This window comes from Poecilia reticulata, chromosome 17 (genome assembly GCF_904066995.2).
Source record: "Poecilia reticulata chromosome 17, P_reticulata-male-v2, whole genome shotgun sequence".
NCBI lineage: Eukaryota > Metazoa > Chordata > Actinopteri > Cyprinodontiformes > Poeciliidae > Poecilia > Poecilia reticulata.
This window is the reverse complement of record NC_088846.1, coordinates 2,783,826-2,928,004: the sequence shown is the minus strand read 5'-3', so window position 1 is coordinate 2,928,004 and position 144,179 is coordinate 2,783,826. Positions and strand designations below refer to the sequence as shown.

At 39.3% G+C, this 144,179-nt stretch overlaps 3 protein-coding genes across 10 annotated transcripts; 2 read left to right on the top strand and 1 right to left on the bottom strand.

The window, feature by feature from the left end:
* The first annotated feature begins 9,806 nt into the window (after window positions 1–9,806).
* Window positions 9,807–17,221, top strand: LOC145548025 (uncharacterized). The gene is made up of 3 exons (XM_081598460.1): window positions 9,807–9,969; window positions 14,529–14,881; window positions 15,310–17,221. Exons 2-3 carry the CDS (start codon window positions 14,532–14,534, stop codon window positions 15,446–15,448), a joined length of 489 nt encoding a protein of 162 aa, XP_081454586.1. The 5' UTR covers window positions 9,807–9,969; window positions 14,529–14,531; the 3' UTR covers window positions 15,449–17,221.
* A 2,293-nt stretch (window positions 17,222–19,514) lies between these two features.
* Window positions 19,515–21,568, bottom strand: gdf15 (Growth differentiation factor-15). Its single transcript, XM_008433449.3, has 2 exons — window positions 21,081–21,568; window positions 19,515–20,658 (listed from the first exon to the last, which is right to left on the bottom strand). Exons 1-2 carry the CDS (start codon window positions 21,481–21,483, stop codon window positions 19,901–19,903), a joined length of 1,161 nt encoding a protein of 386 aa, XP_008431671.1. The 5' UTR covers window positions 21,484–21,568; the 3' UTR covers window positions 19,515–19,900.
* A 48,055-nt stretch (window positions 21,569–69,623) lies between these two features.
* Window positions 69,624–143,790, top strand: mast3a (microtubule associated serine/threonine kinase 3a). Of its 8 annotated transcripts, none has more exons than XM_081598782.1 (28): window positions 69,624–69,963; window positions 73,958–73,989; window positions 81,154–81,239; window positions 81,901–81,973; window positions 85,435–85,455; window positions 85,631–85,712; window positions 110,084–110,241; window positions 114,864–114,939; window positions 115,112–115,321; window positions 117,374–117,475; window positions 118,410–118,542; window positions 119,851–119,939; window positions 121,332–121,417; window positions 121,573–121,781; window positions 122,238–122,376; window positions 124,525–124,657; window positions 124,758–124,923; window positions 125,198–125,299; window positions 126,253–126,375; window positions 128,504–128,613; window positions 128,720–128,901; window positions 136,444–136,565; window positions 136,640–136,828; window positions 137,429–137,652; window positions 139,013–139,135; window positions 140,142–140,278; window positions 140,366–140,544; window positions 141,366–143,790. In XM_081598782.1, exons 1-28 carry the CDS (start codon window positions 69,904–69,906, stop codon window positions 142,199–142,201), a joined length of 4,182 nt encoding a protein of 1,393 aa, XP_081454908.1. In that variant the 5' UTR covers window positions 69,624–69,903; the 3' UTR covers window positions 142,202–143,790. The 8 variants fall into 8 exon arrangements, with proteins under 8 accessions (XP_081454908.1, XP_081454910.1, XP_017165534.1 ...); XM_017310045.2 differs by having other exon boundaries at window positions 69,626–69,963; window positions 85,634–85,712; window positions 140,360–140,544; XM_008433454.3 differs by having other exon boundaries at window positions 69,626–69,963; window positions 140,360–140,544.
* The last annotated feature ends 389 nt before the right edge of the window (window positions 143,791–144,179 follow it).

Genomic DNA, 144,179 nt, shown 5'->3' with positions numbered 1-144,179 from the left:
ACGGTCTGAAATAAAAAAAATATAAAGACAGTCAGTAATTGTTTATTTCTCGAAAATTTTTAAGTTTCATACTAAGTATTTTAATTCACACTCAAAAATTCAGAGAAATACAAATTTTATGTAAGCAAAATATGAATAGTCACAGGAAATATTTATTCTTCCCACAACACATTGCGAGACCTGCCTTGGCGCCTGTTAGAGAGCGGTCCTTGAGGCATCTACTCTTATATTATGTCTATGAGTGTAACGATTTGTTAGAGGCCCGAGCTGCAGCCTAAAGAATAGCAGCTCGCGTTTATTTCTAATAAACTCTGTTGGCGGTACTACATCTGCGGTGTGTTGGCGTCATTACAGTATTTGCTTACAGTACACCACTTTAAAAGGTAATTACAGGATTTAAAAGGTAAATGTCCAGTAAAATAATGGTATCTACAGACGGCAGCTTTTTTCTCTTTTTTTTTACCGTTTTTCTGAAAGAACAGTTTAAAAAAAACGTCAGTAGCTACCAGTATTTTTTTTATCGTTCTTTCAGAAAAACGGTAGATTACCGTTCTTTCGAAAAAACAGTAAACTACTGGCATCTATAGATGCCAGTATTTTACATTTCTTTCAAAAAAACGGTAAAGTACTGGCAGCTATAGACGCCAGAAGTTTACCGTTCTTTCACAGTATCTATACCGTACTTGCATTGACGGTAAATTACTGTCAGGATTAATTACGGTACAGCTACTGTGCATTTACAGTAACCTTCTGGCGTCTATAGCTGCCAGTATTTTACTGTAAATTTACAGGATTATTTCTTAGAGTGCATAGTATACCATTGTGTGGTATGGCATAGCATAGTATAGCATAGTATGCACATGCTGTCCTGTACTATAGTGTGGTATAGTATAACATGTTATGGTATAGCATGGTACAGTTTAGCATAGCATGGTGCAGCATAGCACAATATAGCATGCTATAAGCATAGCATGGCATAGTATGGCACAGGCCACAATTTAATTATTTATATTTAGTTCATAGACATAAAATAAAAAACAAATCGGGGTATTTTCAAATACAAAATTAATCATATTGTATTTTCAAAGATTGTTTTTAGCAGTAAAAGTTTAATGTTACCCTCAGGGGCGCTGCCAATAATCATGGGCCCCCTGACAAAAATTTTTATTGGGCCCACCGTGTAGCTGCTGTTACAGTTTTTTGAGTCTATTTGACCTATAAAAAGCGTCACAATTTTAAAAGCTTGCATCTACCTTGCTTTCTTTGGTTCAATACTGTTAATTAGCACAATATTTACTGCTCATGAATTTAACACACAACTGTCCACATCCAGTATGCAAGTAGGTTGCTTAATTTTTTTCTATTAGTTTTATATTACTGAAATGTCTCTCCCCATGAGCAACAGTCAAAAGCAACGTGCAACTACACATAAAGCAATCCAGACTTTTCAAAAATGTTATGTAGTTACATTTTATTCAAGCTGCAGTACATAACTTTAATAAAAAATACGTCTTCTCCATATTTGTTAAAGTTGTCACGATGTCGTAGCAGTTTGTTATGAGACAGATAATCTGTGAAAACAATCTCCTCCACCTCCTTCCTGAATTACTGTTACTGGTTAAAGTAATGCACCGTTCTGACCAAAACAACCAATCAGAACTAGTAGGACGCTCTTAGCACTGTCAATCAACTTCATTCACTCACTGCTAAATGTGCTAATGGAGGAGAAACAACTTATCATTACAAGAAAAAGTTTCTCTTCCATCATTGGTAGCTATGCTAACTAAACTGAGCATTCACAGTTTGAATCTGCACAGCTCTGTGCTATGCTAGCTGCAGCATGGCACAAATCGAGGAGAAGGAAGGATGAGCATCACCACATGAGATGGTAATTGGCAGCACTAAAACTCTCCTGCCTCTGACTGGTTGTTTCTAGCACTGGGAGAAAGCAGGGGAAATAGATTTTTCACAGATTACCTCTCATACCATACTGTCACAACATAATGACAGTTTTAAAAAATATGTGAAAAAAAATATTTATATAAAAGTTCCATACTGCAGCTTTAATTTCACTCAGGAGAGAACAGGTCAGGAGGGGTGTGGGTTTAGAGCTTCTGCTCACTCACTCATCTGTTAAGTGGTAAAAGGTACAGGGAACAAGTTAAATATATGAATATGTTGGTAATTTTTTTTCCTTAATTCATTAAATACTAGTGAAAAGGAGGCAAACGGTAGTCTATAGCTAAGCTAATTATGCTAAATGGTTGATAATCTCACACAGTCTTGCCTACCTGTCTTGGAGAAAAACTGGGTTATAAATTAACACTCTTGCCTTTTTCTCTCTCTCCCTCTCTATTTTGTTTTTGAAAACCTGATTTTATAACTTTTCTTAACAGCATATTAACAGCCATAGTCGCCGCTGTATTCAGCTGCAGCTTCTACTGATTGTAGCTGCATAGGTCACTGTTAAGTGCTCCAAGCAGCAACAAACCATTGCTGCTTGGTACGCAGATATTGGGTAGTTCTGGGCAAAAACGGATGTGTGTTTTTTGGTCTGGGAGGGGCAACATTACATTTTTACTGCTAAAAATAATCTTTGAAAATACAATATGATTAATTTTGTATTTGACAGGACCCTGAAATTTTTATGTTATGACTATGAACAAAATATAAATAATTTAATTGTGGAGGGCCCCCTGCTGGTCAGGGCCTCTAGAATCGTCATCACTTTTATACCCTTTACCGCGCCCCTGAGTATTGTACAGTATTGCATAGCATAGCGCAGTATTGGAGAAATGGCAATAAAATGCAATTTTCAAAAAAAAAATTGCAACTGGGAGCCTGCACCTTAGCATCTTTACTTTTCCAAAACATTATTTGTCATATTTGAACACATAAGCTTGAGGAATAATTACATTTTTTGGGGGGAGACAATGTAGTGTAGCGCAGCATAGCATGGTATAGCATAGCAAAGTATAGCGTAATATAGTATACCATAGCACAGTGCAGGATAGCATAGTATGGTATAGTGTAGTATTGTATAGTGTGGCATAGCGCAGTACAGCGTAGCATTGTATAGTATAGTGCGGTATAGCACAGTACGACTTAGTATAGCACCGCATAGCACAGCATAGTATAGCGTGGCACAGCATAGTATGGTATTGCACAGCACAGTATAGTATAGCATTGTGCAGCATAGTGCAGCACAGTATAGCATACCATAGTATAGCATAGCATAGTACAGCACAGCATAGTATAGCATAGTGCAGTGTGGTACAGTGTAGCATGGCATGGTGTAGTGCAGCATAGTACAGCATAGTATAATATAGCATAGTACAGTATTGCAAAGTATAACATGGTATAGTATAGTACACCATAGCATAGCACGGCATAACATGTATGGCACATCACAGCATAGTACAGTATAGTATAATATGGTATAGTATGGTGTAGCATAGTGTAGCACAGCACAGTATAGCATAGCATGGCATGGTATAGTATAGTATGGCGTAGTATAGTATAGTATGATGTAGCTTGGTGTAGTATAGTATTGTGTTGTATGGTATACTTTGGTGCGGTATAGTACGGTATATCATAGTGTGGTGTGGTGCGGTATTGTATTGCATGGTATGATATAGTGTAATATAGTATGGTATAGTGCAGTACAATAAAGTACAGTGTATACAGTGTAGCATGGTACGATATGGTATACCATAGTGTGAAATCATTGCACACAGGGAGATGATATAATGAAAAATTGTCACATTGCTATGACATTACTATTATATAGCATAGCACAGTATAGTACAAAGTAGTTGTACACACTTTGAGATTATATAATGAAAAAATATACTTTAAGTACTAATTATGGTATACTACACCATTAATGTGATGACATCATTTACTATAGATCAAATAGTAAATTGTTTTATACTTGTATTGCACCTTATCAAGTCCAGAAGACCCCAAAGCGCTTCACACTACAGTCATTCATCCATTCACACACACGCTGATGGTAGCAAGCTACTGGATAGTAGCCACAGCTTCCCTGGGGCAGGCTGACAGGGAGTTTGTGAGAGGATATAATGAAAAATGATACTATTTAATTATATTCTATAACTTCACTACTGTAGGATTGTATAGTCTATTGTAACGTGGTGAAAAATAGTTGTATACACTTTGACATGATCTGATAAAAAAATATACTACATACATGTAGTATATCTCCCCTCACCAGGCAGATTCTATTTATTATTATTTAAAAATAATTAAAATACTATAATATTTTAGCTGCATTGCTTGCAGTTCTTGCAGAGTGCTTTATCTAGTCCAAAGGACCCCAAAACGCTTCACACTACGTTCTGTCATTCTCCCATTGACAAGCTACTGGACAGTAGCTGCAGCCACAGCTTCCCTGGAGGAGACTGACAGGCAAGGCAAGACAAGGCGGGTGAAGTGCCTGCCCAGGGACACTGAGGCTCCTCCCTCCTTCACCACCATGGTCCCCACATAGACCTGCTTTACACAGACAATGTTAGATATTTTTGGTTAATTACTAACAAGTTTATTAAATAAATCAATCTGAAGGAAGGGCCTTTATTGTGATTGCTGTGGCATCCTGGTTTCCACTCTGGTTCTGGCTGACTTGACAAATCTCCCCTCGCAAAGGCTCTGCGCGTTCATGTTGCTGTGCGGGGGTGTTGTGGAGGCGCACTGCACATCTGTACTGCGGAACAACTTCAGACATGAATCCTGACATGGTCATTTTCAATGTTCTTCTGCCATTGTTATTATTATTATTATTATTATTATTATTATTATTATTATTATTATTATTATTATTATTAGTGGAGGATTTTCCCCTGTGCTCAGCAATTTCCCAATCCATCAGCTTATGGGATGTAAATGTATAGGTTGTAGTTATTATATTTACAGGACTGAGTATTTTTTTTATTATTATTGTTTTTATTTTATAAGTTGTGTTCAAAAATCCTCCCTGCTTTATTGGATTATTAGTAAACAGAAAACACCTCTGGCTTGTGTTTTGTTGCCTCACAATCTATAATTAATTGTTATATTTTTCAGCCACTAAAAGCAAAGTGGAACTGTTTCACCTGCCAATAAGAAGAGTGCACTTTGGTTGTAAGGTTACCATGGTAACAAAGCAATAGAAGCAACTTCAGAGGAGGTGGAATAAGGAAGGGGTATGTGTTCCTAATGCTACATCAATGAACGAGCCTCAAGGGGTAAATAGCTACACTGAGCCTGCTTGTGAGGTCCCGTTAAAGACTAAGAGGGAAAGATAAGAAAATGCTACGGTACAAAAAAGGGAAATAAATCAGGTGCATTTTGCATAAAAATTGTTCGGAATCTTGCAGTCTTTAAGTGGTCCCAGAACTGCTCTGCATACCAACGTATTGGGATGAAATCAGAGGCCATCTGTTAGTAGCCAAAACCCAAAATGGGTTATGAAAAGCACAATGATCTCCAACAACTTAGCAAATATGCATCAGAATGACTGAAAAACAGAAGTGTGATTGAAAGACAGCAGTGAACACTGTACACAATCCTCAGAGCTGCAGTTTCCAAGCTTGTGCCTCACAGAACATCCCTGCCCCATACCTACCCCACTCATCTCCTTCAGACTAGCCAGCAGCAATTAGCAAACACCAGCTAGAACTGCGTGTCGCCTGAGCTCAGTATAGGAGCTACTTAAAAGATTTTTAAAAGGTTAATAGAGGAACCAACACTAATTCAGTCACAGTGTAAGGTTTTTAAGCCTGATTTCCTGAAGGTGGAGTTTCATAAAGAGCAGGAGTTTTTAAAGGGACAGAAGTCCAATTGCAAATCATTCAATTGCAAAATTACATTTCGTTCAAGTTATAATTCATATATTTAGTATTTCTATAACAACTGAAGGTAATATACAGGTCCTTCTCAAAAAATTTGCATATTGTGATAAAGTTCATTATTTTCCATAATGTAATGATAAAAATGAAACTGTCATATATTTTAGATTTATTGCACACCAACTGAAATATTTCAGGTCTTTTATTGTTTTAATACTGATGATTTTAGCATACAGCTCATGAAAACTCAAAATCCCTGTCCCAAAAAATTAGCATATTTCATCTGACCAATAAAAGAAATGTGTTTTAATACCAAAAAAGTCAACCTTCAAATAATTATGTTCAGTTATGCACTCAATAGTTGGTCAGGAATCCTTTTGCAGCCTTCAGTGCGTCGTGGCATGGAGGTAATCAGCCTGTGGCTCTGCTGAGGTGTTATGGAGGCCCAAGATGCTTCGATAGCCTTAAGCTCATCCAGAGTTTTGGGTCTTGGTCTCTCAACTTTCTCTTCACAATATCCCACAGATTCTCTATGGGGTTCAGGTCAGGAGAGTTGGCAGGCCAATTGGGCACAGTAATACCATGGGTCAGTGATACCAGTGGTTTTGGCACTGTGAGCAGGTTCCAGGTTGTGCTGAAAAATGAAATCTTCATCTCCATAAAGCTTTTCAGCAGATGGAAGCATGAAGTGCTCCAAAACCTCCTGATAGCTGCTGCATTGACCGTGCCCTTGATAAAACACAGTGGACCAACACCAGCAGCTGACATGGTTCCTCAGACCATCACTGACTCTGGGTACTTGACACTTGACACTGGACTTCTGGCCTTTTGGCATTTCCTTCTCCCCAGTCTCCCTTCAGACTCTGGCACCTTGATTTCCGAATGACATGCAAAATTTGCTTTCATCCGAAAAAAGTACTTTGGACCACTGAGCAACAGTCCAGTGCTGCTTCTCTGTAGCCCAGGTCAGGTGCTTCTGCCGCCATTTCTGGTTCAAAAGTGGCTTGACCTGGGGAATGCAGCACCTGTAGCCTGTGCACGGTGGCTCTGGATGTTTCTACTCCTGACTCAGTCCACTGCTTCCCCCAAGGTCTGGAATTGGCTCTTCTCCACAATCTTCCTCAGGGTCCGGTCACCTCTTCCCGTTGTGCAGCGTTTTCTGCCACACGTTTTCCTTCCCACAGACTTCTCACTGAGGTGCCTTGGTACAGCACTCTGCGAACAGCCTATTCGTTCAGAAATTTCTTTCTGTGTCTTACCCTTTTGCTTGAGGGTGTCAATTATGGCCTTCTGGACAGCAGTCAGGTGGGCAGTCATACCCATGATTGCGGTTTTGAGTAATGAACCAGGCTGGGAGTTTTTAAAAGCCTCAGGAATCTTTGCAGGTGTTTAGAGTTACTTTGTTGATTCAGATGATTAGGTTAACTGCTCGTTCGGTAAAACCTTTTCATGATATGTAGATTTTTTGAGACAGGGATTTTGGGTTTTCCTGAGCTCTATGCCAAAATCATCAGTATTAAAACAATAAAAGACTTGAAATATTTCAGTTGGTGTGCAATGAATCTAAAATATATGACATTTGAATGTAATGATATTTTTATCATTACATTATGGAAAATAATGAACTTTATCACAATATGCTAATTTTTTTAGAAGGACCTGTAGTTACTTGGCTGTGCTATGAAATGTGGCTGGAAAACACATAATACTGCCATACTGCCCCCTTAAGTCTTCTCAATAAGACTCTGCCCTGTCTCTGTCTCTGCAGTGATGATAGGCACAAGGCCAAACTCAAACCTGCAGCCATCAAGCAGGCAAAGACAATGGAAGAGTTGATGTTACATCTGATGAAACCATGGGACGTTTGGGGCAATATCTTTAGGTCAGACAAGTTTAAAGTAGAGCACCATGTCTGGACCAGCAGCACAGACAGCTCAGACACCTGTCAGGGTGGTGGCGTAGTGCTGAGGCTCTGGGCTACCCTGCTGGTACTGGGTTTATGATGAACGGCATTAAATAACAAAGTATAATACAGTCACATTTAAGGCAGTCATACATCCAGTTCATGCCAGTTCAGCACAGAAACACACTGGGAATGCAAACATGTACAGAAGGGCTTCACAATATTTCCCAAATGTAGCATTTCTTGCAATATCTACACAAAATCAATGTTGCAATAAACTGCTTGAACTGCAGTAAATGTTGTAACAAACCATGCTTCCAAGTTGGTTACTTTCCAAAACATCCATGCAGTTCACTGTTGTTACGATGAAAATAATGATTTAAAAATTTTTTATTATCACTTATCAGGATAAATTACTCACTATATGGGATTTATGTTTGCAAATATTGCAAAGCAAAAACACTCACAGTAAAACACTTTTTCAAGCTATAGTATTATTGCAACATTTGTCATCATTACTACATTACCTGATATTGTACAGCCCAAATGCACACAAAGCCACACACACACACACACATGCATGCACATGCACACACGCACATGCACACAAGGATAATTTAGAGTGATCATTACCCTAGCGTACGTGTTTCTGCACTGTAGGGACAAGCAGAAGAACATGGAGAGAACCTCTCCAGAGCAGTAGAGAATATTTGAAATAATAATAATAATAATAATAATAATAAGAATAAGAATAAGAATAAGAATAAGAATAAGAATAAGAATAATATAAAAACAGATCTTTGCAAAAACGCTGTGTCTAACATTTTCACCCCAGGATGTGTTTGCTGCTCTGCTGCGCAGCTTGTCACTTTCTGAGCCATCATACATGAACCTTATCTGGAAATTCCCTGTAAATGTAAATCTTCTACAAAAACATGTCTTCATCAGCTGTCCTTTGCAGAAAAATAACATATATGTACATGTTGTGGCATCTATTATCAAACTAAGTCGTGTTGCAGTATTTTATGCCATGGAGTCTGTGGAGACCAAATACATTCTCAGATCTTTTTCCACAAGAAAAGTGTCAAATGTGGAGAGCAGCTGTATTTCTGCCACATTGTGATGAAATTCTCTGAGGCTGACTGCAGGGGGAAACAAAGATCCTTGTGAACTCACCAGCGGTTGTTGCGCTGCCTCGGTTTTGTTTATTCTCAAGTGTTTCTACACTTTAACTCCGGCTACTGACTGTGTTTTTTTGGAATGGCAATCTGGGGTTTGTTTTGCTCATAGTTTGATCACAGAGTTTAACATGTCAATTAAAAAAAGAAAAAGAAAGTCATAGTTTTACTTTGGAATTGTGCCGTTTTTCTTGAGTGAAAATAAGAGACAAGTTTGACCTACTTTGGTTATTAATGCAAATTCAAGCAGTCCGGTCATTAGAAATTGTTCCATGTGTTTAACATCTGCAGCAAATTGTTATAGTTAAAGCATTTTCAACAGAACGGAAACTGTTTGATAAATTTGACCACACTCCATGCTTTGACTCAGCCAGCCCTGACCAAAATACAAAATAGTATAACTGACAGGAAAGATCTCATTGATTTACTAATTGTCACATTTTTCTTTTTTTATTCTTAAAGGAACTTGTGGCCAGTAAAGTGTGGGGGCAGTTCAATATGCTGCATGAGGGAACACAGAGAGAGAAGCAAAGGTCGTGCTCAGCCATTCACTGATCACAGTTATGCTTATGTTGGTTGCTTTGGAAATCACTTTCTGTGAACTCAGGTGTCTGTGTTTATGTTTAGGTGACCCTTAAACTGGGTGAAACCAGCATCTGGATCTGGATACACAGAATTAATGTTTGATGAACTTTTAAAGATGACAATGCTGTTTTTTTTGTTTTTTTTTTAATGAGAACAAAATAAGAAAAGAAATGCCACATAAGCTTAATTAAGGCTAAAATTTTCAATATTTCACTCATTGTCTGAGTGAAATAAAAACTTTGCTAATAAAAACTTACCACCTGTCAGCAACTGTCTATTTTCAGCTGGAGCATTAACAGGACATCTGGTTTTAGCTGTTTCACCCACTTCCATGATTTCAGTAAAAGGGAAGTTAATGTTGCAACTTTGAGGTCTTTTAGAAAAAATAGCTCAAAGTCTAGTTTCACTTACTACACGGACCTCGACCTGTGAAGCTGGAACCTGTCCCTCTAAGGTCAGAGTTTTTTCATGATCTAAAGCTTGCCAGAAATGTGTTCCACTTATCTGACATATTTTTCATTGCTAGGAAAGAAAAGTTGTACTTTGTGGGGTTTTTATTTGGCAAACAAGAGACTGAAACTTACCTAACAGAAAACGGGCGGGTATATTTTAGATTTTTTGGAAGAAAGATTTAATTTATTTCGTGTCATAGGTATACTTTGCAAAAAATTGAGACATGACTACAATGCTCTTTTAACATTTATCAGAAGTTTATGTTGCTCTTTATTCAGAGTAACTTCCTCCAGATGTAGAAACACTGTAATTTACAATGTGAATCATATTTATTTTTCTATTACCAGCCTTTTGTCACATTTAAATATTTCAGTCAAACAAATATTGACATAAGTCAAAGATAGAATTAGTCTAAAAATTATCCAAACCAACCTAGTGTTGTGTGATAAAGTAACTGCAGAGACAACTGCAATAGGACAGTATTAGTGATAACTAGCAATGAGTTTTTTCCATCTCTGTTGAGGAACTTTGGTCCAACTTTCTTTGTATAATTGTTTTAATTCAGCCACAGTGTAAGGTTTTTAAGCCTGTTTAAAGTCAGGCTTAAAAACTGACTTTAAACAGTCAGTTTTTAAGCCTGACTGTTTAGGCTTTAAGCATGAAGTATTGCTCATGACTTTTTCCCCTTTTTCTTTGCTAAAGAGCAGACTTCATGTCTCCATCGACTGTGTTGTTGTTTAGGTCTGTAAAACACATTGTGGTACAACTACCATGTTTGACTATAGTCATTGTTGTACTCTTTGGAAAAACTGTGGTAGTTTTCCATCAGATGTAACCACATCTTTATAAAAATTATCTTCGTGTAGTCACCAAGATGTCTGTTGTTGGTAGATGAGAGGAAGGCCTTTGTGTTCTTGCAGTCAGCAGTGTTTTGGGGTGTTAGCCCTTTCATGCAGGAATTATGATCTAGGATTTTTTTCGATTTTTTTTCCTTAAGGCATAAAAAAAAGGTAGGAATTTGTTTTTGTAAAAATAAAATAAAATTTGTATTTTTTTCGGTGATCAATTGTAATTTTCTCCAAATACAAAGTTGTTATTTGGAGTTATCTGATGTCACAATATTTTTTTTAACTGCAATATTTTTTTTTTGCAATTAAATGATGCAATATTTTTTTAACTGCAAGAGTCATCTACAGTAGAAGGAGGGACAGGGTCGGTTGGCATGCTTTTTTGTCTGTCGGCCATATTGGATTTAACAAAAATAATTTCTTGCATTTGCAGCTGATGGCCAGTAGTTGATAGTGTATTTTATGATGCATTAGTGTCCACTTCAGTGGTCTGTGTGCATTTATAAATAAAAATCCACAATAAGCACAAGATTCACTCTTGGAGTAACTTTGGCTGGGAAGGTTCTCTACTGTTTCATGTTTCCTCCATCTGTAGATAATGATTCACACACCGCAGTTCTTTAGAGTCCCAAAGCCTAAGGAATGGCTTTGTAACCCTTTCCAGACTCAGAGACATCAGAGACTCTGTCTCCTGTCTGTTTTTGAATTTATTTAGACCAGGGTATGATGCGCTGCTTTAAGATTTTTTTTTTAACCCACTTCAATTTTATCAGACAAGTTCTGTTTACGGGATTTCTTGGTTTAATGGATCAGGCGATAGTGAGGAGTTTTGATTTGAACCAAAAATATGTTGTTTCATAGTTAATCTGTGATGTAATAATGAGAGGCAATTATATTTTCCATATGGGATCAGTTTTGTTTGAATAACTAATTAACAATAATAATAATGTTTGTCCTAATGAATAAAATCATCTTCTGGAACCAGCTTTTTGTAAGTACTGTGGTCGTCGTATCTGACGTGTAACTTTGTTTATCTGAAACATTTAAGTGTGACACAAAAGGAAATTAGAAGAAATCTTCAAGGGGCAAATAGGTTTTCTCAGTGATTAATATAAATTAGCAAATTCTGATTTGTTTTTCATGTTTCCATGGAAGTTGTTACTCTTACAAGTCTTCTGAACCCTAAAACTAAGCCTTTCTTTGGTTATGTTTACATTTATTCAGTAATGGTCTAGTATAGTGTTTCTCAACTTTTTTTGGGCCAGCGCCCCCTAGCCTTTATCCAGGTCCCTCACCGCCCCCCACCAAAGAATTTGTAGGCTACTTTGCACTGACTATTATTTTATTATTAATATTACTATCAATATTGTAGATGTTTTGATTTTTATGCTTGTTTCTCTATTTATCATCAAAAATAATTTCCCAGAGAACAAAAAAGCCATGTGAATAGAAATTATTTTCAAAGGTGTCTAAAAAAATACAATGACTGGACATTCAAGTTAAAATTGGTAGGCCTAACAGCAGCCAGAGTGAAGAAAAAAAATTCTTATTCTTTGCCATTTTCTAGTTGTTAAATATTCCACAAAATGACCAGATAAAAGATGTAAAACAATGCCAGTTTAAACTTTGAACTACTTGCAAAACAACTGAGCTCTGCAACATTAAAACATGGATAGACCCGTAACTACATTAATCATAACTCTTCTTCTCTTCAGTGTTTCTGTCGGTTTATGGTGGTGCAGCTCTGTGTTGCCTTCAGGAGAATGGGACATCAGAATTAATAAAATTTCACCCACATGGCATTTATTGTGCAAACCAGAGCTTTCAGTGGAAAAACAAAAGTTCCAGGTCCTTTTAATGCCATACAAATATGAGATAGAAATATGGATTATATCTTTATATAAATCTGTCTAATGAATTATCAGATTAATAGTTTTACTGGACATAAATTACAAAGAACAAATCTGGTTCTTAATCAAATCCTAATGAGTCAAATTGAAAGTGTCATGGAGTCATCAGCCTCTTGACAATAACATTGACATGAAAAATAATATTGCAGAAATATATATATCAAATCTAATTAAAAACATAAATAAGTGATCAGTTCTTTACTGTTATGGTCTGTAATATATATTTATTCTCAGTATTAGATGTGATCTCAACAAACCCATAACACTTCAACAATATTATTTTACCTTTTATCTGGAAATAGAGTGTTTATTCTTGCCATACAGTCCTCTGTATTAAGTACTGCTCGAAAGGTCTTGCCATACCAGTTTATTCCTCTGTATTTACTTTAGTTTCTTAGTTTATTCTTGCATTTTGTTTTTCATTCATTTCCATTTAGTTTCCTTTGATTAGTTTTATCCTCTCTTGTGTTATTGCTATATCCACTTTAATTTCTTTCATGTTGCTAGATTTATTTGACGCTCACCACCAGTAATCTTCACTCATCACCTGCTGCGCCACATCATGTGTTGATTTTTCACTATTCAGCGTCGGATTCTCTGTTTTTATGCCATCATTCATATCTAGTTTGTCGCTCCGTTTTATGTCGCGCTTCTCCTGTTTCAGAGTTTTGCGCAATGTGCGCCTCGTTTTTTTTTGTTTTTTTTTTTTAACTTCCTATGGTGCTCAGCATTCAGGAAACGTATCGACGGGGAAAAGGCAGACTGACATATACCTTTTAAAACAACGGAAACAATTGCGGTATTCCGATTATTGAAATTTAAAAGTGCTGTGGTACCGTTGTTCCATCACACCCGTTTCATACCGGACCACTTACCGGTTTTATAGCGTTAATACCGATGTTAACGCTATAAAATGAACACTCTCTATTGTGGTATAACCCATGGAGGGATTTCTTTATTTAAATGGGTTAATTTTTCAGAGGGATACACAGTAAGGGTATCGTGATTTTAGTAATTACATGTTTATAAGAGTGATTTTCTGTTAGCCTTCCATGGAAGCGGGCAGCCTTCAAACGGAAATAAAACACCTTTTAATATAAGTTGCTGCTTTGACATGATCACAGAACTGCCAAAACATATGTACAAAAATACCAGACAAAGTGAGTCACAGCAACGTCATCAGCCGGTGTAACGCTGAACTGATGCGGTGAAGCTACCAGTAGCCGGAGAACGGAGCTGTGCCAAAAGCTAACAAACACTGAAGAGAAGAAGAGCTGCCATCGATACAGTTACAGCCAAGCATGATTTAATGTTACACAATACAATTTTACCAAGTTGCTCAAAGTCTAAACTGGTATTGTTGTGCATATAAGGTGTAAAGTTTACTTTCGACCAAACGCCCCCCAAAGGAATCCCAGCGCCCCTCCTTTGTAAAAATATCCGCCAGCACCCCTTGTCGTCCTCTGAACGCCCCCCGGGGGGCGGTACCGCCCACGTTGAGAACCGCTAGTCTAGTAACTCAACCTGCATGAAAAGGTAAATTGAAGAAAATGTTGCATATGAAAGCAGTCTGATCATGCAAATTCATCTCAGAATTATGGAACTTTTTTCTTTTCTTTTTTAATAACAGGGACTTGAAAGAGCAAATATTTTTTTGTATACCAAACCTGCTTTCAAATTTCTACATCTGGACATCATCCAAAAAGTCATCAGATTTCAACATCCTTTAGCTCTTGCAAGAAATTGGTTAAAAATAGGGTTATTGTCAATGTAACACCATGTGATTACTTTTATTATTCCAGATCATGGCATCGAACAGCACCTGGCTGCAGGCAAATTGCACTGATGCCTGTTTGCATCCCAGTTCCTCCACAGGTGTAGCCGTGGGCCTTTCACTCTTCTTTATCTTCCTTACCATTGTGATCGGAGTGCTTGCATTCATTTACTGGAGTAAAATCAAGACTTTGCTGGGGTCAATACAGAGAAGAGACGAGGAGAAGGAGGTCTCTGCTGAAAGCCCACAAATTGATGATAACCAGTACACCAGTATGACAAGAGAACAGCTCCAGCTCCAGCCCCAGCCCCAGTCTCCAATCTATGAAAACCTGGGAAATAAGAAGGCTACATTCAACAGCCCTGATGCAGAACAGAGCAGGTAGACTATGTTGTGCATACTGAAAGATACCGAGAAATGTATGTGTGAACCAGTTATGTGACTTTTGAAACTGTCAAATTAGACTCGTGCAGAACAGAAGCAAATAAAGTAATGCTCTTTGAGTGTATGTGCATGTGTGTGTGTAGGTGTGTGCACGTGTGCTTGAAGGTGGGGGCATGGGGTTAATTTTCTTACTTTGAATAAAACAATCTTTATGCAATACATGCAGAAAACTACCTACCTTCCCACAAGTATCGGCTCCTAGCTTGATGCATTTCAAAGATAACTCTTCTCAGTTATTTAGCTGTGGCAGCTGATTGGTCAGTCCTGGAGTTTTTTCCTCCAATGACAGACAAGAAAATCCACCCAGTTTGTGATGCAATGGTGCTTGCACGTTTTGTGATTAGTTCAATTCTGTTTCTCCAAAGGTTGCCTGCTCAGAGTGAAGAGGACGTGTACATTCAGTGTGAAGAGATAGATGACGGAATATACAGCAATGACCCAGAGTTTAACCCCAAACCGCCTGAGCCCCACGATGAAGACGTCTACCTCATGCCTGATTCCTGAAGGCATGGATGGTTGTCTGTATCAAGCGCTGCATATTTGGAGACGTTTATGAATGAATGAATGAATTTATTTTCACTATGGTCATGTACACTGAGATTCTAGTCAGAAAGAGCTCCAAAGACAGTCTAAGAAATACAAAATATTTCTTAGACTGAAGAAATATTTCTTATATTTCTTAGGCGTTTGTTAACTGATTGTAAATAGAAAAGTTTATGAGCCGCAATTTCTCTGAGGTCTTTCATACATTTTGTTGCCGCATGTAATCAATAGTTGCAGTAGGAACAAAAGGTTTACATACGCTGCATAAAAGGAATGGTCTGTCAAGATATCAAGAAGGGAACTGTGGCTGTCCACAAGTCTAATTCATTGTGGTAACACTTTATTTGAAGGGTTGTGCATAAAACTGACATGGCACTGTCATAAACATGAATATTTATGACTGTTGCCATGAAGTGTCATTTGGTAAATAATGACACTTTTAATGCAAAGTTAATACTTTTAATGGACTTTTAATACAAATTTTAATAGAACTTTGTGTAAAAGGGTCATTATTAACCGAATAATGCAAAGCTTACACTTTTAATGGACTTTTATTTACCGAATGATACTTCATGACAACAGTTGTAAACATTCATGTTCATGACTGTTGTTATGACATGTTTATGACAGTGTCATGTCAGTTTTATGCACATCCCTTAAAATAAAGTGTTACCTTTATTTACCATATGCCCAAACTGAAAAAAAGAATGGAGCTCCCAAAAAAAAAGTTAATGTGTTACATGTAATCGAATCCAATTTATCCAAGTAAATATAAGCAAATGTAAATAAAGTAAGTTTGACCAACTTGATTTGATTTCATGAAACAAATTTACACATTTGTTTTAGTACATGCTGGAATGTGCCTCATTCAATTACTGCAATAATTAAGGCCAAATGCAAACAGCATAAAAATATCCAACCATAATTTCATATGTTCTTTGTCTCAGATATAAATATAATTTGGTGTGAAATGTACAAACTGGGGGCTGCACAGTGGTAGCGCAGTTGGTAGCACTGTTGCCTTGTAGCAAGAAGGTCCTGGGTGGAGTTTGCATGCTTTCCCCGTTCATGGTGGGTCCCCCCTGGGTACTCCAGATTCCTCCCACAGTCCAAAAACATGACTGTCAGGTAAATTGGTCTCTCTAAATTCTCCCTAAGTGTGAGTGTGTGTGTGCATGGTTGTTTGTCATTACTCTACAAGAAGCAAAAATCACCAGATTGCAGTTTGCAGACCATGATATCTTGAGGTGTGATGTAACTTAAACATATGTGTGTGGATATAATGACTGATGTTACACCTGATTTAACCTTCAGAGAGCTGAGGGCAGGATAACAAGTGATGCCTGTACTTTACTCAGATATCCGTTTATTTGTGTTGACATTTATTTTATGGTTGGTCTTCCAAATGCTCTAACTTCATGGCAGCATTTTTTTGTGTATTTTTCTTCTTTCCGTGTTGCTTGTAGGTGTGCTTAGAGTGAACTCACGCATTAAAACTCATTTTAATGCAATAATAATTATCATTTTGAGGTATTTGTATCAGGATTCAGGGTAATTTTGGTTTTTCAATGTGTTTGCTTTCCTGCTTTCTTGTCTTATTATGCTCAACCCCAAGCTGTATCTTTTACTTTGGATCAGTCTATTCTTTGTTGATTTATTTAGGATAAATCTGTTGGTTTGGTTTGACTTTACTGGCCATAGTGTAATAAAAGAATAAACAAAGTTATGATGCAACTTACATGCTCTTACATTTGTAGCATCAACCAATAAATTACTATCATTGCACTTAATTAGGCCTTAATCCCTTTAGATTTATATTCTGCCTATTTCCTACACTCTACTTCATGTTATTAACTTATTTACATTAATCTCATTATTATTATTTTTTTTTTTTTTAGTTTTTTTTTTTTTTAGTTTTTAGTTTAGTGATGGCAACTTACTCATTTGTGTTGAATTAAAATTTTAAAAAAGTCTTTTAAAAAAGTCTTTAACCTACAGGAACTTTTCACTTTGACGTTACTTGAAACAATTAAGTTCAATGCTGTGTTCATATCCTACGTCAGACGCCATGACACAAGTTTCACCATGGGACAGATCCTGTATACTCCAATCAAACAGTGCATCAAGCTCAGTTCTTTATTCAAAGTAGTTTTAATTTTTTTTGTCGAATTAAACCCAGCAGATTGCATCCAGTTATTGAACTGCAGTATTCAGTGCAACTATCCATCTGCCACAACCGACACGGACTTTCAATGTTAATGAAAAGTTAACAGTTAATAACAAGGAGTTTATTTAGCGTCATGCAAATTATACACAACATGCAGGAGAAATAGATGAAGTCAAACTCTGTTTATGTTACTCTCTATCAACATAATGGTAGCTGGAAACCTTAACATTTACTCAGATGGTTCTTGTTAAAAAGAGTTTCAGAAACTATAGGCAAGAGACATTTTACTGTTCTAATTTTTCTTTATGCTATTTCAGTTTCAGTCATTCCAGGAAGCAGGATGAGCCTGGTGACTTTTCATGCTGCATATAGAGGAAGTTCTGAATAAATAAGATGCAACAATGCTTAATTAGTGAAAAAAATAAAAAGAAGAACTGACCAGTAAAGCACAGAAAAATACAGAACAGACTCAGAGAGTTTCTGTTTTTGCTTTAGCTTTGCTTCTTGCTATACAAAAAAAATGTGTGCATCAGGTTTCACTGTGAGACCTGCTGCTTACATGCATGTTGTGACATGTAACCTTTTATCCTCACTTAAATATCATCTTATTTAAATACATGAAATGTACTGTTCCTGTTTTAGGTCAGCTGGTGTTTCTAAATTAATACAAACCTTTTTGCTGTTCTGACCGTTTTTAAGACTTTAAATCAGACTATGCTAAAAATGGTGAGACTGAATCTGTCCTGCTAACAAGCACAAAATTAGGCAATCTTAGTGGTTTTCTAAGTTTAACTGGAACACATTTATGATTTCTAAATTCAATGGAATGCAGTACTACTACAATAAATTTTAAACATTTAATCACAGTGAGAACAGGGCTAGGGTTTTATTAGTAATTAGTTGTATCTATACATTCAGCCATAGCCGACCCATTGAGGACATTTATGATCCTGATGTGACCCAACACGAAAATGAGTTTGACCCCACTGATTTAATTAGGAATTTTCTGTTGGAAATTTCACTTAAGACTACAACTGGAATGCACCCTAACAATGGCGACCATGATAAAGACTGTGACCTCACCCACTTGAGTAATTTGGGTGATATATCCAACTCAAGAAATTCAGGATCTGATAGTGCAGACCTTTTTTTTCTTCCAAAATGTGTGGATGCTAAAGAAGTTATCGTTTCAACAAAAAAAAAAAAAATTAAACTGAGGTCTGATATATTTAGTGCCTGCTTGTGATTATCTGTTTGTTTATTTAGTTGTTCAAGGTTATTAGGTATCCCTTATCCTTCAGTGCAATGACTTCATCAAAACAGTCGCAGGTTGGTGACCCTCACCTGGACTACTCATTAAAAGAGGCAGGGTTATTACACTGTAAACTTTTCACAAAAGTCTGCTACTGTGACTGGCTCATATCAATGTGCCCTCTTTATTGCATTCATCTTTGTTCTCTGGCAACACATATCTGGCCTTGAATTGTGCCTTTGAGATTCCTGGTGGGGATTTCAGTTGTTGCCAAACATTACCTAAGCAGCACAGAAAGGAAATGACCAAAGGAAGATTTGATAATATGCTATAAAAAATATTGTATAGGTTTTTCTCCTGATATGCCAGTTTGGACCAAATTGCCCGGCTGCTTCCGTTTAAGTTAATGAATCAAGGCAACGCTTAGCAACGCTTCAAGGCCATCTGAGAGAGTAAGATCTTATCTGGTCTGACACTCCCAGCCCCTCCTTGAGTTTACTAATCTGAAAAGTATTGCTTTCTTATTGTTTTCTTCCCAAAACATGTCAGGATGCTGATTTTTGTTTTAATCTATCAGATTTGCATAGTGATAAATTCAAGAAAAACTGTTCTGTTTTTTAAATTGAAGTTTAATTAATTTTCAATGATAAAAATGCATAAGACAACAATCAGAATATCAAAGTCCTATAAAACAATGCAGCTCAATGCATCAGGTGTATAAAAATGGGTTAACGGAGTACGTGATATAATACAACAAATAATAAATAAACAAACATTAAATAAATACATGTTTTGTTTTGTTTTCATTTTTAGTGAATAAATGCACTTTTAATCAAGTCGAGTATTTAATTCATGATATCCACCTTTTTAAGAACTAACCAACGTCACACAAGATATTCTTATTTAATGTCATAATCCCTAGAGGAGCATCCATGGATGGGTGGGTGGATGGATGGAGTCTAAAGGCATTGAAACAGTCTGTTGCATGTTCTGCTCAGGCACAGTGACATTTGGTGACGATGAGGTCGTTGAACAGAGTCAGCTTCAGCTTCCCCCTGCTGTCATAGTGCATCAGCACCAGGGGCTCGTACGCTGCCGGTACGCAGCAGGGCCGGGGCGTCTCTCCCTTGGTGATCTGGTGCAGGCGGAACTTCACCTGTGTGTGCATGCTGGCCGGCTTGTAGTTGTGGGGGCAGGTGCCATCACAGAAATGCATGGTGTACTCGGTTGGGGCCACCACCCAGTCCGTCCAGCCAATATCTTTGAAGGATACGGTCGCAGACTTCCGGCAGCACCACCCTCGCTCGTCACAGTTGTCTTCCTTGTTTGAACGGCGCCGCCTGCTGCCCCGAGCGAGGACGGAGTCCTTTAGACCCAGTTCCAGAGTCACAGTTGGCTTTAAGTTGGAGGCTTTCCTGCTAAGTGGAGCCATCCCTACATCTACAACCAGTACTTGATCATCTGTCCACATCCCTCTGCTTGCCTCAGGGCTGATGTCCAGGGTCATTCCTGGGGTCACTGAATTGCTGTCAGTGTAGGTCCACGCAGCAGAGTTTCTTGGCTTCATCCCATTAATTTTAACTTTGATGTATCTTCTAGTTTTGGGGTTGTTACCTAAACCAGAACCGGATACTTTCAGTTGTGCTTGTGCCAGAGTCAGTTCAGAGTGAATTTTTGGGTTCTTTTGGAAAACAGCTCGATACCAAACAATGTGTCGCTGATTGCCCTTCCGTAGAACATGCAACGGCTCGACTAAAAAGCAAAAACAGAAGAGGGGTTTAATGAGAGGACAAAATGGTGGCATTCTGACAGAGGAAACATAAACTTTTCTAAAATTAAACTCAGAGACATCAGTGACATCAGTGGAAACTTGTTAACCTTTCACGCTCATGGAGGAATGCATCTGCTTTCTTTCACAGATGTTTGTTAGCACCAAAATGCTTCTATTTATCCAGAAATCTGCAAAGACCAACTCCAACATTGACCTTAGAGACAAAACCCCATACCTTTAAATAATCAGCTTTGCTTGAATGACATTGTAGTTTTTCTAAACCCATTAATCATCTACTTCTTTTCTAATTTAGCTCAAGCTGCTCTCAAGGACCTTTGACATCAGCCCTGTCATGACAATGACTGAGTTAGGTTAAAGTTTATTTGTAATGTCTTGTGTATACCTGGAAAAAGCACAGTTGACGTGTTGGACTGCCAGGTCTCCCTCACTGACTGGTTGGAGTTTCTCCTCATCTCGCTGACTTTTTCCCTGTAGAGCTTGAACATCTTCCTCAGCTCCCTCTGTGAGGCCTTCGTGGCAGGCTTTGGCTCTCTGTCCAAACCCAGAGAGCCAAGTATCCCCTTCTTCACCGCCTCCAGAATCTGAGCCCCCCGGTCATCAACATTGCCGGTCTCAAGCAGGCCTTGGCACGCAACGTCAGGCTGGAGTCCCCCTGAGGTGGGGACCAATAGGAGCAGCAAGGTGTAAGAGGCAAGAAGAGCAGGAGTGTGTGATGTTCGCATGGTGAGTCTGCTGGCTAGGGTTGATTTATAAGTGCTCCACCACTGTGGAATGGGTTTGTCCATGTTCTGAGAAAAAGATTCTTCACATGCATTATTTATAGTGCTCCAGTGATGCCACGCCCCTAGTTGAATAAGCTGATCTGTGAATGGCTCAGTGTAAGCCACATGCAGAAATGAGGCAACATTTTGAAGGATTGAGTTATGTGGGATGAGGATAGAGCTGTACATGTGGAATTTATTTGAATTACATTTTGATCACAGTTCTTAAAGAATAAATTCTTTATTTAGGTTTTAGACATTTTATTTTCTGTAGCTCTGCAGGTTTTACCTCTCTTTTTTTTACTGAAGTGAATTTGAACAGTTCTTTGTTTTTTTTTTAATTTAAATTCTGATGCATTTGATAATTACAGTAGAATTACTGATAAATTTGGAATTCATCAGAACTCTGTGGGAATCCATGGAGATGGCACTGAGAGAGACAATATTGCTGAATCATCTGATCACAGCACCCAAAAATATTCCCATGTGATCAGCAATGGCACTGACAGGGACAGTTGGGAATTACACCATCGTTCCCAAGGTTACACAGGTGAACCTGTGGAGAGCCCTGTGAAGTTAAACTTTTCTGTTTACATGAAAACTCGGCCAGCTCGGCCAGAGGGCCAGCTGCTGATGCCCCACAGACAGACTGAGGTGATGTAATCCTCAATCCTGAAGGACCAGGTTCAGGTTGTTCAAGGCAGCTGCCGTGTGTTTGAAGAGCCTGACATCAAATATTAAAAACAAATACAAGACAAAGTTGAAAGCTTTTCAACCCAAAGACAAAATAACAGATCAGGAAAAAAAAGGCAGAGCCTCAATCACAAACATTTTATTAAGCAATATCTGAAAGGGTACGCATGGTGCTTTGGCACCATTTTTTACATCATCACAGCTGACTTATGATGCTCCTCGAAGATGAAATGGAGAAATATTTTTATACAAATTAAACCATGTCTGACCTTTTAGCCCACAACATTCTTGTGTTATCAATGACAGACAGATATGCTAAGTTGCTAAATGCAGACTTTAGTGGTGCAGTAGAGCATCTCTCAGTAGTTATCCAGGAATATGTGAAACTTAATACAATGAGGTGTGTCCTCTGTTTTGCGCGGCTCGTGTCGTCATTGACCTCATTTACAGCACTTCAGAGAATTCCCAGAATCTGCTGATAACTGCAGAAGTTCTTTTCATAGTGTTAAGAAAAACATAAATATTATCTTGGTTAACATTTTTTTTTCCAAGCACAAACCTAGTTGTTAAACTTCCTGTCTATTAGCGTCTTGATACCAAACCTCAAGAACAGCATAATTCTACCACATTTTCTGGTTTGAATGGCTCGTGGAGACACACTACAATATTACGACACTTTATTATCTATATCACATACTGTAGAAAATTGCGGGTAAAATGTGTGCATGTGTCAATGTTTTTCTCAGTTTAAATATTTCTAATTAGTTCATTGACTAAATTTAAAATGAAATCAAAACAAGTTATTCCATAAACAAAGTTACAAGTAAAAACGTAATGAGACCAGGGAACAAGTATTGAACACGTGAATAAAATGATGCGCAGATTAACTTAGAAACCCAAGAAGCCACCTGAAATCTGTCAGTATCTATGTACTATGATACATAAATCAATTTCAGCCGGTTTGATATTTACTGAAAAGTTTCTCATCATCAAACTATACACAGTGGTATAATTAGCAAAAGCAAAGAGGTCTTCACAAAAAAGTTAAATATGTTAAGGGTAACATGAGTCAAAATAAGAAAATTAAATGGACTTTATTTGACCATAAACTTCACAGATGAGTAAAACAAATAATCAATAAGTGGCTAAGAACCAGGAAGGACACACAGAGAGTTCCGGAAAGTTACAGTGTTTCAAATGAAATGAGTAATACACTCACCCACAAGGACTTCTGTGTAAAACTTATGAAAAAAAATGTTGAAGCTTTACAGAGAATGTAATGTACTCTGCTCTCACCCAGTAGCACTCTTTACACCCTCCATCCCAATATACATATATGTGCTTAACTAAACAGGGACACATCACCAGCAACACAGACTTCAGACATGTGACAAGAATCTATGCTAAACTAAATGTGCTTTATTTCCTCATGTTCTTAGTTTTAAAAGCATACAGTCAAGAAACCATTAATGCAGCACTGGTCTGAGATCAGTGACATACTGTGCAAGTTTCATGTGCGAAGTAGTTTTGAAAAGATGACATAGGAACATATGTATGCCACCTTGTTATGCTTGCTGTCTGTCTAATGTCTGATGTGTTCAAAATAATGGTGATAATAGCAGCAGCCCAATCAGGTAACACTGCTCTTTGACCTGTGATGGCCTGTGAACAACTACTTGCACACGCAAGTAGTTGAACAACTACTTGCACAATCAAGTAGTTGTTCCATAAATAATTTTTGAGAAGTCGTTTATTGTCATACAAGGACTGGGTGGCAGTAGGTAGTTGCCTAAAACCGGTGCAGAGAGGGGGAATATCTAAGCGGTGAGTCACTGAGGTGATGAAACAGTCATGTGCTAGATCAGGTGAGCTCACAGTGTGCGAAAGGTTGACACATGAAAAGAAGACACGGTTTAGGGTGTCATGTAAGGCTCTCACTTTCCTAACAGGTTCCTCTTTGTGTTTGAAATTATGTAGCGTGAGAGACTGGGGGAGGAATTAGAAACCCAGATAGGACTTCTTCTCTCATAATGACTAACAGATTGTCTCTGAGACATTTCCATCAGACTTTGCCAGGCTTGCCAGATTAGGATATCTTGAATTATTAAATAAAGATTTGATATGTTTTGTTGTTCAGACCCCTGACAGATCTAGATTTAAAGCAATTTTTGGCCAATGAGTTTGTTCTAGCCTGTGGTAAGGTCTTGGAGTGACCCTAAAAGGCTTTCCACAACTTAAGGAGAATTCATAAGAAAATTTGAACTATTCTGAAGGTAATATGTGAGGTCAGACATTGATTTTGGATTAGAATGCCAATCTTCTCTAATGTGTACCAAAGTTGTTCTGTCAGGTTGAGGTCAGGACTCCAAGCCATTCAGGTTGCTCCACACCAGTCACATCACTCCTTGTCTCTGTCACCTTGTTTTGTGTATAGTCATACTGAAACAAGGCAGTACCATCTTTTATATCACCCATAAAAGATGGTACTACCTTCTTTTAGGGATGATAAAAGAAGGCATCTGTGCAGGATGAATCCTGGAGAGGAAGAGAGAGTAGAAGCCAAACCAGCACCACACGAGTTTGCAGATACAACATCTCCCAAATGTTTTCGTATGCTGCAGCATTAGGAGCTCCTTTCACTGGAACACAGCTGCACACTATAATCCCCTCTTCACCAAATTTTACACTTGACACAATGAAGTCAGACAACTGCCAAACCAAGACTCCTGCTTTGGATTCCCAGAGAGGCATGATTCTTCGCTCCAGTAAACATGTCTCCATGTGAAGTGGAGTGGCAACTTAATTTACAGCATATGATTCAACGCCTGCATTGCACTGGATGATGCAACACTTGGTTGCAGCCGTTCAGTCAAGGAAACCCATTCTGTGAAGCTTTCTACACAGTGTTCTTGAGCTAACATGAAGGCCACATGAAGTTTGGAGGTTTGCACTTACTGAGTCAGCAGAAAGTAGGAGACTGTGTGTTCCAGCATCCCCAAGTCTTTTCTGTGATTATAAGTAGCATACTACTTCATGGCTGAGTAATTTGTGGAACAAAGTCTAATGACGCCCCCTTGTGCTTCCACAGGGGCATAAGTCTTTCAGTCAGGATCCTGAACTGAACAGAGAAGGCTTTTCAGAGTTTCTGGGTTTCTGGATGATATACACATAGCTAGGCGTGGCCTGAAGTTCTTGTTGTGTCAACATGTGTATCTTTCTGATAAGTTTCTAAATAATGACTCAAACATCTCAAAGTCTTTTATAAAATTTATATAAGATGTCAGTATTTACGCCTTTATCTTTTTTCACAATTTCTGTAATTCTGGATATTGCAACTTCTGAATATGCTGAATATTGAGCTCTGAGATAATTCCTGACCGTTAGTGACTCAATTTTGAGTTCATCTCAGTTTGTCAGCCTTTGTTTACTCAGCTGCGATTTTGGAAACTGATCACATGTTCTCAGTGGGTTAAACTCTGCAGGGAGGCAGAATTCCATTTTTTTTGACAGTTTTCTATCATGTCCAGGGGTGAAAGTAGGCGGGTACGGTCGGGTACTGCGTACCCCTAAAAGATTTAGAGGGGGTACGCAGAGCCTGCAATAGAGGGGAGCGGCTGTCTGCTGTAAAAATAAAATAAAAATCAATGAGTGCATGTGCAGCCACTAATAAGTCAAGACTGATTAGTTTTTCAAGAACAATTTAAAACACGACTTAATCAGTTAATAAATACCCCCCTCCCCCATCCCCAATTTCATATTGTTTCTGAGCTGTTCGTGCTTTACTAGAGCAGGGTGCAATACGTCAATCTCGGCGGTAGGTCACAAACTGAACGCCTCAAGGGCGCTGAGACCAGCACGTCCTCCTCTGACTCCTTACCAAAACGTTCGTAGCTTTATTAAAGAACAAAAATAAATAAATAAAAAATAAACAAGGCGTTCATATTAATGACCAAACAAAAATAATAATCTCAGTAATTATTGTTTCTACAAGGTGTTGCGCAAATCTGTGCGTTTCGGTTCCATTACCAAAATAACTAGCAGAACAGGAGTTTAAAATTAACTAATCAACCACCGCTGTGTTGGGGGAGCACTTATTACTAATCGCAAAAATAAATATCAAACCTGAAAACTTAATAGCGTAACGGACTGAATGTTATGGCTTGCGCAGGTGGTTGCCACGGCAACGGGTGTGCTTAAATGACAAAGAGAGACGGAGAATAAAAAGGTGCGAGTGGTTTTGAATTGATCACCTGTCCGGGTTGTTTTACCTTTATTTACCTTTTGCTGTGGCGCATTACAGCCGCCACAGTTTCTGAATGTTCAATGACAAACTTGGACTAATTATCTCGTTCTTTGTGAGTATATGTCTTTCACAACAAATAAATATGTTTAATTAAGTATTTAACAAACAAATGGCTTCTACCGTGATAATTATGTGAAATTAAATTAATTGCCTAATATAAAAAAATTGTTTGGACATTTCGCTGGAGATAGGCACCAGCACCCTTCCCGACCCCACAAGGGACAAGGGTGTATAGAAAATGGATGGATGGATGGATGGATAGTTTGGGCATCTCGCTTTGAGTTCAGAGTATGAAAGGCTTTTCTTGTATCAAACTAAATGTTTTGCCTCTTATTTAATGGAAATATTGATGTTGATGAGATTTTCTCCAAAATGATAACCTTTTTCAATCTTTATAGCCCCATTGTTGAAAATGAGGTTCTAACATTCACAAATGACATTGAAATAAAATCCAGTCCAACATCTGGTTTGAGGTGATTCCTCTGGAACCTGTTGGAGGAAAAATATCCCAACTTCAGAAGATATGCTTTTAACTTAATAGAGCTCTGTGGTTCCTCCTATCAGCAGGGGTGGATCTGGAAAAATATTTATTGAGTGGCAAGAGGGGGGCATGATTTTTTTTTTCAGGGGTGGCAGCATATACACTCCTGATCAAAATCTTAAGACCAGTTAAAAAACTGCAAGAATTTGCATTTTGCACTATTGGATCTTAAGAAGGTTCTAAGAAGAGCTTCACAATGTTAAAAGAAGAAATCAGCGTAAGAGATGTGATAGAAAATTTTGTTTAGTCTTACTTCAGTCTTGATGGAACTGATGATACTTTTTACCATTTATTTACTGATTATATCTGCTGTATTTTGTATTTCTGTAAGATGTGTTTTTCCATTAAATAAGTTTGCAGATAATGTTTAGATGTTTCCACAGCCATGAGACCTGAAGACATCTTGGGTAAAATGCTTAATCTGATAATTGTCTTAAAGGACTGATGTGTGGAATGTAGTTTGTACTCTGTTTGACCTGACCCCATGAACTGACAAAGAAGTGTTAGAAGTTCCTCCTGAAATCCTTATCAGCTCTCCATCCTGCCTTAGTCAATCATCTCCTCCAAGAGGTGAGAGATGGTTCATGAGGAGGGGGTCAGGGTATCTCTGTGGCCATCTGGCAGTAGAGATAACATCAGACTTTGGGAGGGTCTTTGTCTTGCTGTGACTATATAACGATGTGATGTGTGTTGTTCAGGGCTCTTCTCCTGACTGCGCTCAGTGAGACGGGTCTTCGAAAGCTTTTGCCTTCGAATAAAGAAACAAAAACAATGATTAATCTTTCTCTTACTATTGAAACAGATTCTCATTCCTTCATAAAATTTCTACAACAGAGACAAAAACTTTTGAGCGGGGAATTAATTGAAAACTGCATTTACACTCAAACATGATTTTTTTCAGCTGATCAAAAGTTTAAGACCATTGTTCAAAAAAACCAGAAAACCCCCCAAAACAGAAATCAAAGTGTCAAAAAAAGGACTCAGTAATGAGTAGCTCCACCATTCTTGTTGATGACTTCAAACAATCGTTTAGGCTTCATGCCAGTGTTTCCAGGAGGCTAATGGGAACGTTGCTCCAAGTGTTGAAGATGGCTTCACGAAGGGCTTCCACTGTCTGGAACTGAAGTCCATTTTAGTAAACTTCCCTTGCCATCCATCCCCAAATGTTCTCAATTGGGTTTAGATCCGGGGAACATGCAGGAACATGCAGGATGGTCCAAAAGAGTGATGTTATTCTCTTGGAAGAACTCCTTTGTCAGGCGGGCATTGGGAACTGCAGCATTGTCCTGTTGAAAAACACAATCATTACCACACAGACGAGGGCCCTCAGTCATGAGGGATGCCCGCTGCAACATCTCCACATAGCCAGCTGCTGTTTGACCCCCTGCACAACCTGAAGCTCCATTGTTCCATTGAAGGACAACGCACCCCAAATCATGATGGCGCCCCCACCACTGTGCCGCGTAGAAAACATCTCAGGTGGGATCTCCTTGTCATGCCAGTAATGTTGGAAGCCATCAGGATCATCAAGGTTACTTTTTTCTCATCAGAGAAGGCAACTTTATTCCACCTTTCAATGTCCCATGTTTGGTGCACCCTTGCAATGTCCAAAGGGGCAATTTTGTGGCGTTGAAGAAGACGTGGCCTTTGAACACGTTTTTTGTTTCTGAAGCCCTTCTCCCACAGATGCCGTCTGATGGTTATTGGGCTGCAGTCAGCACCAGTAATGGCCTTAATTTGGGTAAAGGATCGTCAGGTGTCATGACGGTCAGCCAATTGGATCCTGCGGCTCAGAGCTGGTGAAATTTGTTTGGGTCTACCACTTGACATTTTTGTTCCATAACCCTCAGGATCATTTAAAAAATGCAAAATGACTGTCTTACTGCCTCCAACCTCAGCATCGATGGCACGTTGTGGGAGGCCTTGCTTATGCAGCTCAACAATCCTACCACGTTCAAAGTCAGTGAGCTTTTTTGCTTTTGCCATCAGGAGGTCTTGACAGTGTAAAGACTTGACAGAAAATCACATGGAATCCAGATTTTTGCACAGCTTTTGGCTTTTAAAGACTATGGTCTTAAACTTTTGATCAGCTGAAAAAAATCACGTTTGAGTGTAAATGCAGTTTTCAGAAAATTCCCTGCTCAAAAGTTCTTGTCTCTTGCACTAATTTTTTCCTTTAACATTGTGAAGCTCTACTTAGAACCTTCTTAAGATCCAATAGTGCAAAATGCAAATTCTTGCAATTTTTGACTGGTCTTAAAATTTTGATCTGGAGTATATGTGTATAAAAAATGTCTCATTCTCATGTTTAGCTTACACAGACCTAACATTGGACTTAATTTACTTGATAACTTGTTGCAAAATGTTTTTAACTTGCATTGTTTCAAAATGAGCTTCATGTAGCACTGAGGATTAAATATAATTTCTTAATATAGTATAATTATTGTTATGTCTTTCATATTCCTGCTAATTAACATGTATTACTGGATTGGACAGCGCCTATTAGTCGCTATGTGATTCATTGAGTTATGTCCAGAAAACCATTTTATCCCAATGCAGGACGAGCAGAAATCTGTCACAAAAATATTCGTAGCGCCATAATTTGTTATCAGATATATCTATTAAATACGACTTAAGATAATGAGGAGAAAATTGATGTTTGATAAATTCGGTAACACTTTATTTAAAGAGGTGTGCATAAGACTGACATGACACTGTCATTAAACTTGACATAACACCTGTCATGAACATAAAGAAGTCTTTATGAATGTTTATAACAGTTGTCATGAAGTGTCATTCAGTAAATAATGACACTTTTAATGCAAAGTTGCTCTAAAAGTTGTATTGAAATTTCATTAAAAAGGCCAACTTTGCATCAAATTATTATAATTTACAAAATCATGCAAAGTTGGCACTTTCAATGCAACTTTTAGAACAACTTTGCATTAAATTGTCATTATTTACGGAATGACACTTCATGACAACTGTCATAAACATTCATAAAGACTTCTTCATGTTCATGACATGACAGATGTTATGTTTATGAAGTGTCATGTCAAATAAAGTGTTACCATAAATTCTCTGTGATACAAATCTATAAACAATTTTGTTTCTGGTAGTTCTGTCAAGATGCAAGAAAGAGCAAACTTATCTTATATTGGTCAATGGCTTTATTTTAAATATGCTGTAGGAGTCGTAGTTTGATGATTAGTTCAGTTTTTGTCGCTTGTTTAACTTTTAGGAATTGCAGTGGATACAGACAGCGCGCCACAATAAAGGTACAATAAAGCTGATAAACAGGTGAAGAACCAAACACCACTTCTATTCTGCCTTTTCTCGCTCTGTGTGTCGGCATTACGCGGACCCGTTGCCACGGCAACCGACAGCAGACAACAGCTCACGAGCAGATGGAGCAGAGATTACCGATCAAGGGAATCAACACCAAAACACAAACATTTCCCACACAAAAAGTAGCACAAACACCAAAACAGAATGTTCAGTTTGTTACATTAAGCTGTCAGGCTTGATGTCTATATTGTCATTATTAATATGTTTTCGCCTGAGCACAGCTGTGGTTGATTAGCTGATTTAAACAGCTGCTCTACTGATGACTTAGTGTTTTCGGGTTGACCTGTTTTAGTGCTAACGGTGTTATGCCCAGAAATGCATGCCTCCCCTGTCGCGGGAGCGCGCATTGCTCTAAGCTCTCGCATATTGACGAGAAAACGGACTGAAATATGACAGAAGAGGAAATTTTAAAGATATTTGTAACATTATCACGTTTCTTAGCCATGTAATCCCTAAAACGGTGGGTTTTATTTCGCAAATTACTTGAAATAAATACGGGTATTACACCTTTATTGACACATATTAGTCAAACTTTTTTCAGTCCGTGTCTGTTATAAACGTTCTCCGCAAATGGTTTGAAATGATCTGCTTTGTCTTTTGATACAATAATAGCTTAAAAGCATTATAAAACAGAGGCCCATTATGTAGAACATTTTATATCATGCTAAACTTTCTAGTCTGTTACTGTAGGAGGGAATGCATTTTCATTTATGAGTCTGAAAATATTTGCATCCGTCTTGTTGAAATGAAACTTATAGCATTAGTTCAGAAAACAAGTATCATTATGTAGAAAAGGTGAAATCCTTTCAGCTCTTTATTTCTCAAAATTAGCACAAGGATGCATGTTTTGGCAATATGGATTTTGAGCCTGCCAAAATATGCATGCCCTCTCTATTCTTCTCAAATATTCTCCTATTGATATAAAACTTATGCCAGCAGTTCATGGAACTATTCAGGTTACGTAGAAAAAGTAATTTCACTCTTAACTCTTTATTTCTCAAATTAGCACAGGGATGCGTTTTAGGGCAATACGGATTTCCAGCCTGCCACACAATATGCATCCCCTCTCTATTCTCCTCAAATATTATTATAGTGAGAGAGATATATAGACACCCTTCTGTCAAATTTTAATCGGAGTTTGATGGATTAATTGATATTAATTGATATCAAACCCCACCCCCTCCCCCACATCCGGTAGCCTGATACCCCCTCCCCCCAAACATATGTCATATACATCATGTGATGGGAACTTTGTGACCTCTTGACCCCCCCTCCCCCCAAACATATGTCATATATAACATATGATGGGACGTTTGTGACCTCTTATATATATCATATGATGGGACGTTTGTGACCTCTTGACCTCTCTCTGTGACCATCTGTTCATCATTATCTCCTCCCAAACTCTTTGAATTACCCAATAGAATCAGAGACAGAGGGTTTGGTCTTTTTAGGGGTTTCTGTTATAAATACTGTTGAAAAAAATCAAGCACTCTACTGCTAAGAGTTGTTCAAGAACTTTACAATATATGGAGCTAAACGAGTTCATCCTGGTGTTGAGAATAAAGAACCTGTCTCCTCTGCAACATCTCATGAGGATTTGGAGTTACCTACCCCGAGAACGTTTGCTAAGATGATGGCGTCAACCCCGTTAACAAATAAACACCTGCTTGATGAAGAAGAACCTACAATTGCATATGAGATCCCGATAGCAGTGAGACCGGATTTGGGTCCGGTGATGGACACACCGGCAAGCTCACCTTCATCGCCTGATCCATCTACCTCAGAAACTGTGGATAAAAGAGAAAGACACCAATTTCCATCTACGACAACTCAAGTCTCGGAGCGGGTGACCCCAAAAGATCAACATTTTATCTGACTCGTGTGCAGATGCCGGTGCTCCAGTCCTTCAAGCAAGACTGGTGTTTAAAACCTCACGGTATTTGGGGCTCATGGGGTTATGTTTTCCGTTATGAGTCCGGAGAACTTTACCTGTACCAGCTGAACAAGGATGAGGAGCTTGCACCAATAACAAATACATGCAGCCTCACCTATGATGACTGGGCAGTGCTAAGGCTAGCAATTCCTCGCGCCAATGAAAACATTGAATCGGCCTTGAAGCAAAATATAAGAGAAGATGAGTTCGACCCTCGATCTGCAAAGAAAACCAGAAAGCGGTGTTTTCTGACCGATACTGAAATTGGAAGGGGAGAAATTCTCTTCAGTGCAGTGTGGGAATCGAAAACTACTGAGTCTGGCAGCTGGTCCTTACGGGCAAGCAGACGGAAGGGAGACAGCACGAATTTCCCAGACCTGTTTGTGCTGGAGGCATTTAATCTAGATTGTGGTGTATTCTGAACCATGCTGGCTCTCCCATTTGATGCTTGGTCTGAGAAAATGGCGGAAGTCGGGGATCGAATTTCCGAACTGTTCCGAAAGTCTCGCTGCTGGCTTGATATTTTGTCAGTGAAAAAAACTCTGACATTTTCTGTCCAGCCTCTAAGGCGGATCCTTTTCTGAGAACCCGCCCACTACCCTATATAATGCAAAGGTTGCAGGGACTCTGACAACAAACCTTTAGAATGGAAGAAGCAAGAAGCTATGGAGTATGGGGACCCTACTGAGGGGAGCCCAGTTATTCGACAGAGAGCCTCTTCTGTCCTCCATCTCCTGGAAGCTACTACTACACGGATCCGTATCATCCGCCTTCTCCTCTCTTACACTACTCCTCATCAGAATCGTCTCCAGCACTCTCTCCTTCAAGTTTTCTGATACCAAGTACCCTAGCTGAAGAGGGTATCCCTCCAGCAGCAGCAGCAGCAGCAGCAGCAGCAGCAGAGGACTCTGGAGATCCTGCTCCTAGCTACTCCCAACCTCCAGCACCATCTGCAGAGGACTCTGGAGGTCCTGCTACCAGCTACTCCCAACCTCTGGCTGCTGAGGACTGTGGGGATCCTGCTGCCAGCTCTACCCAACCTCCAACTGCAAAGGACTCTGGAGATCCCTCTGTACAGGACCCTGGAGATTCTGCTCCTAGCAACTCCCTGCAAGAAGATGAAATTGACGGATGGATACCAAGTACCCTAATTGCTACTGTTAAAACAGCCTTACTGCATCTATTCAGTTTAATTTGTGTCAAATATGTCAAGGAAACCTGCTACGGCTGCATAACAGATCACCCCAGCCAGAGGCAGCATCAATGCCTGGAAATACCAGAGGAAGATTATTACCAGCTCAACTTTCATCGCATCACACAGCGGCTCCTGACTCCACGATTCATACCTGCTGTCCAGAATCTCCTGAGGCTGTGCTGCATACAGGCTGAGGATGCAAAAGTGAAGATGATTACAGAGACAGTTTAACACGAACTGAAATCGACATACGGAATCCAGACCGCAATTACTGACATGTATCAGGACATGAACAGTGATGAAAACCTCATTCAACTCCGTTCTGTTTCAGAGTGTTACACTATGAATGAAAAGTAATCTGCCTTCTGTGTTGACTCGAATCATCTTATTTTGCATGTTTAAGCATTTTAATAATTACCTTTTACTGTTTGACTTTTTTTACTATAAAAAAAAAGTTTTAGTTACAATATTATTTCTGTGATTAGTTAGAGTTAAATATATCTTCATATATGTATTATTGGTTAACATTTAATTGTAATTTCTAGTAAATAAATGTACTGATTGTGATTTCTTACTATTAGAGGAGGAATAAAATCTTTGTACCACAATCATGTTTTCTTATTATTTAACAACCGGTCACCAAAGCAGGTGACAGAAGGATGGCAGAGAAAAGGTTAATGAAAAAGGTTTACTACACTCAATCACACCCCGGTAGTTTAGGAGGAATAGTTAGGCTGAAAAGAGCTCTGCAGGATGAATCAAGAAAGAAGGCTAAGGTGGAAAAAGATTTTTTATCAGAACAAGACATCTATACTCTACATAAACCTGCATGTATAAATTTCCCGAGAAACAGAGTTTTTGTCACGGGGCCTTTAAAACAGTTTCAAGCAGACCTTTGTGATATGCAAGCCTTGGTAAAGGAAAATGACGGTTATAATTACTTATTGACAGTCATTGACATATTTTCTAAAAGAGCGTACGTACGAGTTTTAAAGAGGAAGACTGCTGACCACCTGGTCAGCAGTCTCAAAGGCTTTTACCACCTGGTAAAAGCCTTTGAATCAATAATCAATTTTCAAAGACAGTCAGATTCCTAAAAAATTGCAAACAGATGAGGGTAAAGAATTTTTAAACAAAAAATGTAAAGTTTTAATGAAGAATCATGGCATTGAGCATTTTTCCACCGCGAGCGAATCAAAAGCATCTGTCATTGAGAGGTTTAATCGTACGTTAAAAACGAGAATGTGGCAATATTTCACAGCTAATAACACCCGTCGTTACATTGATGTTGTGCAAGACTTGGTGAAAAGCTACAACTATGGGTATCATACAAGTATCAAAACTAGCCCTATGGAAGTGAATTCAAAAAATGCCTTTCAAATCTTTCAGAACCTGTACGGTACATCCTCAAGCACACATCGCAAAAATTCCAACAAACCTAAACTTAAGACCGGGGATCTGGTTCGAATATCTAAATTATGCGCCGTTTTTGATAAAAAAAATATGAACAGAGTTTTACGGATGAAGTGTTTACCGTGGTTGAAACCATACTTCGATCTCCTCCTGTATACAGACTCAAAGACTTGGATGATGAACCTATACAAGGCTCTTTCTATGAAGAGGAGCTTCAGAAAGGGAAATTGTGTAAAGATAAAATGTACCAAGTGGAAAAAATATTAGGTCGTCGCACCGTTAGAGGGGTAAAACAGGTCTTTGTGCACTGGAAAAATTGGCCTGAGATATTTAACAGCTGGGTTAGAAAGGATGACCTTCGAGATATATAAAGGGAGCCAGCAATACATCTTACACTAAACAGCACCATGGAGCGCAAGGTAGAGGATGAAGGGTTCTACATTACCTTACCATCAAACGCTGGTCTAAACGTTTTCAAAGATAATACAATTTCGAGTTTTCGGGTTAATTTAGCACAGCATATTAATTTAGAAGGAGCATGGCAAGTTGCTTTAACAGAGATTTCTTATGCACACACTTGGCATAATGTTCCAAAAGATTCCGCGTTCTTTGAATGGAGGAAGATGGGAAAAGAAAAAATTCATCGACGGAATATCACATCCGGATACTACGAGACAATAATACAGCTAAAAAACGAGATTGAGTCTCATCTTAGTGCGGTAAGAATCGGTATTTCTTTTCATATGCATCTTATCGAAAATAGATTATTCTTTACAGAAGCAGATTCTGAGTATCAATTGCGTTTTCATGCTCCGATTGCTTACATTTTTGGCATGGAACCAGGGGAATGGACTACTTTTTACAAGCATGACAGCCCTCCTTATCCGATGGACGGGAAAGCAGGATTCTACCACATTTATTGTTACAGCGATGTGGTCGAGCAGCAAATAGTGGGAGATGCTTATGCCCCCTGCTGCGTACGGTCGAAGTAGAAGGCAAATTTGGAGACATAATCACTCAGAATTTTAATCCCCCCGACTATCTTCCTGTGCCTCGGAAACATATCGAATCTATTCAAATCGAACTGAAATCAGACCAGAACGTTCCAGTAAAATTTACCTATGGAAAGACAATTGTGAAATTGCATTTTCGACCTGTGAGGTCACAAGGAAGCCTGAGATGATAGCTGAATGAACTCCGGACATATACATCTGTATAAAATCGGTTGATGACAAGGTTATTATTCATATGAGCTCACCGCTGTAGTGTGGAAGAGACTATTTTTACCTCAGTAGAACTGTATAAAACTACAGTAACATGACTCTGATAAATCCGAGAAATGATCCTCACCGGTTCGTTCATTATTATCATAACCAAGTAGGCGGGGCCTTACCGGGTTTTTACGGATCTGCGACAATGTATGGTCGTGGAATCGGGTCAATATTTTCAAGATTATTCCGGTTTGTGTCACCTCTACTAAAATCAGGTTTTTCCCTGGCTAAACCTCACTTAAAAAAAGCAGCCACCAATATTGCCACGGATGTCATTGGTAGAGCAATGAATAAAATATCTGGTTCCAGCCAGGAAAGATCAGGAATTATGGTTCTGTCAAGAAGGGCAAGGAAGTGCCCACCGGGGGAGCGGGTGCGGAATTCACAAATACGTAGAACTCTAAAGCTAAAGAAATCAAACGGGAGAAGCAAGACTAAGGGAAGGAAGTCTGCTCCTAGCAAGGATATATTTCACTAAACGCTAATTTACTGAAAAACATGGCTTTTTTGCACCACAAATCATCCGAATGCACCCTAGCAGAGTTGGATTTGTTTTCAGCCCCTATGACCCAGCTATCTATAGAGGATAAGGTTTACACTGAAATTTTACCGGTGTCGTCATCATTGTGTGTATTACCTGTGTAAAAGAGCTTGCGGTTTACCATTTCAAGAAGTACTTGATTCATACCCCGGTGATGTGATAAAAAACGATGTGATGGTTTCAGATTTTGTAAAAATAATATCAACGTTGTGTAAAAAAACGAAAGTATTCTTTTAACCACGGAACATGTTCTATGCAAATGTTTAAAGATTGCTACAAATTGGGATTTTCTATTGTTATTTATGTTTTCAAAAAAGAAACTGTACACCTGAAAAATTTTTAAATAAAACATTTTATTGAAAAAAAGGATTTGTTGTCAAAGTTTATGGAGTATAAGTAATCCAGCGTGATGGTTTTATTCTTTTACGCATACTTTGTCTGTTTTTGATTTCATCTTTGAAATCGAATTTAGGGGACAACACAATATGCTTTTTTACTTTTCTTGAAGGGATTTTCACACCCTCTGTCTTGATACACAGATACTGCTCACGGGCTTGCGGGTTATTCACAGAAGATACTGGAATATTTAGTTCATGTAGAGTAGTGAGGAAATCAGTCCATCCTGCAGGCTGGAGGCTTTTAGCTTTTCTTTTAAATGGAACCAGAAGGTTTTTGAGTAAATCAGTCAAATGGGATCCCTTGGTGACATTTCCTTTATTAACAAATTCTGCTCTGGGTGTCCATCCACTGTTACTCTTGGACAACTTTTTCAAAATGTATTCAGCATTTTTTCGATCTCTTTCAGAAAACGCTTTCAAAACTTCATTAGCAGTTTCTTCCAATTCAGTTGGTTTATGAACAGAATCATCTTCATGATTTCCGGGTTCAGGCACCAGCACAGGATCGTCCTTAGCATGCTGCACAGTTACAGATAACTGAGGCTCTTCTAACTGACCTTACTTGATTAAAGATAGATATCTCTCTAGCAAAGCATCATATCTCTTAATTTTCTCATATGAAGTCAACCCTGTTTCATTCAATATTGCTCTCATTCGAGAATCCAGATCCTCCTCGACAGTTTCTCTGATGTTAGTCTTTGAGGGGTTCAGACGCTTAAACTAATGAGGTGAGATGAGAAACATCTTCTGAGATGTTCTAAGAGCCATTGCTTTTTTTTTTATCTGGTCAAGATTCCACCCATCCAGTTCCCAATCAGGGAAGTAAGAGCAGCTAGAATGGGTAGAATAAACCCTCCTCCTTGACTTTTGTGAGCCAACTGTTTACGTTTTAATCCGGTTCTATTATTGGCCAACAGTCTGATGATTTTTCACTGCTTTTTCAATTTATGGTGTTGAGAAGGTATTAGTTTAATATTTCCTTTCAGAATGTTCAAAGCTATCTCACATATAGTTTTAAGAAAATCGGGTGAGCAATGTGCTAAAATATCTTTACGCTTCTGAGGAGTGACTTGGTAAAGAGCTCTGAGTAAGGGAGCATTCCTTTTTATCCGCGCAGACATTCTGACTTACTTTGTTTTAGGTACATAGACAGTCGGCCATTCGTGAGGTAGTATTCCCGTTCTCAATCTGTAAGGTTCTGGGCAGCTAGGATCTACGATTAAATACCCGTGAGCTTCTTTAGTCGCATCTTCAAAACTCTCCAGGAAACTTGCTTTTGCTGATGGGAAGATTTGACGTGCTAATATATCCACCTGTAATTTATCTCTAGGGTTCTTAAAGAGCACCAAATAATTACTGTTTAGACTAATGGTGCGACTGTATTTTCCCTGCTGAAATACATTCTGTGTGAGATATAGAACGGACATATTTCTATGATGCCGATATTGCGTGAAAATTTTAGCTACTTCAGGGTGGTTAGAAGCCTGGAAAATGACATCGTCCAAAATGACCAAGTGACTGATTCGATGGAAACAAACCTTCATCCTCGAAAGAATCAGGCAGTCCTTCCACAAATTTAATATTTTTATTCAGTTTTTGCAATTCACCATACAATGGTTGAAAAGACGTAAAAATCCAGATAATATTGTCAGGTGCAGCATTCATGACATGATCAATATTTTGCAACATTTTTTCTACAAAGTATGATTTTCCACATCCACTTGTTCCTACAATCATATATGAGAAAGGTGATTTGAATCTAGGATCAAAATAAATCTCCTGAACATCACCTGAATAAGACATTTTTTATCTTAAACTCTAATAACCAAAAGGTAGAGTTGAACCATCTGAAAAAAACCTTCTTTTGTCATACACAACCTGAAACCTTTTCAGAAATGTCGAATTTTTTAAGAAGAACCCCTTTTTATCACGTTTGAAGGTGCGCTGAGGTACCTCAATAACACCGTCGCGGGAACCATTTAAGTACCCTCCCACCAGCTCTCTGATGTTGTCAAAATTGACTCTTACTGCATTCGTGCGTTTGAGTAATCCCTTTCACTCGGATCACTACTTTCTTTAGTTGCTTTGTTTGATACCCGTAGTTTTTGGGTCCTGCTGCCACAAATTCCTGAATTGTGCCTCCCCCCAGCTCATCAGTTAAATCTCCGAGGTAATTCCCGAGTTCTAGAGGATTCTCACCATCTTTCACCACATAGATCAAACTGTCCATGTCTATGTAGAGAATTTTTTCCTGCACTCGCTCCAGACAGCTGAAAAGTTTTAAACGAGCGTAAGCTGTCGTAAACGAAGCTATGAAAACATTATTTACCTTGTTGGGAGGAGTGATGCAGCGTTCGCTGTAAATCCACTGCACCAGACAGGTTTCAGGACTGAGAAAGTGGAAGTACTTCACTTCGTATTTACCTGAGAATAAGAACTTAAAGAACTCATCAGGATCACTCACAAATGTGGTCTGAGAGAGATCATTTCTTTGTGAAAATTTGCCCCAGAAGCTGTTAAGACATATTTAGCTACTTGTCTTTTAGCAGGATTCACCTCAATTTTGTTTGCATCCAGCCGGATACCTTGATTGAGTTCATAATCTCTCACATATTTCAACTTGCTCTCCTGATCCACCGCTTCAGACGGATACCCGCTGGCTTCCTGTTTCCCCTTCAGAAAGGTGTGAATGTAACCTTTGAAGATTGTGTTACTGATTCTCTCAAAATGCCAGACCTCAGTGATTTTTCCAACACGATACCCACACTGCAATGCCTTTTGAAACTCCACACTCACCCAAACACCTGTGAGAGCCAACTCCTCGTCCTCATGGGTGCAGGAACCTGTTTGGTTGTTAGTTTCTGCACATGTGCGACAAAGAGTGAAAACTAACTTACTCCGAGATGTCTTATAGGGCAGAACAGGAAAAAACAGACCCCGCGGGGGATAAACGGTGGCTCTGATGAACCCAAAGTAGTTGTTGGGATCATCAAAATCTTTGTAAATGATGGTCGGGTGGCCTAGCGGATATGCAAATGCTGAATTTACGTATGGCTAGAGAGACGTGAAATCCACATAATGCACAGACTCACCCGGCCCTGCTGTGTACCTCAGCTTGAGAGCACAAGTCCGGCCACCATACAGAGCTTTTCGAGGGGACAAAGGTTCTGGGGCAGCAAATTTTTTCAGGAATCTGATCACCCCAGGATGAGACTTCTTCATCTCATTCCAATTATGTTCCCACAGAACCTCAACTCGAACACCATAAACGGTTTGCAGAATCTTAGATCTTTCAATCGTGGCTGCATGAATTTGTTTGAATGGTACTTTTCTCAAAGGACATGTTTCTGAGGGTTGGAAACACTGTGGACATCCATGATACAGTAGATACAGCTATTAATGGACATCACTATGGGTAAACCATCAATTACCGCAAAACCGTCTACGAAATAGGGTCCGATTTTTCGCTCACCCGAGTTCAATGCATGTTCAATGTGTATGTTCCTACTGCTCATGTTCCACTCTAGCCACTGGATGGATGCATTAGAGAAAGGTTTGGACCCTCGCCTGTAATCTACAACTGATGGGATGGCCAAACTTTTTTCTGGAAGAAAATTGGTGACAAAAACTTGCATACATGCAGAAGCAATTGTCATGCTTTTGAAGGGGTCCACATTTGTTTCTTTGAAGAACTCCTCTCTGAATTTAACACAACCCCGGAAAAGAATGTCCACATCCGTTTTACAATATCGGAGAGATTCTTTCTGAAAGTCAAAAATACCTTTTGAAGCTTCTCTGTACCAATCGGTCATTTTCTGTCGCTCACTAGGAGTCATAAGTTTGACACCGTAACAATCTAAAGGAGGAAACTCCCCGATGTACTTGAGACACTGTTCTGAGGAAAACAGATGGGGGAAGTAAACCTTGGAATCATCGGTGAAACCTAATGCTTTCGGCATGGCACTCAGTTTCATGGTCAGAAATGACAGGCTGTCAATAAATTTTAACTTGTAGTCAGGGTCTGTAAAACAGAGCACTTTTCCTCCCTGCATGATCAGATATGGTTTTATGTCCAACTGTACCATAGCATTCATTAGTAAATAACTATCGTACCTCGTGCATTGTGTGCAAGGAAGCTGTAACCCTTGTACATCGGTCTTCTGAAATGCAGAAGAAATTGTTGTGCGCAACCCAAGCCGTAAGCATGCCATTCAACACCTTTCACTGTTTTGGAACAGACTAGAAACAGAATATGCGCACCACTCTGATCAAAATAGCTTTCAAAATCGTAGAACACGAGTTTGTCGTGAAGTTTGTCATCAGCAGTACCGGTCTGAATGTAGCACAGATGATTGTTTAGAGGTACGTCTGTACCAGGTGGTAGATTTTTTTCATCGCAGATCCCACATTTTGATTCACATACATGTAAGGTTTTCTCTTTGGTCATGGGGATGCGATATAACCTTTTACATGTAGAACAAAATTTGATCATCTCGCATTCACTCACAAGCATTTCAACGTGAGGTCTGTTGCAAGGTTCTTTGTGTCTATCATAACATGTTGAGTTTCGGCAGATTCTATTACAATCTTTACAAGGTACTGGATTGTACTGCAAACGTGTACAGCTGTAGCTGCAGCAGACACCACAGTAACCCTGACAGTGATGAGTGTTAGCATTATTGTAACCGCTGAAACAAAATTTGCAAATATACCTCGAGCCGGTAAAACCTGCGAGATTCTTAATTCCAAAGTAATGTTCCTGATGCAGTAGGAGAAAGCAAGGATTTGTTCGGTTTTGAAAATCTGTCTCAAATTTAGACAAAGCACCATTCTGTGAGGTTCAATGAAACACTACAATTTTTCTTTGTATAATGTTTTCAAACTTTGCAATGTCGCTGAATGTAACCCGTGTCTGTTCAGATAAACCTGCCTGTTGCTGCCACATTCTAACCTGTACAAACGGTTGTTTATCTGTAAATTCTGGATGAGTGAGATGTGCGAGACATATTGCAAAATACACCGGTATTTTATACAATGTACAGGTGGTGCCTTTTCTTATGAATCAATTCATACTCCAATGTTTTTTTTAGCCTTGCGTTTTGTACCTCCTGTGGGATTCTTGAATATTTGAAGAACCAGCTCTAAGTTACTTTCTGAAGGCAGCATCCCCTCTCTATTCTCCTCAAATATTCTCCTATTGATATAAAACTTGTACCAGCAGTTCTTGGAAATACTCTGATCATGTAGAAAAATTATTTCACTTTTAACTCTTTATTTCTCAAAGTTAGCAACGGGATGCGATTTTTGGCAATATGGATACTGAGCATGCCACAATATGCATCCCCTCTCTATTCTCCTAAAATATTATCCTAGTGATTTAAAGCTTATACCAGCAGTTCTTGGAACTATTCTGGTTATGTAGAAAACGTTATTTCACTCTTAACTCTTTATTTCTCAAAGTTAGCACAGGGATGCATTTTTTGGCAATATGGAGGGTTAGGATTCAAGCTTTCTTGATGACCTTCCCCATCTGGTCCAACAACTCAGTGGTTAAAAGGAAGGTCAAAGGAAAATGCACTGGCCGTCACACGTCGTCAGCGATTCTCCGATCCTACTGGAAGCAACCGACCAGGAAAGAGTCAATATCATAATTAATGAACATATATATATATATATATATATATATATATACACTGCTCAAAAAAATAAAGGGAACACTTAAGTGTTCCCTTTATTTTTTTGAGCAGTATATATATACACACACACCCCTATAAATACAAACACAAACACACACACTCTCTCTCTCACACACACAGTTGCTTATAGTCCTAGAATTATTTTTACCTCCTTACATATCAGGAACATGATGTCGCCTTCTCAAAAAATGAGCTACCAAACAAATATTGATGATTAAGAATTAGCTTTATGTTGACAAAACCCAATATCAACTTTAGTAAACAAATAAGGAACTAAAAATATTCTTTGTTGTTATTCATGTTTTTATTTGACCATTTTGATTTTGTTATTTACAGATCGCATACCACCAAGGCTGTTAAATTCCCACCAACTGACACAGACTACTTCTGTGCAATGTGCATAGGCTCAAAATCCATATTGTCCAAAAATGCATCCGTGTGCTAACTTTGAGAAATAAAGAGTTAAAAGTGAAATAACTTTTTCTACATAATCAGAGTAGTTCAAAGAACTGCTGGTATAAGTTGTTTTTTTCCCCCCACTTTCTTTATTGAGTTTACAGCTTCACATACAGCGATCATTATTACCATGAAGACACAGTAGTCACAGATAACAGAGAGAAAGAAGTTCAAGCAGATTTCTCCCAAAACCCCACCCACCCCAAACACACCCCTGTCTAGGTCAAAACCCAAGACAAACATTCAGCAGAGATCAATCTCTACAACAACTTTTAGCAACACGACACACACACACACACACACACACACATCCAGACTCATTCCACAAGAGGCAGAGAAATAAATAAATGAAAAAATGTCAAATAAATAAAGAATAGAAAAATATATATATGTAATTCACAGAATATATGTTGGGTAAAAAAAAATGGATATAGATGAGAGGGCCTACAGATAATTTACTTTTCTTTTGAATCAGGTAGCAAAATCATGGTACCTACTACACATAGGAAAGGTCTCCAAGTCTCCATAAATTTACTGGTGGAACCGTTAAGTGCAAATCTGAGCTTTTCCACCTTGAGGTTGTATAGAACTTCTCTAACCCAGAGATCATAAGACGGTGGGACGTTCAGTTTCCACTTGAGTAGGATAAGTCTCCGAGCCAGCAGGGTAGTGAAGGCTAGGGCCTGCTTCAAAGAACGCAAAAGGCCCAGGTCTGGACGGATGCCAAATATTGGCAATAATGGATTGGGGAGAATTGTCTGATTATATGCTTGACTTAGTATCTTAAAAATGTTACCCCAATACCCGATTAGCTTTGGGCATGCCCAAAACATGTGGGCATGGTTAGCTGGTGATTGTCCACACCTATTGCAAGCATTGCTGACTGATGAATAAATTTTTGCTAATTTTGCGTTAGTGTAATACGCTTTATAGAATATGTTGCACTGTATTAAAACATGCCGGGCACAAATTGAAGACTTATGAATTAGATTCCTGGCAGCCTCCCACTGCTCCCCCTCGAAACCCAGCTCCCCCTCCCACGCTGTTTTAACAAGAGCTGCAAATCTTGAGGTGTTATTACTACTAGAATTATATAAAAATGACATAAATTTTTTGCATTAAGGATCTAAATGTAGGAGAGAATCCAAAAGTGTTTCAGGTGGACGATTAGGAAAGTGCAGAAACACATTTTTAACATAATCCCTGGCCTGAAAGAATCAAAAGAGATGAAATTTGGGCAGTTGGAATTTAGATGAAAGTTCAGCAAAGGATGAAAAGCTATTGTTGCTATAAAGATCCTTTATAGTTTTGATCCCTCTGTCATGCCACCAGTTAAAAACCAAATCAATGGCTGAAGTCATAAAGTTGCAATTTTTGACTAAATTGCAACCTTAGTCAAAAATTGACTAAAGTTGCAGGCCAAGGTCCTTGCAGGGTCCTTGACCTGCAAGGACCCTGTATCGAGGGTCCTTGCAGGCCAAACTGTTTCCTGAATTGGCTCCAGATTCTTAATGTAGCCCTGACTATAGGATTGTTCTCGACCAGAAAGAGGGGAAGGGGGAGCTGAGAACAAAGCAGATAACGAATAACGGCTAGATGCCCTTTCAATCTGCACCCAGGCAGGTGAAGCCTCAGCATCACACCCCCAATATAATTAGTTTCTGAATATTAGCTGCCCAGTAGTACTGCCTGAAGTTGGGGAGAGCAAGTCCACCCTCATAAGTTGGTTACTGTAGCACTGATTTGCAAAGTCTGGCAGGTTTTTTAAGCCACAAAAATTGGGATATCTTCCCGTCTAATTTCTCACAAAAGGTCTTTGTAATTAGTATAGGAACATGTTGGAAGAGGTATAAAAATTTGGGGAAAATGATCATTTTAACCAGGTTCACCCTTCCCATCAGAGATAGTGGTAATAGGGACCACCAGTCAAAATCCTTACCCATGCTCTCTAGTAATGGTGAGAAGTTCTTATTCATCATGTTAGACATAGAAGCACAGATGAATATCCCCAAATAACAAAACCCAGCTTCTGCCCATTTAAAGGGTGAGATTGAATGTGGAAGGTTCTTGCCAGAGAGTTCAAGGGAAATAATTTGCTTTTCTGGTAGTTGAGCTTGTAACCCAAAAGCTTGCTATATTGTTCTAGAATGTTAAAGAACACTGGAAGAGAAGTATAAGGATCAGAAATGTATAAGAGCAAATCATCCGCATAAAGGGACACTTTATGGGTTATACCAGATCTCAGAATTCCCTTAAAACCCTCCTCGGCATGCAACCAGATGGCCAGAGGCTCTATTGCGATGGCAAATAGCAAGGGAGACAGAGGGCATCCCTGCCTAGTGCCCCTCTCAAGAGAAAAGGGTGAAGACACCATGCCATTTGTTTTAATTGAGGCCACCGGCGATGAGTACAACAGCTTAACCCAAAGGATAAAATCGTTATCAAAACAAAATCTTTCCATTACTTCATATTAAAAAAACCATTCGACCCGATCAAATGCCTTCTCTGCATCAAGAGATACAATTATTTCAGGTGATGAGGTGCTTGGCGTATGGATAATATTTAAAAGATGTCTGGTGTTATGGGATGACCGTCGCCCAGTCATAAAGCCTTTCTGATCTAATGAAATAATGAAGGGAAGTACTCGCTGGAGACGTGTTGCAAGAATTTTAGATAAGATCTTTAAATCTACATTGAGGAGGGAGATAGGTCTACAGCTACTACAAATGGAGGGGTCTTTATCGTTCTTAAGAATCTGCGATATAGTAGCTTCTGAAAAGGTGCTAAGCAGGTGTCTGCTAGAGAAGGCCTCATTATACACATCTGTTAATACTGGTGCCAGAAGATCCACATTGGCCTTATAGTATTCTGAAGAGAAACCATCAGGCCCAGGGGATTTGCATCATGGTTTGGGCCTGCTTTTCTTCAGCAGGGTGATTTTGTTAGATGATGATTAAAATATTATTACAATTTATGGGAAGATGGATGGAGCCAAATACAGAACCATTATGGAAGAAAACCTGTTGGAGTCTGCAAAAAACCTGAGACTGGGATGGAGATTTACTTTCCAACAAGACAATGATCAAAAACATAAAGCAAAATCTACAATGGAATGGTTCACAAATAAACGAATCCAGGTGTTAGAATGTTCAAGTCAAAGTCCAGACCTGAATCCAATCAGGAATCTGTGGAAAGAGCTGAAAACTGCAGTTAACAAGCGCTCTCCATCCAACCTCACTGAGCTCCACCTGTTTTGCAAGGAAGAATGGGCAAGAATTTCAGTCTCTCAATGTGCAAAACTGATAGAGACATACCCCAAACGACCTTGGCTGTTATCGCAGCAAAAGGTGGCGCCAAAAAGTATTAATGCAAAGGGGCCGAATAATGTTGCACACCCCACTTTGCAGTTTTTTCTTGCTACAAAAGATTTGAATATCCAATAAATTTCGTTCCATCTCACAATTATGTCCCACTTGTTGTTGATTTTTCACAAAATAAAAATTTTAGATCTTTATATTTGAAGCCTGAAGAGGAAAAAGTTCAAGGGGGCAAAAGTCGCAAGGCACTGTATGAAATTAACCTGGGCTTCCAGAATACCACAGACTTCTGTGTAATGAATCTACGAGTTTCCATACTAATCTGTATTATTGCTTTGCTTTCTTTGTGTTTACCGAGTCTATTCTATTTTTTTTTTAAACCTTTATTTACAATTTATGTGCTAGTTTGAACAGGATATTAAGAATATTTACTACAAATACATGTCAGACGTATCGGTCAAAGGACTTTAATTCGGTATTTAAAAATAACTCAGTAAAATATAAAACCGGAGGGTTTTTGTTGTGGTTGTAACTTGATTTAAAAGACTTTCTAAAAAATTTACCAACTATTTTTTAGTATGATATCAATGATTTACACCAAATAAATTTAAGAAAAATTAAGATGTATTTTCTTTTGTGATTGCATGCAAATTGTTCTGTAAACGTTGAATATTTTTGATTGAAATAATAAAAATAAGGACGGATCCCACAAAAACCCAAGAAGAAGAATAAGCTGACGTCATCCTATGCGAAACTTACACTCCGGTGAGTAAAAATCTGCACCTGTCAAAATGTTTTGTTCCTCAAAAACCAAAAATGTTACGTTATAGCTCATTCATGATCCCACGGTAGGCAGAGCGCTGCTGTAAAACCTCCGGACAGTAATCTTCAAAAATGTGAAACGGGGAACCCTTGTACTTCAGTTTACCTCGTAACTCCTTGGCTTTGCATGTAACGAGCTCTCTGATATGATAGTTGTGGAAACGCACGATTACGGCTCTGGGCTTCCCACTGGGCCCCGGTTTCGCCGTTAGTATCCGGTGTGCTCGATCCAGCTCTGGAGCCCATTTCAACGTATCTTCCCCGAAGACCTCCAGAAGTAGTTGAGAGAAAAATGTTGTCGGACGTGATCCTTCTATGCCTTCAGAAAGTCCTGAAGTAGAAATAGTAGACTCAAAGAGCTCCAGTTTTGTTACAAGTTTTGTAAACGCCGCATTGAACTCCGCTGATAGGGATTTTCTGTGGTCAGCTAGCGTAGCCGTTAGCACAGCCATGATGTTCCCCTCGTCTTTTCTCTGCTCTTCTTTTATCATCTGACTACTGGTCGCCGTTCCAGTGCAGCAATATTGTTACAAATAGCTTAACAAGCACAAAGTGAAAATTAGTAAAGAAGTAATGAAAGAGGTGGGAGCTAAAGAAAAAGCATCTACTCCATCTTGCAGTCCAACCGGAAGTCAACTGCTGGTATAAGTTTTATATCAATGGACCTTACCACAGGGGCAGCCTTTCATTGGCTAATGCCCATTTTACGTCACAGCACTGCTATCACGTGTGTTACCGTCTCACAAACTCATGCTAATGTACATTGTGGACTACCAGACCGACAGAAAGTTTTTGCGTCAGGACTCGAAAAAAAATGGTTCTCCGTCAGTGGGGAATCTGTACAGGCGATGTCAGGTATCCTGATCGTGTTTGTGGAACTAAAATTCAGATTTCCAAAATCTGAAACGGAATGCCTTGCTTGGATCAAAGCGTGTGCACGACCGCATTTGCTGCTCAACCGTCGTAGGATCAATAAGAACAAAGGATTGTCTGCTGGTGCAAGTATTATTGCTTTGCTTTCTTTGTCTTTAGTGAATGAAAAAAATAAAGTCAATAATAAACACATCCATTATGAAAACCTTTTAGCCAAGTACAGCATAATGGCAGTACCGATACAACTTCTACACCCTGAAGCCTGTCTGTTACAGCCTTACATTAGCTGAACAGATCAATGTGCAATGTGTACCGTATTTGACATACATTAAAGATTTTATTTCACCTGAAAAGGCTTTTTACTAAACTCTAATCGTGTTAGCCACGTTAGCACCGAGCACCGTGTATAAGTCCTAGGCAAATTCGAACCCTCTAAACTAGCGGTTCTCAACGTGGGCAGTACCGCCCCCCAGGGGGCGTTCAGAGGACGGCAGGGGGCGCTGGCAGACATTTTTACAAAAGGGGGGCGCTGGGATGCCTTTGCGGGGCGTTTGGTCGAAGGTAAACTATGCACAACAATGCCAGTTTAGACTTTGAGCAACTTGGTAAAACTGTATTGTGTAACATTAAACCATGCTTGGCTGCAACTGTATCGATGGCAGCTCTCCTTCTATTCAGTGTTTGTTAGCTTCTGTTAGCTTCTTGGCGCAGCTCCGTTCTCCTGCTACTCGTAGCTAAAATCACGATACCCTCACTGTGTATCTCTCTGAAAAATGAACCCATTTAAATAAAGAAATCCCTTCATGGGTGATACCACGATAGAGAGCGTTCATTTTATAGCGTTAACACCGGTGCTGTAAGTGGTCCGGTATGAAACGGGGGTGATAGAACAACACAGCATTTTTAAATTTCAATAATCAGAATGCATAAATTGTTTCTGTCGTTTTAAAAGGTTTATGTCAGTCTGCCTTTTCCCCATCGATACGCTTCCCGACCGCCCTGCACCTTAGGGGCTTTAAAAAAAAAAGACGTTCACATTGCGCAAAACTCTGAAACAGGAGAAGCGGTACATAAAACGGAGCGACGAACTAGATGTGAATTATGGCATAAAAACAGAGAATCCGACGCTGAACAGTGAAAAATCAACACATGATGTGAAACACATGACGATTAGGCAGGTGATGAGTGAATATGACTGGTGGTCAATAAACGATAAAATAAATTTAGCAACAGGAAAGAAACTAAAGTGGACATGGCAATAAACCAAGAGAGGATAATAGTAATCAAATGAAAGTAAATGGAAATGAATGAAGAACAAAATGCAAGAATAAACTAAGAAACTAAAGTAAATACAGAGGAATAAACTGGTATGGCAAGACTTTTCAAGCAATAATTAATACAGAGGAGTGTATGGCAAGAATAAACAGACACTATTTCCAGGTAAAAGATAAAATTATATTGTTGAAATGTCACAGGTTTGTTGAGACCATATCTAGTACTGATAATAAATATATCTTACAGACCATAACAGTAAAGAACTGATAACTTATTTACATTTTTAATTAGATTTGATTTATTTCTTCAATATTATTTTTCATGTCAGTGAAAGGCTGATGACTCCATGACACTTTCAATTTGACTCATTAGGATTTGATTAAGAACCAGATTTGTTCTTTGTAATTTCTGTCCAGTAAAACTATTAATCTATAAATCAGGTCTATATAAAAGATATTATCCACGTTTCTGTCTCCATCATGTCTAGTTCCAGTCGTTGAACCCACATGAAAGAACACAATCAGGAGAAGCACGTTTCAAAACAATAATATGGTTTATTGTACAGGGGAAAGGGAAAGGGAGTGAATGTGGAGCAGGACTCGGGTAGGGCACCACCAGATCAGCCACTGTAGGTGAGAGGTAGAGGTAAGACGCTGACAAACGAGAGGCTGTGGATTATGGCGGGGGCTTACTTTTGAGCAGAGAGTGACTTGTAGGAGCAGACAACAATCCGGAGGCGGCTAAGAGAACCTGGGGACCGCGGGAGGACGGACAGGTAGGTGGCTGTGTGGAGGGCAAGCTGACGGCCGACAGCAGTCCAGAGATGAGCACGCAGTGAGGTCACGGACACCATCCGGTACGTACCGCTGCGTCACAGGGGAATCCACGGAGGACAAAGGACCAGGAGGCGAGTGCTCGGGGCTGGCACTGCTTGGTAATACCAAGAGCGTCGTGGAGATGTAGACGGGAAAACTTGCAGGAGTTTGGCTTAAACTCCGCTCCAGGGGACCGCTGGAAAACCTCAGGCAAAACCTGACAAGGAGAACAAACATAAGCAAAGTTACTACGGGAGCTTAACTCGAGGGCCTCTCACGTTTGATTACCAGGAAACACAAACACTCAGGCGCCGAAGTGTCAGCTCGCCGCTTCTTAAGTAGCCCCAGAATCAGTCTCCTTAATGCACCGCAAGTGTGTCTCCAGGTTCTCCCACAGTCTGCTCTAGGGGCTCTGCTCACAGGCGGCATCTGGTGGGGGAATGAGAAAGCAGCAAAACTTCCCAAAACAAAGAAAACCAAAACGAAAACAAAACAGAATCCAGCCTGACAGTCTCATATTTGTATGGCATTAAAAAGACCTGGAACTGTTGTTTTTTCCACTGAAAGCTCTGGTTTGCACATTAAATGCCATGTGGGTGAAATTTTATGGATGTCCCATTCTCCTGAAGGCAGCACAGAGCTGCACCACCAGAAACTGACAAACAGTGAAGAGGAGTTATGACTAATGTAGCTAACCCATGTTTTAATGTTGCAGAGCTCAGTTGTTTTGCAAATACTTCAAAGTTTAAACTGGCATGTTGAACATCTTTTATCTGGTCATTTTGTGGAATATTTAACAACTAGAAAATGACACAGAATAAGAATATGTTTTCCACTCTGATTGGCTGCTGTTAGACCTACAAATTTTAACTTGAATGTTCATTGCATTTTTCGTAGACGCCTGTGAAAATTATTTCTATTCCCATGGCTTTTTTGTTCACTGGGAAATTATATTTGATGATAAATACAGAAACAAGCATAAAAATCAAAACATTTACAATAGGAATAGTAATATTAATAATAAAATAATAGTCAGTGCAAAGTAGCCTGCAAATTCTTTGGTGGGGGGCGGTGAGGGACCTGGATAAAGTTAGGGGGGCGGTGGCCCAAAAAAGGTTGAGAAACACTGCTCTAAACCATGAATGTCTGACTTACCCAGCCTTGCAAGAACAATAGCCATCAGCGATCTTGTCCACAGCTATATTTATGCTGAGGGTGTGAGAATCTGCTGTTTTTCTCATGGACCGGTAGCATTTAGCTGTGACGCGCACAATCTTGGAGGCATCGCGTGGTTAAAACACCTTGATGTCGTCCAAAAAAGATGACATGAACTTGTTGGTTCCCCTGTCCATTGTCGTGGCTGATATTTTGTGAAAATCCGGCAGAAATACTACACTAATCGACTCAGAAATACTCTGCAGAGAACGAAAAATGCCATGTTTAGACATTGGAGCTAAGCTGTTAATGTGAGACATGTAGACATGTGGGACTTTCGAGGGGCGTTTCTGGGCGGAGCTTGGTAAAGTCCATAGAGCTTTGGAGCTGACGTCACTGCGTATGACGTTTATGTCGCTCGACGCCATCTTTGGGGTCCACAGACCAAAACAAACTAGTCAGAACACCTGTGTTTTCATTGTGTTACCCGCAGTGAAGTTGTTTTCAAGTTGGATACTGGATATTCTGAGCTCCGCGGAGTAAGGAGCGTTCAGCTCAAGGTTGATCCGATTTATGAACGCTAATTTCGGCCAGCTGTTCTTTACTGCTCCCTCCTCGAGTGCTTGGAAGTTCACATAGGAACCATCAATTTTCCGAACCAAACACTCCTGTAAATAAATGCCTTGTCTTGTGACCAACTGATACAAAAAAGTGGTAATTAATGCCATTACATGAGGCACACTATCCTCTATTAAAATTTTAAGCCATATTCAATAATTGTAATAATTTTAACATTAAATGTTTTCTTCAATAGCTTCCAAATCGTGTGCCCCATTACCTCAAAATCTATGTGAAATAGTTCTACTAGACTGTATAGATGAGGCACACTCATCTTTATTACATTTTAACACTTTATATAAATATATATATAATTTAGCAATTTCTGTAGTCAAAATGTAATATGTTTCTTCAATAGTTTCTAGGTCATGTCAGCTATTAATTCAAAATCCATGTGAAATTATTCTACTAAACTATATAGATTAGGCATATTTTTATTCCATTTTGACCCTTTTTTAAAAAATTTTTTTACTAAAATTATATTTAAAAAAATATTTTTTTTAAATGTTCATAAAATGTACAACCTCAGATGATCAACACATTTGTTACCCGTAATGTTCAATTACATAAAATTCTAGGACAGGATCTATTACATGTTCACTTACCTGAAATATGTTAAATACAAGAAATATTTAAAGTGTGATCTATGTCATAAAATGTGTCACCTTTATTGTTTAATTACACGTTAAATGTTTAAAGATGGGCTCTTTCATCTGGTTTGTATCATGATGTGTGGCGGTGGACGCAAACGCAGCAGACGTACTTTATGAAGATGTTATTTTTAATTAACTAAATAAACTAACTAAATCCAAAATCCAGGGAAAACAAGGAAATCCAAAACACAATGAAACAGGAGACACGAGGGATAACAAAGGTGGCAGCTGGCAACATGGTGAGCAGGGTAACAAGCTGGACTGGTGAGTTGTGACTGAAAAAGAGGAGCTTAAGTACTGGGAGGTAGTAATTAGAACAATGGCCTGGCTAGATGAGAAGAGTGATAGCAGGTGTGAGTAATTTGGCACAGGAGCTGCTGAGGGCTGGGGAGAAGGTGGCACAGGGAAACTAAGGAGATCTGCTGGGACACAAACGGGAGGAAACAGGGAACTGAAAAATACTTCTAATACAAAAGACACTAAGAGTAAAGAAAACCTGATGAACTAGGAGAGAAAGATATGAGGAAAACCATAACTGAACCTAAATAGAAACTAGGCTGATCTAACAACAATAAGAACTAAGAAACACAGAGCTGGAGACGCTAGGAGATTTAAACTAAGAAATAACCCAGCTAGAATTATTAAAGTAAGATACAGACTCAGACATGGAAGAATAACTGAACCTATGGTGATCAAATTAAGAAATAAACATTACTAGAAACCCTGCAGGGAGGCAGAAATAACTAGAAAGATAAAATAGAATTAAACTATAGTCATTAAAGAAGGCTTGACATGGACTCAGACAAACAAGGAAAAGCAATAATATAATTCTAACTACACTAAATACCTCTAATAATATCAAAAGGTCCATGAAGGGCTAAACTAAAGTGAATTAAAACATGAAGCTAAATAAAATGAAAAGCAAAACAAACTCAAAAACCCAGTGTCCAGACAGATGTCTGATTATATAATTGTTTACTTTAATCACATAAAATATTTATTTAAAAATATAATATTTCATGTTTATTACCTGAAATATTTTAAATATAATTTTTTACTTAAAACGTGATTCATTTCTTCACCTATTTACATGCACCTTGAAGTGCTTGAATCAAACAATTCATGAATGTTTAATACATGAAATTATTAAATGAGAGAAAACAGCCAACTGTATTTCAACACAAATGGTTCATGTTCAGAGTCTGCAGTCTTGCTGATCTTCTCTCGTGGGATTTCTTCCTCAGCCTCTCCAGCCTCTCCAACTTGCTCCTCTTCTATTGCCTCCACTACTGTGTTTTCATTATTTACCTCTTCTGAATTAAATAATGAAAACAGTCTCTATAACTTGTTGATCCATCATGGTCTTGCTGTATTGCCTCTTTAATTGACGCCCATGTCGGCCCAATGTTGTGGAGTTTACCTCGAAGTGACTCATATTCAGCACTGGACCCCAGTCTGGATTGAGCTCATCCATTTCATACGTCGGTTTGCCTTCAAGAGGACATATCACAACAGATCAGTATTAATGCTGTAAATTTGATAACACTAGTAAAATAGTTTGCTTCACAATAATGTAATAACCCCGATGTCCACTGACAAAACTCGGACCAATAAACAAAATCATAGCAAAAAGAATATATGACGCAACACCAACAAAGCAAATTTAGACACTCACCAGAATTGAAATGTTTGGAGCAAACTTGTAGGTATCTGGGGATGTTGGAGAACGTAATATCAGGACCTCTCAACCGCTGACACCCAGGATATTCGTCTTATTTTCGTTAGCTCCGATAGCTTAGCTTCCTCGCGTTGTTTCCAAGCAGGAAAATAGTGAAATGAAAGTCCGTTTTCCATCTTTTTACCTTTTCAGTCGTGTGATTGGACATTACAGACAATAACGCAGCAAGTTTGTATCATAGCTGAATTATTTTAAGTAACTTGGTTTAAAAAAATTTGAGAGACTGTTGTTTTTGTCGGTTATGTTTAACAGAGAAGACCCCAAAAATGGTGCTGATGTCCCTCTCTCTACAGCAGCGTCGTCATGCTCCGAAGCTCTATAGGATAATATTTGAGGAGAATAGAGAGGGGATGCATATTGTGGCAGGCTCAAAATCCATTTTGCCAAACAAACGCATCCCTGTGCTAACTTTGAGAAATAAAAAGTTAAAAGTGAAATAACTTTTTCTAAATAATCAGAGTAGTTCCAAGAACTGCTGGTATAAGTTTTAAATCACTATAATAATATTTGAGGAGAATAGAGAGGGGATGCATATTTTGGCAGGCTCAAAACCCATTTTGCCCAAAAATGCATCCCTGTACTAATTTTGAGAAATAAAGAGTTAAGAGTGAAATAACTTTTTCTACATAACCAGAATAGTTCCAAGAACTGCTGGTATAAGTTTTATATGAATAGGATAATATTTGAGGAAAATAGAGAGGGGGTGCATATTTTTTTAGACTCAAAATCGATATTGCCGAAAAATGCATCCCTGTGCTATCTTGGCGAAATAGAGCAAAGAGAGAAATAACTTTTTCTACATAATTAGAGTAGTTCCAAGAACTGCTGGTATAAGTTTTAAATCAGTAGGATAATATTTTAGAAAAATAGAGAGGGCATGCAGGCTCAAAATTCATATTGTCCAAAAATGTATCCCTGTGCTAACTTTGAGAAATAAAGAGTTAAAAGTGAAATAGCTTTTTCTACATAATCAGAGTAGTTCCAAGAACTGCTGGTATAAGTTTTAAATCGGTAGGATAATATTTGAGGAAAATAGAGAGGGGGTGCATATTTTTTTAGACTCAAAATCGATATTGCCGAAAAATGCATCCCTGTGCTATCTTGGCGAAATAGAGCAAAGAGAGAAATAACTTTTTCTACATAATTAGAGTAGTTTCAAGAACTGCTGGTATAAGTTTTAAATCAGTAGGATAATATTTTAGAAAAATAGAGAGGGCATGCAGGCTCAAAATCCATATTGTCCAAAAATGTATCCCTGTGCTAACTTTGAGAAATAAAGAGTTAAAAGTGAAATAGCTTTTTCTACATAATCAGAGTAGTTCGAAGAACTGCTGGTATAAGTTTTAAATTACTATAATAATATTTGAGGAAAATAGAGAGGGTATTCATATTGTGGCAGGCTGGAAATCCATATTGCCCAGAAACGCATCCCTGTGCTAATTTGAGAAATAAAGAATTAAGAGTGAATTAACGTTTTCTACATAACCCGAATAGTTCCATGAACTGCCGGTATAAGTTTTATATCAATAGGATAATATTTGAGGAGAATATAGGGGGCATGCATATTTTGGCAGGCTCAAAATCCATATTGCCAAAACATGCATCCCTGTGCCAATTTTGGGAAATAAAGAGCAGAAAGGATTTCACCTTTTCTACGTAATGACACTTGTTTTCTGAGCTAATGCTATAAGTTTCATATCAACAAGACGGATGCAAATATTTTCAGGCTCATATATTAAAATGAATTCCCTCCTACATTAACAGACTAGAAAGTTGAGCATGATATAAAATGTTCTACATAATGGGCCTTTGTTTTGTAATGCTTTCAAGCTATTATGGTATCAAAAGACAAAGCAGAGAATTTCAAACCATTTGCGGAGAACGTTTACAACAAACACGGACCAAAAACAGTTTGACTCATATGTGTCAATAAAGGTGTAATACCCGTATTTATTTCAAGTAATTTGCGAAATAAAACCCACCGTTTTAGGGATTACATGGCTAAGAAACGTGATAATGTTACAAATATCTTTAAAATTTCCTCTTCGGTCATATTTCAGTCCGTTTTCTCGTCAATATGCGAGAGCTTAGAGCGACAGGGGATGCAATTTTGGGCAGGCATGCGTTTCTGGGCATAACAACTGAACCAAAACACTGAGCTGCGCAGCACATGTTAAGGTTATCAAAGTTAATAGAAGGCAAGCAACAGATAGGCTGGCATAACTGACCCACTGCTTACTTGTTCAATGTTTTCTTTAAATTAAAACTTTATCCTCACCTGTTAAATCTGACGCCCTTGTTATCTAATTCATAGGGTTGAATTTACCGCTAAATATTGCGTCCATTTTTCAGATTCTTTGCGTGACTGGTATTTTCTGACCACCGATAATGTTGACTCAATGGACAGCAATGGCGCATGTGTGGCGCACGATAAGTCACGTAATGTCCAGTCCAATAATTTATATCCATCCATATCAATGCTGCTGCCTCTCGCTCTGTTCTTCTCTCGCACTTCCCGCTACTCAGCAGTAGGTGTCAGGTTACATTGTGTTGCATTCAATGTTGTCAGAAAAAAGAAATTCATGCGCTTAATACCCGATTTCCCATAAATATTTATTGAATTCATAGTCACCAGCTGGGGTGGCAACACGGGAGGCAGGGCTCTCATTTGGGGTGGCAGCTGCCTATCAGTATGAGAGTCAGGGTGAGGAGGCGCCATGTTAGGAAGACGAAGTGGAAGCTGCAGGATCTTCAGAACAAACAGATCATGATGAAATAGGTCATAATGCCATGCCTACTGATTATCCCCCTGTCTCTACACAGGATCGATATAACCAGTATAAAAGCAAAAATGAATGGTTATATGCCAGACATGGAAATCTTGGTTGCACTCCATGCCATGATGTTCAGAATTTAGGTCTCATGGCATCTCAAGGTGTCAACATTGCAGCCAGTGGGCTGAGGGAAATACAGCTCCATTCTGTAGCAATGCAAGAGATACCCAGCTTTTATCGCTTCGCAAAAAATTTCATCAACACAGAAACTCCAAAGCACACAAAGAAGCAATATATATATATATATATATATATATACACACACACACACACTTTGTCATAGTACCCCATCCATCCATCCATTTTCTTACACCCTTGTCCCTCAGTGGGGTCGGGAAGGGTGCTGGTGCCTATCTCCAGTTGGCATACCGGGCGAGAGGTGGGGTACACCCTGGACAGGTCGCCAGTCTGTCGCAGGGCAACACAGAGACACCCAGGACACACAACCATGCGCACACACACACTCACACCTAGGGGCAATTTGGAGAGGCCAATTAACCTGACAGTCATGTTTTTGGACTGTGGGAGGAAACCGGAGTACCCGGAGAAAACCCGCGCATGCACAGGGAGAACATGCAAACTCCATGCAGAAAGACTGGGGCCGGGAATCGAACCCAGAACCTTCTTGCTGCAAGGCAACAGCTCTACCAACTGCGCCACTGTGCAGCCGTCATAGTACCCCCAAGAATTTAAAACTACTTTCACCCCTGATCATGTCGGAAAATACTCACATCAGATACTATATTTCACCTGGATTGTTGGAAGACGTTGCACAATCTGATCCAAATTTTATGGAATGAGTAGCTCTCTGAGAAGCTTTCTTATCCCAATGTTTACTTGTGGAAGTGTTCTGGGCCAGGAGGACATACTCTCTTGGATGACAAATGATGAACAAAATGCTACTTTTTTGGTATTCTAGTGTCTAATTACACATGAGATCACAGGCCTTGGGCAAGACTGGGAGCATGTTCCTAAGTCAAAGCTAAGTGTTGATAGAATAAAAATGCAAGGTAAAGATTCCTTCAGCGGAGCATAAAGGTATTTGAAGTCACAGAGTGAGCAGGGCGAAAACATTACGTAATTGTTGAAAAAGGTTGTGTCTAAGTGTTGAAAGTTAAAAAATGGACATGTATAGGTGTGGTCTGGAAGGTTTTAAAAGACACTATGTTTTGAAGATCGTTAGGTATCCTACATTCAGCATGGAATTCTTCTAGTTCAGAATACTGATCTATATTTTCTGATGTGGGCCTGGTTGAAATATCCTTTGTTTGGCAGCATCTGTGTTGTAAGGAACCAAGCATAAAAAAATGGACAAAAGGTGTTCAAAAATTTTGAAAAAAAAAAAGAAGCTACAATTGAATAATATAAAAAGTAGTTAATAAAGGGTCAAAACTCCAATGCAAATAAAGTCAGATGATTAATAACATGGACTTGGACTCAACTCAATTGAGGTCAACTAAACAGCAAGTGAACTCAAACAAAGCTGACCTGCAGACAAAGAACAAAGGCTGCTTATATAAGGATGCAGTAACCTAAATTTGCCACGAGTACAGCATAACAAATGAACGAAAAAAATACAAAGTTAGCTAAGCAACACAAAAAAACATCCATCCATCCATCGAGAGGCGGGGTACACCCATTACGTGTTGCCAGTCTGTCGCAGCACAAAAAAACTATTAAGCAAAACTATCTTTAACTTAGCATCAATAATGCATTAATATTAAAGTAACACAATTAAATAAGTCCAACTTTAACAAATAAATTTCTCTCCTGCAGTCCTTTGGTTAAATATGTTTCCGTTTTCCAGCATGAAGTGGTGACTTTCACTGGATTATGCAACAAAATGAACTCAGCACATTAAATGTGCCCACATTGTAACACCAAAATATAATATTACTAATTTACTGAACTGTATATATTTTGAGAGTAAAGGGTGTTTGCCATTGTACTGCATAAAAACATTTTGCATATAAAAAAAAGACTTCAGTTCCTCTGGGGAACAGGAAAGATGATGCCCCACTTCAGCTGGAGTAACTAGAGATGGGTTTTGTGAAAAAGGGCGTACAGGAACACCATAACAAGAAAAATAAAATGGGGCATAAATATCTTCTTGGTTGTCTTCTACACCAAGTCTGATGAGATGAAGCAGGTGAACACAGTTTCTCAGCAGCAGATCCATCCATAGAGTGGGTCAACAGAACAACAACTCATGCCAGGATTGTACTAGATTCTCATGGAATTGCTCATTGTTTCCTTTTCAGACAGATATTTTCTAGCTTTGAAATGTTCATCATATTATTCCCTGCAGAGTCTCATCTTAAGAAGGAGGCAGTGTGGTTCTTAGTTAACATTCTTGGAGGTACTAAAGATTGTACCTGTTCTTTCTGTCTGGTTCCTGATTCAATTAATGGAGAGATTTGCATTGCTGATGATCTAACATTGCTGGCATGAGGTTAAGAAGTCATTCTGTACCAGGAGAAAAAATACAGTGAAAATGGGTTTTGTCTTAAAAGTAACTGTTAAAGATAAAAGCCAAAGCCTTTAGGTATTTGTTAGAGAAACTAAAAAAGGGACACTGTTACTAAACTTTGCATCCAATTCCACAATAAAGTGACTTTGTACATCAAAGTTTTGGAATGGTTGAGCCAGAGTCCAGAAGATCTGTGAGATCTCTTGGACAGATCTGTGGATAACAGATGTCCTTGCAATTTGGAGATAGATTTGGAGACGTTTCACAGGAACGAGTCAAGTTGTAGGATGCTACAGGCCCCCTACCAAAGATGACGGAGTGCAGAAATTTAAATAAAAAGTGGTTCAACCAACTTTTAGAGTGAGCATATGCAGTTGAGTTATGTGCTATCATTTTATCTACCCCCTGAGGTGTGTGTTATTCAGTTAAAACACACAAAACAAAATTATTTTTTTCTTACATTTTCTTCCAGTTTCAGAAAAAACCCTCGCTGTCTAAGCACTAAATTGTGATTTTGTTTTCCTTGTTTTGGTGTTGCGGTGACTCACTTCAACAAGAACATTAACAGTTTGACTTCAGTGGAATCCACCCACAATCGTCCATTTCCTTTAACACCTGAGCTAAAATTGCTTCCCTGTAAAAACGCCTTAACTGTCCAGACTGGGAAACAACAACTTAGACATTAATAATGCTAAATAACTTTAGCATTCTTTAGCCAATTCATAGAATTCTTTAAACATGCCATCATTATTATTGTTACACTCCACAGACAGCACACTATTTATCTAACAGTTACAGTATTTTGCAGCTTCATGGAGCCTCGTGGAGTTATACACTAAACTAATTTGATGCTGTCATTGTCACTTTTTATGTTTAGCTTCAGAGATGAACAAGGAAAAGCTCACATCCCTGATGCTAACATAAAAGGACACGTGACATCACTGGAGAAGAAACCAGCTATTGTTTATGGAAAAGCACATTGTGGCACCGCTGGGTGACATGAACGGATCAGGCAACACCATTCAGTGTGCCTTCAAAGCACAGTTGTTCCATCCTCTGATTGCTATTCTAACAATCTTACGCTTACTGATTTTCCTTTTCTGATTTAATCTGCAGTATAGAAAAGCTATGATAAACCATGTTAATGTGCATACACTAATTGGTTTCAATATCTATCAAAATAGTTTTGATAAAGAAATTATTTCCCTTCCATGGTATTTCAAGATAAATCTGGATATATTTTCGCATATTTCAAGAATCAATTGAGGAAAACTGCTCTTCTCTGATGAAGATTATTTTAAAAATCACTGGGAAATAATTAATGAAACAAAACGCTAAATTTAGTCCACTAAGAGACTAGCAAGTACCGCATGTCATTGGGATGTCTTGGTGGTTCAGTTCACTTAAGTTTAAATTTTAGAACATCTGGTAACTAGAAATGTCATCTCACATGTGTTTGGATTCAGATGTTTACAGATGCACTCTGATACAGTGTGGTAGCCACATAGCACACGTCCCTGAAGCGAGAAGCCACTGTGGTTTCTTGATTCTGTTTCTTTTTCTTGTCTTAAAAGGTAGAAAAAGACCTTTACAGGGAGAAACAAAACAACAGACAAGAAATTACTCTGCAGTGACGAAATAAAAGGATAAAAAATGTTTTGGCATGTTCAATTAATTCCCAGACCAGGGTCTTTCTGCATTGAGTTTGCATGTTCTCCCTCTGCATGCGTGGGTTCTCTCTGGGTACTCTGGCTTCCTCCCACAGTCCAAAGCCATGACTATCAGGTTAAATGGTTTCTCTAAATTCTCCCGAGGTGCAGGGGTGAAAGTAGTTTTAAATTCTTGAGGGTACTATGACCAAAACAAAAAACCAAAGAAAAATATATATATATATATATATATATATATATATATATATATATATATATATATGTATGTACTGTATATGTAAATATATGCTCGCGTTGTGACTAAAACCAGGAAGATAGAGAACATAACACCAGTTTTAAAGTCCCTACAGTGCTTCCCTGTAGCTCAAAGAATAGACTTCAAAATACTGTTGTTAGTTTATAAATCACTGAACGGTTTAGCACCACAATACATTAAAGATTTGTTATTGCTGTACCAACCGTCTAGACCCCTCAGATCTTCTGGTTCTGGTCTGCTCTGCATCCCCAGAACCAGAACCAAACGAGGAGAAGCAGCATTCAGTTTCTATGAACCACAAATTTGGAACAAACTTCCAGAAAACTGTAGAACAGCTGAAACACTGGGTGCCTTTAAATCTTAACTTAAAACCCACCTGTTTAGAGTTGCTTATGGCTACATTTGCGGGTTTTCACGTAGGTTTGAGAATCCTTGTGAGGTTTGAGCAATCTTTTTCTTTAGAGGTTTGAGAATCCTTGTTAAACAGCGTTTAACTCAAACTCTGGGGTTTGAGAATCCTTGTTAAATAGCATTTTAATTAAAACTCTTTTTAATATTTTTCTCTTTATTTTTTAAATTTCTTTTTAATTCTCTTTTTCACTGTTTCTTTTTAAAAATCTTTATCTTCCTCACTGTTTATTCAATGTCACATGATGTTTTTATTTTAATTATGTAAAGCACTTACATTTAATATATATATATATATATATATATATATATATATATATATATATATATATATATATATATATATATATATATATATAATTGCTTTGGAGTTTCTGTGCCGATTAATTTTTTTTTGTGAAGCGATAAAAGCTAGTAGCTCTTGAATTGCTACAGAATAAAGCTGTAAGGATTCGGGTTAGTGTGGGTACTCTTTTCTATAGAGGATCTTCGGGGGAGAGTTCTGTCAGGCTGACGCACCGGTGTTACGTCAATCCGTGTTTCCCCATGAGATAGGGTTCCCCCTGCGTCTTCTTGCCGCTCCGCCACGCCTACGCGGCAAAATACGCGCGTGCTCGTGCTGAGCACTGAGAAAGCACGCGCGTAGGGAATATGTTTTCGGCAAAGTTGTCACTTTCTTCACGTTTTAGCGGGAAACTAATAATAATAACAATAACAACAACAACAATAATAACAACAACTACAATAATAGTAATATAAATAATAGTGATATAAATACATATATGTCACATATATATTATAATTATTAATGTGTATTGTATTTTAATGCTCGATATTACCCATCAGATACCGTTCCCCTTGTTTTACAGTGGGGGAACTGTATCTGATGGGCAAAATATGGCCATCAGTGGGTTCCCCCACTGTAAAACAAGGGGAACGGCATCTGATGGGTGAAATATGGCCACCAGATAGGGTTCCCCCACTGTAAAACAAGGGGAACGGTATCTGATGGGTGAAATGTGGTCATCAGATAGGGTTCCCCCACTGTAAAACAAGGGGAACGGTATCTGATGGGCGAAATATGGCCATCAGATAGGGTTCCCCCACTGTAAAACAAGGGGAACTGTGTCTGATAGGTGAAATATGGCCATCAGATAGGGTTCCCCCGGTGTAAAACAAGGGGAACGGTATCTGATGGGCAAAATATGACCATCAGATAAGGTTCCCCCGGTGTAAAACAAGGGGAACGGTATCTGATGGGCAAAATATGACCATCAGATAGGGTTCCCCCACAGGTAAACAAGGGGAACGGTATCTGATGGGCGAAATATGGCCATCAGTGGGTTCCCCCACTGTAAAACAAGGGGAACGGTATCTGATGGGCGAAATATGGCCATCAGATAGGGTTCCCCCACTGTAAAACAAGGGGAACGGTATCTGATGGGCGAAATATGGCCATCAGATAGGGTTCCCCCACTGTAAAACAAGGGGAACGGTACCTGACGGGCCAAATATGGCCATTAGATAGGGTTCCCCCACTGTAAAACAAGGGGAACGGTATCTGACGGGCAAAATATGGCGGGCAAGATACCGTTCCCTAACTGTAAACCAAGGGAAACAGTATCTGATGGGTAATATTGAGCATTAAAATGCATTGCCCTTATATATATATATATATATATATATATATATATATATATATATATATAAATTAAACATATATATTTATAATAATTATAATATATGTGACATAAATGTATTTATCATTACTACTATTTTTTATTATTATTGTTATTAGTATTATTACTATTTGTCTCCCGCAAAAACGTGAAAAAAGTGACAACTTTGCTGAAACATGTTGTTTGAGCTTTCACGGTGTCCATAATTCCCTACGGACACCTTCTCAGTGCTCATCACGAGCACACGCAGATTTTGCCGCGTGGGCGGGGCGGAGCAGCAAGAAGACGCAGGGAGAACTGTATCTGATGGGGAAACACGGATTGACGTAACACCGGCAGCGGATTTCGAGTGATTGACTGGTGGACCTTTAAGAAGCAGTGGAGCAGTCACTCATCGCTCGATGGTCCCACTTGTTGGTCAGAGTCGAACCAGAAATCATGTTGTGGATGTTTTTAAGTGACTTCAAGTAATGTTTTAGTCTTCCCTCAGAAACCGATGAGCTGAAGGAATCAAGCCAAGAACCAAGTCTGGACTACGAGTGTGTTTGCTGCCAAGACCGAACATCTTCACCTGCCGCTCTCCTCCTCTCTCTATCTCTGATCATCGAGAACGCTCCCGGATCCTAGCCTTTTCCCTCCGTGCAACCACCATCCAAAAGACAGTAAGCGTATCCCTCTAAACCAATCAAGATCTCTCAACTCCGGTCCCTACTAATGTCCCCCTTCTCCGAACAGAACCTGAGCTGACCCGCCTACTCATCCTCTGGAGCACAATCAGACTGTACCTTGAAATGTATTAAACTTTCACTGAACAGTGTTCTCTGGTGTTGTGTGAACTTGCATGTGGGTCAAGAAACTGAAATCCAACATGACAAAAACTGTATTTACTTCAGCCCACTGGGTGCAATGTTGACACCTTGAGATGCCTTGAGACCTAAATCCTGAACATCCATTCATTTTAAGCTTTTTAACTCGTTATATTGATCTTGTGTCCAGACAGAGGGATAATCAATAGCCCAGCATCATGACCTGTTTGTTCTGAAGTTCCTGCAGCTCTTCCACTTCTCTTCCTAACATGGCGCCTCCTCACCCTGACTCTCATACTGACAGGAGGAACCACAGAGCTCTGTTAGGTTAAAGCACATCTTCTGAAGTTGGGATGTTTTTTCTACAACACGTTCCAGAGGAATCACCTCAAACCAGATGTTGAACTAGATTTTATTTGACTGTTATTTGTGAATGTTTGAGCCTCATTTTCAACAGTGGAGCTATAAAGGTTGAAAAAGGTTATTATTTTATATATATATATATATATTGTCGAGAAAAGTCGAGCTCATCCCACTTCCCATTGCTGGAGATTTTAGTTTAATAGTAATAATAAATAAAATTACCTTAAAATTAATTACACAGGTGACATCAAGACCCAACAGTAGTGTCAGACGGTAATAAAATTAATCTGGTTGTGTGTGTTGTTATTGTGTCCTGCAAACTTAGCTTTAATTCTACTTTTTTCTATTTAATCATAAAAAATCATAGTCAGGCAGAAAGAGAGTCATGGAACAGGAAGAGCTGGTTTCCGTAATAAAGAGGAAGTTTCCAGTTTGCATCAGTCTAAAAATAGTTCAGACCATTCCTTATTTTAAAGCATTAAAGGTTTAAAGAATAAAATCTAAACATTTTGAGTAATTGGATAAAACCCAGAGTAAAATACTTAAATTAATGACTTATAATTGGGCCAATAATTAATATTGGTTTAACCAGTGGTTGATGTTGGTTTGATTATAAGAATATTTACACTTACTCTTACACTTGTGGAAGTACTTAAAGGTGAAACAAGTAACTGTAACATGATATCAGATAATTAGAATAATGGATATTCTTGGTTTCTTTTCAGAAATGTCTGTAATAACTCACATTATAATTATAATAAGAATAACTAAGTTATGGTTATAACGTTATAAATTAATGTTAAATCAGAGGAATTAAAAGGTTATAAATGTGATTTTGACATTGAACTTGAAATGGTGTAAAATGTTGCAACTGTAATTAAAGATCACTGATGTTGTGTTGGAGGTGGATGGGAGGTGAAAAGTCAGGGGAAAAGAGGAACTAATAGGAGAGCAGAGGTGACCAAGGTCTTATTGCTAAACTTCAACTTTCCTAAGAAAAGGTTGGGCAAGCAACAGGCGTAGGAGGACTGTTGAGCAACTCCGGGACATTAGAACAGACATTAGGTCATGATGTCTCCAAGGTGATGGATATGAGATCATCTGTCCAAGCAGTCAGCCAATGAAACAGGCACAGCAACAAAGCTAGCCAATGCAAACACACCGAAAGGTGGATAAACCCTTTATAAGGTGGGTGCAAAAGAGGAATCTTTGGTTGGATCCTTCAGGCTGCTTCGAGCCAAGATCGAGATGGACAAAGAACTTTGCAGCTGAAGAAGAGCCGGGGCCACAGAGCCGAAGACTGTTCTGCACATGGGGACCAACCCGTTAGCCCCGCAACATGTGGCTTCAAATTGCACTTCTCACATCAGCTGGGTTTAGTCCCCCAAAGACAAAGACCAAGGCAAAGATGAAGATAAAGACAAAGATAAAGACAAAGGCAAAGAAGAAAGGCAAAGAGGAAGAACTGGTGTGTTCCTTCCGTGGGACCAGGAAGATCGTGAGACGAGGAGAAGGGAGCTACAGGGCTGCAAGACAAGAAGCTGAGGACCGCTACGCGCATGGGGAAGTCACCCGGAGGCCCGAGATCTGCCGCTCTAAGTCAGTACTCTTTCTGTACTGGGAACCTCCTGCTGCTGCAACAACACCTTCTTCATCATCAGGCCAGTTCTGGGGTTCAAAATGCCAAACTCTGTCCGTCTCTCTCAAAGTTTCCCTCTTTTAGTTCACAGTGTCAGCATTAGGGAAAGATAGGCTAGATTATTGATTTTACTTATTTGATTATTTCTGCTACTGAATTAAGCTGCACTGACCCTTGCAAAATTGCCTTACTAATAAAATAATTAGCATTAAGAAAATTTAAAAGATGTTGTGGACATTCAATTAATGAGTCAACTTAAAGTTCTTTGATGGTTGTAAAATAGCTATGAAGTTTGATTCTGGGAGGAAAAAGTGGAAAATGTTCTATACGTTGCTTTTAGCCAAAACAACATCCTTGGGACTCGCCCGAGTCACTAAAACCAACCTGGTTCAGTAACAAGTGCAAGTTGTAATAAAGAGAAAGAGCGACTGTTAACAGGTGTGCTCTGTGAAACTAGCTTATTGCAGGCTGCTCAATCTGGCTAATTCACAGGGTGAAGAAGGGTGGGACATCTGGAGGGGGAGATCGTTAGAAACCAGGCTAGTCTTTCTCGACGCCAGCTTAAGCAGAGTTTACTTAGTTCTGGACAGGGTAAATCCTTTCAGATTTAGAAAACTCAATTTACCCGTTAGATGGAGAGCTGGCTGCACATCTCCCTCCTCTAAGAAGGGGAGGTAGAGAGAGAGAAGGAGAGGGAGGTGTTGCACAACAACAATGCATATACTGCTCAAAAAAATAAAGGGAACACTTAAACAACACAATATAACTCCAAGTAAATCAAACTTCTGTGAAATCAAACTGTCCACCTAGGAAGCAACACTGATTGACCCGACGAGGGTCCCCGTTGTCAATCAGTGTTGCTTCCTAAGTGCTTCCTAAGTGAACAGTTTGATTTCACAGAAGTTTGATTTACTTGGAGTTATATTGTGTTGTTTAAGTGTTCCCTTTATTTTTTTGAGCAGTGTATATATATATATATATAATTTTTTTTTGTTTTGGTCATAGTACCCTCAAGAATTTAAAACTACTTTCACCCCTGAACATAATGTTAAATTAATATATTTATAAATGATATTGGATTAAACTGAATTGCTTATAGTTAAATCCTGAGTTCTTCACTAGAAATTCAAAACAGAAAGATCATTTTCATGTTTTCCACAAGAAAATCTAGCCTCAGAGTAGCAAAAATGCTAATGGCAATTAGGTTCAGTTGCTTCTTTTGTTCTTAGATTAATTAACAATACATATTCATATTCATCACACATAACACCCTCTCAGAGATTGGAGCTTGGATCTGGGAGTTGCATTACACCCAATTCAACTTTAACAAAGATGCACGTTTGAAAACCAATTGGGTTTGCTAACTGTTGTGCTCAGTGAGCAGGCTAATTCAAAGCAAGATGACATCTGATAAGCGACTGATTTCAGAGTCATGTACAACACTGTCATGCAGTCAGTTTAGCTAGTTAATCAGTAGCTAATCATAAACCAAGTTGTGTTAAATATGCGGCACACAAATAATGATCAAGCACAAATACTTTAAAAGAGATATAAATGGTGCTAAGCTGGCAGGAAGGAGAGAGTCTTAGTTTAAGTGGGCTCCAAAATGTAAACCTTCTCAGGGCCCCATCCAACCTAGGGATGTGTTATGTTTTAAAGTCAATAAAAATGTACTTTAAAGGTTTAGCTTTTATTTAGCCTGGAATAAACCTTTTTAAAGGTCACATTTTGTGCATCATCTCTCCAAATTCACAGAATAGCTTTGTTTACAAAATAAAATCTTAAAAGTGTGGCAACACTAAGGTAGGAATCTGATACTCTGCTCCTTACAGCAGGATAACCAGAAGTTGTCAACAACTCCACCTTGGGGTTGTTGACAACAACCCCAAGGTGGAAATAGACTGCCAGTAGGACTGAGGAAATAGACTGCCAGTAGGTTTGAGGTTTGTGACCAAGGAGAACAAGACTTTCCCCCAAAAATTAATTGGGGCCTGCCCATAGCAATGCATAGGGAGAGCAATCTCCATGCATTGCATGGCAGGCACCTATTGTTCTACACCTCATAGAATGTCTTTATTGGGGCATGCCATAGTAATGCACAGGGAGAGCAGTGACTGACTTTCTGCCTCCATGCATTGCATTGCAGGCACCGATTGTTCTACACCTAATAGAATGTTTCTTTCTTTCTTTATTTATTTTTATTCCGTCACTGTTAATGCGGCTCGTACCGCTGCGTGCACCCCCACAAAAGTGGTATCAAAACATGCGGCTCGATCTCGAGAAGGGAGCTATTAGAGGGCTCTCCTGTGCCCAGACGTCAAAAATTTGATCAATTGCATTGATAGATCGGTTGACCAGATCCATAATTTGTAGATTTGGAGGATGTGCAAAGAAAGGCTCCAAAATATAGAAAAAGACAGAACAAAAAGAGAGCAAGCAGGGCAGGCATGGGCAGGGAGGGAGCAGAGAAAAAAAGCATCTGCCTTCATCGAGAACAAGAGAGAAAGTCAGTAGTAGTCAAGAGAGAGTAGTCTTCCAGTACTCAGCATCCAGCATCAGTTCAGGGAAACTCACTTCACTACATGCATACAAACAGTAACAAACATGTTGAGGAGACAAATAAAGTATATTTTATCTTCTAGTTCTTGGGTGCCCCATCCCTTTCTGATGCCACCCTGGGCGTGCATATACTCTAATTGAGTTTTGCATTTGTATTAAAGAAGATGACTCTCTGTGCCTTTGTATGAACATATCAGGGTTTTTAAGGGGCCATGGCCCTCCTTAGTGGAGCCACTGTTACAATCTACTATGAGGAACTGGGTTGGTCCACCGTTATTAGAGTCTGAAATGATAGTACTTCCATGTGTAATATGACACGTTTACTGAGAGAGCCGCATTAGATACGCCCCCTAGTCTCCTCCCTACCTGTTGTCTCTCTGTGTTCTCTTGTTAATTGAGGTCAGCCCTGCCCCGCCCCTTCTTCCGTTTCCCCTGCTTTTGTTTCATCCATCTGATCAAATAATTGAAGCGAACACCTTGTTGGGTCCTGGCTGTGTAGTGCTGTGTACTGCTCTCCGCGGGGGGATGAAGAGAGGGAGGTGGTGGAGGAGGAGGAAGAGGGGAATAGAGTAACAGCTACTGGTGGTGCTGGAGACTGTAGCGGCCGAGCAGCAGCAGCAGCAGCATTAACGCGGCTACGGCAGAATCCGAGCTTCCGCGCAGAGGACAGAGCGCAGCATGGGCTGACTGACTGATTGACTGAATGTCTTTTTGTTCTTCACTAATGGATGAGCCGAACATCCTGAGACGCCGCGGGCTGCAGGTAAACACAGCCTCGGCTCGGTTCGGTTCGGTTGTTTCCAGGCAGACTGAATGGTTTTGGTTACTATGCTGGGTGTAGAGACTCATTTGTGTTTTTTACTCTCTAGTTCAGTAGCTCACTAACAGTTTATCATTAGATCTTTCAGAAATATTAATTATAGCAGCAGATCATATTCTCTTCCGATCATCAGAACAAATGAACTAAACGAACGGGTTAACAGTCTGATTTGAGTAAACAATGAAATGGATCAGTCAGGTCTGACAACACCGTTTTCCTTCTTCATTCTAAAATTGTCCTTGTTGCTTTCGATGATGTGGTTGCCTTGGTTATCGGGACAACCCCCCAACCCCCAAAAGATCCCTGTGAAAGGGATTGATTGAATAATCCCTTTTATCTTTTTACTGTGTGCCATGTTTGCTAGGGAGCATTCTAAATGGGAATCCTTCTTGTCTCTTATATTAATGTACATGTGAGCTGCATTGGTAAGATGGTCTGTTCTCCAGAGAGAATATGGCTTTGTGATGAAATGCTCTCCAAAACTGGATTTTCCCAGCCATTAACTGCATACATCCATGGTATTTAGATTAGGTGCAACCCTCCCTGGTCCTGGTGAATGTGGATGGTGGTTTGAGTCGAAACATTGTCTCTATGCAGAAATAGATTCATTTAAATACGTTTAATCACAAAGAAAATGTGTTCCGATGGCCTCAAGCAGCCATTGCTAAAGTGTCATAACCAGGAAAGTCTTATTTAATGTGTCTGGACTTGCATGCAGTAGTTGTGGAGTATGATTTGTATTCGTGCCACTAATGGCTACAAGGCCCACTTGTTCTGAAAAGAACTGGGTTGTGCTGTAGCAAATGATATTTACACTGCAGCAGAAAGAAAACAAGTGGGAATGACAGAAAGCAGCCATCTGATGAATAAGTCCAACTTTAGCTTTTTACTGTCTTTGACTCATGTTAATTTTTAAATGGGCTAATGGATTAAAATATTAGGAACAGCAAACAAAATAAAGATATAAACAAATAAGAATAAATTCTCATGAAAATGGATTTAAAATGGCGATAATATAAATGCATTAGAAACTGAGTAATGAAGTGTTTTTGCAGCCAAATAAAATATAGAGAGGAATGACTTCCTTTAACCAGGAAAAAAACCTCCAGCAGAACCAAGCTCAGTGTGCAGCTTTTACTTTTTTATTATACGATGAACTTGATTTCTTTGTTTTGATTAAGGCTGCAAAATGTTAGGAAAACATGCAATGTCATATTATTGTTGTGTCATGATTTGGCATCTCAGCCACTAAATTCTATACCATGTATACACGACTGGACATATAATTGCCATGGAAAGAATGCATCAACACATCACATGTTGATTATAACAGCCTATCAGAAATTACATCAAGGCAGTTCATTGTGCAATATTGCTCAACTGATCCCTTTTTAAATTATACTTTCAATCTAGGGTATGCAGCTTCTGGTTGGGGCTACTCACAGATCTGTAATGGCTGCAAGGTTGAAATGAGGCAGCAGAATGAGTGGTATTGTGCCCATGTGCAAAGCAAAGAACAGCAGCAGCTGTAACAAAGTCTGCAGGTACAAATAGATCAAAGCCACTGGTGTATTTTCATGGTCTGTCTAATCTGAGCAAATGTTTTCCAGAAAACTTAGATGTAGGCAATATCTTGTTGAGGATGCAGCACAACTTTTCTTGTATCTAAAGAACTGAATACATCTGAACAGCATGAATGCTTAGCCAAACTTGGGGCACATCCCAAACATGTATTGTATGCTCATTGCTCAGGTGCATGTTGCTGATTTCTGGAGATGTTACATATCATTGTTTTCATCTGGAAATTTCATGCATGTGAACAATACTGGAGGGGAAAAAGACTATTCTTTTACTTTTACTACTAGAACAGTGTTTCTCAACCCTGGTCGTCAGCGTGTTTTAGGTGTTTCCCTTCTGCCACACACCTGAATTGTATCTCTGGGTGATTAACAGGCTTCTGCAGTACTTGATGGTCATGCAATCATTTGAATAAGCTGTTCTGGAATACATGCAGAGCAGGGGGCACTGAGGACCAGGGTTGAGAAACACTGTGCTAGAACAATCCTGTTAACCAAATGAAACCTGGAGATGTAGTTATTATTAATTTAGTGTAGTGCACCACAGCTAAGTTAAGTTAATGCGGACAAACCATTGAACTCAGAACCACTCGTATTCTCTTTTCTATGTCGGCCATGCTACACAGAGACCCGTTGCCATAACAGACTGGCAACAGCTTTATTAGCTGACAGAAAAAAGATTACGTTCAAGTTTATCAGGATTCAACAATAAAAAACTCTGGAAACATTTCCCACACACAGTCTGTTGTATGCTTTCAGGCCTGATGTTTATTTTGCCATTATTAAGTGATCATCTAAACATAGTACACAGTAGCAATTCATTACATAATTGATGGTGATCATCAGCAGAACACTTTCTCAATAGATTCGGGGTGTCCAAAGTGGGTCCTCGAGAGCCGGCATCCTGCATGTTTTAGTTCTCTCCCTGGTTTTACACACCTGGATCAAATTATGGCTCATTAGAGGCCTAAGAGGAACATGACTTGCTGAGGAGGTTGTTACAACCACCAGGGAGAGAATTAAAACATGCAGGATGCTGGCCCTCGAGGACAAACTTTGGGCACCCCTGCTATTATACATATATATTTTTTATTTTTTAACTAAACCGAAACACACCGAATTCTGCAACACATCTACACGTTAAAGTTGTCAAAGTCAAGTTAGCATAGCTGACCTATTTCCCTCTCTGCATTTTTTTAAATAAAACTTTTTACTAAGCTGTGAAATGTGATTTCATTGGACCTTGCTATCTCATTGTCATAGTGTTGAAAATTAGTAGCAAAACACTGCATCCCTTTTTCTCTCATATGTATTGCATGTACATCTAAGATTTGGCGCTTTATGTTGACAGCTCGACAGTAAAACCAATGGCAGTCACTGTCAGCCAGCAGTTTTTCTTCCCTCCTGCAGGGAGCTGGGTGGGATCCTGTGTGTAGCAGCACATTGGAACATGTCTGTACACCATGCCCCTTTGGTTCCATGATCAGAGCTTCATGTTCTGAAAGTTCACATTTCTTGGTGAGATGTGAACAAAGAACTGCTGTGTAAATAGGCATTCATGTGTGGGTATTTATCAAAGAATGATGTTGTGGGAGGAGTTATTGGTGTGACAATGATGGTTTTAAATGCAATGCAGCCTAAATGTTGAGTAACCAGTTGCTCTAAACGGGTTTCATTTCTCCAGATTTCACATCGTCAGTATTTTTCAACGGGGCAAAGAGGGTTATAAAAAAAAGCGTATTCACAGAAAGAGAAATAATCCAAAGAAGAAGTAACTCATTAGACATGTTTTACAGTGTCAAGAGACTATTTCCCCCACATCTGTCTGTGGTTGAAACAAAATATCAACATATGTTTAAAAAAAGACATAACCTCTGTATTTTTCCTCTCTGTCTGACATTAAACAGACATTTTCAGTCAGATATGTTGACATAGTTGTCCTTAAGCCACTTGGCAACTAATTTGGCAAGCCTTAACCTCCCTGCTGATGTCTTGAAATGTTGCATAAATATGTCAGCATGGTGTTCGTTCATCATGGTCATCTATTTTGCGAAGCACACCAGATCCTCTCGCAGCAAAATCCCTCACAAGATGACAATCCTCTTGCATGATATTTAAAGACATGGCAATCTGTGAATGTTGTATTCTGAACATGAAAAAGTGATTAAAAAGTCTGTCTCTAAAAACTCTAAAAATGTTAAATATCTTATTCATGGGGTGTCAACATCAAGGTTTGAAATATTAAATTAATAGAATATTAAAAATATCTGGATTACAGGTATTCATGAAATGCTTTTTTTTTTCTTTAGTAGATACTAATTTAACTTTTTCTTCCTTTTTCTTTTCAATCATTATTCCAGAAGGAGCTGAGCCTTCCACGCAGAGGAAATGTGTAAGTATTGTTGTCTTGCTTCTCCTGTACACCCTGTCAGTCTCAGTTGCCCTTTCTGCCCCCCTCAAACCAGATCAGCCAGATCACTATCACCGTCAGCTTTCTTGTGCTCACTTACACCAATTATTTGTTTACTTGACCCTCTGGTGAGGCAAGAAGGTTTGAATGTACCTGAAAGACCGAGCTGTCTTACTGCCCAGACAGGTTTTTGCAAACGGAGAGAAAAAAATCTAGAGCAGAACATCTCTGCTTCCTGCAGTTCAGAGATCATTTTATGATAATAAGCTCAGTGTTCTCTTTGCTGAAAATTAGTTGCTGGATGTCTAACTCAGATAGATACAGGAATATTTGCACTTGATATGCAATTCCATTTATTAGAGCAGTGGGTTTTCCCAAGGTTGGTTCTTGTCGGAATTCAACTTTGCACGTCAGGATTAGAACAATGACGTATGTAAACAGCATGAAGGAAGTCGCATGTGAATTTGTTGCCAAGCCAGACAAACCTCGATGTATGAGCTACCTCTAATCTGAGTAGAGCATATAACATCAGATTTGTTGCACAGTTCTTCTGACAGAATAGAAATATTACAATTAAATTGATTTTAAGGAATTGTGAAAACTGGCCATGCTGGGTCACAAAGGTGGTTCAGGCAAGCAACATATTGATTTGATGACTTCAAAAAAACGATGACCGACAAACACCATGTTGATTTTTATTTGTTGTATCTAGGCCTGAAATGATAACTTTTGCTGGATGATAGATTGTCCCAGTTATTATTGCAATAAACAATATTTTAAAGTAGTATTATGATAATTGCATAATAATGAAAGTTTGCCCTTAAAAGTTTAATTTCAATAAACATTTAATTTGGTAAAAAAAAAAAAGACTTAACACTAGAACTGGAAGATACTTTAAATACCTTGAAACAATAAATAAAACAACCGAAAACAATAAATAAAATGGAAATAAAAACCTCCTCCTTCGAACCGCAAACTTTCGTGGAAGACAATATATTGTTTTTACATATGATGCAACTGAAAAATATTTAGCTTGTACTTTTATCTGGCCCTTTTATACCCTTAGATAAAACTGAGTACAACTGCCTAAGATCAGAAACTGCCTAGTAAAAAAAACCTGTATGTAATTCAGTTTCAATATAAATTCAGATGTTCTCTTTATGCAAGAGAAGTTTTTTTAGAGAACAAATGGCATCATGAAGACCAAAAAACACAGTAGACAGGTCAGGGAGAAAAGCGTGGAGAAGTTTAAATCAGGGGGCTTTTGAAAATATCACCAAGCTCTGTTCCATCTAAACATCCAGTCACCCATTATTTGAAAATGGAAAGAGCATGGATATATGCACAATTAGGTGCAGCAGAAAATTAACACTGCACACCTTCCTCATGGTGAATCATGTCAGTGGCAGCATCTTGGTATAGGAATGTTTTTCTTCAGCTGGAAAAGTGAAACTGCTCAAAATAAGACAGGTGGAGCTAAATACAGGGCATACAGAAAAAACATGTTAGAGGATACAGATACCTGTACTGTGGGTCGGTTCATCCTTCAGCAACACAAAGTCCCACATGCAGCCAGAACGGTATTGGAATGGTTTGGATTCAATATTCATCTGCTGAAATGACTGAGTTTAAGCTCAGACATAAATCCAGTTTTTCTTCTTTGGCAAGACTTAATTTTGATGTCACAGACACACTCCATCCAATGTGACTAAATTTACAAGTATTTTGGAACCATTGTGTAAAAGAACATCTGTTTCTAGATACATCAAGCCTTAAAGACTTGCAGTTATAATTGCTGCAAAATATTGTTCTACACAGTAGATAATTACGAATCTGAATTCGTAATTAATAATGCTAATTAATAATAGCAAAGCTACTTTGCTTTAGTCAGTTTTAGTCAGAGTTGTTTATGAGAGAAAATCTAAAAATGCTTTTGGGGATAAATAGTTTAGTAAGAGACTGTTTATAAGGTAATTATGATAAATATGAGCCTTGTATGAAGCAAAGACCTCTGCCATTTTTATCCAGATAAAAAGTAACTTTCAGTGTTCTTGGACATTTGACGATTTCAAAGCTATAAACCTTTTACGTCTAGCTTTCCATGTAATCTCGACATAATTTTAGCCATGATTTTAGCTGTTAGGATCTGTGGGTTTGTAAAACTTGTGTACCACAAAAATACAAAATTACAAAGAACACTGTTTTGCTGAATAGTGGTGAATCCAGTTTTTCAAGTAGCTCCTGAAAGCACCACTAGTCCCGCCTCCCCGTTGTTCCTGTTCTCGCGGCTGCGCGAGGAAAGTTTGTATCCCTCTCGGAGCTGACGGACCTACCGCTGTATGATGCTGCATTTCTCGGACGACAGAAACGGCTTTACTAAAATTCTGCTCCCGAGATAAAAAACTGAGCTTAACGGACATGGCCGCTCCAGTCACTCAGGAGAAGCGAGCTGCCCTGCCGCGTGTCTGGGGTCAGTTTGTCCAGGAGCTGAATGGAGTTTCCGCTGTTGGACTCTGCGTAGTGGCCTAACCACGGCCAGCAACACAGTCACAGGGAGAGACTGTTAAACATGATGCTCCCACTCCAATGAGAGGACACTGATTCTCATATTTTCACTGGCTTTATCTGTGACCACCAATATGTCCGACCAAAGCTACTACTGGACCGTTCTTCCCAGCTACAAAACCAGTTTTGTGACTGGAGCAATGATGAGAAGGTCGAAAAGGTAAAGAACGAATGCTGTTTGGGAATAGAAATACGCGGTGGTCTTTATGAAGCGCTGCTGCGCAAGCCAATTGTTGAACGCTTACCTAATTCACAGCATACAAAAGCAGTATTTTTACCATTTCTTTAGTATTTTTCTACATTTATCAAATGGACGTTTATTGGGAGTCATTCAGTGTCGGTTACATCCGCCCTAGATCTTGTTTCCTACGGAGAAACGTGGCCTGTTAGGACTTGGTGTGTGTGTGTATGCATGTGTGTGTTTAGCACAGACGGACTGCATTGTCTGCTGCCAGCTGTCGCATAAAGCGACACAAAGACTGAGAGCTGGTCGATATCCGTCGTTGATGCGGTTAGAGAATGTAGTTTGGCTTTTAATTGTCAGGTAAATGCGATCAACCTTAACAGTCTGGCCCGTAATGCCTGAAGGACCTGCCTGCCTTTGTCAACAAGCGAGGATCTATAGAGGATCCTCTTTGTCATTATCCCTGCTACGTTTCTTAATCTTTGTATTTACTGTTGTAGTTACCTCTAGAGCTGTTAGATTTAATCATCCAATGCAAATTATTGATTCTATAAACTGCAGATAATAAATGGAGCTCCCTACTTCAAGCAGACACAAACGTCAAATTTAAAGATACTACCCCTATTTTTCTTTACAATCTCTCTTAGACGTAGTATCTGGCCAACATGCCATGGCCATGGTTTTCTGTTAATATTGCTATTGTGTTATAAATCATTATCCATTAAAGAAAAAGTCTGCCCTCCTCAGACTCCACCTCTTGTGACATCACATTAGGCAAACGTTGGGATTTCCTTGAACATGACCAACTCTATTCAATGCAGGAATACTTTATTTATCCCAATGGAAAATTAAATGTCCTAAATCACATCATGCAAGTATCTTGAAAGAGTTTATGTGGATGAAGATGCGGTCGGTAGAAAGGAACTGTGGTAGCAGTCAGTCTTGCAACGTATCAGAAGAGACCTCTAACTGAAGACCGTTTCTGTATGACGGCCTTATGTTAACAGCTCAGCATCCAGGCAGCGGAGACGATATTCCACAGTAATGTTCTGGAGGAGACCATCAGATGGCCAGTGCTGCTAATCCACCTCATTTGGTTTTGCTATTCCTCCTTAAATCTCAGTCTGGGCTTACGGCCAGAAAGCCGAGCTTAGAGATGGAGTCTTGGATATGATCCTTACGCAGGGCTTAAAGAGCTCCGGCCGGGGGCCGGATTTCCGGCTTTTGACCAAACGGTCCACCTCAACCAAACTGTAGTCTCCGGGCTTAAAACCCTTCTAGACCGGAACGTGTCGGCGGCGACGCATCTAAATTTGCAGTACCGTAATTCCGCCACACATAGCGCTATCTGAAAAATTCCAACGGTTTCTGAAAGGGGAGACGTTGCACTTTCCAGCAAATATTGGGTTAATACGGCAACTTCACAGCTGCAGCTGCAGAGAGCGTAATTAATCCGGGGACTCGTTTAATAGACGGTAAATTGCAAAAATAACTTGCTGGATATTGCAAGTTCCGGTCGTTATGGATACATGGGTAAGTATATCATCTCACAAGACATTTAAAGAACTACTTACAATTAAAATAAGGAAGATTTATTTAGTCAGACGTTTGAAACTTAGGCGTAAAGAGCTCCGTCTGGGGGCCAGACTTTCAAGCAAAGCGAGCATTGGGCCAAACGGCCCGCCTCAACTAAACTGTAGATAATAGACAAAGATGTCTGCCAATCAGAATTCTAGCTCCCGTGTTCTTGACCAATGGCTGTAAAACGTTTTGTAGAAAAGAAGCGCATGCGTTCGGTTCGGCGGTTAAATCAAATGCGATATGAAAGAAGATGGAGTTTGTCTTACCCAGTGATGTTTTATCGAGGACTTTTGTACATATGTTTTGGCAGTTCTGTGATCATGTCAAAGCAGCAACTTATATTAAAAAGTGTTTTATTGTACCGTCTGGATGCTGCCCGCTTCCATGGAAGGACAACAGAAAATCGCTCTTATAAACATGTAATTACTAAAATCACGATACCCTCACTTTGTATCCCTCTGAAAAATTAACTCATTTAAATAAAGAAATCCCTCCATCGGTGATATCACGATGGAGAGGGTTCATGCACTTACAGCATACCGGTGCTGTAAGTGGTCCGGTATGAAACGGGTGTGATAGAACAGTGGTACCACAGCACATTTAAATTTCAACAATCAAAATACCGAAATTGTTTCCGTTGTTTTAAAAGGTTTATGTCAGTCTGTCTTTTCCCCATCGATACGCCCTGCACCTTAGGGGGTAAAAAAAACAAAACGATGTGCACATTGCGCAAAACTCTGAAACAGGGGAAGCGGGACATAAAACGGAGCACAAACTAGATGTGAATTATGGCATAAAAACAGAATCCGACGCTGAACAGTGAAAAATTAACACGTGATGTGAAACATGATGATTAGGAGGCACAGCAGGTGATGAGTAAAGATTACTGATGGTCAATAAACGAATAAAATAAATCCAGAAACAGGAAAGCAACCAAAGTGGACATAGCAATAAACCAAGAGAAGATAATACTAATCAAAGGAAACTAAATGGAAATGAATGAAGAACAAAATGCAAGAATAAACTAAGAAACTAAAGTAAATACAGAGGAATAAACTGGTATGGCAAAACATTTTGAGCAATAATTAATACAGAGGACTGTATGGCAAGAATACAGTCCTGTGTATTCTTGCCATACAGAATATCTGGAAAAGGTAAAATATTATTTGACCTTTTCCAGAAGGTAAAATAATACCTTCTTGATTATTTTACCTTTTCTAGGTACCTTGTTGGGCGACGTTGTACTTTAAGCCCTGCTTACGTGTTATGATTGATAGAAGGGATGGTTTGAACTTCCTCCTTCTCTCTGCTCTGCATCTACAAAGCTTTCTTTTCAACTCCTCTGGGGTCAAAGTTCAGGTATTATTTGATCTTTAGCTGCTCCTGGCTGTAAAACAATACAATGAGAGCAGACTCCTTCAATCTGCACAGCATCCAAAACTAGAGGGAATGGTTGTCCAAACATGCAACACCACAACCAATAAAAAGTCAAACAAAAAGAACAAATCAGAACTAACACAGCAGAGCCACTACGAGCGCCACAATTCCAGAACCTTTTCATTGTTCTGTCCTCTTTATCTGCTTGTTTTCACTGAGTAAAATGTGATTTTTCTATTGATACACACAGAAGCAGTTTGATTAGCAGGGCACATGGGAATAGTCATTGTTTCATCAAAGATTTTCAGCAGTAATTTTGAGCAAAGTTTGTATCAAAAAATCATGCGATCCAGTGATTCCTACAGAATTGCTGCTTCACCTTTGTGGACAGTGAATTGTTGAGGTGTGCTAAAGTGTGGGTTCAGATCCACTACTAATCGAATCTGACATTTTACTCATATCTCTAACGTTACTGGCCTTTTGTGAGGATCCCACAGTCCAGTGTTGTGTCCAAATGCAAACAGACCTGGAAGTGCTAGTTGCTAGCTGCTCACGTGGTCTGGGTGTGATACAGCACTGCTACTTCTGCACATTCTTGTCTGTTTCTTTGTTAGGACAGACTGTTTATTTTGTCTGATAAGAATAAAATTGGAACAAATCTTAGGCAAACTCAGGCTCCTGATTGCTTTATTTTTCTCCAACCTTTTTGGGGTTGAGACCACATAAGTGGCTGAATCTGCCTCGGCACCGACCCAGAAACGTCGCACTCTGTTAACGTCTCGTTGGCTCAGTAGTTTTAGATTGCCGCCAGAAAGAAAGCCAGCATTGCCAGGATAAGGAGCAGAAAGCAACATATAATTACACCCAGCCTCTTTCCACAAATTATACCCAAGCTGAAATGGAGACGAATTGGAAATGAGATGAAGACTAATGTACAGAGAGCTAATTCACAGTTTCTATGAAGCATTACAAAGCCTGCAGGCAGAGCATGCAGCGGAATCATGCAGGAAGTGGACAGAGTCACTTTTGATCTTAAGGTTACTGGGTCAGGATTTTAATGGGTCTGGGTGGGTTACTTCAGCTAAAATAAACACTTTTGCTACTATATATATATATATATATTTTTTTTTAAAATTATTTATTATTTGTATATTGAATTATGTTTCTCAGAAAAACGCCGTTATAGGCTTCATTGTAGCCCATTAAGAGATAATATGATTATATTGGTTCTCCAGTTTTGCATGTCTATAAATGTAATTGCAGGTATCATAAAGCACCTGGTGTTTCCCTTATCACCATAACCCACTTTAGTTCATAGGTTGACGCCGTTTTATTTTGCTGCGCTGATGAGACGGGTGAGCACCACGTGCTACTTGTTGATCATAAGCGGACCATGAGCTAATCTCATCTCTCATCCCTGATTCCCTGCTCTCTCTCAGTTCCCGTAACAAGAGGAGAAGTTTGGCGGTCGGGACTCCGTCGCCCACGCTGTCGCGACCTCTTTCACCTCTTCATCTCGCAACAGGTACTCGTTTATCTACTCTACTTTGTGCGCGTAAATGTTTGGCAGTCTGGAATGAATGGATTGAGGCGTTGATGTGTGCTGTCGCATGCATGCTCCCTCAGCTTTGTTTTGATTCCATGTGTCATTAGGAAAAAATGACGGGTTCCCCTTTCTCATTATCTTGTTTTTCATAACTTCCTTTAACACACTTTTACTCATAAATTTAGCTGGTTAAATATGGTTGGAATGCAGCTTTTCTTAGTATCAACAAATGTTAAAGCTGCAGTTTCCAAGCTGAGATGCTGCCTCACAGAGCCATTCCCCCGCAACTCAGCTCCTTCAGACTAGCTCAGGGGTGCCCAAAGTTGGTCCTCGAGGGCCAGCATCCTGCATGTTTTAGTTCTCTCCCTGGTGGTAGTATAAACCTTTTCAGCATGTCAATGTTCTTAGGCCTTTTAACAAGCCATAATTTGATGCAGGTGCATTAAACCAGGGAGAACTAAAACATGCAGGATCAAGGACTGACTTTGGGGACCCCTAGACTTGCTGGACTGCTACCAGATAGCATTTTTATGACAACTGAAGTTAACATAGTTACTTGATTGTGCTATAATATGGCACTGTGTGCCTGGAAAATACATAATACTGCCCCTTTAAGTAAGATTTGATGTGTCTGTTCCAGCTGGAAGTAGTCCCTCAGAAAGCCCCAGGAATATCTCCACTAGCACCTCTTCCAACTTCCAGTTCGCCCGCAGGTAAATCAGATGCTTTTATTGTTCAATTCCACTTATGCAAATCCACATCACAGCAGCAGATTTTCTCACAGTTCAAACTGGGAATTGGGAATCAAGCAATTGATTCAAGAATAAGCCACTGGTAAAATTACCCCTGTGTTTCTTACCAGACAAAAGTGTTAGCTGATCGATCAGAAGATATAAAGTCGTCACCATTACCACTACACAGGGTTTCCTTTCTTGGTTATTGATGGTTTCATGCAAATCTTCCGAAGAAAGTTAGCTGGCTTTCATATCACATGGCCATGCTATGCTTCTTTTACACAGGTCTTTTCTTTTTCCTCGTCTTCTCAACTTGCGGATAATAGCTTTGCACCAATGAGCAGCTGGCAGTGTTTCAGTGGAACTTCACGGTCCGGGCAGGACTTGTTTGGAATCAGTCCTGTTTCATATTAGCAATGAAGTCTGTTAGGCTTGATCCAGCATGAGATGGTCATGGTATGAGGAATATGAATCAGGGTTCCCTCATATAAAAACTTGATAACCTGCTTGTTATTATTGTAAGACATTGTTGACAATACTTAACAAATAGTGTATTAAAAAAAGCAAACACAAAAAGTATATCTGCTCAGGTAGCCAACATGCAGCTATCTGCTGGACGGTATTTACTACTAAACTACAGATTTAAACAGGGTTGCCAACGTTGATGGGTGGGGCTCTTTAACTTTTTCCAAAGTAATATATTTCCAGAATTCCACATTTGTGCTTCTTGTAGTGAGGGGGAAGTTTCAGCCAGCTGAGTGGGAGATTAAATTTCAGTATTAAATTTATCCTGGACATAGCCTGCCTCAACGCCAGCTGTTCTGGTTTTGTAAACACACAAGTTCTGCTGTGATTTTGTTATGCTAGCACTGATTAGCTGTACGTGTGCTGGCTTGCCTAAGCAGAGAGGAAAGTCATGTTTTAGTGCAAGAAAAATAACTGACAGGAGCTTTATGTAGTTGGATGTTTCTAATAAACAGTGAGCATATGTTTCAACAGAGAATGCTGGGAAACTTTCTAGCATCTAGTTTTATTTTAGCGTCTAGTTTTGGGTCACCAGTTCAAACATGCAAAAAGCTGTTGAGCAATTAGACCAGTGTTTCTCAACCTTTTTCGAGGCAGCGCCCTAGCTTTTATCCAGGTACCTCACCGCCCCCCACCAAAGAATTTGTAGGCTACTTTGCACTGACAATTATTTTATTATTAATGTTACTATCATTATTGTAGATGTTTTGATTTTTATGCTTGTTTCTGTATTTATCATCAAAAACAATTTCCCAGAGAACAAAAAAGTCATGTTAATAGAAATTTTCACAGGTGTCTACAAAAAATGCAATGGACATTCAACTTAAAATCGGTAGGCCTAACAGCTGCCAATCAGTGAAAAATATATTCTTATTCTGTGCCATTTTGTGTTAAATATTACACAAAATGACCAGATAAAAGATGTACAACAATGGCAGTTTAAACTTTGATATATTTGCAAAACAACTGAGCTCTGTAACATTAAAACATGGATAGAACTGTAACTACATTAATCATAGCTCTTCTTCTCTTCAGTGTTTCTGTCGGTTTCTGGTGGTGCAGCTCTGTGCTCACTTCAGGAGAATGGGACATCAGCTTATCATCCATAAAATTTCATCCACATGGCATTTACTGTGGAAACTAGAGCTTTCAGTGGAAAAACAGAAGTTCCAGATCCTTTTAATGCCATACAGATGTGGGACAGGAACATGGATTATATCTTTATATCAACCTGTCTATTGATTTATAGATTAATAGTTTTACTGGACATAAATTACAAAGAGCAAATCTGGTTCTTAATCAAATCCTACTAAGTCAAATTGAAAGTGTCATGAAGTCATCGGCCTCATGGCATTAACACTAACATGAAAAATAATATGGAAGAAATAAATATACAGTGGGGAGAACAAGTATTTGATACACTGTTGATTTTTCAGGTTTTCCCACTTGCAAAGCTTGTAGATGACTGAAATTTTTATCATAGGTACTTTTCAACTGTGAGTGATGAAATCTAAAACAAAAATACAATGTATGATTTTTAAATAATTAATTTCCATTTTATTGTGTGAAATAAGTATTTGATACACCAGAAAAAAGAAACTTGATATTTGGTACAGAAACCTTTGTTTGCAATTACAGAGATCAGACGTTTCCTGTAGTTCTTGACCAGGATTGCACACACTGCAGCAGGGATTTTGGCCCACTCCTCCATACAGATCTCCTCCAGAGCCTTCAGGTTTCGGGGCTGTCGCTGGGCCACACGGACTTCAAGTTCCCTCCAAAGATTTTCTATTGGATTCAGGTCTGGAGACTGGCTAGGCCACTCCAGGACCTTAAGATGTTTCCTACGAAGCCACTCTTTAGTTGCCCTGGCTGTGTGTTTTGGGTCGTTATCATGCTGGAAGACCCAGCCACGACCCATCTTCAGTGCTCTTACTGAGGGAAGGAGGTTGTTGGCCAAAATCTCACGATACATGGCCCCGTCCATCCTTCCCACAATATGGTGCAGTCGTCCTGTCCCCTTTGCAGAAAAGCATGCCCAAAGAATGATGTTTCCACCGCCATACTTCACGGTTGAGATGGTGTTCTTGGGGTTGTACTCATCATTCTTCTTCCTCCAAACATGACGAGTGGAGTTTAAACCAAAAAGTTCTATTTTTGTCTCATCAGACCACATGACCTTCTCCCATTCCTCCTCTGGATCATTCAGATGGTCATTTACAAACATCAGACTGGCTTTGACATGCGTTAGCTTGAGGAAGGGCACCTTGCATGCACTGCAGGATTTTAATCCTTGACGGCGTAGAGTGTTACTGATTGTTTTCTTTGAGACTGTGGTCCCAGCTCTATTCAGGTCATTGACCAGGTCCTGCCGTGTACCGCCCCCGTTGAGAACCGCTAAATTAGACGAAGCTTTCAGTGATGTACGTAAACATCAGGTAGATGAAAAGGACTTATATTTTATATTTGTTAAATGTCTTCAGAAGATGGATTATGTAAATACCCTTGAAGTATGATGGCAAATGGAATGCGCATGAACCTTTTCTTGTGATTTGAGCCAAATGTCTCCACTGCAAAACCTTCAAGCTTGTGTCACCTTGGGTTGGATCAGTGAGTGAAACTGGGTCACATCCTCAGAATTCAGAGTAAGGAAAAGTGAGAGGAGACGTGCGGAAGATTTATTGAGGGCAGGAAAGGATAGGAATCCATTTTCTTTGTGTGTTTGATGCAGTGCTAAAGCATGAGCTAGCTGGTTGCTGCAGTGTGACAACAGCTTGGGTGGGTGTTGAGAAGCTCCCATATCAGCCAGCCACTGGCTGTGAGCTGGGACACACTGAACAACACAATGACTGCCTCTACCATGAACACTGTTTAATTTTATTTCTCTGCATTTCCTCCCTTGTTTGTGTCTGTAGCCAGCTGGCCCGCACCGAAAGGTAAGAAAGCACAGACGGGTCGGCGCACCAACTGCTGTCTGCACGCAGCCTAAACCTGCATGGAAAGATGTTTTTTCAGAAATGCTTCTAGAACCTTTTGAAGTGCAGAGCATGAACAGGATGTGAAGGTTTCAGGTGCGACCACTGAGCTGCTTGTCGTGTTGCTTTTTTTCAGCAGGGCGGATGGGCGACGATGGTCTGTGGCATCTGTTCCCTCCTCTGGATACTGCACCAACGCCCCCAGTTCATCAGTTTCTGTAAGCTCAGCTCCACACATCACTCTGTGTCTGATGCTCTTCATCAGATATTCAACCTATTTAGCCAAACTGCTACCAGGGGAGCATTTAGCTCCTGTGTTAGTCACACTCATTGCAACAGTCAGATGGCTGGGCCGTGCCATCTTGTAAACCTCTGGTGCTTATTGGCTGAGTAGTAAATCTGCTCTGATTACTCACAGTAGAAAGAAAATCTACTAAAAAATATCGACTTAACTGTACAGTACATTTACAGAATAGAGTCTCTCTTTGAGGAATAAAATGATCAATGTTTTGCCATATATAGGTCATGGATAGAATTTGACATATCAAAACTTTGCTACAACACGTTAAATGTCTCTTTATGTACTGATGCCTAAATTCTTGTAACGGTCTTAAATTAAGCTGAACGTCCTAGAAACTGTCGTTTTCTTTCTGGAAGCTTCTTACAGCTGTTGTACTTGGGCCTGTCGCGATAAACGATAAATCAATTAATCGCACGATAAATTAAACCCATCGACCTCATTTTAATTATCTTCTCTTCCTGCCTTTTTTTCTTTCTGTTGATGACGCTGAATAAAAAACGGCTCAACTCCGGTGCTCTCCACTGACCGTCCCTTCCTCATTTCCTTAGTGTAATGTCCAGCACACACTACATGAGTTGTCGGCCCATTTGCAAAACCTGAGAGTCCACACATTAGCCGACAGAAATCCTAGGCATAACGGTTCGATTGTGCCATGTGGTGTCCAGCCACCTGGGCACAAAATAATGGATACAAGTCTAGTTAACTAATTTTAAAACCAGGCATTAATCAATGCTTTACTAGAATCTACCTGTCACGCATTTGGCTAGAGTCCTGACTGAATGAAAATCATTATAACCTATTTATGTCACGTTAACGAAGAACAGCTGAAAACTTACCGGATTTATCAACTGCGGTAGCAATTTGGCTCCAACTCCTCCCCTTGTCATTTCTATATTCTTTGCACGAAATGTTGAATAAACATTAATGTTGTTTCCACATATCTCCGATGTCCGCTGGACTTCGGGTTGTACCCTGTCAGCTGTTTGGGATTCCCCTCCGTAATTTCCCCTCAAAAAAGGAGGAGAATCCGCGCTTCTGATTGGCTACCTGTCACATTCAACAGGCTGCGTTAACGCTTCCAGTTGGGGAAACCTCCTGATTTAAATTACCGTAACACACCACACACTGTAGGATGATCGGTTATGAAATCACCAGTGAGAGTCTTAGAACGGCCAACGTTCTAAGATTGTTGTATGCGATTTAGAAGCAAAAAATTGTGTAGTGTGAACTATTGCATTAGATAGTCGGATGTGCCCGTCTTCTCTATTTAAATCTAGTAATTACTGAAGGGCAATATAGTATACAGACTTCATAATCTGCACTCTTTTGGTTGAATGCAGTATTTATTTCCTCTTTCACTTTGTCGTTTAGTTTTCATTCAAGTACGTTTTTTGTTAATGGAGACTGAGAATCCGTTTTGTTTTTGGTTTTGTTTATTAGTTCCAGTGTTATGTGTTTTTTTGAAAATAAAGTGTATCTACCCATCGCAGGAAATCGCATTCATTATTAGTCATTTCCATTAAATGAGTGTCAAAAGGTCATGAAACAATATTATCGTTTATCGCAATAATTTTTTAGACAATCGCTCAGCAAAATTTGTTATCGTGACAGGCCTAGTTGTACTTCCTTAATTTTCATTCCTTCAAGACATCTCTGGTTGCTGGATAGTTAAGTATAAAGTATTATTTGCTTATTCACTAAATTCTTTCTTTATTCTTATTAGTTTTTCCCCATGGAACTTGACTCTAAATTATTTGCGGAAAACCCAACTGTTACAGATTTTTCTGCAGAGCAAATATTAAATATTCCAAAGACAATGCTGAAGCTGAACTATGTAGGCTGAATTCTACTTGAGATGCTATTGGTAGGCATCTGCAAAGCAGCTGGTGCAGCAGCACCTTTCATTTCTTTTGGTGCTGATTGGATGAACCCTAAATAATAAAGATAAGCAAGACTGTAGATGTTAGCTTCTGTGATGATGCTGAGACGGTTTCCACTCTGCATATTAGGGCATATTGAGTTATATTTGGTGTTTCAACTATGAAAATAGGTGGTTATAAGCATTTTGAGGGAGTCTCAAGTATGTGCAGCTTTTTCAGCATTTTGTAGGTGGATTCAGTCTCTAACCGCTGTGAATACTGGGAGTACTAGGACACTATGGTTTAAAAATTTCAAAAATTTCACCATCCAGTCAATGTCTAGTATTGATCTTCAACCTTGTTAAAATGGAATCACTGATTCCATGTGGTCAAAAAGTTTGTACTGTACCTCAAGCACAATGGTTTAAACAGGCTCTTATTTTGAAGAGAAACTATTTTTTGACGCCAAGCAGAGTTTAGCCAAATCCTCAATCCACACTGCTGCTTGAAAGCCTTGGTAAAACCTAGCTTTTATAACTGGGAATTGGTTAATAACCCACTGGTTGATGGGCTACAGCTAGGCCTGTCTTGATAACAAATTTTGTTGGGTGATTAATTGTCTCAAAAATTATTGCGATAAACAATAATATTGTTTGAAGACCATTTTAAACTGATGTATTGACATGTGATATCCTGATATCCTGCAAAAAAATAGATGCACTTTATTTAAAAAAAAAAAAAAACACTAAACACTGGAACTGGTAAACAAAAATAAAATGGACTCTGTCTCCATAAACAAAAAATGCACTTGAATAAAAACTAAACGCAACATAAAACCAAACTACATTCAACCAAAAGAGTACAGATTACGAAGTCTGTACACCATCTTGCCCTTCAATAATCATTAGATTTAGGTAGAGAAGATGGGCCTTTCCGACAACCTGATCCAATCGTTCACTCCTTTCTTAAGCCCAGTTCACACTACACAATTTTTTTGTCCCGATTTTCCCCTCAGGACAATCTTAGAATGTCCAACGATCATCCTGTAGTGTGGTGTGTCACGACTGATCGGGTCCAGTCGGTTGAACCTCGTGGCCACTCCGATCTAAATCAGGCATATTCAACATTTTGGATTGTCTTGGCCAGTTTATCACTGCAGCCTGTGGGGTTTTCCCCGACTGGGAGTGAGAACGCAGCCTGTTGAATGTGACAGATAGCCAATCAGAAAACACGAATCCTCCTTGTGCTTTCTGAAGGGGAAACACGGAGGGGAATCCCAAACGGCTGACACGGCGCAACGAGAGTCCAGTGGACATCGGAGATGATACGTGGAAACATTAATGTTTATTCAACATTTCGTGAGAGGAATCTCCACAGAAATGACAAGGAGAGGAGTTGGAGCGAAATTGTTACCGCAGTTGATATACCCGGTGACTTTTCAGCACGACTGAACCCGATCGAACCCATTATATTTACGATTTTTTGTCAGCTAGTGCGTTTCTCAGGTTTTGAAAACGGGCAGACAATCAGCCGACAATTCTAAAATTGTATAATGTGAGCTGGGCATTATACTAAGGAAATGATAAAGGGAGGGGTCAGTGAAGAGCACCGGAGTTGAGCCTTTTTTTCATTCAATATCATCAATAGAAAGAGAAAAAGGAAGGAAGAAACGATAAAGCCGATCAATTAAAATGAGGTCAATAATTTTCATTTATTGTGTAATTTATTGTTTATCACGACAGGCCTGGCTACAGCTTTAAGAAGCTGATGAGTTGGTAATTTCTTGTCCTACACTTACAGTTTGGACATAAGCATTGTCATGGAAACAGTTAACCAGATAGACTCAGACACTGACCTAGGACAATGTGAATGTAAAATGCAGGGTTTTCCCCAGAAAACTTGCTAAGCCTGGTGGTCGGGGCCCCGAGGCGGTCTACCGGCGGTCCACCGTGTTTTTGTATTAAAGATGTTAAGTAGACAGGAAAAGTAAAAATATTACTGGGTAATTGTATGTTAAGGGAAAACATGGCCAGTGAAACGCTATTTTAATCCACAACTAGTCTTAAAAAAACTAATAAAAAAAATACAATTAAATTTAATATCAATTATTAAATTTAATTGTCCATTTGTCCATTTAATTATCCAAAAATGTCCATTAAAAATGGCAACTTTGCATTAAATTATCATAATTTACAAAACCATGCAAAGTTGGCACTTTTAATGGACTTTTAATGCAACTTTGCATTAAAAGTGTCATTATTTACCAAACGACACTTCATGACAACTGTCATAAACATTCATAAAGACTTCATGTTCATGACAGATGTTACGTCATGTTTATGACAGTGTCATGTCAGTCTTATGCACACCACTTCAAATAAAGTGTTACCGCGATTTTTTTTTTATCCCCCCCAAATTAATTTTCCTAAAAATAAAAACAAGCGGGGGGCCTAAGCAAAGCATGGCGGGCCACCAGGCTTATAATACACTGGGGGAAACCCTGAAAGGGGATTTACATCAGAATTGGTCAAACTGTGTGTTCCAGTGGTTCTTGTGGTTCGGTTCTTGTTGAATCGGAACATTCTTTTTTTTTTCTCCTCATTGTGAGGAATTAACGTTACCAAATATGCTCTGCTTTACATCATTCTAAGTATTGCAATGGCTGCTGCAATAGTAAGAGTCACACATTTCTATTTTGTCGAACAATTGATAAATTTTTTTTTTCTGTTTGGTAAAAGTGTTTATTTATAAAAAATATTTAATTTGAGCGTGTTTGCAAGCACCACCACACTTCTTTCCAACATTGAGAGACTTTGTGTGAACAGGACTTAACTTCTTGCCCTATTTATAAATTTTTTTCCCCATCATTTGCCTCCCATTACTGTTTAGTTGGATATTCACTCACCAGCCACTTTATTAGGTATGCTTACTTTATTAAGGTGAGCTTAAACCTGACATGGTTAAGGTTGATTACTTTGGGAACAACATGGAGTAGATACCTACCAGCATTAACATTGGCGTTCACCAATGTTATTTACTAAATAACACATCAGTATTGATCCAGTTAGTAAAACTGGGCCCACATTAATAACCAAAGTTTATTAATTGTGTTGCCTCGGCCAGACTTTTTCTTAAGAAATATGTGTTTGCAAACATTGTTCTCGCCAAATTTCTTGAGTTGTATTAATACTTTTGATTTTCTATGAATATAAATAATACATGTTTGAAAATTACAAACTTGTTTTTTTTATCTGCAGTATGTGTCAATATTTTTATCTGAATGTCAGAATAATTGCAGTCTTGCTGATAAATAGTGGTTATTGGTAATAGCAGCCATATGTATACAATATGGCAAGATATCTGATATGGATATTGGTCCAAATCATCAGATTGGTGCATCCCGTCTCGAAAATACTGTCTTGAGACACGATGTATTTTGCAGTTCTGAAATCTACTTTCTTTAGTTTAGTCTGACCCTGGTTCTAGCTTTACACAACTTGATGTCATTCTGGTAATAGAATTTGTTTAAATGAAGGTGAAAAATAAGTCACCAGTGGCTTTATAACCAACTGAAGCTAGCCAGAGATGAATGTTCCTGGTGTCCTTAAGTGACTCAGTTATTCATCACAGGACATTCTTGAGATGACTGGTTCTGCTATTAGCAGCCATCTTAAATGGAAGGAAACAGGAATTACCCCCGCATGTTGAACTGACTGGAATAATCTGAACATGAATGGAACAAAGTTTCACTCAAAGCTAAAACATACATCATTTGTTTTTTTCTTTGTTTTTTTTTACTCAAAGTCAACACAGCAAATCTCCACAAATTTTTATTCAACAATTTAAGACAGCAATTTAGGAAGTGAACCTTGCCTTTTCCATGATGACCAGAGAGGAAATTCCCATGCTAATCAGTGAAATAACTGAGCTTGTTGAAATTCCCTGCTTGTTTTTCCTGGATGACCTCACATCGAAGCAGAGACTGCTGAACATTTCACATTTCTTCTCTCAACTTTTCCCCTGAAGGAAGTAGAACAGTGTGCTCCCCAGACACACCCATTAGTCATGGTGCGAATGGTTCCTATGGTGTTTATCTTGATTGGTAGCTTTCACAGAAGCTTAAGTAAGTTGTAAGAAAGCAATGGCCGTGTCCTGTGTCACTGCTTTAACTCTGCCTGGCCAAGAGCACAGCTTAATGACGGTGAGGTCAGTCCTTCCCCACACAGAGCCCCTTTCAGACTCTCAGTCACTCAGCTCTGGTTCACTGTTGACACGTCTTTAGTTCCCTCCCAGATCTGACGGCTTCTCCCTCTCATCTTGCGTTTGCACATTTCCTGTCTCATCCTGTGTCTTTTCGTGTTGCTTGCTCCAGTTTGTTTTCTTCGTTAAGTGGCGAAACTTCCAGCTTTCCTCTAGCACCTCTAATGCTGCTGGAACATGAGATGAGGTTTCTCATGTATTCCACACTGCATGTCACATATTATAGTCTGGAGGGAGAAACATGGTGATGCAAGACTCCCTGTGTGGAGGCCTGCTGCAGCAGGAGAGGATCTGTGTTGCGGGGGTGGCAGACAGGAGTTTTTTTAGTCTTGTATTTTATTTATTCTTTACCTTGACGTCAGGGTTTTAGTGATGGTGATCAGCAAGAAAACTGCAATTGGTGATTTTATATAATATTGCTATTGTTTTTAATCACAATAGTACTAATAGTACTATTGTGATTAAAAAAAGTGTTTTTGTAATTACAAAATACTTATGATTAAAAAAACAACCTGTTTATTATGTGTTTATCATATATAAATATATATTATTTATATATTTATATTATAAATAGTAATCTTATAAGTAATAATATTACTATTTATAATGAATAATATTACTATTTATACAATAGTAATATTTATAATAAATAGTATATTATTATTATAAGGTTTACAATAATAATATTTACTATTATTAAATAATACTTTTATTATATAATTTAAGTATATAATAATCTAATTGTTATATAATTTAATATAATAATTAGATTCTAATTAAATAATAATTAAATTATTAAATTAAAAACCCCTCCAAGGGTGGGTAATCTTCTCAAGAAGACTGGTTCCAGAACCTGAGCCATGCGTCGAGATGAGACCAACTATTTCCAGCCAAAACCTCTCAACCTCACACACCACCTTCAGCTCCTTCCCCACCAGAGAGGTGACATTCCACGTCCCAAGAGCCGAAATGGGTTTTCTCCGTAGGGTGTCTGGGCTCTCCCTTAGAAATAGGCTGAGAAGCTCGGTCATCTGGGAGGGAGTAGAGCCACTGCTCCTTCACGTCAAGAGGAGCCAGTTGAGGAGGCTCGGGCATCTGGTCAGAATACCTCCTGGACACCTCCCTGGTGAGGTGTTCCGGGATACGCTGGAGGGACTATGTCTCTCGGCTGGCCTGGGAACGCCTTAGGATTCCCCCAGAGGACATGGAACCAGTGGCTGGGGAGAGGGAACTCTGGACCGCCCTTCTTAAGCTGCTACCTCCGCGACTCACCCCAAGAGGAAGAAAATGGATGGATGAAATGGATGGACACTTGTAATTACAACTCCCTTACAATTTATGCAAGTTTTTCACTGTTTATTAACATATCCATCCATATCCATATCTCTGCATCCATGTTTGTTCCTAGGGAAGATTGGAAAAATCATTACCTGGTCAGTGGTCTCTTCAGGGGTCCAGTCTTCTAATACCGTTTTCATCAAAGGAGTAGTTGAGTATTCAGTCTCAGCTGTCGCTTTTTCACAGAAAACTTCCCCGGCCGGGGAAGTTTGTTCTTTGAAATTAGAGAAAGCGTTCCCTAGGACAGATTTCTCTTGATGGGTCCAATCTTCTAATGCCACTATCAGTGGAGAGGCTAAGCTTTTAAACTCAACGGTCTCCTTTTCAATACAAACTTCCCCAGCCGGGGAGGTTTGTTCTTTAAGACTAGAGAAATCATCCCCTAGGACAGATCTCTCTTGTTAGGTCCTGTCTTCTCATGTCGCTTTCGTCAGAGCAGAGATTGAGCTTTTAGACTCAATGGTCTCCTTTTAAATCCAAACTTCCCCAGCCGGGGAAGTTTGTTCTTTGAGATTAGAGAAATCGTTCCCTAGGACAGATTTCTCTTGATGGGTCTGGTCTTCTAATGCCGCATTTGTCATAGTAGAGGTTGAGCTCTTAGACTCAATGGTCTCCTTTTCACCGCAAACTTCCCCAGCCGGGGAAGTTTGTTCTTTAGAAATTGTTCCCTAGGACGATTTCTCTTCATGTGTCCAGTCTTCTAATGCCACTATCAGCGGAGAGGTTGAGCTTTTAAACTCAACAATCTCCTTTTCAATCCAAACTTCCCCAGCCGGGGAAGTTTGGATTGAATGCCACCATCAGCGGAGAGGTTGAGCTTTTACACTCAACGGTCTCCTTTTCAATCCAAACTTCCCCAGCCGGGGAAGTTTGTTGTTTGGCATAAGAGAAATTGTCCCCTAGGTCAGATTTCTCTTGAGGTGTCCGGTCTTTTAATGCCTCCATCTTTAGAGCAGAGGTTGATGTTGAGCTTTTGGATGCCTCTTTTTCCTCCTTATCGCTCCAACCCTTCTTAATCTATGAACTTTAGGAGATTGCTGGATTTCATTCTCTTCATCAGCATCGTCTCCATCATATGTATTTTGCTTGCTGTGGCCTGATGAGCAAACTGCCCCAGCCGGGGCAGCTTGCTCTGGGTTTTTCTTCACAGCTGGGGAAGGTTTAAAGAGATATTCATCAAACTCATCATAGTCGTTTCGTCCTGGAAACTACTGATGTCAAATGTAATTCCTGGAAGTAGTTTATTAAACATCTTTCTCACTCCCGTTGTCACCAAATAACCGGCTCCAAATGAGAGGGGGAAAAACAAACTAGCGAAGCCGATTTGTTGCATTTTAATCTCAAGGTGTCAACATAGCAGCCAGTGGGCTGAAGGAAATGCAGCTTTATTTGTAGCAATTCAAGAGCTACACAAAGTTTATCGCTTCGCAAAAATTTCATCAGCACAGAAACTCCAAAGGACACAAAGAAGCAATTATATACAGTGGGGCAAAAAAGTATTTAGTCAGCCACCAATTGTGAAAGTTCTCCCACTTAAAAAGATGAGAGAGGCCTGTAATTTTCATCATAGATGTACCTCAACTATGAGAGACAAAAGGAGAAAAAAAATCCAGAAAATCACATTTTCTGATTTTTAAAGAATTTATTTGCAAAATATGGTGGATATATAAGTATTTGGTCAATAACAAAAGTTCATCTCAATACTTTGCTATATACCCTTTGTTGGCAATGACAGAGATCAAACGTTTTCTGTAAGTCTTCACAAGGTTCTCACACACTGTTGCTGGTATTTTGGCCCATTCCTCCATGCAGATCTTCTCTAGAGCTGTGATGTTCTGGGGCTGTCGCTGGACAACACGGACTTTCAACTCCCTCCACAGATTTTCTATGGGGTTGACATCGGGAGACTGGCTAGGCCACTCCAGGACCTTGAAATGCTTCTTACGAAGCCACTCCTTCGTTACCCGGGTGGTGTGTTTGGGATCATCGTCCTGCTGAAAGACCCAGCCACGTTTCACCTTCAATGCCCTTGTTGATGGAAGGAGGTTTTCACTCAAAATGTGACGATACCTGGCCCCATTCATTCTTTCCTTTACACGGATCAGTCGTCCTGGTCCCTTGGCAGAAAAACAGCCCTAAAGCATGATGTTTCCACCCCCATGCTTCACAGTAGGCATGGTGTTCTTTGGATGCAACTCAGCATTCATTCTCCTCCAAACACGACGAGTAGAGTTTTGACCAAAAAGTTCTACTTTGGTTTCATCTGACCATATGATATTCTCCCAGTCATCTTCTGGATCATCCAAATGCTCTCTAGCAAACTTGAGACGGGCCTTGACATGTACTGGCTTAAGCAGGTGGACACGTCTGGCACTGCAGGTTTGAGTCCCTGGAGGCGTAGTGTGTTACTGATGGTAGCCTTTGTTACTTTGGTCCCAGCTCTCTGCAGGTCATTCACTAGGTTCCCCCATGTAGTTCTGGATTTTTGCTCACCGTTCTTGTGATCATTTTGACCCCACGGGGTGTGATCTTGCGTGGAGCCCCAGATCGAGGGAGATTATCAGTGGTCTTGTAAGTGTTCCATTTTCTAATAATTGATCCCACAGTTGATTTCTTTACACCAAGCTGTTTACCTATTGCAGATTCAGTATTCCCAGCTAGGTGCAGGTTTATAATTTTGTTTTGGGTGTCCTTTGACAGCTCTCTAGTTTTGGCCATGGTGGAGTTTAGAGTGTGACTGTTTGAGGTTGTGGACAGGTGTGTTTTATACTGATGACGAGTTCAAATAGGTGCCATTAATACAGGTAACAAGTGGAGGACAGAGGAGCCTCTTACAGAAGAAGTTACACGGCTGTGAGAGCCTGAAATCTTGCTTGTTTGTAGCTGACCAAATACTTATTTTCCACCATATATTGCCAATAAATTCTTTAAAAATCAGAAAATGTGATTTTCTGGATTTTTTTTTCTCCCTTTGTCTCATAGTTGAGGTATATATCTATGATGAAAATTACAGGCCTCTCTCATCTTTTTAAGTGGGAGAACTTGCACAATTGGTGGCTGACTAAATACTTTTTTGCCCCACTGTATATATACAGGGGTGAAAGTAAGGGAGTACGGCAGGGTACTGCGTACCCCTAAAAGATTTAGTGGGGGTACGCAGTACCTGCAAGAGAGAGGAGCGGCTGTTGGCCGGGTTCACTGTGCAGTCGTGAGTTCACCCACTAATTAGCCGTGACTGATTAGTTTTTCAAGAACAATCTAACACACAACTTAATCAGTTAATAAATAACTTTTTTCCCATTTCATATTGTTTCTGAACTCATAATGTTTTGTTAGAGCAGTGGTGCAACACGTCGATCGTGGAAAGTTTTGAGTCTATCTCGGCATTAGGTTACAAACTGAACGCCGCCAGGAGGTTGAGACCAGCACGTCCTCCTCTGACTGGCTTAAAACTTTATTAAAGTATAAAAAAAATAAATCAAAACATGTTGAAATTAATGACCCAGCAACAATAATAATCTCAGTGATTATTGTTTCAACAAGGTGTTGCGCAATTCTGTGCGTTTCGGTTACATTACCAAAATAACTATCAGAGCAGGAGTTTAAAATTAACTAATCAACCACCGCTGTGTTCAGGGAGCTTATTAATGATCGCAAAATAAATATCAAGCCTGCAAACCTAATATCGTAATGGACTGAATGTTATGTTTTTAATCTCTGGTCGGCTTGTGGAGTGCAAGAGGTTGCAACGGGTGTGCTTAAATGACAAAGAGAGACGGAGAGTAAAAAGGTGCGAGTGGTTAGAGTTGATCACCTGTTCAGGTTGTTTTACCTTTGTTTACCTTTGTCTTGGCCCATCACAGCCGCTGTAGTTTCTGAACGTTCAATAAACGACAAAACGTGGACTAATTATCTCGTTCTCTGTGACTATACGTCATTTACAACAAACATCAAACACGGTAAATATGTTTCATCAAGTATTTAACAAACAAATGGCTTCTACCGCAATAATTATGTGAAATTAAATTAATTGTCTAATACAGTGTTTCTCAACCTTTTTCGGGCCAGCGCCCCCCCAGCCTTTATCCAGGTCCCTCATCGCCCCCCACCAAAGAATTTGCAGGCTACTTTGCACTGACCATTATTTTATCATTAATATTACTATCACTATTGTAGATGTTTTGATTTTTATGCTTCTTTCTGTATTTATCATCAAAAATAATTTCCCAGAGAACAAAAAAGCCATGGGAATAAAAAATGTTTCACAGGCGTCTACAAAAAATGCAATGAACATTCAAGTTAAAACAGCTGCCAATCAGAGTGGAAAAAATATTATTTTGTGCCATTTTCTAGTTGTTAAATCTTGCACAAAATGACCAGATAAAAGATGTTCAACATGCCAGTTTAAACTTTGAACTATTTGCAAAACGACTGAGCTCTGCAACATTAAAACATGGATAGAACTGTAACTACATTAATCATAACTCTTCTTCTCTTCAGTGTTTGTCAGTTTCTGGTGGTGCAGCTCTGTGCTGCCTTCATGAAAATGGGACATCAGAGCATCATAAAACTTCATCCACATGGCATTTATTGTGCAAACCAGAGCTTTCATTGGAAAAACTAAGGTTCCAGGTCATTTTAATGCCATACAAATATGAGACATAAACATGGATTATATCTTTATATAGACCCGTCTATTGATTCATAAATTAATAGTTTTACTGGACAGAAATTACAAAGAACAAATCTGGTTCTTAAATCCTAATGAGTCAAACTGAAAGCATCATGGAGTCATCAGCCTCATGACATCAACACTTACATGAAAAATAATATTGAAGAAATAAATATATAAAATCTAATTAAAAACATAAAACTGATGTTACTTACTGTTATGGTCTGTAAGATATATTTATTCTCTCAGTACTCGATGTGGTTTCAACAAACCCATGACATTTCAACATTATTTTACCTTTTATGTGGAAATAGTGTGTTTATTCTTGCCATACAGTCTCTGTATTAATTATTGCTCGAAAGGTCTTGCCATACCAGTTTATTCCTCTGTATTTACTTTAGTTTCTTAGTTTATTCTTGCATTTTGTTCTTCATTCATTTCCATTTAGTTTCCTTTGATTAGTATTATCCTCTCTTGGTTTATTGCTATGTCCACTTTAGTTGCTTTCCTGTTTCTGGATTTATTTTATTCGTTTATTGACCATCAGTAATCTTCACTCATCACCTGCTGCGCCTCCTAATCATCATGTTTCACATCACGTGTTGATTTTTCACTGTTCAGCGTCGGATTCTCTGTTTTTATGCCATAATTCACATCTAGTTTGTGCTCCGTTTTATGTCCCGCTTCTCCTGTTTCAGAGTTTTGCACAATGTGCACGTTGTTTTGTTTTTTTACCCCTATGGTGCAGGGCGTATCGATGGGGAAAAGACAGACTGACATAAACCTTTTAAAACAACGGAAACAATTTTGGTATTTTGATTATTGACATTTAAATGTGCTGTGGTACCACTGTTCTATCACACCAGTTTCATACCGGACCACTTACAGCACCGGTGTTAACACTATAAAATGAACGCTCTCTATTATGGTATCACCCATGGAGGGATTTCTTTATTTAAATGGGTTAATTTTTCAGAGGGATACAAAGTGAGGGTATCGTGATTTTAGTAATTACATGTTTATAAGAGCGATTTTCCGTTGTCCTTCCATGGAAGCGGGCAGCATCCAGACGGTATAAGTTGCTGCTTTGACATGATCACAGAACTGCCAAAACATATGTACAAAAATCCTCAATAAAACATCACTGGGTAAGACAAACTCCATCTTCTTTCATATCGCATTTGATTTAACCGCCGAACCGAACGCATGCGCTTCTTTTCTACAAAACGTTTTACAGTCATTGGTCAAGAACACGGGAGCTAGAATTCTGATTGGCAGACATCTTTGTCTATTATCTACAGTTTAGTTTAGGCAGGCTCGCTTTGCTTGAAAGTCTGGCCCCCAGACGGAGCTCTTTACACCTAAGTTTCAAACGTCTGACTAAATAAATCTTCCTTATTTTAATTGTAAGTAGTTCTTTAAATGTCCTGTGAGATGATATACTTACCCATGTATCCATAACAACCGGAACTTTCAATATCCAGCATGTTATTTTTGCAATTTACCGTCTATTAAACGAGTCCCCGGATTAATTACGCTCTCTGCAGCTGCAGCTGTGAAGTTGCCGTATTAACCCGATATTTGCTGGAAAGTGCAACGTCTCCCCTTTCAGAAACCGTTGGAATTTTTCAGATAGCGCTACGTGTGGCGGAATTATGGTACTGCAAATTTAGATGTGTCGCCGCCGACACGTTCCCGTCTAGAAGGGTTTTAAACCCGGAGACTATAGTTGAGGCGGACCGTTTGGTCAAAAGCCGGAAATCCGGCCCCCGGCCGGAGCTCTTTAAGCCCTGATAATCTGGAGAAAATCAAAAACTGCTTTCAAAAATACTACTAAACACCATATTCCCAATCACAGACAAGCAGCGTGTGTAAAATGATTTGTGCGTGTGTAAAATGTTTTGTGCGTAAGAGGATTTGTGCGTGCGTAACAGGATTTGTGTGTTTAAAAAATATGTGTGTGTATACTCGATTTGTAAAACTTAAAAATAAAATAAAACTTCTCCTACACATGTTGGAAAAAGTACACCCAAATCACCTGTTACACACACACACAAAACTGCATTTACATACAAATCCGGTTACGAGTGCACAACTATTTTTGAGACTCATTTCACGCTTCGGGGAAGCTCCCAGATTTGTGTTTAGATGGTGCGTTTACATGCTAGTAAAAGCTGGGACATCTGAGTTTTGCTCGGAGTCTAGTGTTTTTATCCTCTGAACGTTTCTCACTGTGCTTGTGCCGAAGTGGCAAATGCGTTTTCCAGCACTTCCTTATAATATGCTAAAATTATTTATAGACATATTGTGCATATTTGAAAGGTACAGGAGACCAAGTGGTCTAAAAAAGGACCACTGGGTGGCGGAATGGTTCGCTGGCCGGAAAATTAGCCAGGCAAACCCAGAAGCAAGACGGAGCGCCCCGGTGGTCTGTCCTCTGAAGTAAGTACAAGCTAAACTTACAGGCTTTGCCCTCCGATTATAATGAGACATGGAGTAATTATAAATGATTTCAGATTACGTTTTATATGTCTGGTATTTTGATACTCTGCCCTTCTCATATGTCTCTGTTAGCGGGAGCTAGGCCTGTCACGATAACAAATTTTGCTAGACGATTAATTGTCTAAAATTATTGCATGAACGATAATATTGTTTCAAGACCTTTTGACACTGATTTAATGGAAATGACTAATAATGCATGCGATTTCCTGATAGATACACTTTATTTTCAAAAGAACACGTAACACTGGAACCAGAGGTGTTCTGATCGATCGGTAACCGATCATAATCGGCCGAAAAAGTGCATGAGCGGTGATGGGCGATCATTGGCTTTTGTTGCCGATACCGATCACCTGCATCTCATTTCGCAGCCTGCCTGTGCAGCTGGTCTCCTCTTTCCTTCACACTGCGCAAACGCGCAGCAACAAATCCTAAGCGATGTGGAACTATAATGCACTGAGTGAATGGGGAAGTTTGCGTGTTGCGGCGGAAAATTGAAGCACGTCAAAATGCATCAACACAACAAAGCTAATACGACATAAAAACAATGCCATACTTGACGGAGTTTGGCTACATCGAGGTTCACTGCAGTAAAAAAGACATATGGAGGGTCAGATGGCAGGTAAAGCAGCGCACAGCTACAAACACTCACCCGGATTAGCATGACGGTCAGAAAGCTAAACAAATAACCCGCAAAATTATTTAAGTCTTCGAGCTGCGATGTAAGACGCTGGTTATACTCTCGCTGTTGAACCGCTGCTACGCGCTACAGGTAGTAATATTTCACAGATAGAGCGCCTCTTCTGCTCCACCTGGTAGTGACTCTCACACCGAACCTCTGTTTAAAGCTGCAGCATCTAACCTAAAAAAATAAATTTTACATACGTATTAAAACTTTCGCTGTCCTAACATGAGACAGATAATCTCTAAAAAAAAAAATATCAATCTCCTCCCTGTTCTGCATAATTACTCCGCTCAGTCAGAAACAGCCACTCAGAACTAGCAGTTATCAGCTAGCCACCATGCTATCAGGAAGTTTTCATTCAGTAACTCTGGATTGTTTATTGTAATGGAACCTGTATTTGCCTTTGAATGTTAAATTTTATACTTGAATTTTTTTGGCAATGTTGAGAGGTTTTATTTTGGTTCTTTGCATTATTTAGCCTCTTCAGAGCCTTCATATGTTATCAGTCTGTTAAAGATAGTATTACCGATAGCAGTACAATTAGCAGAATGCCTGTTTTGTTTAGTTTTCTTCTTGGAAAAAGTTATTAAAAACAAGTTTTTGTCTAAATTAAGGTGAATTCATGGTTCCTTTTTCCACGTAATGTAACCGGTAGTGTTTATGACAAAAAAAATAAATAAAAAATGATTGTGATCGGTATCGGTGATCGGCCCTCATGGGTGATTGGTATCGGTATCGGCAGGAAAAAACCTGATCGGCACATCTCTAACTGGAATTGATAAACTAAATAAAACAAAAATAAAATGGATTCTCAGTCTCCATTAACAAAAAACATAATTGAATAAAAACTAAACAACATAAAGCCAAAGTGGAAATAAATACTGCATTCAACCAAAAGAGTGCAGATTATGAAGTCTGTATACTATATTGCCCTTCAGTAATCACTAGATTTAAATAGAGAAGATGGGCACATCCGACTACATAATGCAGTAGTTCACACTACACCATTTTTTTGCCTCTATTTTCCCCTTATGACAATCTTAGCACGTTGGTCGCTGGTAGTTTCGTAACCGATCATCCTGTACTGTGTGGTGTGTTACGGTGGATCGTCGGGGCCGCTCCGATCTAAATCAGGGATTTCGCCCGACAGGAAGCGTCAATGCAGCATGTGGAATGTGACAGGTAGCCAATCAGCGCGGATTCTCCTCGTGCTTTCTGAGGGGAAATTACGGAGGAGAATCCCAAACAGCTGACACAGCGCAACCCAAAGTACAGCCGACATCGGAGATAATATGTGGAAACATTGTTTATTCAACATTTCATGCAAAGAATATAGAAATGACAAGGGGAGGAGTTGGAGCCAAATTGCTACCGCAGTTGATAAACCCGGTAAGTTTTCAGCTGCTCTTCGTTAACGTGACATAAATAGGTTATAATGATTTTCATTCAGTCAGGACTTTACGCTGACTCGAGCCACATGCATCACAGGTAGATTCTAGTAAAGCGTTGATTAATGCCTGGTTTTAAAATTAGTTAACTGGACTTGTAGCCATTATTTCGTGCCCATGTGGCTGGATACCACACGTCACGACGAACCCGATCAAACCTAGGATTTCTGTCAGGTTTTGAAAATGGGTCGACAGTCCGCCGACAACTCGTGTAGTGTGCGCTGGACATTACACTAAGAAAGAGCACCGGAGTTGAGCCTTTTTTCATTCAGTGTCATCAACAGAAAGAAAAAAAGGCAGGAAGAGACGATAAAGCCAATAATTAAAATGAGGTCGATAGGTTTAATTTGTCATGCCATTAATTGATTTATCGTTTATCGCAACAGGCCTAATTCTGGATATTAAAAATGTCTTCCAGTTCCAGTGTTAAATGTTCATTAGAATTTAAAGTCTAATGGACCTTACCAAGCTCCGCCCAGAAACGCCCCTCGAAAGTCCCATGTGACTACATGTCTCACAAGCAGAGCCTCGCGGTGCTTAGCTTCTATGTGTAAACATGGCATTTTTCATTTCGACTGTCTCTCTGCAGAGTATTTCTGAGTCGATTTAGTTGAGCATTTCTGTCGGATTTTCACAAAATATCAGCCACGACAATGGACAGGGGAACCAACAAGTTCATGTCATCTTTTTTAGACGACATCAAGGTGTTTTAGCCACGCGATGCCTCCAACATTGTGCGCGTTGCAGCTAAATGCTACCGGTCGATGAGATCCTCACACCCTAAGCATAAATATAGCTGTGGACAAGATCGTTGGTGCCTATTGTTCTTGCAAGGCTGGGTAAGTCGGGCATTCATGGTTTTGAGGTTTCGAGTGTGCCTAGGCCTGATACACGGTACTCGGTGCTAGCGTAACTAACACAATTACAGTTTAGTAAAAAACCTTTTCAGGTAAAGTAAAATCTTTGATGCATGTCAGATACGTTACACATTGCATATTGATCTGTTCAGCTAACGTGAGGTTGTAACAGACAGGCTTCAGGGTGTAGAAGTTGTATCGGTACTGCCATTATGCTGTACTTGGCTAAAAGGTTTTCATAATGGATGTGTTTATTGTTGACTTTATTTTTTCATTCACTAAACACAAAGAAAGCAAAGCAATAATACTTACACCAGCAGACACTCCTTTGTTCTTATTGATCCCACGACGGTTGAGCTGCAAATGCGGTCGTGCACAAGCTTTAATCCAAGCAAGACATTCCGTTTCTGATTTTGGAAATCTGTGAATTTTAGTTCCACAAACACAATCAGGCATCTGTCAGGATCTGACATCGCCTGTACAGATACCCCACTGACAGTCGAGAACCATTCTTTTATGAGTCCTGATGCAAAAACTTTGTCGGTCTGCTAGTCCACAATGTACATTAGCTTGCGTTTGTGAGACAGTAACGCACGTGATAGCTGCGCTGTGACGTAAAATGGGCATTAGCCAATGAAATGCGGCCCCTGTGGTAAGGTCCATGACCTTTGAGAATGTGTTCTTGCATTATTATTTCGTCATTACCATTATATAACTTTAAAATGACCTCAAAAGAACTATATTATCATTTGTTGAGAACTTTGGAACAATTTATCACAGAGTAAAATGTTTCATGGTGACAGACCTATTCACACATCTTCCAGAATTTTCAGATTAAACTGTGCTTGTGTCTGGACCCCATTTAATTGACCCTTAAACAAATATATACCTCGTCTGCAAACCAGGACAAACCTGCTGTTCCTGTTCGTCTTCATTTCATGTTGATTAATGTAGATGGTAAATATAGTCAGATGGTTTAGATTTTCACAAGCAGTAAATTTCTTTCTCAATTGATATTTTGACACAATTGACAGCTAATAAACACATACTTGAGAAAAGAAATATTTTATGCATTTATTTAAAGCACCACTGCAAAAATAGCCTTTACAGCAAAACATTTAATGTAAAACATTTGATCAACATAAAAAGAAAAATTTCTACATACATTGTGATGATTCAAGTAATGTTCTGTCACAGTCAGGTCTTTCAGTGCATCAGCTGTTCAGGAAAATCAACATACATTTTTCTAACACTAACTGTCTATTTGTACTTTTCTCTGCATCTTCAGACAATCTGCAGCAGCTGAGATTCTGGGAGGTTCAACACCAAAACCTGAAGCTTCAAACTGAGCCGTCGACTGGACCAAAACGCCTTTCAAACAACTACAGTAATTAACCTGCTCTGTTGGTAGATGTTATGGTGTCTCCTCAATCTGTACAGACTGGCCTTGGTCTTCTTTGAATACACATCTTTATGGTGTTTTCTTTTAATTGATTATAGTCAATATTTGAACATCCATGCAAGTTCATTGTTAACTTTAGGTAGCTGTGAATCCACCCGTGTTAATCTGAACTGAATTTGTTAAAGATTCAACAGATTTGTTGCAATCTTAAATATTTAAGATTCCTTTGTGTGCAGTGAAATGAACATTAAAGTTAATTCAGGAAACAGTTTTGTCATCTTCTTTCTACAGTACAAATTGAATAATGCCTCTATTAAAATCATATATTTGTGACATCAAACTTTTTTTCTGTCATAAAGCAGTGGTCAAACTATGGCTAAATGTTTGTAATTTACTTTCAACAAAATGGTTTTAAAGTAAAGACACTATGTAAACTCCTCATCTACCTCAACACAGGTCAAGTTTCCACTGTATGCAACTAAATGTGATTACCATTGAATGACAATTGTACAGCAGTGCTTCAACTCCAGTTCATAAGGGTCGGTGTCCTCCAACCTTTAGATGTCTCTTCTTTAACACACCTGAGTTAAATCATGAGATCAGAGGTCATTAGCATGACTCTGGATAACTTGACTGTCCTAAGCAGCCATTTAATTCAGGTGTGTTAGACCAGGACGTATCTAAATGTTGCAGGACACCAGAAATCAATATCTGGAAATGAGGATCCTCTTAGAGGATCAGTGTGTTCCTGTAGCAGCTCCATCGGATCAGAAGGTAATGAGATCTGAAAGATTCTGATGCTCCAGAAAGTGATATAACACCAGACCCGATCCATCAGTCAGTCGTTTTGTCCTGTGTAGAGATCAGTGGTGGAGAAAGTACTCAAAAAATTTACTTAAGTAAAAGTACAAATACACAGACAAAAATGTACTCAAGTAAAAGTAAAACTACCACATTAACATTTGTACTTAAGTAAAAGTAAAGTACTGGCTTTTAAAAATACTTAATTATTAAAAGTAAAAGTACTTGCTGAATGCATTACCTAATCCCTAATACAATATCATTAAGTGAACCAATTGTATTTAATTTTAATGCATCAGAAATGTGCCATTTTAAATGAACAATGCCACAGATAAAGCATGTTTTTATTATGTTTACTCTCTGTAACATAGTTTAGACTTAGATATGTGATTCTATGCATCATAATTTCAGGGATGGAAACGTCTCGTCTCCTGTCCTAACATAACATGAACTTAACCTTTTTTGCCACTAGTGGCATTTATTTTTAAAGAAATCCAGCAGAAAGGGCATGGAAAGAAGGTGGGTGGGAGAGGACAGGCAACCAAGGACCCACATAGCAGAGTTGTAGTCAAGACCACCTACCCAAGACCAGCGCCCCGCACTACGTGACACAAAGAAATTAACTTTTTACCTTTCAAAATTGCTTCTCAAATTGATCTGAAAGATCCACATTACCATAAAAAACTAGATATTAAATACTTGGAGCTGAAATAAATTTAACCAGTAAAGATCCCTCCAGAAGAATTGGATCGTTCCTGAATGTCATATCAATGCAGACTTTGGTACCAGCGTTGTCCCATATTTGCGACACCTCAATCAACAACTCCACACCATCATTCAGCGCATGAGTGACAACTTTTTTTCAATGCAGATGCAACATATGTCTCTATACAGTTAGCTAACACGTCCACATAGCTTACCTTTCTTTGTTGTTGATTCTGACCCAAAAACAGAGAGGCAGGGGCGCCGTATAGGTGTAGAAAGTTATGACAATTCTAATGGCCTCTGACTGACAGGGGGCCCTCCGCAATCTATTTATTTTTTGTTCATAGAAATAAAAAAATTGGGTCCCTGTCAATTACAAAATTAATCGTATTGTAATTTTCAAAGAGGGTAACATTTCATTACTACTGCTAAAAACAGAAATGTTTTTAGCATTTCTACTGTTTAAGTATTACACACACAGATATTTTTATACACGCACAAATCCTTTTACACATGCACAAATCCTGTTACGCACTCACAAATCCTTTTACACACGCACAAATCCTGTTACGCACGCACAAATCATTTTACGCACACACAAATCTTTCTACACACGGACAGATATTTTGAGACTGATTTCACTCCATACAAAACTGAAGTTGCTCGAAGAGTTTAGTTTAATCTCTGGTTACAAAATTAATATAAATAAAAATCAAGTATTAACATTTAACTATGATCCACCTTCTTCAATTAAAACTATGTACAACTGGAACTGGGAGGCTGAGTCTAAAATATTTGGGTGTTTCACTACCGAGGAACTTCTCAAAACTGTTGATATACTGCCCACTAAATTTGAATATAAAATCAGATTTACATAGATGGAATGTTATTCCCTTTTTAAGTTTAAGCTCCCGGATAGAATCTATCAGGATGACTATCCTTCCACAGTTGCTGTACTTATTTCAATGTCTACCAGTCAAAATTCCACCTAAACAGTTCTTAGAATGGGATAGATTAATAGCATGGTAAAAAGGCCAGAATTAAGTTTTGAACTCTGCAACTAAAAAAAGAAAAGGTTAGAATGGGCCTTCCCTGTTTACAGGAATACTACCATGCAACTCAGCTAAGACCTTTAGTCTGCCTGTGTTCACCATTATACATTGCATGAAAAGAAATAGAAGGCACGACAATAAAAGGAATCCCAATAACAGCACTACTTAGTGATTATAAATTACAGGAAGAACAGCAGATCCCAGAAGACTCCATAACAGATAGCTTTCTCAAGTCCTGGCAGGAATTGGCTACAATTTGCAGAATAGGAGACTCATATAAATGTATGAGGTGGTGTGCCTATGATTCGGATTTTGCACCAAATAGAATTGATAACAAATTCAAGTTATGGATCTCAAAAGGATTAACTACCTGTTATTTATTTGCCCACAAAGGGATATTTCAGAGTTTTGAAACCTTACAGAAGGATCATGGACTGGAAAAAGATGAGTTTTTTTAGGTACCTGCAGGTGAGACATTATTTTAATAGAAATTTTAAAGAGGTGTTGAGAAAAAGTGATTCAAGTTTCATGGGGGTATTTCTATCACTAATTAAGCCCAGATCAGGCAGCAGAATTATCTCTAAATTATATAATGCCATACAGCCATCTAAACATGAAAATACAGAATACATAAAGGGGAAATGGGAAAAATTTTTAAATTTTAACACCAGTTTTAAAGTCCCTACACTGGCTCCCTGTAGCTCAAAGAATAGACTTAAAATACTGTGGTTAGTTTATAAATCCCTGAACGGTTTAGCACCACAATACATTAAAGATCTGTTATTGCTGTACCAACCGTCTAGACCCCTCACATCTTCTGGTTCTGGTCTGCTCTGCATGCCCAGAACCAAACGAGGAGAAGCGGCATTCATCTTCTACGCACCACAAATTTGGAACAAACTTCCAGAAAACTGTAAAACAGCTGAAACACTGGGTGCCTTTAAATCTCAACTTAAAACTCACCTGTTTAGAGTTGCTTATGGCTAAATTAGGTTTAGAGTGCGGGTTTTGATGTCTTTGATATTTATTATGTTTTTATCTTTACTTTTCATCTAGTTATTAACTTCTTTTTATTTCTCTTTCACACTGTCTATGTAAAGCCCCCCCGGAAAACGTCCCAGTTAAACAAATCCATATCTAGGGGTGTGAGAATCCTTGTTAAATGGCATCTTAACTAAAACTCTGAGGTGTGAGACGTTTAACTGAAGTCCTACCAGGGGTGCGGGTTTTAATGTTTTTATCTTTAACCTTTTTTTTTATTATTTGTCTTTCTAACTGTTTATTCACTGTCACATGCTGTTTTTATTTTAATTATGTAAAGCACTTTGGAATGCCTTGCTGCTGAAATGTGTTATACAAATAAAATTTGATTGATTGAAAGGAAATTAAGCTAATAATCTCACAAGAAGGCTGGGAAGAAATATGTCAACTGCAGTGGGCCTCAAATACATTGCGGGAGTTTTGCTGGAAAAACATAGCACAATTTTTTGTTACACCCATTCAGACGATATCAAAGAAACGGGGACGCCTGCTGGAGACTCTGTGGGTCTAAGGGAGCCAACCACTTCCATGTTTTTTGGGACTGCCAGGTAATAAAATCATATTGGGAAGAGTTCCACAAACATATTGAAAATATATTCAATGTAAACATTCCATTGAAATGTGAAACATTGTACCTGGGCATCCTTCAATTGGACTCGTGGACCAATAAAGACAAAATACTGCTGGCTATACTACTGGCAGCCAGTAAGAAAGTCATCACAAGGAAATGGCTAAAACCAGATCCACCCACTATTGAATGAATTGAAATTGTATACCGGATTTACGCTATGGAGAAGATTTCTTTTTCCCTCCATGTTGAAAAAGGAAAGTTTTATAAGATCTGGACCAAATGAACTGAGTATGTAAAACAAATTAGATCTGACTTTATTTGATTATTCCTATGAATTATGTGTCCTGCCCTTTTATGTTCTTGTGATTTTTATTGCTCGAGGAATTGCAATCCACATTTTTGTTCAATTTTGTTCATTTTTGTTATCGTTCACAACTAAAATTAGTAATAGTCTGTAAAAGAAAATACCAGAAAGGCAGTATGGACAAAATCACTTGGACTTTCTGCTTCTATCCTCATGTACGACCTTAAATGGGTAGAGCTGTAATTAATGAATGTGATGAAAATCTGTCTTTCCATATTAAAAAAAAAATTATATAAAAGTTGCATTAAAATTGTCAACTTGGCATTATTCGGTAAATAACACTTTTAATGCAAAGTTCCATTAAAACGTCCATTAAAAGTGTCAGCTTTGCCTTACAAGTGGCCTTATTTATCAAATGACACTTCATGACAACAGTTATAAACATTTATAAAGATTCCTTTATGTTCATAACAGGTGTTATCATGTTTATGACAGTGTCATGTCAGTCTTATTCACACCCCTTTGAATAAAGTGTTACCTATTTTTTAATGTAATTACGGTAATTAATTTGTTGCTCATTGTGACAGGTTTTCCCTTAATCCTTCAGCTTGATCATATTTGGTTGTTATTGATGTGCAGAGGCATTGGGTCTTTATTCTGTCAAAGACCTTTGTGATTTTATTTAATATTTTACATATATAATCTGAACACTGACCTTTTATATTTTCTTCTGCCCTGTCTGCTGCTTTTTCTTTTTTACAAAACTGACTTCTTGTTCTTCCCCTGCCTCTTAGTCCTCATCCTCCCATGAGCTGCTGCACCAGCTGCCCTCTCAGCCCACTCAAGATGATCTTCACGTCCTCTTCAAACATTTTCGGAGCTCGGAGAGCATGGTGGACGACGAAGGAGCTCACCCTGTGCACCATCTCAGGGTCCGCTCACGCAGCCTCAGGTACTGACTTTCACTAAGAGAGTGACTGTGTTTAGCAGCTTTATGCCTGCAACTCGTTAAACAATATTTAGCAGTAAGGCTAAACAGCCTAATTTATACATAAATCAAATAAATCTCATAACACTGCCTATATCAAATAATGTCAAGTAAAAAAAAGGAACATTCATTCAATGTTAAACACCGGTTACATCAAAATAAACAATCCTGAGTTACTAAATCAAAACTTCCTGAGAACATGGCTGTTTTGTTCTGGTTCTGATTGGTTGGTTCTGACTGAGCTGAGTAATTCTGCACAACACAGGTGGAGGAGGAGGATTGATTATTTTTTTTCAGAGATTATCTGTCTTAGTACATAGCGAACATTTCAATACATATGCAAAATATTTTGTGAAGCTGACACCCCACCCACGTCAAAAAATCCAGCAAATAGTCTGAATGGTTTGTGCAGGTTTGTGCTGTTAAAATTTTTGTTTGTGCAGCTTTGGATTCTGAGATATTAAAAATATTTTTTTTAGGTCATCCAGAGTTCACCATCCCCCCATATTGCTCCAAAACAATCCAAAGTGGGCTACTTCGTTAGTGCTCCGTTTGTGCTGTTAAAACTGTCGTTTGTGCAACTTTCGTCTTTGAGATATTAAAAGTTATCATTTTGGCCGATGACGTCACCATCACCCCATCTCGCGCCAAAACAAACCAAAGTGGCTAGTTCATTAGTGCTCCGTTTGTGCAGGTTTGTGCCGTTAAAATTTTCGTTTGTGCAGCTTTGGTTTCTGAGATATTGAAAATTATTTTTTAGGTCATCCAGAGTTCACCATCCCCCCATATTGCTCCACAACAAACCGAAGTGTGGGCTACTTTGTTTAAATTCTTCAGATTTTCAGCTGTTGTACAATGTACCTTCTTTTGTTTTGAACTTCAATAAAGATTTAGAACAAGAAGAAATGTGTCTAATTTCAAGAAATGTTTTAAGATAGCAATGTTTTCTCACCAATATGGCGTTCTCTCTCCACAATAATTGAATTCTGCCAATAAAGGACATGCAGCAGTGACCCTAACGTAATGTGTATAATCTGTTCAACTGTGCTTTGGTTTCGGAGGTGGTGTGAACAATTATATTCACATTGTTGACTTACTTTCTGCTGATTATGCAGCAAATGGGTAAAAATAATAATAATGTAAAAAAATCAATAGCTAATATGCTAATTGCTGGAGCAAAGTTTTTGCAGAGTAAACCAGAAGTGTGTCATTGGTTCAACAAAGTTCATCCAAGTAATGTACTTAATATTTAGTAAATATATTTTAAATGCAACAATTTTCATGTCATTCTATTTCTGACATTAAATGTGTATGGGCTTCGATTTTTAAAAGCACATAAAATTTTTGCAAACTTTGACATAGTTCTCACACAACGTCAACTGTGATTGGCTCCACCTACACTGTAGTGAGCCCAACCCCCCCACCACCCATGATTTTGGTTTTGGCGCAGAGCAAGTGTAATTTCAACCTCTCGTTAAAATTATTCTAGCAGTCTCAAAGAAATCGTTTTGAATAAGTAATTTTTGGAATTTTTCCAACCCTCTGATTTTTATTTTTGAACAAGGTAAGTAAATTAATGCTCAGGTTCCACATAAAATATTGACTCAATTCGTTCCATCCCCATAAAAGCAGAGAGGATGTATGCATGGCTATCTTACATATGCATTTATTTAAATTCACAACTTATATTTGAAGTCCAGACTTTTTAAACCTATTGAAACATAGAGAGGCACTATCTTGCAGCCTTTACATTTATATTGAGTCATTAACACTTAAGCATATGCATAAAGGGCACATCTTCTGAATTAAATTCATTGGCCATAATTATAACTTTTAATATTTCAAAGACGAAAGTTGCACAAACGACAGTTTCAATGGCACAAACCTGCACAAACAAGAGCACTAATGAACTAGCCCACTTTGGTTAGTTTTGGAGCAAGATGGGGTGACGGTGACGTCATCGGCCAAAATTATAACTTTTAATATTTCAAAGACAAAAGTTGCACAAACGACAATTTCAACTGCACAAACCTGCACAAAAACGGAGCACTAACGAAGTAGCCCACTTTGGTTGGTTTTGGAGCAAGATGGGGTGATGGTGACGTCATCAGCCAAAATTATAACTTTTTAATATCTCAAAAAAGAAAGTTGCACAAACGACGGTTTCAACGGCACAAGCGGAGCACTAACGAACTAGCCCACTTTGGTTCGTTTTGGCGCAAGATGGGGTGATGGTGACGTCATTGGCCAAAATTATAACTTTTAATTTCTCAAAGACAAAAGCTGCACAAACGAAAATGTTAACGGCACAAACCTGCACAAACGGAGCACTAACGAAGTAGCCCACTTTGGTTTGTTTTGGAGCAATATGGGGGGATGGTGAACTCTAGATGACCTAAAAAATTATTTTTAGTATCTCAGAAGCCAAAGCTGCACAAACGAAAATTTTAACAGCACAAACCTGCACAAACGGAGCACTAACCATTAGACTATTTGCTGGATTTTTTGACGTGGGTGGGGTGTCAGCTTCACACAGCTGGAAAAAACTTGTGCTGTGTGAGGATTATATACAAGGACATTACCATATCACTGAGCAGTGCTAAGACGATCCCTCTAAATAGATCTAGTGGTTGGGAGCTATGAGTTTTTATGGAGAGCGGCTGAGGGTGTTGGCAACGTCTTTTTTCTGGTTGTTTTTTCTGTGACACATCCTTCCTTAGGCCGCACACTGCACTGCAGAGTTTTGTTGAGCTTTTAATGAGACTGGCTTTTTGCAGTAGAATCACTAGAGTTGCTGCATACAGCTACAAATCACAGGCTATGTGTTCCCTCTAAAATGACCCCAGTTCTGCACAGGCTCTCCCTTCCCCCAAGGGTCTCAGTTCCCTTTAGGTTAGCTCCTAAAAGGAGCCTCAGAGAAAATAGGGTGAGAAGCTTGGTCATCCGGGAGGGATTCAGAGTAAAGCCGCTGCTCCTTCACATCGAGAGGAGCCAGTTGAGGTGGCTCGGGAATCTGATCAGGATGCCTCCTGGACGCCTCCCTGATGAGCTGTTCCGGGCACATCCCACCAGGAGGAGGCCCCGGGGAAGACCCAGACATGCTGGAAAAGACTACTGTTGTGTTCAAGTTGTGCTAAAAAGAGTTAGCCTATCATCGAAGCTGTTCAAGAATAAAATAGCATCTCAATGCTAAACATGCAGCAGCAGCATCACAGACATCCCAAATGCTAATGTCAGCGTCCACAGTCCACATTTCTAAACAAGTTCCATGAATGGCAATGGCTTTCTGAAACACTGGAAACATGAATTGATAGAATAACACTTTGCTCCAATCTGATGTTTGAAGAACAGATTAAAAACAATCATACATATTTTTGGTTGTATTTATGTGTACATAGGAATCAACCAGTAATGTGTAATGTAACAAACTTTAAATTTAGTAAAAAAAAAAAAAAAGAAGAGAAAAAAGGAAGCAATCTGGAAGGTCAAACTTTGTTGGAAAAAAAAGAAAGCTAGTGAAATATGTTTTATATATCCAGGCTCAAAATTTTACATTTACCTAAATCCTTGAATAAATGGTCCTGAAGTCATAATGCAATAAAATATCCTTTTGTTAGACCTGCTATGGGGTTGGTTAGATAATCACTGGATGGACCATCACTCGGAGCAATGACTATGACTAAGTTCAAGAAATCCAGTGAAGATCTCAGAACTGTTGATTGGGTGCTGCTGAAGAAAGGGTCATTTGCTTCAACAACTGACACCTTCAACTTTAACCTAAATCATTTGTTTTTCACATGGACAAGCAGAGTTCTTTCTGGAGACTTTTTTTAAATTTATTTTTTAAAATAAAATTTAACAAAAAAACAATGACAAAAATGTTTGAAGAATTTGTTAAGCTTGAGAACCTCAGTACAGTGTACCAGCTAGTGAGTATGGTGGTGGTAGCATCATGCCGTGGGTTTGGTATGTTGCACAAAGTGGATAGACTTAAGAAAACTGAGAACTTCCTCCAGATGTTTCATCTTCACTTCAAACCAGCTGCTGAATGGTTGAAGCGTGGACAGACGGATGGTTGACAGATGGTTGAAGCGTGGACAGACAATGGTGGCTTAACATGAAGCTTCCGGAATGGTCTAAAACCCTGAAATCAGGGTTGAGCTATCATAAATTTAGGGGTTGGTGGTAGGAAACTGTCTTTGTCTGCAAATTCTGCCACAAACTGTGTTTAAAATATCTGATAGGAATTATGCCAGAAGCTTGTGTAGGGAATAGCATTTACACACATTAGCAAGGTGTATGTATATATTTGATGCTGTAGTGAATCATTTTGATTCTTGTGTTGTATGTTTGATTAATAAAAAGCCAAAATGAATAACCATCATGCTGATGAGTACACCTCTGACGCCTACTAGATTTATCAGTAACTTAGACCACAATGCAACAGATGAATATTAAAAAAAGATTTTTTAGCTTGAATATGAACATTTGTCTTCCACCTGATCAGCTTCTGGTTTGCTCTGTAGAATTAAAATTCAGCATCAGAGATTTTCACTAAAAGTTTGTGTTGTCTGGTTCTCATCTAGCCCTGGCCGGACCTGTGGAACATTCGACAATGAAATTGTCATGATGAATCATGTCTACAAAGAGCGCTTTCCCAAGGTGAAGTCATCATTTTACCTCCAGGCCTGCTTTTCTGCTGGCTTTCCGTTGAAGCTCATCTGTTCAAATCACTTGGAGAAGTTTAGAGTTGTCAACATATTCTTCATTCATGTTTCATGTTTTGTTAAAACATGTACATATTTAAATCATGTCTACTATTTTGGTTTCCCAGGCAACAGCTCAGATGGAGGGTCGGCTGCTGGACATCATTTCGGAGTATTCTCCGGACACCGCTCTGCCCCTGGCTGACGGTGTGCTGGGATTCATTCAGCACCAGCTGGTGGAGCTGGCCCGGGACTGTCTGGATAAGTCCCAGGACGGCCTGGTCACATCCAGGTACTTTGTGGAGCTTCAGGAGAAGCTGGAGAAGCTGCTGCATGAGGTGGGTCTTCCTCCCAGAAACTTGCACACTGAAATGTGTTTAAGACTATGAAGCATGGGTGTGCTGTGGTGGCGCAGGGGTTCAGCACAACCCACATATGGCGGCCTTAGTCCTCGACGCGGCCTTTGCAGGTTTGATTCCCAGCCTGGCGACCTTTGCTGCATGTTTTCCCTTTCTCTCATTACCCGCTTTCCTGTCAATTAACTGTCAAATAAAGGCCACTAGAGCCAATAAAACCTTTAAAAAAAAAAAAAAACTGAATGCACAGATTAAAAAAATTTGCGATGGGGCTGATATTGATATCCAGTATTAATATTGCTGTTATGGACGATAACCAATATCTATTGCCCTTATACATTTCTCACTTCCTTTTCGACACCTTGAAAAAAAAATTGACTTCAACAATGCTTCTCTGCTTTAGCTGCACTCCCCACAATCCTGTGCTGCACCACCATCAATCATATGACCAAATACTACATGACCAAAATCCTCCATTCCAATTCCAGAAACTAATATCTGCCTACTTTTAGTTATCAGACAGATATGTTAAAAAAATGATGGACGTCAGCCAACATTGATGTTGGTGCTTATCTATTTTACATTCCTATTTCAGATTATATCTGGTGCTAGACCTTTGGTAGCTTAGGTCTTCCTCTGTGACACTGATGCTCTACTGGACTACAGCTACACAGCAGATTAAACTGGAAAGGTCTCTGTAAATTGTTCTTGTTGATTCTGGTTCTTGCCCATCTGTCACCGAGTTAACACAGATTTGCCTTCAAAATGTTTGGTTATGTAAGGGACTGTTGCTTCATTTTCTCAGTAATAATTTAAAGAAGAACATGTTGTCTTTGGTGAAACAGGTTTTATCCTTTGCTGGTGACTCAAACATTTTTTTTCCCACTCCACCAAAATGTCTCAGCTAGGTAGTACAGGTTTGATCATTATGTTCTTTTTTGCAGTCAGGTTTTTGGATTAAAAAGTGAAAAGGTGCAAATGACAAGATAAAAGATGAATGACCTGAAGGGAGGATGATTTGGTTTCCATTCATTTGAGAACACTCATAAAGAGGCGAGAATTATCAATCAAGAGAAAAATATTCAGACCTTTGAATATAAGAGTAGATGTCTTAAAAAATAATCACAATGTTGGGTCATTCAGTGCTTGGAAGTTACAAAACGCTCAACAACTTTGACTCTATACATGTATCATATTTAACGTCAAAGATCATGATGTCATCATTAGAAGAAGACGAAACAAATGTGGCGTTGGAAAGATTGCCAAGAGAAATAGTTATTTTTTAAAAACAGCCTGGCTGTTCGGCTTTAGTTTGCAAAGCACAAACTACTGCTAAATTGAAGGAAATGCAAGATCTCAGTGGATATTGATAATGCATGGCTCTATAGCTGGAAAAAAAACAAATACCACACACCAACTGACAAACTTCGTGGTAAAGGGTTGATGATTTGGGCTTGTTTTACCACCACAATCCATCAAACCTTCTGAAGCTAATCCCAGTATCAGCAACAGAATTGCTGAATAAGACAACAGCATCACACTGTAGATGAGATGGTAATAGCAGCTCAGGGAGGAGGAGAAGGAGCTCCTTTTTTCAGATTATCTGTCTCATATTACTCTGTCAGGACATGGTGACTGTCAGACAGTTTTAACAAATATATAAGAAATATATTCTTTGTAAAAGTTACATAGTGCAGCTTTAATATCCGAGTTAAATGACCACAGTATATTGGCTAATTTGAGCTGCCCCTGCTGAGGATTTCTTTCCTGTTTGAGATTTGCAGAAAGCCAGATTTATTTTAATAGAAAAACAAAAATTAAAAGAGGATGTACATATTTTCAATTATAACTGTTGTGTTACTGATTAATAACTTAATGATTTTCTTTCTCTACTTCTGCTGTTTCCCGACTCTCATTTAAGATGTTAAGACATCTTAAATGTCTGTCCTTAGATCAGCCGGTCTGTCCCACAGCCTGTATCATTTGGATTAAGTCCCAGTAATAATCCATCATCCTCTGTCCTGTGCTTGTCAGGCTTATGAGCGTTCAGAGAGCGAGGAGGTGACCATCATTATCAAGTTGGTGAAGAAGATTCTCATCGTCATCTCCAGACCTGCCAGGCTGCTAGAGTGTTTGGTAAGAACCACTGGCAGACTGACTAATAGTCATATACGCCTGACTAAATGTTGTTTACGGTCTTGAAGCCCTAAAGATAATATTTCTTGCCTCATCAGCATGTCATGTCAGTGAGTCATGTTTACTGATGACATGCTGTTAGTGTAGTAATGAGCAGTTGAAGACTTTTTGTTTTACAGTGTGGTGTCAACATGTACCTGGTGCTACAGCTGCAGCCGGCCCTGGAGTTTACCTGCATGGCTCCTACACATAGAATATTATTTTAATATTTCCTAGGTTTTGATCACCATAGATAAAGACAATTGTTAGAAAAAAATAAGAAAAATATTATTTCCATCTCCTTCCCATTGTCCTTCAACCCTTCCTGGTTTTTGTACTTTCCGTACTTCAGGTTTACCCACCGTAGAAATATCTGCCATATCTAATCTAATATTCTATCTGCCCTATCTTGATAAAAGTATGACTGCTGAACCCGTTTGTTTGGCACAGTCCATTCCTTCTAGATAATTTTTAGTGTTATCTGTTACCAAAGCAAGTTTGTTTTTGTTATTGATGTATAAATATTATCTGGGGTGCTTTATCTTCCAAATCTGGTTTTCTTCTTTGCAATAAAATCAAAACATTTTCTAATACAGTATTTCCCTGCCGCACATGCCTGTACTGTGCAACACATGCTTTTTCCTTCAGGTTACCATTGCTGCAGTCTGTTTACGTTGATGTGATTCTGATGATAACAGTGCTGCTTTCTTTATGAGAGCGTTGTCTGGTAAAGTACAGCTCGGATCACTGAAGTGGAGAATGCTTTGCTTCTTGTTCCTCCTAACGCCTTTCGTGTCTTTTTTTTTTTATTGCAGAATGTAAGACTGTGAGAATTAAATAAAGCCACTGATGTTGCCTACATCATATCTGAATGTTTGGGTTTTTTTCTCTGCAGGAGTTTGATCCAGAGGAGTTCTATCAGCGCTTGGAGGCTGCAGAGGGCCAAGCCAAAGTAGGCCACGGCATTAAGACTGACATTCCCCGATACATCGTCAGCCAGCTTGGCCTCACTAGAGATCCACTAGAAGGTGCTGACAAAATCCCTAATTATTATGTGTGCGTAATATATGAAACATGATGGTTTCCACTCATATTTTAAAGTGAAATGTTAATGTTATTGATGTGTCTGCTATTCTTAGTTCTTAGAGACGAGAAAAGTACGTATTTGTTTTCTCTGGAAGAGAAAAAATGAACATTACATTTCAGAACTTATTCTTTATTCAATTTTTATAATAAAGAAAATCAGAATTTCTGAGAAAACAAATCTGTGTATTTTCTTTGATCTAGATTGAAATATTCTCTATTTTTTTAATGCAGCAGTGCAGCTTAGGTCTTTGTTCTTTCGGCAACTCGTTGATTTTATTTTCATGAGAAGCCAGAAATATGCAGTTTGCTTGACGTTCAGGCCCTTTTTAGATCATGGTTTTAAACAATTTCTGTTTTATATGGCAAACAAAACAATGTTTCATCAAAACCAAGTCTACAAACTGGACTTTAAAATGTTTAAGTGAAGAATGTCCCCATCCCGATTTGGCAAATAAAGTGGTATAGCTCTAGAAATAGAGCTGATTGAATCTAGTCCACATGCCCAAAAATTAGCCCTTTGCCACTCTGCCGGCATGGAAACCAGTGTTGGCGTTAATGTGATCTAATGACTTTTGGAACATACAGATAATACCTGACCAGGTAATTGTTTTGTCCTGAACTGTGTGGAATGTTTGAAAACCTGCTGGAAAAAATTTGAAAAGTGTGATGTTTTTAAATGAAATCTTCGCAGGAACCCTGAATACTTGGTCATGGTGTGTGAACTTTTTTAACTACCATATTTAGTACCATTTCTGGCATATTTACTAACCTTCTGAACACCAATGGGTCTTACGGGGACCAAAACTCCGTCCTAATATGGTGGACCTCCTTGTTTAGTGTTTGGTTAGGTTAGGTTTATAGGCAAGGTGAGGATGGGATTTTGGTTAGGGTTAGGAATATACCATGCATAGTTGAAGAAAATATCTGGGTTAGGCATAAGGGCAGATACTAAAATGAATGGACATTAAACATTCATTCATATGGGTAGAAATACAAACTTGTGTGTGTACTTGCATATGCCACATACAGCATATATAAACATTTTTTACAAGTAAGGGAGGTCATTTGTGGGAAGTTGGGACATTTTCCTTTTTTGTTTGTTTCTTTTAGATCTTTTGTGCTCTACTTGTTTGCTTTAGAGGTATGGAGTGAATTATGATTAGGAATAAACTGAAATTCCAAATGTCTGCATCCAAATCCTTGTTGTCCTGACTGCATTTAATTGAAGCAATTTCTCCTCTGGCCTGCAGAGATGGTCCATCTGGAGCAGCAGACCAGTCCGTGTCAAAGGTCAGCCAGTAGGGAGTCTGATGACTCTGGAGAGGCAACACCAGTACAGGTTTGTTGTCGCATTGCAAGCTACCCAAGAACTCTTAGAGTGAATGAGTGGTGATGACGAGATGTATTACATTTTAATCAGTGATTATACATAACATCCTTTAGATCAGTCATCCCCAACACCCGGGCCATGGACTGGTACCAGTCCATGGACCAATTGGTACCGGGCCGCACAAGAAATAATTAAATATTCCCATTTACGTATTATCTGAGTCTGGATATTCTTTTATTTTGAAAGTCCTTTAACCGGATTCTCTCGGTTACGTCTTGCGTGCCAACGTTGAACCCATAAGCAGCAAAATGAATAAGATGCTCGCTAATGAGGCAATGAAGCTTCAAAACTGCTTTGATACTTCCAGACTAAGCACCCTGTGCATTTAAGCACAGGGTGTCATTGTCTCCCAGGTGGGACCGTCTTGTTGCAGAGAAACAAGCTCAGGGCTCCCATTGATTTGTCATTATTGTGAGTTAAAATTTTTATAAAAGTAAATGTTCATTTTTGTGGTGCATCTGTAGCTTATTTTGAAGGGATATGAGTCAGAGAGCGTTATAGGGCAGTAGTCAAGACGAGAGGAGAGGAGTAGAGCTTGTGAGTCTTAAGACTGGTTCACACGGCACAATTTAAGAATTGTCGGTTGATTTTCCAAACCTGTTACCACACAAGAGCTGATAAAAGTACAACAGGTTCGATCGGTTCGTGTGTCCAGCCACACGGCAGGAGCAACACACCACACACAAATCAATTTCACTCACGAACATCCCAATTCCAGAAGAAAATCCTGTAGGACCCCAACATACCATACATGAATTTAGAGTAACAAACATGTCCAACAATGTAGAAGCAGTAGTGATAGTTCGTGGACTCATTTTAAGCGATAAAAGACGTAACAAAAAGAAAAGACGATAGATAAAAGACTGCGGGAGTAGCCGCTCTATTTGCTGCACTGTGCTCTAAACCGGGCTCTCGGTTGCGCGATGTCAGCTGTTTGGGATTCCCCTCCGTGCTTCCATCACCGAACTTTCTGATTGGCTACCTGTCACGTTCAACAGACTGTGTTCATGCTCCCAGTCAAGGAAAACACCACACACTATGATAAAAGGGCCAAGAGACAATCCAATATGTTGAATATGTCCGATTTTAGATCGGAGCGGTCCGACGTTCTACGTAACACCACACAGGCAGGAGGATTGGTTACGATTATAGCAGCAACAATCTTAGAACTCGGAACGCTCTAAGATATGTGACCCCCTCTCACCCCTGCGGGCTGCAGTAAAATTGCCACGCCTTGACCAGTCCGCAGTGATAAAAAGGTTGGGGACCACTTCTTTGGATGATTGGTTGTTGCTTCAGGTTGACACAGCTGCTTGTGTTTTCTTTCCTTTTTGGATGCAGAGCCGAGCTGCCTGCACCCCTCCTCGTAGGAAACCGCTGGAGAGTGACTTTGAGACTATTAAGCTCATTAGCAACGGAGCCTACGGGTGAGCAACACTGTTTTGTTACACTCAGTGGAAATTCTCTGTTTACATCAGTTTGATCTGAATGTTGTTGGGAAGGTGATTAGTACTAATGTTTTTTCTTCCTGTCTTGTTCTGTCCTGTCGTCTTTCTCCTCCACCTATGTGCCTTCCATGTAGGGCCGTATATTTGGTGCGCCACAAAGAAACCCGCCAACGTTTTGCCATGAAGAAGATTAACCGACAAAACCTGATTCTTAGGAACCAAATCCAGCAGGTGTTTGTGGAACGTGATATCCTCACGTTCGCTGAAAATCCATTTGTGGTCTCCATGTTCTGTTCTTTTGAGACCAGGAGGCACCTATGCATGGTCATGGAGTATGTTGAAGGTAACTTTATACACAGGACATCTAAAGATGCATACTAACATAAACACTTATAGCCTTACAAAATTATGAATAACCCTCTGAACCTACTTGCATTTTGTCACATTGCCTCCACAATTTATTGGATTGTGGAACAACACAGTTGTGTTGTGATGTTTTGTAGCAGTTTTGCTTATTTTAAGACTGATGAAGACATGGCTTGTGGAAAACCTTAAATGGAAATTCCTATGGCTTTCTTCGATCAATAGATTTATTTCTACTAAACTCAACTCTTCCATAAAGTCCAGAGGTGTGCTCTTTAATAGTTCTGTTGATAGGTTCTCTTATGGATGTAACAAGTTGTCTCCAGAGGCATGAAGGTCTGTAGCTAGTCATAATTTAGCATACATTGATTATATTTCACTCAAAATGCTTAAAGGTGTGACAAGATCCGTTTAGATGACCTGGTTTCTGCTTTAGGTGGAGATTGTGCCAACCTGTTGAAGAACATCGGCCCCCTCCCTGTCGACATGGCCCGGATGTATTTTGCAGAGACCGTACTTGCCTTGGAGTACCTTCACAACTATGGCATTGTGCACAGAGATCTCAAACCTGACAAGTGAGCGAGCTCCCTGACAGCTGTTGTTGTTGCGCAACACCTCCCCCCCCCCCCCTTCTCTCTCACTCTACTTCCCCTTCTTAGAGGAGGGAGATGTGCAGCCAGCTCTCCATCTAACGGGTAAATTGAGTTTTCTAAATCTGATGGGATTTTACCCTGTTCAGAACTGAGTAAACTTTGTTTAAGCTGGCATTGAGAAAGCCTAGCCTGGTTTCTAACGACCTCCCCCTCCAGATGTCCCACCCTTCTTCACCCTGTGAATTAGCCAGATTGAGCAGCCTGCAATCAACTAGTTTCACAGAGCACACCTGTTAACGGTCGCTCTTTCTCTTTATTACAACTTGCACTTGTTACTGAACCAGGTTGGTTTTAGTGACTCGGGCGAGTCCCAAGGATGTTGTTTTGGCTAAAAGCAACGTATAGAACATTTTCCACTTTTTTCTCTCAGAATCAAACTTCATAGCTATTTTACAGCCGTCAAAGAACTTTAAGTTGACTCATTAATTGAATGTCCACAACATCTTTTAGATTTTCTTAATGCTAATTATTTTATTAGTAAGGCAATTTTGCAAGGGTCAGTACAGCTTAGTTCAGTAGCAGAAATAATCAAATAAGTAAAATCAATAATCTAGCCTATCTTTCGCTAATGCTGACACTGAGAACTAAAAGAGGGAAACTTTGGGAGAGGCGGACAGAGTTTGGCATTTTGAACCCCAGAACTGGCCTGATGATGAAGAAGGTGTTGTTGCAGCAGCAGGAGGTTCCCAGTACAGAAAGAGTACTGACTTAGAGCGGCAGGTCTCGGGCCTCAGGGTGACTTCCTCATGTGCGTAGCGGTCCTCAGCTTCTTGTCTTGCAGCCCTGTAGCTCCCTTCTCCTCGTCTCACGATCTTCCTGGTCCCACGGAAGGAACACACCAGTTCTTCCTCTTTGCCTTTCTTCTTTGCCTTTGTCTTTATCTTTGTCTTTATCTTCATCTTTGCCTTGGTCTTTGTCTTTGGGGGACTAAACCCAGCTGATGTGAGAAGTGCAATTTGAAGCCACATGTTGCGGGGCTAACGGGTTGGTCCCCATGTGCAGAACAGTCTTCGGCTCTGTGGCCCCGGCTCTTCTTCAGCTGCAAAGTTCTTTGTCCATCTCGATCTTGGCTCGAAGCAGCCTGAAGGATCCAACCAAAGATTCCTCTTTTGCACCCACCTTATAAAGGGTTTATCCACCTTTCGGTGTGTTTGCATTGGCTAGCTTTGTTGCTGTGCCTGTTTCATTGGCTGACTGCTTGGACAGATGATCTCATATCCATCACCTTGGAGACCTCATGTCCTGATGTCTGTTCTAATGTCCCCGAGTTGCTCAACAGTCTTCCTACGTCTGTTTCCTGCGCTCCTTTCAGTTCCTCTTTTCCCCTGACTTTTCACCTACTATCTACCTTCAACACAACATCAGTGACCTTTAATTACAGTTGCAACATTTTACACCATTTCAAGTTCAATGTCAAAATCACATTTTTAACCTTTTAGTTTCTCTGATTTAACATTCATTTATCATGTTATAATAACCATAACTTATTAGTTATTCTTATTATAATCATAATGTGAGTTATTACAGACACTTCTGACAAGAAACCAAGAATAATCCATTATTCTAATTATCTGATACCATGTTACAGTTACTTGTTTCACCTTTAAGTACTTCCATAAGTGTAAGAGTAAGTTTAAATATTCTTATTAATCAAACCAACATCAACCACTGGTTAAACCAATATTAATTATTGGCCTTATTATAAGTTGTTATTATTATTAATTAACAATAACAATACACACAACCAGATTAATTTTATTACCGTCTGACTCTACTGTTGGGTCTTGATGTCACCTGTGTAATTCATTTTAAGGTAATTTTATTTATTGTTACTATTAAACTAAAATCTCTAGCATGGGGAAGTGGGATGAGCTCGACTTTTCTCGACACTGTGCAAAACAAACCTTCTCCAACTTACTCTTGCTTTCACACAATTACTTTAATCTGCTTTAGAGTTTCTGGCCTCTGAGGTTTTATTTCTGTCTAAAACTAAAAACTCTGAGGTTATTGTTAGATGTAAACTTCTCTTAGCTCTCTAACTTATGCTCTGCTTCCTTTCTTTTTTTATAGCTTGCTGATCACGTCCATGGGCCACATTAAACTGACGGACTTTGGGCTGTCAAAGATCGGCCTAATGAACATGACGACCAACCTGTATGAGGGGCACATTGAAAAAGATACCAGAGAATTTATAGACAAACAGGTGTGGGTCTTGTCTCAAGATTTTTAATGGTGGTTGTGAAGCTGAGAGCTCACCACCAGCCCTCATTTTCTCCCTCCTTCCCTGTCATCATTGTGTTCAGGTGTGTGGCACTCCAGAGTATATCGCTCCTGAGGTCATCTTGAGGCAGGGTTACGGCAAACCTGTGGACTGGTGGGCTATGGGTGTGATCCTTTACGAGTTTCTGGTTGGCTGTGTGCCTTTCTTTGGAGACACCCCAGAGCAGCTCTTTGGTCAGGTTGTTAATGGTAAGCAGACAATCAAAATCAGAATGGTAAATTGCTTTTCTATTAATCACATAATTGCCCAGCTAATGTTACTGTACCAAAAACTTATTTAAAATAAGCAAACAATGCTTAGCCTGGTGGGGGGCAAGTAAAGCCTGGTTGCCCACCAGTCTTAGGATGCACTTAATGTTTACTACTAGTAAACATTAAGTGTACACACTTCATAGTGGAGAAAACTCCATGTCCACTGATTGCTGGACATGGAACAATAACTGATGTCATCTTCCTGTTAAAGATGACATCATCTGGCCGGAAGGGGAATACGCTTTGCCAGCTGATGCTCAGGATCTGATCACCCGACTGCTGAGGCAGAACCCTCTGGAGCGCCTGGGAACAGGTTGGTGGAACAATGAGACTTGTTCTGTCTATGTGCAGGAAGGACATGACACCCTCCCAGACGGCCACAAAGTAAAGACTGGAACCCAACTGATGTGCTAGAAAATACAACTTAATGTGATGTATAAAAATAGCTGCACAGCCTTTGTGGACCTAATAGATATTTTTATCTATGCAGATCCGTGTTACCAGATCTATGCAGGTCTGGTAACACGGCATAGATCTAGTTCTGTTTCCGATTTGATGGTAAATTGCTGTTTCCCCCCTCTCCTAGTATTCATGCCTAAAATAACACTCTCACACTCGCTGTAGCCCTTAACTTGGAACGTAAGCTCCATTTTGCATGGTTAGAGGTTAAAGGGGCAGTATTATGTAACATTTACTTTTTTGAGCTTTACATCAAGTTATGTTATTCCCTCATCATAAACATAACTGGAGTGTTGCTTTGATTCTTTCATGTATATTTGAGAAATCCTTTAATTTCAATTAAAGCCATTAAGAAATCCTTAAATTGCAACTGTTCATCTGTGCAAAACGGCTGGGTGGTAGCGATGCTTCTCCTCAGAGCTGGTGTTTATGAGCTTCTTCTTCACAGAGCAGCTCCCACTGAGCTCCTTCAGACTATCCAGCAGCAGTTAGCAAACTTCTCAGTGCAGTGCTGGTAAAAACGTTAAAGGGTTCATAGAGGAGCCATGTTATGATGACTTCCTGAAGGTGAAGTTTCAGAAAGAGCAGGAATTTTTAAAGAAACAGAGGCCCAATGTCAAGTTGTTAAATTACAAAGTAGAATCTGACATATATAGGATTTTGGAACTACTGTAGGTAACATAGTTACTTGATAGCCCCATAAAGTGACAGAGTGTGCCCGGAAAATATATAATACTGATCCGCTAAGTGTTTTTGGGGCACATTTAACCCTTTGAAAGAATAACGACTGGTTTCCTTTTACTCTAGCTGGGACCAAGGAGGTGAAGAGTCACATGTTCTTCCTGGGCCTGGACTGGAACGGCCTCCTGAGACAGAAAGCTGAGTTCGTACCTCAGCTGGAGTCTGAAGAGGACACGAGTTACTTTGACAGTGCGTAGATAATTTCAGAAACACATTTGAATGTGCAGATGTCAAAACATTTAGCAGGTCTGGTAACACGGCATAAATCCAGGTCTGTTTCCGATTCTGGTAAAAAATACCTTATGTCCACAGCTACAAACCTTGGTCTTAAGATGGACAGTAATTTTAAACTCAACAGTCAAATAAGTGTCACAGTCAAGTCTAGTTTTCATCACTTCCAAAAACTAGCAAAGGTAAAATCTAGCGATGTGCAGATCAGGTTTTTTTTTTGCCGATTCCGATCACATAATTATTATTTTTTTCAATCATAAGCACTACCGGTTACATTATATGGAAAAAGGAACCATAAAGTCACCTTAATTTAGACAAAAACTTGTTTTTAATTTGTTTTTGTTTTTCTTGGAAAAAAGTTAACAGGCATTGTGCAAATTGTACTGCTATTGATAATACTATCTTTAACAGACTGAAAACATATGGAGGCTCTGAAGCGGTTAATAATGCAAAGAGTCAAAATAAAACCTCTCAACATTGCCAAAAAATTCAAATATAAAACTTAACATTCATAGGCAAATACAGGACCCATTACAATAAACAATCTTGAGTTACTGCATGAAAACTTCCTGATAGCATGACGGCTAGCTGATTACTGCTAGTTCTGATTGGCTGTTTCTGACTGAGTGGAGTAATTATGCAGAACAGGGAGGAGATCGATTATTTTTTCAGAGATTATCTGTCTCATGTTAGGACAGCGAAAGTTTTAATACGCATGTAAAATTTATTTTTTTAAGTTAGATGCTGCAGCTTTAAGCAGAGGTTCGGTGTGAGAGTCACTACTAGGTGGAGCAGAAGCGGCGCTCCGTCTGTGAAATATTACTACCTGAAGCGCGTAGCAGCGGTTCAACAGCGAGAGCAGAACCAGCGTCTTACATCGCAGCTAGAAGACTTAAATAATTTTGCAGGTTATTTGTTTAGCTTTCTGACCGTCATGCTAATCCGGGTGAGTGTTTGTAGCTGTGCGCTGCTTTACCTGCTATCTGATCCTCCATATGTTTTTACTGCAGTGAGTCTCGATGTAGCCAAACTCCGTCAAGTATGGCATTGTTTTTATGCCATATTAGATTCGTCGTGTAGAAGCATTTTAACGTGCTTCACCCCGCGTGCTTCAATTTTCTGCCTCAACACGCAAACGTCCCCATTCACTCAGTGCTTTATAGTTCCTCATCGCTTAGGATTTGTTACTGCGCGTTTGCGCAGTGTGAAGGAAAGAGGAGACCAGCTGCACAGGCAGGCTGCGAAATGAGAAGCAGGTGATCGGTTTGTGTGATCGGCAATAAGAGACCGTGATCGGCGATCACCGATCATACACTTTTTCACGGAAATCGGCCGATTGATTGGCACATCTCTAGTAAAATCTATTCTTTCAAGCCAACAGAATGAAACGGTAATTCCTTCCTTCAATTCATTCCAAGGTAATTTGAAGCTGACTCCAAATTACCTTGATTTTAAAGTCAGCTGGTGCAAAATGTTGCTCCTGTCTGCTACAGTAACAGGAACATTTGAGAGAGAAGATTACCGTGTGGAGAGTTATTTTGTTTGTTTTGAAGGTTTTAAACAGACTTGCCTCACCTTATTTAACAGAACTCCTTCTGGGTGACTTGGGTCTGCTGACCAGTTGCTCCTTGTGATTATCAGTTGCTCCTTGTGATTCCCAGTTGCTCCTTGTGATTCTCAGTTGCTCCTTGTGATTCCCAGTTGCTCCTTGTGATTCCCAGTTGCTCCTGGTGATTCCCAGTTGTAAGTGGAAGCTTCTCTGTTTGTTACTCTGAGCTATGGAACGCTGCACCTTTATACATCCAACAGACTCCTCACTGTCCTTGTTTAAAACTTGTCTCAAAACTTATTTTGACTCATTGACCTTCAACCAACTGAGACTTGGATTTTATTTAATCTGTATTAGTATTGATTTTATCTGTTTAACTGTGGTGTTTTATTGTGTTAAATGTATTATTGTGTTAGCTCTGTCACTATTTTTATGCATTTTATTTTATTACTGATGCTCAGCACTTTATTTTAGCTGTGACTGGTGTTAAAGCTCTTTAGTTGATGATGATGATGATGATGATGCTGTATCCTGCAGCACGGTCGGAGCGCTACTGTCACCTGGGCTCAGATGATGATGAAACCAACGATGACGAGTCGTCTCTGGAACTCAGACAGTTCTCCTCGGTGGCTCACCGCTTCAGCAAGGTACACCTCGCCCTGCTGGATAACGGCTGTGTTTCAGTTCCTCTTTATGTAAGGAGGAATACACATATAGGCTGTAATAGATTACATGTTTGTTTCTGATGTGTAGGTGTACAGCAGCACAGAGCACCTGTCCACTTCCACCCCATCCAATCAGAGCCTCTCATCGTCCGAGCGAAGCCACAGTGAGGAGAAGGAAGACCGCTGGGACAGCAGGCGAGTCCTCTCACCGGGAGACGGACACAAGAACTTGGCTGCTGGAGACAGGAGGACAGATGGACACAGAGGGAGGTGAGTCCCTGAAACCAATCTGATGTAGAACCAGTTAAACCTCCATACTATGTCTTGGCTATAGTTTTATTCCTAAAAGATTCAAAAGTAATACTCATATTTTTTATAATGTATATATAAACTCAGTAGAACTACAGTTGTATTGGTTTTTACACATTTTCATATTTCAGAATGCTGAGCAGTACTTGGTGTCCTGCTATAAATATGATTTACTTCTGAAGATTTCAGTTTGGCCTTGAAAGTGATTTAAAACAGTTTCTTTCCAACTCTTCTGTCATATTCCATTACTCAGGACAAGCATCTGATTCTTTGCTTTTTAAGTAGAATTGTTCAGTTTGAGCTATTCATATTAATTCCATTTGAAATATGGATCTAAGATGATCTTGATCAGACTTTATCTACACTTTTCTTTACTCATATGCAAACCTAGATTTTAGTTTGAAAGGGTTTTAGAAAAACGACAAAAAAACAACTTTCCAAAGCAAACTTCTTCTTAACTATGGCTGCCAAATCAAAAAAAAAATTGCAACATAAGGACTATACTGGTGGGTAATTCATAATAAATCAATAAAATTATCTCACAAGCTGTGACATGTCTCATCAATTTAGAAAACTTTAGAGGAAACCTAAATGAAAAAATAACTTAAAAAACAAAAAGATCCCTTCAGACTTGTGTACTTCAGCCATTAAAAACTAAAGTACACTCCAGCTGAGAAGTGAATACTTCAGGATGTTTGTTCAGTTGGCTGCAGGTATCGTTTCAGTCCAGGTGTGCTGAGAAGCAGCAGACGTTGTGTTCAGTAGTTGTTTTTCTCTGGGTGCAGCTCAATTCAAGATCATCCCGTTTTGGCAAACACGCCCAGACATTTACCAGATTCAAAATCTGATCATGTTATCCAAACCATGACAGGGAACCTAGAGACTGCATGATTGAAAATTATGTTAAAACAGATTTATCTCCTCAAATTCACTCACAAACTATTGTTAATAAGACCAAAGGAAAGGGGGTCTTTAAATGAACGTGTGTTAGCTTGTTTTACAAAGCCAAGATGTTTGGATTGTTCACAGTTGTTCTTTGTTTGGGTAGCTTAGGGTTGTCATTTATTTTACTCGTTCTGAATGTCTAGCAATATGCAAACCATGACTTCATTATCACCTCTTAGAATCACAACTTATAATGTAAAAGGAGTCCATAATCCAATAAAAAGGGCAAAAATATTAGGAAAAATGAAAAAAGAAAAAGCAGAAGTAGTATTCCTCCAGGAAACTCATCACTCAGAGGTAGAGCATAGTAAACTTAAAAGAATGGGCTTTAATCAGGTATTTAGTGCATCACATAAATCAGGTCGTAGAAGGGGGGTGGCAACCTTAATATCCCAAAGGGTCACATTTGAAATGAGCCAAGAATATAAAGACAAAGATGGTAGATATAATATTGTAATGGGCAGACTAGAGGGACAAGACATTACCTTTATCAATGTGTATGCCCCGCCAGGTTCAGAGTGGACATTTTATAAACATATCTTTGATATGATGATAACTAAATCACAAGGCATAGTAATCTGTGGCGGATACTTTAATATAAGACTAAATCCTTCTGAAGATACCTCTAAACAACCCAGAGTTAATTGCAGCACAGTAGGAAGATCAGAAAAATGATCAAAGAGCTAGGGATAAATGACGTTTGGCACGAATATAACCTCAGAAAAAGGGACTATACATTCTACTCTGCAGCTCATCATTCATATTCAAGAATTGGTTCTTTTTTTATTTACAACAAGGATTATTATTGGGCTGATGGACCTCTCAGATCATTGCCCATTTCAAGTAGAAGTAAATGTTAACCAAACAAAAAAACCCGTTTCTATGGAGACTTAACTCTAGTATACTCAAGGGCAAAATTAAAGAAGAGTTAAGGCAAGAAATTCAAACATATATGCAGGACAATGACAATGGAGAGGTCTCCCCTGTAATACTATGGGACGCCTGTAAAGCCGTCTTGAGAGGAAAAATAATTGCAAAATCATCTCTCTTAAAAAAAAAAAAACTAAGCGAGAAAAATTAAACAATTTGGGACAAGAGTTGGCCGAACTAGAAAAAATAAATAAAAACAAATTAGATCTTAAAACTCTAGGGAAAATAAAACAAATCAAAGATTAAATTAATCAAGAATTACAGTCCAATATACAGAAGAAACTCTTATTCCTAAGACAGTTACTATGAAACAAGCCCAAAATCATCAAAATTTTTAGCATACAGACTTAAAAAACAACAGGAGGAAAGAACTATATACAAAATTAAAGAACCAACAACTAATAAAGTTACCTATAAAAATATAGAAATAAGAAAAAGCTTTGAAAAATACTACCAAAAACTGTATGCCCTAAAAGAACAAGAAGGAATGGAGGAAACTAATGTACTACTGAATAAATTGCTGCTGCCTACGGTATCGAATGAACAAAATGAAATTCTGACCAAAAACATAACAATTCAAGAAATTGAAAAAGCAATAAATAAATTGAAACTTAAGAAATCACCAGGACCAGATGGATTTAATGCTGATTGGTATAAAATCTATTTAAAACATCTGTCTCCCATCCTTCTGAGAACATTCAACTGGGTTCTTAATGGGGGACAAATTCCACCCTCCTAGAAGGAAACAATAACGGTTATCCCAAAAGAAGGTAAAGACAAACTAAACTGTTCAAATTACCGCCCAATCAGTCTACTTAATCAAGACTATAAAATATTTACTTCCATATTAGCCAAAAGATTGGAGCTCATCCTCCCAGATATAATAAATTTAGACCAGACAGGGTTCATAAAGAACAGACGAACAAGAGACAATATTAGAAGAACCCTAAACGTGATCAACCACATTAAGAAGACAGACAAACAAGCAATTATATTGGGTTTAGACGCACAAAAAGCATTCGATACTGTGGACTGGTCATTCTTATTCAGAGTCTTGTCAAAATTCAACTTCTCCAGCAAATTTATGAAGATAATTCAGGAATTGTACAATAAGCCTACAGGTAAGATTCGGATCAACAGGGGGCTATCAGAAGAAATAAAAATTGAACAAGGATGCAGACAAGGATGTTCCATATCCCCATTATTATTCGCCATATTTATTGAACCTTCAGCACAATGGATTAGGCAAAACACCAAAATACAGGGCTTTACAATAAATCATAATGAACAAAAATTAGCACCATTTGCAGATGATATATTAATCTATCTGGCGAGACCCCGGGAATCCCTCCCAGAATTACACAAAATCTTGTTGGAGTACGGGAAATTTTCAGGTTACAAACTGAATTCCCACAAATCTCAGGTCTTGACATTCAAATATTCACCAGACAATATTGACAAAGAAAACTTCAAAATAAATTGGGGCATGGACTTAATTATATACCTGGGAGTGACCATTCCTAAAGACTTAAAGAATAATGTCTCAGAAAACTATAATATCCCTTTAATGACTAAAATAAAAAATGACGTATCCAGATGAAACCTGATACCTTACTTGGGTCTTATGCAAAGAGTAGAAGCTATCAAAATGATGATGTTGCCAAAACTGCTATACTTTTTTCAGACCCTACCAGCAGAACCACCCAAATGTATGTTCCAAGAAATTGACAAGCTGATTTCAAGATTTATTTGGCAAGGGAAACAACCCAGGAATAGATTTAAAACTTTACAGCTGAGTAAAAGTAAAGGAGGCCTTTCACTCCCAAACATGAGTGACTACTACAAAGCAGCACAAATAAATCCACTGGTAGAGATGTGTGACTCTTCCTACACAGCGAAATGGAAGGAAATTGAATGTTGAAACATTGGTGTCCCCCTGCAAGCTGCAATTGGAAATATAGACTTAATAAAAAACCTTAAAGATCTCAACCCATGTTCAGAAACTACACGTAAGACCTGGTCAAAATTAGTAAAAGAAAACAAAGAGTCCTGTTTACCAATCAGATGGATAGCATACGATCAAGACTTTATCCCAAATAAAACGGATAACACCTTTAAAAAATGGATTGAAAAGGGCTTGGTAAAATACAATGATCTATATCACAAAGGTTGTCTGAGAGCCTTTCAAGACATTAAACAGAAATATGGTCTTGATAACAGAGATTTTTTTCGTTATCTACAAATCCGGCACTATTTAGAAAAATCAAATAAGGTTGATCCAGACAGAACATTTGTTGGTATATTAAATATCTTCCTAAAATCATATCAATCAATCTATGTTAATAAATTAACATCCAAAATGTATAATGAAATACAAAACCTGAAAGGAGGGAATACATTATATATTAAAGAGAAATGGGAAAAAGAAGGGAACCACCAAATTCACATTGATGACTGGATAGACATTTTGAATAACTGTTGGAAATGTACATCATCACTAGTATATAGGGAATTTGCTGGAAGACTGTTACACGCTTCTTCAAAACACCAGCTCAGAGGTGCAGAGATTCAGATAAAACATGCTGGAGGTTATGTGGGTCGAAACAACCTGGACATTATCATATCTTTTGGAGCTGTCCCAAGCTTTCTTCTTACTGGAAGATAATCAAACAAAGTATGGAGACTGTTACTGGGGTCAATTTTGCTCCAAACTTTGAGACTATGATCTTGGGCAAACGACCAAACTGTGTAAAGGGATTCTATAAAACATATATGTTCAACATAATGCTGGTAAGAAAGCAATCACTCGGAAATGGATGACTGACAAAACACCCACACTAGAAGACTGGGTAAACTGGGACTTGCTCAAACTTATTCCTCCCCACTCTCCTGTGTGGAATTGGGGTGGAGAGGAGTAAAGGAAAATGAAACATTTAAAACTGGAGCCAGGATAATCACCTGAAGGGGTATGCTATATAGATCAATGTAACAAACTGAATAGAAGATTGTATAAGACTGTACCACCTTTTGTGAACAAATGAGATGTATACTTTTAATGTTGTTCCTCAATAAAAACTTGAATTACAAATGAAAACAGATTTATCTGAATAACCTTGTTGATCATTCTCTGAGATTCTAGAAGTAGAATTTATTTTATTTTTGTTCATTTTTTTAACATTTCTTTTCACAAGTCAAAAACACACACAACCTAGAAAAAATTAAAGAATTATTACAGAAATAGATACTAAATGATATTTAAAACCCTGTCAACACCAAGAATACAAGATAAGGACAAAAAGGTGTAGGTGGTCGTTATCAAACAACTGATAAAGAACAACCTGGACAAATCACTACTGCAGAATTATAGGCAATCTCCAACCTTCAGCAAAATTATTGAACAAGTTGTTTCAACATTCAAATAGTTTCCTAATAATGACCAACCGCTTTGATGTTTTTCAGTCTGGTTTCCGTGGTTACCACAGTACTAAAAATGGACACATCTTAGTTTCTTTGACATCCTCATAAATACAGGCTGTGGAAGAAACACAGTGATGGTTCTGTTAGACCTCACAGTACTCAGTTGGTTTGAATCTTACATAAAGAACATGGATTTCTTTGTTTTATTAGGAAACTTTTCATCAAAATGGACAGAAGTCACATGTGGGGCATCCCAAGGTTCAGTCCTAGGACTCTTCTTATTCAGTATCTATATGCTCCCACTCAGGAAATAAGATTACCTGCCATAACTATGCAGATGATTGACAACTCTACAGGTGACTTTGAACCATCCAATCGCTGAATAGATGCTTAGAGCAGATAAATGTGTGGATGTGCCATATATTTCTCCAGCTGAACAGAAACAAAACTGAAGTTATTATTTTTGGACCAAAAGAGGAACGATCTAGGGTCAACATACAGCTTCAGTTATTACAGCTGGAAAGGAGAGAGATCTGGGTGAAACCTGTGTGTAGTGATGAACTCTGACCTGAACCTCCAGAGTCACATAAAGACATTTACAAAGTCAGCCTTCTATCCACTGAAGAACATCTCCAGGATTAGAGGACTGATGTCTCAGCAAGATCTAGAGAAATCATTTATCTTTAGTTGCATTGATTACTGCAGCAATGTCTTCTCAGGTGTGCTTAAAAAAATCAATCCTCCAGCTGCTGATGTTCTGACTAAAACCAGGAAGATAGAGCACATCACCCTAGTTCAGCCAATTCTCTAGATTATTTTTTTTATTATTTTTTTATTGAATCGTTTTCACTGTCCAGTTTTTTTCCCTTGTTAGTGTTAAGAGAAGATGAATTATAAATATTCCTTGTCCGTTTGGGCGCTAATGCCGTTGGTGGATTTCACACCGTTTCCTATCTTTTACTCGCTATATCCTCTCATATACCCGGATTTTTAAAAAATGCTGTGTGCAAAGAACTGAGATTACACAGAGATAACAGCGTCCCAATAATCAGCATTTATTCAAGACAGATGCATACTATCACCACAAAAGCACATCAGAAAACTCAAAGCACAAAAAACATGAATTTTCCTGAGAAAATTCAGGTAGGGAGGGAAAAGGACAAAAGATGGAAACGACAAACAGAAAGCAAAGACATCTTTGGAGAATTGCAAAAGCAAAATCTGGTTTGTTCCTCACGTGCACAAATTTTTATAGTAAAGGCGTATTCTTCTCTTTTGTTTATTCAAATAAGGCGTATCTTTGCTCATCCAACCAAGAGCTCTCAGACCCTCTAAAAAGTTAGAAACTCCCTACAATTTGTTTTCAAGATCAAACATCTGTTGTCTCCTTTATCTAAACAAAGTGGAAGCAGAGCTTCTCCTCCACTGGCCTGAACTCATGTTGTTTTATGACGTTTCACAGATCAATGTGAAAGCTGGAACTTCTCCTGATTCTTTGCCACACAAACAAAGGGCAGATCAAAAGAGTTAGCAGGCAATCTGCTGTAACTACAGGTAACATAAAGGTCAATAGGGCAGAATAAGTTATTAATGTGAAAACTATAATTGGACTATTTCAGTCAAGACATGTTGCTAACTAGGACAAATTACAAATTAAATTGTGTTTTACAGATATTCTATGTTGCATTCAGTTTTACACCAGCTGTTTAAATCACACACACAGCCACGACCCCCTGTGAATGCCTGCTCAGTCCACAGAGAGACTAGCTGTGTTTTAAATTATAGAGAACTACAAGCTAAATTATTTTAATTCAACTTAGTGTACAATGTTTCAATAGAAATATCCTACATAAAGATTACGCTGATTGAACCATGGACATATTTTGGAGCGAATTTTCTTATTTAAAACACTATTTTATCTAATATTGCACATTTGGTTAAGTTTTAAAACTAGCATATTTTAAGTTTATTTTCTTAACATTAGTAAATACTTAATTTGATTTAGTATTACCATTGTTTTAGTCTTTAGCTTTTACATCGTTATTATAAGCCTCCCAATGCAGTTTGAAATAAAGGATCACTCTCAAAAATTAGATTTCATCTGCTATTTCCATTTCATATTATTTATCATGAGTTTAACAACAATCTTTTACCAAATTCCTCCCAATGTCACTGAAACCGTAACATTTCTGCTTCGCGTCGTGTGTGCAGTCTTCGTCCTCGTGCTTCCTCCAGCTCGTCACATTCAGAACGCAGCGGCAGCCCGCTGGTCATGAACAGCACGCAGAGCCTGGACGCAGCAACTCGCTTCACCATCCCCACTGAGGAGGAAGGTAAGGCTCCTTTCTGTTTTCTTCTCTTGCTCATTATTAGAATGCCCGCGCTCACACTCTGCACCGGCTCCTAGACGGGATTGTCTCCAACCTGAGGCGGATCCGTCTGCGGAGCAACAGCACGGGGACGCGGCCATCGTTCCGCAGAGGCGCGTCGCGGCGCATCGCCCACCAGCTGGAGACCCCAGAGAAACCCAGGTCCCCCGCTGGAAATGTCCCCAAGTCTGCTTCTATTTCTGGTCTGTCCCTCATCATTACCCCAGGTAGGACCGTCATGTTGAGACGCTGCGCCTACTGCCTGGCAGGGAGGACATGTTACCATTGTGCGGAACAACTGCTGAATTCCATTGACCAAATAGTTGCGCAAATTGAAATTACAATAAATTGACAATAAATTTGCTTTATGGAAACACATAAGATTTGAAAACTAATTTTTTGCTAAAGAGTTTTTTCGCTGGGATGAGGTGGTCTTTCAGCCTTATTGAAATAGATGTATTTCACAAAACTGCAACAAAAACTTTTTTGTATCACACAAGTCACATGATAAACAGCCGGACTTTGGTACTAGCGGAAAGGAAGACGACGACAGGAAGTAGTGGGGAAATGATGGTGCGGAGTGTTTTTTATTGACTTATTGTATGAACTATCTTATTCATGCTTCTTAATTAATGGAAACACCACAATTGCATCTTTAATAAAACATCTGGTTAAAAATTTCCGTTTTTTCAAATATAGACAAAGAATATAGACAAGGTATAGCACACACTGTAATGAAAAGAAAGCTGGTGATAATATAATGGTGCAATCCTTCTTAGAGGGACAATCATTTAGTCATTTCAGTTTTGTTTTTTTTGTGTAACCAGATGACTCGGCTGGTCCTCCTCTAAGTCCCAAATCATCCCTGTCCCTGTCGTCCAACCCATCCTCCCGGGACTCGTCCCCCAGCCGGGACCTGCCCATCAGCATCAGCTGCCTCAGGCCCCCAGTGGTCATCCACAGCTCTGGCAGGAGGTTTGGCTTTGCCCTGCGAGCCATCAGGGTCTACATGGGGGACAGCGACGTCTACACCGTCCATCACATGGTCTGGGTAGGTGGTCCAGCCAGGACAGTCCTGCTCTGAAAGTTACTTGAACTCATCAGCATTTAAACACCAGTTATGTTTTGCACTTTCAGTGATGCATTTGAACCATTTTTGTAAGGTTTCACACAATGTCGGTATAGACACGCAATAGAAAAAAAACAACTGGGGGTTATAGTTGAATTTATGAATCAAAATGAATCCATTTTGATTTGATTAATTTGAATATCTGTGCTCTCGGTCCAGACATTTAATGATACCTCAATCTAATTTTCTGCAGGGCTGAGGTCTGCAGCGTTCCAGAAGATTAATATTTTTTCCATGTCAAATCCGGTTAGAATTTTGGGGGATAATTTTTCAGTTGGAACATCCAGCTGTCTGATTGCTGATTTGAGATCAGATGTAGAATATTATAATGGCGCCACTACCATGCTTGACAATGGTAGTGGTGCCATTTCATTGAGTGTGAATGCTGTTTCACTGGGTGTGAATGCTGTTTCATTGGGTGTGAATGCCTTTTCCAGACTCCTCCAACATGATTCCTGTGATCAAATAGCTAAATCTGCTGTGTTGCTTTTGGAAACAACTAACAGAAGTTGTTTCCATCCAACGGTTTGTTGAAATGCATCTTTAAAAGCTCATGGTTAAAGCTTCAATATGAACCTTTGATAAAAATATATATATAATTTTTTTTTTGCACATTTGTTGACACTGTCACTATGTCGTAACAGCATGAGACAAATAGTCTGTGAAACAATGGAGCTGTGATTGCTCCCACTGCCCCCAGTACTAACTAGAAACAACCAGTCAGAGTCAGGAGGAGGGTCTTAGCGCTGTCAATCTCCCTCTTGAGCACGTTCCCTCCACTACACTACAGCTTGTCCCTGTCACCAGATAATGTCATGAATGCTAACACTAGTTAGCACGGCTACTGATGATGTCAGAGAAACATCATCAGTGAGTTGTTTCTCATTTATCTGTGGTGGTTTTGACAATGGTAGAGGTGGTTTTTTCCATATTTATTGTGGTGACAGTTTGCTATGAGTAGCAAACTGTCACCACAATAAATATGGAAAAAACATTTTTAAGTTGCGTACTGCAACTTCAATGGAACATTCATACAGTATGTAAACATCTGACTGGCTCTGGAAGCAAGTCGGTCAAAATTTTATGTAGATGTTAAAATTTCACATCAATGTGACATTGTTTTTTCCCTTTTGTTTGGAAATTAAACTCCAGTGATGCAATAACAGGCAAGCAAAGTGGGCTCTATGTTCATGTTTGTTTCATATCATGAGATTTTTTTGTGTTGGATCCTAACAGAAAGTGAAAGACTAATTGTTTCTGTTGTGTTTGGGTTTGGATTCAGTCCGTTGAGGATGGCAGTCCAGCACATGAGGCAGGACTGAGGGCGGGCGACCTCATCACCCACGTCAATGGGGAATCTGTCCAGGGTCTGGTCCACACTGAGGTGGTGGAGCTTCTGCTCAAGGTATGGGAACAACATGAAGCTTTGGAGTGTTTTAGGTGTTGTTCCTGCAATAATGCAGCATCCTGTTTACCTGGAACTCTGCTCTAGGAATAACGTTGTGCCTAGCTTAACCCTGCTCTGGTTCAAGTCACATTTTAAGCTTTAAAACCCTAAACCCTATGTTCAGACAGATGTAGGACTGTGTGCAGCTGATTGGATTGGGAACAATCAGTTGTGCTAATGAATAATTTATAATTTTACATCCAGCAGCCATAACATTTCATGATGATGTTGTTGGTGAGAAACGGTTGGTTTTTAGCACTTTCATTTTTTACAGAAGCAGCATCTTACTGTGTAAAATGTTTTCTTCCCTTCTGGACATTTGGGTCCAGAGTTTCTATCCTGCCAGATTAAAATCTGATTGTGTTTATCATTTGCCATCCACCAAAATAATCTCAGCTCTTATTCTAATTAATACTTTTCTATCATGTTAAACCAACATTCAAGCCTCCTGGTGTAATTTAGGTAATGGTAGTGTTATTGTTTAACCATATCCTCTATTTGCCCTCTTAGTTAAGGCTTTGAACTTCATTCCATTGCTCACCATTAAATTACTGATCTGTTTTACATTTCTGTGTAGGGCTGTACCAATTGCAGGGTTTTGACCAATCGGCCAAAAACCTGGTTGGACTTTAAAAAGTCTAACCTGCTGATTCTGAATTTGGCCTATACCAATTCTTACCCCTTCTTTGTTCATATTTCCTTCTCCTTTCACATGAAATCCCACTGAAATGCTTTAAAGTCTGTGGTAATAATACAAGTTTACGGATTCTGAATACTTAATGCAGGGCAGTGTAAACCTGACTCTGGCTCTGCAGTCGGAGACATTGCAGGTGAGAAAAACAAGAAAAAATACAGAGATGCCTGTTCCCTTCGTTCCAAGGCTCTTAAGCCCCATAACAAATGCATCTAATAAAGCTGGCCTCTATTCATACCGCTTTCTGTTGGCTATGCTCCTTTTGGATAGAGTGGCAATAAGGTGACTCTGCAAACAACTGCGTTGGAGAACACCTCCATCAAGGTGGGCCCAGCCAGGAAGGCCAGCTACAAGGCCAAGATGGTGAGGCGCAGCAAAAAGAGCAAGAAGAAGGATGGGCAGGACAGGTGGGCGACTTCACCTGTTGTCTGGGAAACACTCTAAACAGTCAGGCTGTTAGCACACCTTAACTTGTTGTTTTTGTCCAGTACTAGGCGTCGCATCTTTAAGAAACTGTCGAAGCACACAGCTCCGCCCCCGATGCAGAGCAGCCGCAGCTTCTCCTCCGGCTTCCCCCAATCGTCCAGCGACAGCCTCTCCGGTTCCCCCACACCGAGCCTGTCCCCAGGGCCCTCCACGCCGTGCCGCTCCCCGGCCCCTGACCACTCTGGAGGTGAGAGCTTTAGGCTACCTTCACGTGGCAGCTCTGGATGCTCACTTCCCTTTTTTTCGGTTTTTTTTTTTTCTGAAATCCAACAGGTTTTTTTTTTTTGCATAATACTACAAGTTAAATGCGACTGTAGTCAGACTTCTGTGTGAATGGTTTCCGACCCCATAGCGACCTGCGTGCTTAGATGAATAACCTAACAGTAGCACTCTGTTTATGGCAGTAAATATGGTCGCCGCATAGCATCTGGATGGATGTTAAAGTTGTTTAGAGCAACAGCATGGTGAGCAGTTCGTCACTAGACAAAGGAAGCTGATAAACAGAAAACCCAGCTAACAGCCACAGCCTTTAGTGGAGCATTGACTGCAGCTTCTGACCCACTTCTGTTTGATGCGGTGGTTGGGATGTGATGCATTCACTGACTCTGACTCCTTACATCATTTCATTATTATAATTTTCAGCCATTGTTTACATCCAGATTTATCATCTGGCTTCTTCTGGTGCAGAATTCTGACGCATGTCTCACATCACCAAAGTAAAAGTCAGAAGAAACGTGATGTGACTGTTCAGACTGCAGATCGGATACATAAAATCTGATGTAGCTCCACATATGGAAGTGGTTCAGATCAGATTTGAGGTGAAAGTATCAAAATTGGTCCGTTCAGCCTGTGGTGAAGAAGTCTGACTTGGGTGATTGGTCTGCTGCGTGAACGTAGCCCGAGTCAGAGTGTGTGCGTGTGTGCGCGAGCATGCGTGTGTGTGTTGCTGTAGAGGAAACATTTCTGCTAAATCTGAACTTGTTCTTTATTTCTGTCCTGTTACATCAGATTCCAGCTCGTCTCCAAGTTCCAGTTCTCCCAACTCGCCGGTGCCACAGGCACGCCCCAGTTCCCTCCATGTTCATGGCCGCTACGCCAAAACTGGGCGCTGCAAATCCACCAGCAGCATCCCCCCCTCCCCTCTGGCCTGCATCCCCCCCCCTCAGCCGCTCTCCCCTCAGTGCTCTCCATCCTGTCTCCAGAGCCATCCCAAGTCCATGCAGGGCTTCCACGGGAAGACACTGTCCCCCCCCACGGTCGCTCGCCACTCGGTACGCCCGCGCAGCGTAGAACCGCCACGCTCACCCTTGCTCAAGAGAGTACAATCTGCAGAGAAGCTAACGGGAGACAAGACTGGTAAGGGAGGTTACCATGGAGAAAGGAAGGCATATAGTACCCGCCGCCACACCATGGAGATGCCGCTATCGGAGGGGGAGGGCCTGGAGGACGAAGAAGGGGACACCACCACTAGCTTCGTGTGTGTGGGTGAACACGGCCGGCAGGGGCTGAACCTCAGGGGGCAGAGGGAGGCCCATGACCCGGCCGGCGTGGGCGGGAACCACCAGCGGCTTGCCGCCAGCTCACCTCAGCACCGGGGCGGCGGCCCCCATCCCAAGGAAGTAATGAGGAAGTTGGCTCTGTCAGAGCGAAGGGATTCGTTTAAGAAACAGGAGGCAGTGCAGGAATTGAACTATGACCTAGAAGAAGCGGAGGAGACGCCGAGCCCGAAGCCAGAAGCATTTACAGCGTCCTGGATCAACCTGTCTGCGGTGGAGTCCAGAGGGACGGTGGACGGAGGGGCAGCTCAGCAGAAAGCAAAGTCTAAAGGCAAAGAAGAGTTTTAGTTCTCCCCCAAACGACACATCACATGGCCTTGCATGAATCAATGAAACTGTGATCAAGTCAACAATATTCTATCAGAAGACAAGAAATCCATCCCACCCACTCACCGTCCCTCCCTTCCTCCATCACTGGCCCCAGACAAGACGGACAGGCACTGACTGCTAAACTGTTTACTTCCTCTCTTAGTTCTCAGATCACTGTGGCACCTGTAACTGATTTAGTCTGTAAATATTTTATTTTCGTTGAAGAAACTTATTTATGGCCTTTTAGACTTGTTTCTTTTTTTTAAGGCCTTTGATGTTTCAGCTAGACAGCAGGTCGCTGGGCAGTGCAGTCAGGAAAACAGCTGCTTCTCTTCACATGTTGCACTATAGAACTTCACAACATGCTTTCTGCCTCGCATCAAGACCCGTTAATTCTGAGTACTGTGTATGCATCGACATACCATGTTGCCAAAGCTAGCTGTAGCCTTAGCATAGTTTTCAGGAGCGATACTATATAGTCTAGATTAAATCTCTTCCTCTGGAGTTGAACCTGCTGCAGCTCTCTGACTGGGAACAAGATGGGACTGTGTGTGTGTGTGTGTGTGTGTGTGTGTGCGCGCGCGCGTGCGTGCGTGCGTGCTTCCAGCCTGCTTCTCATGCCTTGACGCCATCAACAAACATGGCTTAGTTGACTTTTATTGAATTTTTAGCGTGTTTTTATGAAAAACGGTTTACATTTTCTGCCAAGTCATCCTGGTTTCTGTTCAGTCGTAGATGAGTCTTCAGAATTCCACAAGCGGATGAAGGAACAGGTGAACTTTTGTATATTTTGCTATGGAACTGTCTTGTTTCAATGCTAATAATAACCTATGCTATAGACTTATACTGTATAATGGTGGACCTTATAGCAGCTGTGTTCTAGTGATGTTTTGTGGCCTTGTGAGAGTAGATGGAGTCAGATAAAATCAATCTCCTTCTGCCGTTCAGTTCAGATTTTTGTCAACTGTTTTTCTACAGTTTTATGTTTAAATGTGAAAATGTTAGTCACCATTCTGAGACATTGATTTCAGATTTAAATGTTTTGTATGTGTGAACACAAGGGACTTGGTTGTTTTTCTCCACTCATCACTTTATCTTTAAATTCAGAAAATGTTTAATTAGTCCTGTCAGCATCATTGTATAAACTTTTTTGCTACAGTAAAGGGAGATTGAACTTGGATTGGTAAAAGAAGCTGAGCTTGGGAAAAAAGTTGCACATGATTCAGGATTAAATAAACTTTTTCCACAGTTTAAGAGTAGAAATTGGTGGGAAGTTCTTCAGCAGTATCCATTCATGTTCATCCATTTGTATTTGAAGTATTTTTTTGTCACTTAGTGAATTAGGATCAGCGGAGTCTCCTTGTTTCTGGAACATGGTTTATTCACGCAAAACTTTTTCACTTACATTTTTGTGAATTAAATGTGTTCCTCCCAAATCAACTAATAGCAATTGGGAAAAGCGTACCACATGGTTGTCTGCTTCAGACTGGTGTGATATTAATTATTCTTGCATTAAAAGTGCTTGAAATAAATTAAATGCAAAGGACTCGAGCCCTGGCCAAAACAAATATTTTGCCTTGTTGTGTCTTCCTCTTTTGATTATTACTGTGCTCTGATGAAGCTGTGGGTAAAGCAGCTTTAGGCTGTGTACACTTAAAACATTATAACCAGAATGTTAACATAGATCTGCAGGGGTTTTCTTTTCTAAAACATATTTATTTAAAAAATGTAAACCATGTTGAGTTCAAAATTAGGAACTCGTTGCTGCCACACCTCCAAAATTGATTGTTCTTTTTCTTAATGAATCGACACTTGCTGACAAGAACACAAGCTAAATAGTAAAATATGGAGTGACAACAGAAGAGATAAAAACCTAAAATAAAATCCAACTTTTTTTATTATTATTTACATGTTCTATGTGGCAGTGTGGCACACAGAACTGTGTGAGAAAGGAGCA

What these genes read in the sequence shown, in the direction of transcription:
- mast3a (XM_008433454.3), top strand. Translation starts at nt 69,904, where the DNA reads ATGTCTTTTTGTTCTTCACTAATGGATGAGCCGAACATCCTGAGACGC. An exon ending in CTTCCACGCAGAGGAAATGT is followed by an intron (nt 73,990 to 81,153) that starts GTAAGTATTGTT and finishes GCTCTCTCTCAG; the next exon opens with TTCCCGTAACAAGAGGAGAA. An exon ending in TGGAGAAGCTGCTGCATGAG is followed by an intron (nt 115,322 to 117,373) that starts GTGGGTCTTCCT and finishes TGTGCTTGTCAG; the next exon opens with GCTTATGAGCGTTCAGAGAG.
- gdf15 (XM_008433449.3), bottom strand. Translation starts at nt 21,483, where the DNA reads ATGGACAAACCCATTCCACAGTGGTGGAGCACTTATAAATCAACCCTA. An exon ending in GTCAACTGTGCTTTTTCCAG is followed by an intron (nt 20,659 to 21,080) that starts GTATACACAAGA and finishes TTTGCTTTTTAG; the next exon opens with TCGAGCCGTTGCATGTTCTA.
- LOC145548025 (XM_081598460.1), top strand. Translation starts at nt 14,532, where the DNA reads ATGGCATCGAACAGCACCTGGCTGCAGGCAAATTGCACTGATGCCTGT. An exon ending in CCTGATGCAGAACAGAGCAG is followed by an intron (nt 14,882 to 15,309) that starts GTAGACTATGTT and finishes GTTTCTCCAAAG; the next exon opens with GTTGCCTGCTCAGAGTGAAG.